The sequence below is a fragment of the Lotus japonicus genome, chromosome 4 (assembly GCF_012489685.1).
Source record: "Lotus japonicus ecotype B-129 chromosome 4, LjGifu_v1.2".
In the NCBI taxonomy this organism is placed as follows: Eukaryota; Viridiplantae; Streptophyta; class Magnoliopsida; order Fabales; family Fabaceae; genus Lotus; species Lotus japonicus.
The window spans coordinates 128086-270733 of NC_080044.1; the positions used below are offsets into that span (position 1 = coordinate 128086).

At 38.0% G+C, this 142648-nt stretch overlaps 11 protein-coding genes across 20 annotated transcripts; 9 read left to right on the forward strand and 2 right to left on the reverse strand.

The window, feature by feature from the left end:
* Nucleotides 1–3102: 3102 nt before the first annotated feature.
* Nucleotides 3103–6544, forward strand: LOC130713644 (outer envelope pore protein 37, chloroplastic). Its single transcript, XM_057563426.1, has 6 exons — nt 3103–3844; nt 3923–4012; nt 4100–4273; nt 4422–4516; nt 5683–5803; nt 6069–6544. Exons 1-6 carry the CDS (start codon nt 3464–3466, stop codon nt 6198–6200), a joined length of 993 nt encoding a protein of 330 aa, XP_057419409.1. The 5' UTR covers nt 3103–3463; the 3' UTR covers nt 6201–6544.
* A 10322-nt stretch (nt 6545–16866) lies between these two features.
* Nucleotides 16867–26374, forward strand: LOC130711284 (uncharacterized). The gene is made up of 6 exons (XM_057560834.1): nt 16867–17175; nt 17422–17616; nt 19362–19478; nt 19611–19760; nt 25195–25253; nt 26006–26374. The coding sequence occupies exons 1-6, from the start codon at nt 16966–16968 to the stop codon at nt 26139–26141; spliced, it is 867 nt and encodes a 288-aa protein (XP_057416817.1). The 5' UTR covers nt 16867–16965; the 3' UTR covers nt 26142–26374.
* A 2275-nt stretch (nt 26375–28649) lies between these two features.
* Nucleotides 28650–31129, forward strand: LOC130714782 (uncharacterized). The gene is made up of 2 exons (XM_057564730.1): nt 28650–28879; nt 31024–31129. The coding sequence occupies exons 1-2, from the start codon at nt 28794–28796 to the stop codon at nt 31127–31129; spliced, it is 192 nt and encodes a 63-aa protein (XP_057420713.1). The 5' UTR covers nt 28650–28793.
* Nucleotides 31130–35794: 4665 nt separating this feature from the next.
* LOC130710235 (uncharacterized) lies at nt 35795–45343 on the forward strand. Of its 9 annotated transcripts, none has more exons than XM_057559430.1 (21): nt 36072–36210; nt 36459–36544; nt 36654–36718; nt 37348–37452; nt 37659–37715; nt 37829–37899; nt 38273–38372; nt 39101–39171; nt 39279–39379; nt 39458–39558; nt 39646–39699; nt 39796–39851; nt 39984–40022; nt 40114–40258; nt 41213–41394; nt 41470–41537; nt 41759–41831; nt 41902–41963; nt 42108–43035; nt 43734–44024; nt 44955–45343. In XM_057559430.1, exons 3-21 carry the CDS (start codon nt 36659–36661, stop codon nt 45229–45231), a joined length of 2841 nt encoding a protein of 946 aa, XP_057415413.1. In that variant the 5' UTR covers nt 36072–36210; nt 36459–36544; nt 36654–36658; the 3' UTR covers nt 45232–45343. The 9 variants fall into 9 exon arrangements, with proteins under 9 accessions (XP_057415416.1, XP_057415415.1, XP_057415411.1 ...); XM_057559431.1 differs by having other exon boundaries at nt 36086–36100; XM_057559433.1 differs by lacking the exons at nt 36072–36210; nt 36459–36544 and adding an exon at nt 35795–35813.
* Nucleotides 45344–49645: 4302 nt separating this feature from the next.
* On the reverse strand, nt 49646–50563 carry LOC130710548 (uncharacterized). Its single transcript, XM_057559856.1, has one exon. The coding sequence runs from the start codon at nt 50561–50563 to the stop codon at nt 49646–49648; it is 918 nt and encodes a 305-aa protein (XP_057415839.1).
* A 4713-nt stretch (nt 50564–55276) lies between these two features.
* LOC130710549 (uncharacterized) lies at nt 55277–57484 on the forward strand. The gene is made up of 3 exons (XM_057559857.1): nt 55277–56045; nt 56380–56804; nt 56894–57484. Exons 1-3 carry the CDS (start codon nt 55277–55279, stop codon nt 57482–57484), a joined length of 1785 nt encoding a protein of 594 aa, XP_057415840.1.
* A 10648-nt stretch (nt 57485–68132) lies between these two features.
* LOC130710554 (protein FAR1-RELATED SEQUENCE 11-like) lies at nt 68133–68768 on the forward strand. The gene has a single exon (XM_057559864.1). It carries the CDS (start codon nt 68133–68135, stop codon nt 68766–68768), a length of 636 nt encoding a protein of 211 aa, XP_057415847.1.
* Nucleotides 68769–69484: 716 nt separating this feature from the next.
* LOC130710556 (protein FAR1-RELATED SEQUENCE 6-like) lies at nt 69485–70381 on the forward strand. Its single transcript, XM_057559865.1, has one exon. It carries the CDS (start codon nt 69485–69487, stop codon nt 70379–70381), a length of 897 nt encoding a protein of 298 aa, XP_057415848.1.
* Nucleotides 70382–93074: 22693 nt separating this feature from the next.
* Nucleotides 93075–94425, reverse strand: LOC130714649 (uncharacterized). The gene is made up of 3 exons (XM_057564570.1): nt 94350–94425; nt 93572–93731; nt 93075–93483 (listed from the first exon to the last, which is right to left on the reverse strand). The coding sequence occupies exons 2-3, from the start codon at nt 93722–93724 to the stop codon at nt 93223–93225; spliced, it is 414 nt and encodes a 137-aa protein (XP_057420553.1). The 5' UTR covers nt 93725–93731; nt 94350–94425; the 3' UTR covers nt 93075–93222.
* A 330-nt stretch (nt 94426–94755) lies between these two features.
* On the forward strand, nt 94756–98944 carry LOC130714648 (chloride channel protein CLC-c). 2 transcript variants are annotated; one of them, XM_057564568.1, is made up of 5 exons: nt 94756–95170; nt 95520–95720; nt 96184–96361; nt 96462–98126; nt 98386–98944. In XM_057564568.1, the coding sequence occupies exons 1-5, from the start codon at nt 94962–94964 to the stop codon at nt 98470–98472; spliced, it is 2340 nt and encodes a 779-aa protein (XP_057420551.1). In that variant the 5' UTR covers nt 94756–94961; the 3' UTR covers nt 98473–98944. The 2 variants fall into 2 exon arrangements, with proteins under 2 accessions (XP_057420551.1, XP_057420552.1); XM_057564569.1 differs by lacking the exon at nt 94756–95170 and having other exon boundaries at nt 95580–95720; nt 96179–96361.
* A 5231-nt stretch (nt 98945–104175) lies between these two features.
* On the forward strand, nt 104176–139260 carry LOC130711839 (dynamin-2A). Its single transcript, XM_057561604.1, has 22 exons — nt 104176–104640; nt 104871–104921; nt 105002–105122; nt 105233–105325; nt 105493–105554; nt 105731–105848; nt 106219–106561; nt 114447–114594; nt 115493–115594; nt 115698–115817; nt 117039–117122; nt 117203–117330; nt 118328–118412; nt 118511–118652; nt 124595–124671; nt 130423–130479; nt 130824–130971; nt 131068–131216; nt 131492–131605; nt 131688–131755; nt 133032–133207; nt 138595–139260. Exons 1-22 carry the CDS (start codon nt 104503–104505, stop codon nt 138831–138833), a joined length of 2763 nt encoding a protein of 920 aa, XP_057417587.1. The 5' UTR covers nt 104176–104502; the 3' UTR covers nt 138834–139260.
* Nucleotides 139261–142648: the final 3388 nt, after the last annotated feature.

Below are 142648 nucleotides of genomic sequence, written 5' to 3' on the forward strand. Positions count from 1 at the left end.
ATAGGAAGAAAGAAGGATTACCTACTATCTTCATTAGGAATTTATGATAAAAGGGAAATCAACCTTCAAATAAGCTTCGGTCTTCGTCCAGTACCTAAAAAAAGTGCAGATAAACATTGAAATCACATCATAATGGAAAAATGAAACGAAAGTGACGTCAGTACATGAACATTATAAAACAATAATGAAATAGGGAAGGGGATTATAGCTAAAAAAATTAAACAAAAAGAAACATGTTGCAAAGGATAATGAAGAAAAAATGCTCGATCTCATGAACGAAAAGTTTAATGTGATGTAAATTCTACTTCTAGGACACCTTGAAGGAATCATTGGAAGTTGCTGAAGCATATTTATTTTCAAATTTGAAGAAATAGGACTAAAGTTGTGTGAGAATTTGTGAGATGGAGAACGTGAATTATGAACTGTGATATTGGTTTTTCTTATAATGAAATTTTTTTAAAAAAAATATTTTATATTTTGAATTTTGTATTTTGAATTTTCCTCTTTTTTTGTGAGTTGAAAATAGATAAATATATGACCAAATGCATTAGTAATCTAGAGATTTTATTAAACAAAATTATGAATTGATGGTTACAGAATGTATCGGATTAATGGTTGTCAGTTTGTTACGTATTTTTTTTATTTATTTTTACTTATATTTTGAATTTTCAAATAGCATAAGTTTAGTGTATGATAATTATGAAGCTTGCATATTGAAAATTTTATGATTTTTAATAGCTTGACACATGTACCTAAAATTATGGAATCTGTAGATTGCTGACACCTAAGCTTATGATCAGTGGCGGAACCAGGAATTTTGTGAAGCCTGGGCAAAATTTAGAACCGTAAATCGACACATGACACAATATATAAATAGTTATAAATTGAAATAAAAAAAAGACTCGTCATTTTGCTAGCCAAAGTGTAGCTGGAGTAACTTGGGTTTCATTCCATTTACACGTGATACATCCAAGAAGACAATACAAGATAAGAAAAAATAGAACATGCTAACAATATGCCCTTTTCACTTTGTCTTGAATATTCGGAGCATGCTCATTAATTTGTTTCGTATGACCTGGATCACGCACAATCTCATTTGGATTACACTCATTGACAACATTAGGCGGAGACTCTACTTCGGATTCCGATTGCACAACATTCACATTCTATATACTTGCTCTATCAACCAAAAACCTTCTCATCTCTAAAATTTAATAAATTAAAGTTAATATTCAACGATATAGAACGAAAAAATAACTAATAAATCAAAACCAATTTTTTGTGCTGCTTTTCAAGATCTCCAATTTTCTTCTGGTCTTGAAATGTCTGAGACTGAGAGGGATAATTTTAAAAACAAAACTCTAGAAAGATAACATCACTGCATTTACACTAGCATAAATTATTTCACAAAAACTTCTTATTTGTCTTTCCCTTCATAAGTGGCAATTTCATAATCCAGCATTCTTGGAAGAAATACTTTCACTAGAAATATGAAAGCTAATTTGATGTTCACCTCAATATTTTCATACAAATGAGGAGCATGTTTTATTTCGCAAAAGCATTGTATAAATTATGGTATGATCTTAAATATTGTATTCTTCAATAAAAGGCTAAAAACTAATTATACAGAAGACAAGTCTTTTTTTTTGTAAAAGTTGGAAGATGTTTCATTGAAATGGACTCAATCCAAAGAATACATCAAGATTGGCAATAAACAACCTAGAAATACAATGCTAAGCACATGGCCTGCCACCTAGACTAGAAACAAACAAAGATAGGGACTAAAGACAGTTCATGGAACCGAGGCTAGAGACCACGTGAAGAAGCCTTGTATCTCATTCCTTGACTATTAATGAATCACTATAAGTCTTGCTCAATTATGTTTTGCCCAATTTTTTGATTTTTTACGCCCAAAAACGCCCTATACGGCCCAAATAAAAAATTACTTTTTGGCCATGGAGCCTGGGCACTGGCCCAGGCAGGCCAGGTGGTAAAACCGCCTATGCTTATGATGACTCCCAAACTATATAATATTAGATTAGATTATAAATTCCTAACATATGTCATGTAAACTGATATACAAATTGGAAGGGTTAATTCACTAAATATCTACAAAATTCATTAGCTAAGGTTGATGACAAACTCAAACAAAAATCGTTGAAATATAATCTTATGATCTTCCTTACTTCGACACAGTGACGGATCCAAAAAATTTATATTGTGGGGGCAATATACAAATTTTTTATCACAGCACAAAAATTTATAACATATGAATTATAAAATATCACTATTAAAGATAAAAAAAAAATTAGAATTCACCAAATAGTATATATGTTTTACCAACATAATATATTAGTTTGAAAGCGTGATGATTATAATAAAATTACCTTTCCGAGACCCATTTGTGGCCAAATAAAAATTGTGAATAATATGTTGTTGATATATAAAACACACCTCCGTTTAAGAGATACAGGAATAGAATAGAGAGAAATAAGAAATGTGATAAATGATGTAATATGAGTGAAAAAAGAAAATAGGAAGAGAATATAAAAAATGAAAATGAAATGAAAGAAAAAATGAAGTGTGAATAAATTAGTACTTAAAAATTGTAGTCATCTAACCTCAAAAATAAAAATAAAAGCCACAGTCATTTCAGCTACAGATACTAGACCACGGTAGCTGAGATTTGAGAAGTATATATATGTGTTGCTCTTTTTAAAAATATTGTGAGTTTGTGACTAATTGGTTTTATTAAATAAAAAACATGGTAATCTTTTTAAGAAACATGGCAAGTTAAGTGGAACTTGAAGGGGGTACTTACTACTTACTGTAAGCTTAAAGTTCAAACTTATGATTGGATGCAATATGAGTGCGTGGGAACATTTGTAAGTATTTGTTGGGGGCAATATATCTTAATACTAATGTTATTAATGTTTTTTATGGAAATCAGGTGGGGGCATTTGCCCCACCCTTGCCCAATGTACATCCGTCGCTGCTTCGACAGAGATCAACAATAGAGAAACCACATTTTCTATTTCTAAGGAACTGAAGCTTTCGTTTTTATGCATGTGGAAATATTCTAAAAGCTTCGAAATATCTATTATTTTCTACCGAAGTCTTTAAATTTGTCCATAAACATAGTTCAAATACACGCTTACCTTTATTCAGCCGCTTCGACAAGTTGTGTCAACAACTGATCTGATGCTTTCAATTGTCCCACGCTACAACTAGCCTGCCTTTTTCAGTTACTTAACTAATCGTTACCATTTTTAAATGTGAACATTTTCATAAGCAAAAATATTTATCAGCAAATGTGGTCACAATTCCATGAGGTGGGCTAGACTATCCTAGCTCCTTTCTATAGTGAACACGTAAATTGTCTTATGTATTCTTTCTCCTTTTCCACACAATTGAAAAACTTAAATGCTGGATTGGGATTAGTGAGATAAGGAGAAGTCGGTGGATGGCGGAGATGGAATCAGGAGCCGGAAACCCTAATTACGTCGTCGCACCCGCCCCGACTGATCCTCCTCCGCCACAGTTAACACATAGCAGACGACCTATCCTCTCATTTCCGACGAGGCCGGCCGTACGAGTTACCACTGAGTTCGATAGTGAAAGCGCAGTCTTCTTCAATAAAATTTCTTGCAAGTTCTTAGACAGCCTCGCCAAGTTGAAGTTTTCATTCCACAATAACAGTAAAGGCGACATCTCCGAACCTCAGATCAGCTTCGTATCAAAAAACCTTAGCCTCCACTACGACCTCGAAGACCACAATGCTCTTGTTAAGAGCTCCATCGATGTTGGTCCAAGATTTCAACTCAAAGCTGCTCATGATGTCAAGGTAATATTATATAATCTGTCTATACAACTGCAGCAATTAATCGGCCTATCCTGTCTCAATTTTTCTTCTCATTTTTAGGCTCAACAAGGAGAGGTTGCCATGGTTGCTAACTTGGCTAATCCTGGCTATGCACTTGAACTATCAACTGCAGTTCCTTCTGTTGGATTGGTTCGTATCATCATATGATTATCTCTTTTTTTATTTCCTTTCACTATCATATGCAAAAATGTTAATTCTAGGCCCTCATTTTTGCAGCCAAAAGCAACCTTTAGATTTCCTGTAGGTGAAGTTTCACTACAGGAGAAAGAGGAGGAGGAAGTCAATAATAATTTGTTGTCAGTGAGTGGAATTCTTAAAGGTCGGTTTTTGAATGGAGTCTGCACTGCCCAGTACAAGGATGACGACTTGAAATTAGGATACTGCTATAAGGTAGTAGGATTAACGCCTCGGCTCCTCTATGTTTTTGTGGATATCTTGAATTTATTGCCTTCAATGCCAGTAATTCTGTCTATTATTAGGGTTTGGTTGTTTACTTACTTGAGTTGAGACTAGTGCTGAATGTTTCAAATAAATGCAGGACGACGAACTGTCATTTCATCCAGTGTTCTCTCTCCCTTCAAATGCTTTAACATTTGCCTTCAAGCGTCAGCTTGGTCCCTCTGACAAGCTAAGGTTAGGACACCTTCTTGAGAGTTCTCCATTTATATCTCCACTGTTGTTGTTGCTCTCCCATTCTTTTTTATTGATATTGGGTGTAGGCTATAGAAAGAAAGAATTATAAATACATAATCTGCGCTGGTAACATAGGTCTACACGTGTTGTCTGTAGATTGATAGATTCTGAGCTACTGTGTTCAGTTTCTCTGATCTTTATCTTTACCAATAAAGATCTATACATTGTGTAAAATCTGAACATTATGTTTATTTTTTAATATGTCATGTGCCAGTGACTGGTGAAGCTTTGAATGGTGGCATCTGAATATTGCTAAAATACTTGGGAGCATCTCCAGTTTAGTCATCTAAATGCCCAAAGAGAATTGTTTTCCCCGTTACTTGCATTCTTCCTGGCCATAATCTTATGACCTGTCTAAGAAGATCCTGAAATCTGGTATTAAAATTGTTTTGCCATGTTGTGGATCAAATCTGATAGGGACTGGTTTTACTGATAACAGTAATAGAGGGTATACCAAGAGGAAAATTCTGGACTGCTTGGAATACAAACAAACTAGAAAAAATACAGAATAAAGAGGTTCACAGAGAGAGAGAGACCCGTCCTTTGGAACAGCTAATCCATCCAAAACCACTCTCTACACAATTGTTTTGCCTTCCCATCTACTACTCTCTGCTTTTTACCATTTTCTCTAACATAATTCGCACCTGCCTCAGTCCTCCCTCCCTTGTTTTCTCATGTCTAGGCAGTCACTCCCTCTCCCTTTTTTAGTGATAGGTGGGTGTGGGTTCTATCATAATCTTAGTGAACTTGTTCATCTAATTTTATACTTTCAAACACAAAGTTTACTGGCAAAGATGTAACACAATATGAGGAAGAAATTTTTTTTCTATATGCTCACTGTCTGGCATGGTTCAGCATTTATATTTAGTTGTTACTTGGCCTACTCAATTTTTTTTTAAGTTTCCATAAAATCCCAGCCATTACCAAAATGAAAACAAAAAGTAAAGTATTTAATAAAAAGATAAGTATTACTTGCTTATTTAACTAATTGAAAGCATTTACTAAATGCTCCTTAATCCATACCTTGAAGACACTTGTTAGTAATACCCTTAAAACATTAAGCTTGTCTCCTTGCTGACATGAATTTTTCAATATTTTATGGATAGTTACTGGTACAATTGTGATTCCAACTATTGGAGTGCTGTCTACAAGCATACCTATGGTAAAGATTTCAAATTTAAAGCTGGTTATGATTCAGAGGTTCGCCTTGGCTGGGCATCCCTTTGGGTATGTGTTTAATTTTGCAATTATGAAATATGCTATCCTTGCAGTTATTATTCCTCATACACAACTACTCTGCATTTTTTAACTGTGGCTTCTTAACTCTGTCCATCCTTTTACGCAGGCCATACATATTAGCTGTTTGTTAAGTTTGAGCTCTTATCTTTCAAAATAATAATTATTGATAGCTTCCGTAGATGTACTGCACCTGTATTGTGATTTTACAGGCTTAGGTTAGACATCACATGACATGCTATCCTGCTTCATTCAGGTTGGAGATGAAGGTGGAAAAGCCAAAACTGCTCCGATGAAGATGAAAGTTCAATTCATGCTTCAAGTGCCACAAGACGATATCAAATCTTCAGCTTTGATGTTTCGAGTTAAGAAGAGATGGGACATATAAGGGTCTTCTGGAAAAAGTTCTAGTGTTTTACATATGAAAAATAGGTTCTTGTTTTTGGCAGATTCATGGTATTGTAGTTTGTTGCATGGACACTTTTGCAAGTGATACTGAGTTACTGACCATTTGACTGGCTGGTACTTCTCCTGTTCTCCAAGTCAGCTAATTCCTTAGCAGTATGGCAAAAGTTTGGGCTAAGTTTCTGTTGGAACAATTTTCAACCGTACAAAATTTGTATAAATAGTTTTCTGATTTGATAGTTGGTAGATTATGGTTATCAGATGGGGACTATCATTTGGCAAAGGCCATGCCACTTTGCAAGTTGTTGTCTTAAAACAATTCCTTCACACCTTTGGTGGGATAAAGTTGATTAGTTAACAGCATTAGGTTTGGTCAGGTGAGGTCTACGTAGTGTTCTGACAATTTTTAACGGATCCACCATTTTTCCTCCTTTGATCTCCGCAGGCATTCCTCCACTGCTTATTATGTTTAAATTCGAAAAATGGTTACGGGTGTCAGGGATGAATATAGGTAAATATGCTAGAAGGATCTTGATTTGGAAGCAAAGAAGTCATAAATGGTAAAGGAGGAAAGAATCGCAAAGGCAATTTCATCCGCAAAGGGTTGAAAATCAACTATGATTTCGCCTAGTGGGTTTTCTCCCCTTCTTCCTTGATCATGAACGAGATTGGCCATTTGATTTAGTTCACGTGAACCGGCTAAATTTTTCACATGAGTTAGTAGTGTTGGTTCTGCTCATGCAGGTTGGCAATATTAGCCATCAATTCTCGAATCAGTCTTTGAGATTCCCACCTGTCTCCGTTGGGATAATCATGGTCACCATATTCGCTCGAATGGGATAGTAAATTCCAGGGTTGAGTCCTAAGAAAGTTTTATCAAGGGCACCAAATGTTCACAAAAAAACTCTAAAAATAAAGCTTTGGTTCGTGACTTTGCTTCTTGGAATTCGAAGCGTACATAGCTATGAAGTGTTAGAGTGCCTCTTAAATAGTGAATCAAACAATTAGAGCATCTGTAACACCCCCACTTTTCGTTATTAGGTTATTTATTATTTTATCTTAATTATTATTATGCTATATGGTATTTTGATAATTTATGTGATTTAATTAGATGATTATGTCCCTCCTTCTTGTGTGAGACTTATTATGCATTGTGTGACTGCTTCCCAACTCTCAATCTTGTGGAATGGGGAGCGTCTTCAATCCTTCCCTGCTAAAAGGGGCTTGAGACAAGGTGACCCTCTTTCTCCTTACTTATTTGTGCTTTGCATGGAAAGGTTTAGTTCTGCCATCGCTACTGCAGTTATGGATGGAAGGTGGGATCCTGTTTGTACTGTTAGGAATGGCCCAGGCTTATCCCACCTGTTCTTTGCTGATGATGTGCTTCTTTTCATTAAGGCAAAGGATAGTCAGGTGAGACTCTTGAAGAAATTACTGGATAATTTTTGTAAAGCTTCTGGCCTGAAGGTGAATGAGGCAAAGTCAAAAATCCTTGCGTATTCAGGTATTAGTAATCAAAAGAAAGCTAGTATTGCTAATATTGCAGGTATTCTTTTTACTGAGGACATTGGAAGATACCTGGGATTCCCTATATTCCAGAAGCGGATTACAAAGGAGGACTTTAATTTTATCTTTGATCGTATCAATTCTCGTCTGGCGAATTGGAAATGCAAGCTCCTTAATAAAGCTGGGAGGCTCACTCTTGCTCAGTCAGTTATATCTTCAATGCCAGCTTACTGCATGAGTCAGGTTTGGGTGCCTCAAGGTGTGTGTGACAAGTTAGACTCTATCATTAAAAATTTTATTTGGAAAAATAGAGATGGCAAGGGATTAAATCTGGTCGGCTGGGATCGAGTTGCTGTGCCTAAGCGTTTTGGTGGTTTGGGACTAAGGAAATCTAGGGATCACAACGTTGCTTTGCTGGGTAAACATGTTTGGCAGATTCTGGGTGAGCAGGATAAACCTTGGGTTCATCTCCTCAAAGCTAGTTATTTTCCATCTCAATCCTTCCTTGAGGCGGAGGTGCAACGGGGTTCACCTGTTTGGAGAGCGTTTCAGAAAACAGTTGCAGTGTTAAGGCCTGGTTTTGAGTTTAAAGTTGGGGATGGCCTATCCTCGTTCTGGTTTTCTTCCTGGTGCACGACACAACCTCTGGGCCAGCAAGTGCAGTACGTTCATTAAAAGATGTATGGGATGGTGATAGGTGGAGGCTGGAGCGTTTGTGGACAGTGCTTCCAGAGGACCTTGTTGAAAAAATTAAAGAGTTCCCTGCCCGTATTAATTCTCATGTGCCAGATAGTATTCGCTGGACAGGGCATGTTAGTGGCGAGTATTCGACTTCTACGGGGTACAATTGGCTCATAAATCATAGAATGACCGTGAATGAAGTTGCTCCCAGTGGTCACTTGCATTGGAGTTGGATTTGGAGACTGAAGGTCCCGTTAAAGTGCATCATGCTCATCTGGCTGGCGGTGCATGATGCGCTTCCGACTAACTATTGTCGCTTCAGGCGTGGCATTGCTCCTTCGGCACTTTGTGTTCGCTGCAATAGTGGGGAGGAATCAGTCCTTCATAGTCTTCGTGATTGCCCCATGGCTATGCGGGTTTGGAATATGATGGGTTTTGACACTTCTAGCGTTGTGTTTGGCCTGTTAGATTGCCAGCGGTGGCTTCATGAGGTGTTGTCAGACTCGTGCTCCATGGCTGTAGCGACCTGTGGTGGATTTGGCGCGCTCGGAATGCTTTCTGTATGGAGAATCTCAGCATGAGTGATCAATTCCTAGGCACTAACATTGCTGTCATGGGGGATGAGGTGGGACGTTGGCTTGCTGGCCTTGATAGTGGCTCGTCTTCATCCCCGCGCTTGGTCAGGTGGCAACCCCGTGATCCTAACTGTCTGATTATCAATGTCGATGGGAGCGTGAGAGGTGAACCGCGAAAAGGTGGGTTTGGAGGCTGCTTCCGCAGTGGAATTGGTCAATGGTATGGGGGGTTCTATGGGCACTGTAATGACCCCAATATCCTGCACCTTGAGCTGTTAGCCATCTTTCATGGTTTATCCTTGGCCTGGAACCGTGGTGTGCGCGTTGTGGAGTGCCAATCTGACTCCCTTGATGCTGTCAAATTGGTCTCCTCTGTTCCTCCTTTAAGACATTCCTATGCATCCCTTATATGGGATATTAAGGATCTTCTTAGTCGCTCTTGACAGGTGGTGGTGTATCATACGCTGAGGGAAGGAAATGCTTGTGCAGACTTCTTAGCGAAGCATGGAGCGGAGCAGGATATGCCTTTAGTGGTTATAGAGCAACCCTTGGAGGGTTTGAGGTTTTTGGTTTTGGCTGATGCCTTGGGAGTCTCCTCTGTGAGGCCTTAGCTGTCTTTTTCTTTATGGAATGTACCAAAAAAAATTAGATGATTATGTGATTATGTGATTTAATTAGATGAAAAGGTCATTAAATGATTTTATTAGATAATTAAGTTATTATGTGATATAGATAAATAAGGGTTTTAGGTTTTAAGTGAGTAGTTGGGAGTGGGGCCCATTGTAAGATTATTTAAGGGTTATGACTTATGAGAGAATTAAAAAGAGAGAAATCAGAAAATTAGGATTAGAGAAGCAGCAGAACAAAGAAACACGTGAAAGGTGAAGGAGAGGAGAAAAGGTGGAGAAAACCTAGAATTTGATCTTCAAGAAGAAAAGGGTCAAGGAGGCTTTGTACCGGTGTCATAGAAGGTAAGGGTTTGAATTTACCTTGTATAATTGTAGAATAACAGAGGTTGAGTTTAACATGAAGGAACCCCCATCTTCTTTATCTTTAAAAATTCAGAACTGAGAGACTGTGTTGAGTGTTAACATGTGGTGAGCAAAATTGATTTTGAGCGAAATTGAGGTTTTGGGGAAAATTGGGTTCTGTTCTATTCTGCCCGCAGATACCCTAACAGTCTGTGTTGTAGAGAGCATAACTCTCTCTACAGAATTTCAAATTGAGTGAAACCAATTTTGTATGAAAGCTAACTCATAGGGCTATGTTGGCTTATATTTTCATAATTTTTCGATTGCTGGTTCAATACCAGAATCATCTGCAAGTTCATTCTGTTTCTTCCCGCAGACACCCTAGCAGCCTGTGTTGTAGAGAGCGTAACTCTCTCTAAAGAATTCCGAATTGAGTGAAACTAATTTTGATTGAAAGCTAACTCATAGGGTTATATTGGGTAATATTTTCATAATTTTTGGATTGCTGGTTCAATACCAGAATTATCTGCAAGTTCATTCCGTTTCTGCTCGCAGACACCCTAACAGCCTGTGCTGTAGAGAGCATAACTCTCTCTACAGAATTCCAAATTGGGTGAAACCAATTTTATATGAAAACTAACGTATAAGGCTATGTTTGGTAAAATTTTCATAATTTTTGGAGTGCTCGTTTAGTACCATAATTATCTGCAAGTTTGCTATGTTTCTGCTTATTTCTGTGATTGATTCTGGAACTGGTTCTAGTAATTGATATGAGACATTTGATGATTTTGTGTTGCTATTTTGTCAGTGGAATAGTGAATGATTTGATAATGATATTGAAGTGTTATTTTGTGCAATTTTGGTGTGATTTCCGTTATGGAATTTGGTGAGAAAATATGTTATATATTTGGGGCTGGAGTGGTCTCAAATTGCATGTTTTAATTTATGAGTTTTTGCACGAAATACACTTCATTTAGTCAAGAGGCAACGTGTCGGTTTTCATCGGAAAACTGAGGTTTGTCCCAGAACTGGAGTGGTTCTGGAAGTCTGGCGTGGACTTCATTGGTGGTTAACTGTCTAGAGTGGACGCGGTGATACCGCTAAGGTTAACAATTGGTACCACATGCATACATTAGAGTCTCACACACTAAGTTTCACGTTTTCAATGGTTTTATGTGTTTGGTGATTTGTTGAAGAATTGTTTTGCTGTTGTGGTAAAGTCGAATTATTATTCTTCTTTAAGCTTATAATTTTCCGAAACATCAATAAGAATTGTGAAACTGTCTTGAGAGAAAATATTATAATCACTCAGATTTTAAAGATAATGTGAAGAGTTTATAAAGCAGGATCTGAATTAGTTACTTGCTCTTTGTTATGCTATATTTTATACAATGTAAGTTCTTACCCTTCTGTTGGAATGATGTTCTATGCGACATCGCTCAGGTACTGGAGGTAGAGATGTGGCTCATGAGGAGTAGCTTCAGAGAGTCTTAACTTATGTTATTATTATTATTATTATAAAATAAGTGTCTTGCTCTGTAATGTAACACTGGGTAGATATTTTACGTTACTTTTACATTTTTGTTGAGAAGATTTTATAACCTCTCCTTATGGAAGTTGTTGAATAATTTTCTAAATTATGGCGATGTCGTACTGTTGATGACCGAAGTGCTTATGAAATTAAGTTCTGAGTATGATCAATTTTATTGGAATATCATGGAAGATAAACCTATTTAAATAAGTGATTTTATGCATCATAGAATTATCTGGCTGGTTTAGAAATTTTATTGGTAGGAATAATTTATTCTTTGAAAACCATATGAGTTTATAAATTTTCAAACACAATCAGTGTTAATTTTAATGAGTTTTCGTGAAGAAGTGTAATACTCCCTTGATATGTGTTTAAACTCTGATAAACGTTTTTAAATAAAACAATGGGAAAAGGGGGGTGTTACAACATCTTCAATCTCCAATGCAAGGTTCTTAGTTCTTATTTTGGAGTTAAGAACTAAGAACTTAGAACTTTACCATTGGAGATGCTGACATGGACTCCTTAGTTTTTAAAAATAAGAACTCAGTTCTTATATAAGGAGTTTTACTTTTTGAGTTCTTAGCTTAAAACATTAATTATTTCTCTCTTATTCAAATTATTTTATTACTTTATGAGTTTTGTTTTATTACTTTATGAAAGTAAAAAATATAAATAATGTGATTGGTGGGACCAAATGAATAGTGGTAAGAACTAAGAACTAAGAACTCATTGTTGGAGCAAAATTTTTTAAGAGTTGCTTAAACACATGTGGCAATACGGGCCCACATAAATAGTGCTAAGAACTAAGAAATAAGAACTAGCATTGGAGATGTTCTTATAGACTCGTAATCCAAATCAATTACTCTTTTTTGGAGAAGAGATTTACATTGAAAAATCTAGAAGTAATTAAACTAGAGCTAAACTGACAAGAAAGAGAAACAATCTAACTGATCTCAACAAAAGTTGAAAACTTAAGAGTAATTATACAGGTAAGTCGCAGAATCCTCACCAAAAGATAAGCATGTCCTAAACTAGTGAGTAACCCCTTAGCCCTGTGGATAATGCCAACTCTCTCCAATGTAAACACTAATCAATCTACAACAGAGTCAGTTCTTGTGGGTTTTCTATAGACTGTTTGAAAATATACTTAGCACCCCTCCCCCTCTTCTTATCACCCCTCTCATCTTCTCTGCCACCCAACCACGCCGCTCGCGAAGCAGCGTCCTTCTTCTGAAGTCTAGCATCCAAAGATTCCCCAATAAGCTTCTTTCCAGTTCTGAACTTAAAATGCACAGTCGGCCTTGCAGCCGGAAGCACCATTTCCCTTCAACCCCATCATCATCACACAAACTACCACCCCCTAGCACCTCAATCGCATGAGCAAAAAGCCTCCAACACAGAAACACGACTCCCATCCGAAACCGTCAGAATCTTAGCCGGAGAAACATCTTTATCAGCCATTCCAGGATCCAAAGCAACACCAGCAGGTGCTGCAGTAGTAGTAGTAGTTGTTGTTGTGGTTTTTGCTGACCCATTACACAAATTAATTACTACTTGAAGACATTATTTATGAAATTGACCAAAACTTAATTTCCCTCATCTTAGAGGCCAAATAGCTAGCCTACAACATATAGCAAATAACTTCATTTCTAATTATTAATTGATTTTAAGTGGAAAACATAAAATGCTAATTTTTCCTTCTTGTAACCAAAAAATATTTAAAATGCTAATGTGCTGAATACAAACTCTAGTTGTACCAATAATAAGATGTTAGTCTAGTAATAGGGATTAGGGAAAATAGATTCCATAAAAATGTAAGTATGAGTTTAAATCTTAAAAAAGACATGGTTCGAAGGTGTTTGAAACGGATAACGGTATTTGTGAAAATAGGTATTAAAACATTTTTTTCATTAGTTATTAATTTGAAGACAAAATGGGGTGGGTCCCGCGCCTTGATTCTGGGGGCTGTCAAGCTTTCTAGTTTTGAGAGCAACTCCAACGCTGGTTTCTTAGACCAGTTGGAGTTGCTAAGGAACCGTTTCTTATTTTTTGCAGCATTGGAGCTGATCTATGTGGCAGTTTTAGTTTCTTAACTACAGTGCAGAGTTCCTTGTGCAAGGAACTCTGCTTTTTGGTTCCTTAACATTAAAAAGTAATATTTTCTCTCACTTGCTTCAACTGAATCCAGAGGGAAACGAAACAGAATGAAGGAAATCAACACAGTGCTTGCTCTTAAACCAGAATTCCAGAAATTTTATTCAACAATAAAATAAATACAAAATTATAATGAAATGTTTTAGAAGAAAGAAGATGTACAAATTTATTTACAACAGAAGATAAATTTTTTTACATAGAAAAAAAATAAAAAAACACAGAAGCTGAAAGGGAAGAACAGGAGCTCCGATCCGCTCATTTTCTCTGATCTGGTGGCGGTGGCAGAGGGTGGCCCTTGAGGAAGGCTTGCATGTCTCCGATCCAGTGCTTGAGGGGCGATTTGGGTCGAGATTGAAGCTTTGGTGGCGGCTGGGGTGTGTTTTGGTTGCGGTGAGGGGGCGGTTTTGGTGGCGGTGAAGGTTGTTTGGTGGCGGGTCAGTGGCGGTGAGGTGGTTTTGGTTGTGGTTGTGGGTGTTTGGTGGCAGAGAGGTGGGTTTTGTTTGAGGTTGTGGGTGTTAGGTGGCGGTGAGGAGGGTGGTGAGGGTGAGGAGGCCGTGAGGTGGCGGTGGTGAGGGTGAGGAGGCCGTGAGGTGGCGGTGAGGAGGGTTTGGTGAGGAAGAAGAAGAGGACGAAGGAGAAGAGGACGAAGGAGAAGAAGAGGACGAAGGAGAAGAGGACGAAGGAGAAGAAGAGGACGAAGGAGAAGAGGACGCAGGTGATCGGTTGGTGAGGTTGGAGAAGAAGAGGACGAAGGAGAAGAAGAGGACGAAGGAGAAGCTGCGTGAGAGAAGAGAGGAAGAAGAGAGGAGCGGCTAGGGTAGAATGGAGAGTGAGGGAGGAAAAGTAGATTATATAGTGGGTGACCGGCTGAGCCGGTCATCCCACCGGCTGGTGCCGGTTTTCTGCCCGTTTGGGCTTTTTTTTTTTTGAATTTTTTTAAATTGACCGGTTTGACCGGTTTTTCTGCCCGTTTTCTGACCGTTTTTTCAATTCTCCGACCGTTTTTTCAATTCTCAGATTCTTTACCTTATATATAGTGCAGTAGACCATTTGAAACACCAACATTTACTCCCACAATTTCTCTCTTGTCCAAAAATTCTCAAATTTCTCACAATGTCTAATCCTTATGAGCAATATTATCCACTGCTCGACAATGAAACACCTCCTACAAGTGAAGGTTTGCAACCTTCGCCTATGTTTCCGCCACAAAACCAACCTCCGCAGATGATTCACCTGCAAAGCCAACCTATGATGGTGTTCCAACAACAAAACCAACATTCGCAGGTGATTCGCCCGCAAAGCCAACCTATGCCGATGTTCCAACAACAAAACCCACATCCGCAAATGTATCAACCACAAAGCCAACATCCGCAGATGTGTCACCCTCAAAACCAACCTCCTCACACCGGTGGTAATGTTCAAAATCCTTCGTATCAAATGTTTCCACAATCGTTCTACCATCAAAACCAACCTCAGGGTCAAATGGGACCATATCCACCACAAATGCCTTATCCAAACAATCCACAATATTGCATGTATCCACCACAATACCAAGCACCTCCTACTGGTAGCAGCAGTAGTTCAAAAGTCTCAAGTACACAATGTGAGGCTATGCCCGATGAGCCTGAATTTTCTACTCAACGGGGTCTAGATGATATTGATCTTGAAGAATCCGGAAAGAAACGCACCAAATGGAGTGGTAAAGATAATATACTTCTTCTTCAATCATGGCTCAACGTTTCTACCGATCGGGTCGTGGGAAATGAGCAAAAGTCAGATTTGTTTTGGAATAAGATTCGAGCCCAATATGAGGAGTACCGCGACGATGCCTCTCCTTCGAGGACATGGTTATCCCTGAAATCTCATTTTAATAAATTGAATGCTGATCTTCAAAAATTTGTCGGTTGCCACACTAAAGCCGTCAATCATTGGAAAAGTGGACACTCAGATAAGGACATCATGGCTACGGCGCATCAATTATATCATGTAGATACAGGTAAAGATTTCAAACATGAGAATGAATGGCGGTTGGTGAAGGATGAACCAAAGTGGAAGGGAACATTTATGACAACCAGTTCAACGAGGCAGAAGAAGTCAGTAGATGGGGTGTATGCAACATCGTCTGACCGGAGTGCATCAATCGAGGGCGACGAATATGAGGCCACACAACCAGCAACCCGCCCGTTGGGAAAAAAGAACCAGAAAAGGAAGGCCAAAGTAGGAGACACAGCTTCAAGTGATCTCGATTATGTTCCTAACTCCGAGATGATAGCCATCGGGAAAGCTAAACTGGGATTCCTTGCGAGTTTTGAGAAGCTCAAGACTGAAGAACTGGAGGTGAAAAAGGAAAAAAACAAACTTCAAAAGGCGCGGTTATTGAAGGAATACAAAGATATCCTTATGGAGGACACATCACAAATGAACGAGGTGCAGTTAGCAACGCATCAGCGCCTAGTTGAATTCGCCATGAAAGAACTAGGAATGTCTTAATTCTTGTTGTTGTCTTTCTTAGCGTGTGCCAATGTTGTGATTTTAGCATTTCTACTTATTGATTCTGCATTAGTGTTGTAATTTTAGCATTTCTACTTATGTGTATTGCATCAGTGTTGTAATTTTAGCATTTCTACTTATGTGTATTGCATCAGTGTTGTAATTTCAGTATTCGAATTTTTCTTAATGTGTACTGCGTTTCTACTTATGTGTTCTATATAGCCGTTGGGGAATATAGCCGTTGGGGAATATAGCCGTTGTGGAATATAGCCGTTGGGGAATATAGCCGTTGTGGAATATAGCCGTTGGAGAATATAGCCGTTGGGGAATATAGTCGTTGGGGAATATAGCCGTTGGGGAATATAGCCGTTGTGGAATATAGCCGTTGGAATTTAAATTAAATTCGTATTAATTTTAATTAAATTATTTTTATTAATTGATTTAGTATTAAATTTTAAATCTAAATTGTGTGAAAATAAATATTATTAATTTATGTTGTATGGTGGGACACGGGTGGGACCCTTCAAATAGTAATTTAAGAAACCATGGGTTGGAGCAAAATCTGGTTCAGTTCCTTAGGAGTTTCTTAAGTCTGATGTGGCAGTACGGGCCCACAGGAATAGTGCAGAATAGTGCTGAATAGTGTGTTAAGAAACCAGATAAGGAACCAAGGGTTGGAGTTGCTCTGAGAAGGAAAAGGTGTAGCGTTTTATCTAGGATTCGATTCGATTAGACGTAGAGAATTATCTAGAATATTAAATTAAGAAAAGAAAAGAAAAGAAGAGAGGTGAGAAAAGAGAAAGGTTGAGTTGAGGGGAAATCGAGGAAAAGGAAGAAGGAATGAGTGCAAGTCCGTGTGTAACTTTGAGTTACAACAATACCATCATCACTAGTTCCTCTTATCTTTCTCCTCCTCCGCCACATTCTTCTTCCAAACCAGCAGCAAACCCTAATTTCAATGCCTTCTCCGTGTCTCTGTCTCAGCAGCACAGACGCCTCGGCGGTTACTGGAACAAGACCGCATCCAAACCATTCTTCCCAAGACGGACGGTATCTCTTTCAAACACGCTAAATGCTACCTTGTATTCTCTTCTGATTCTGATTTGCACTACTAAATGAATTTTCTACTTCAATTGATATTTGATAAATTTCTGGAATTATAATTATTTTATTGGTTTATGCAACTTTTCTAGTCATATCTGCTTGATCTTGCTTCACGACTCTAGTATCTTGTGGGCACTTGTTTTTTCACTAATTTTTACTACCAGGGACTCTGTTTTTTATGTACTGTTATAGTGGCTTTATGGACATATGAAAAGAGACCAAGATAGACACACTCCGGATTACGAATTGGAGAATGGCTTAGGCTTATTTGGTTCCGATGAACAGCGTGGCACACAAATTCCCACTCAGGCCCAATCTCTTGTGGAAGGACCAGGGGCAATTAGGGTAGCAGAATACAAGCCAGTTCCTGATGTTGATTATCTGCAGGTTTGTAACCATTTTGCTGCATAAGTTTTACACACACTGAACTCGTAATCTTAAGACTAATAAAAGCCGGAGTTCTAATTCGATCAACTGACGCTGTAAAGATTGACATCATTATCTAAAAATTTTGAGTTTATAGGTTGCGGTTGTGATAGTAAACTTCTTTAATGGTTGATAACACATGATTGAATGATTGTATAAACAAGTTTTTACATTGATGGTGGGTTGAATTTAAATCATCAAAACCATCATGCAGTCATAACCAACGTTAGCAAAATCTAGCGCCTAATCGTGAAATCCCACGACTTTAGACTTCTGCGACATTGTGCCATGCTGAGTCGGTTGCGTGATCCCGTTCTTGTGGAGTCGGCTGGAATCGTAGGTGTTAGTTGTGGAATTGTAGAAGCTGTCTAACACGCACAATTCTGCTAATTCGTGGGTTTCCGTTGAGAGTCTTGACCCGAATTAGAACCTGAACTGAAATTGGTATGTTTTTTGAAATTGAAGCGTTTTGAAAGTTTCCAAAATTGAAGGGGTCAATTGAGAAGAATTTAAAGCAGTGAATTATTAAAATATACCCGATAGAAAAAGCCCAAAAGTTCCACCGCCGCCTAATTGTCTATATATAATTCACTCCTGATACAGTGAATGTATCTTATGATATTACGATACGTATCTCTATACGATACTAATTTTTTATGCAGCGATACGTATGGCAGTTTGAATCTAAAATGGACCTGAATCTCATTCTGTATCCCTGATTCAAAGCTGAATCTTACAATTCACGATTCGCTTTTGAATTGTACGATTCAAAATTGTGTGCATGTTGCACTTCAGTCAGGTCGGGTCTGGTCAGTGAACTGTTTAGGTTTTTTGTGCTCTTTGGGCTAATTTTTTAAAGTTTTTACAAAAAAGTCAGAAATAGTCGGCTAGTATTCCTCCAGAAGACCAATGTCACATTCTTAGAAAAATCAAACCCTACTTTGTCTACTAGGATCAAAGTTAGGAAGTAGGGAAGAAAATTGTTTTTTATCATCTTATTGATGTTTTTTTGCAGGGGCTGAATAGTTAAACTTTGTGCAAGCAACCACTAATTTTCTTCTTATTGTGATTTATGGCTTGGTATCAGCTTATGTTTCAATTAATAGCTTGATTTTTTTGGTATCATGTATCTTAAGATACATAAAAAGATTCGATTCACGAATCAGAAATAGGTCTTTCGATTCACGATTCGAATTTCGATTCACGATTCGAATCTCGATTCAATAACTCTCACACTCCGTTTCGGTTTCTACCACTGCACTCTGTTTTTGGTCACTCTGATTGGACACTTGGATTGTTTTCTTTTCATCTTTTGTCTTTTATTTTCATGTTCTTGTACACTTACGGTTATGGATTTAGATTATGACTTATATTGGGGTTAGGGTTTAAGTAGGTTTTAAAATTTAAATCCATGGCAGAAGCTTATGATCCGATTTTCGATTTTACGATTTATGATCTTGCACCTCCTCCCTGATCCTATGTAGAATCTAGATTTTCACAACATTGGTCATGGCTAGCTTTTCTTTTTTCCTAATTGCACGTGTTACTTTATTTAAAAGTTCAAGGCATTAGTTTTTTACTTCGACATTGCATTTTGACACAACTGACAAACTTTCATAATCTTATCTTATTTTCGTTGCAACCTGAAAGCTTTAAGCAACCTCAGTTGTCTAAATTGCATAATATTTTGAATTGATCTTTTACAGGAGTTATTGGCCATTCAACAACAAGGACCTAGAGCTATTGGCTTTTTTGGAACGCGTAACATGGGATTCATGCACCAGGAACTAATTGAGATTCTGAGCTATGCTATGGTTATAACTGTAAGATGCTGTGATTTCACTCGAGTATCTTATGCTTGCTCGTAAAACGCAAGATACTATTAACAACTCCTGTAGCTGGGTGTCTCGTAAGTCATAACTTGATATGCATTTGTTCTAAAATTTTGTTTGTAGAAAAACCACATATATACATCTGGAGCATCTGGGACTAATGCTGCTGTTATCCGAGGTGCTTTAAGGGCAGAGAAACCAGATTTTCTTACAGTTATATTACCTCAAAGTTTAAGCAAACAGCCTCCTGAGAGCCAAGAGCTATTATCCAAAGTAAGGGTTAAGTTTGAACTTTAAATTTGTATTCACTTTCTCTAAAGCTTGAATTTGAAGTGTTTATACCCTTTTTCAAAGTTATCATTTGTAATCTGCTTTGCGGTATGGTAGGTTTATTTGCTGAACATCTCTCCTTCTATCTCCTTGTCTGTGTTATGTTTATCTTCAGTGAAGGTATGACGTAATTTTAGGACGTGTTTGGGTAAATAAATTTATTCGGCACTTATGGCAATAAGAGCTTATCACATAAGCGCTTATGTTTAAGCTAATTTGAGAAGCTTATCGAAATAAGCTTAGATTAGGTTATAGGTAGGTATAAACGCTTATTCATAAGCTGATTTGAGTAGTTTATGAAAATAAGCTCAAAAGAGTTTATAGGTTGGTCATAAGCTGTTTACGTAAGTTCTCTCTTGCATAACCACTTATGCTATAAGATAAACTCAAATAAACTCTTCCAAAAAGGGGCTTAATCTATATATCTATTAGAAGGGGAGTTTCTTTCTTTCATCTCTAGTTTTTTATTATCCAAGACTACCATTATTAAATAATTAATTAATAATGTGTTTGGTTAGTGTGTGCCCTTAGGTGTAAATCCATGAAGCATATAGATAATTCCTAGTAATGGAGCTATGATGTGTGATAAATGTTTTTTTATACCTTAACCTTCAAGGTGCATATTATCAAAATGGTAAAAATATTTAAATTTGAATATACAAAGGTAAAACTATAAATATATCATACTACTTATGTAATGATTTAAAGATCAAGATTATCAAATTGTAAATATTTATTACTCTCCAATTGCAAATTGCTCCAAATGTTTCTATATTCTCACTATAATTTTACCAGGCTTGTCAATCGCGCACTATAGTGGTTCAATGCGCTACTGCGCAGCGGATTGGCCTTTTGCCGCTGCAGAGCTTTCCGTCGCGGAGCGTTTTACGGTTGTGGTCGTCGCAGCCACAGGGATTAGGGTTCTTTTCTTCTAAATGAAATAGAAGGTTCCTAAAAGTCAAGAATGCCCTTGGAATTAGAATGTTGGGGCTATTAGTTGTGTGTATTTTACTATTTTTTATTTTTCAGTTCTATTAGTTGGGGGTATTTCTTGTTTTTTGGTTCTTATAATACCAATGAGGCGCCTAAAAGACCAAACTTTCGTTTTGTGCTTGCCCCCTTCAACCTTTCTCCTCCCTTACTCATGTACGTCCGCAGTTTGGACCACCTTCTGGCCCCTTCCATTGACTTCTCCGGCATCGTCCAGCCTTCTTCCTCCTCCTTCTTCTTCAGTGTAGCGGCTATCCCGCTATACGATTTTTTGGGTCGGCTGCTATGCTCCACTATCCGGGAATGACAAGCCTGAATTTTACACTACACTCTGTTATTATTAATTTTATAAAAAAAATGAAATGCATAGGCACATAATTGGCTGGCAGATATTTTCACCAATTTTTTTAGGACTGATGATAGCATACTTGTGTATCTAGTTTGATGCGTTTGACAGATAAGCCTTAGCTTGATGGGTAGTGTTGAGACTTGAGACTACATGTAAGATTATGAGTAATCTAATAATATATGAATTGATTTTATCTGATTTCCTGCATATTAATATTATAGGATCATATCGTAGTGATTTAGGATGATCTTCAGTCCTTCCCTTGTATCTATATATATATATATATATATTTTAACATCACATATCAAAGTAAGAATCAATTAAATCAATTAAATATTTAGTTTCCTTAATTTCAAGTGACTTCATTTAGGGTGGGGTTATTTTTCTAGCTTCCCTTTGGTTTTCTGCTCATGTATGTTTGATGTTTCAGTAGCAACATAAGAGATAAGACAGAAAATAGATGATAAAAGTAAGCTATGAATGACCTAAGTATTTAGAAGTCCTTGAGAGGCGAGCGCCCTCAAGGACTGTTGAGCAGTCAAGGATGGGAAGGGGAGCAAGGAGATTCAGGAAGGCTTTGTCGTTGGCAGACAAAGATTCCTCTGAAGGATCGGTGATCCCGTTGGGCTTCTCCGTCCAGTAAAGAGGAAAAAGGGCAGTCCCGTCCCTGAGGGTGAATGCCTCTGGATAGGCGGGGTGAATCGCCACACGAAAGTACCTCCGGGCAAAGGAGGACTTCGCGTTGCTTTTATGGGGATACAAACACTTCCGGCCGGCTCGGGCCTTTAAGGAGATCCATCCTCTATTTTTGATGGACTTGGAGTCAACATCGTAGAGGTAGAAGAAGCTGGTGGGAGATGGGGTGGTGCCAACCGCGGCGCATAAAATTTCAAAGCACCGGATGAAGGCCCAGGCGTTGGGGTGAAGTTGACAGGGAGCCGCGTTGATGTCGCGGAGGACGGTTTGGACAAAGGGCGAAAAAGGAAGCCTGACTCCAAGCTCACCAAACATGTATTCGTATGCAAAGAAAAAGTGGGATCTCTTTACGTCGCCGTTGAGCTTATGAAGCCAGGGGCGGTCCGCAGAACTGCAGGTCCAAATCCTGAGTTTGGCGTTAAACTCATCATCGTCAGACAAACCACCCAGGGTGCTCACGAATTGCACGGTGAGATCATTATCCTGGAAAATGGAAGGTTGGTCTATAGCCTCGTGGGTGGGGGCTCTTTGGACTGGAAGGGGCAGAGTGGCGAAGGTTTTTAATCGGTAAGGAGGGATCTCCGGGACCTCTAAGCGGAGGCCGCCGGCTGCGGTGGAGTCAGGGTCGCTCCCGGAAGAGGAAGAGGGGTGGTTAGGGGAGTTAGAGGAGGGGTGATTAGGGGAGTTAGGGTTTGAAGCCATTTTAGACAGTGAAATGGGAAAAAGGAAAAGATGAGTATATATATGATGCAGAGATAAGGGCAGTAGGACTCACCGGAGAAGGATGTGAAGAGTGGGTAGCGGAAAGGGTGATAAGCGACGGCTCCGGAACGGAAGTTGGCAGAGGGAGTTTGGTAAACGATTAGGGAAGTGAAGAGAGGTCTCGGAAAGGGATGATTGTAGGGAAGAAGGGTTTTTATAGGAAAAGGGGGGAAGCTGGAAGGGTGACGCGTGTTGGGCGCGTGTGGAAGGTTGGAAGTCATGATGGTTTTTGGGAAATGGGTCGCGTGTAATGGGGAGTTACTGCGCACGATGGGACAGTTATGAAAAGTGAAGTGACGGTTCCGGAGAAGAGGAAAACAGATGTAACTGACGCATCACGTGGAGCAGGTAGGGATTTGAAAGGTTTTTAAAATAAGAGGAAGCGCGAAAGGCCTCGCCACCATGGAAACTAAACGCCATCGCCTGACAAGTAATACCAGCATTAAAGTTTAGCCACTCGCCAGGGACATTGCCAGCCAACACTTGGGTGATCAGTACATGATCAATGCCTGCCACCTTTCTCGCCGGCGAACGATCGCTCACCTACTCCAACCAATCGCCAGTACGGAGTGGTCGTTCTCGCCGCTTGTGGACTTGTGGACTTGTGGACTTGCCGGTTTGGGTTGTTCGCCAAGATAAAAAATGCTTGTTTCTTTTTGCTTACGCCATGTTGGCAACGTAGTTTACTTATTTTTTCTCAAGCCATGTTGGCAGCTTAGATCTCAGTGTACTATAGGGTACATGTAAAGGCATTTAAAAGACACACTTAGCTCTCATATTTCGAGCTCGGTGTCTTGTGGACTAGTGGACTGGGCGAGCCCCTAGAGGGGCAACGCCCAGTGTGTAGCCCGCCCCGAGGCGAGAGCCTGACCTTAAGTTGGGCCTCAGCTTCGGAGGCCCAATTGGCCCAATAGGTAGTACCCAAACTCTATAAATAGGAGGTAGTTACCAATTATAAGGGACTTTGGCTCATTTTATGAAATCACACATGAAATTCAGCATTCTCTCTCCCATTCTCATTCCCTCTTTAGCATAATTCTCCACTCTCTAGGTACTATCCCTATCTTCAATGTTCATTCCCAGAACAGGTAGTGTTGAGACTTGAGACTACATGTAAGATTATGAGTAATCTAATAATATATGAATTGATTTTATCTGATTTCCTGCATATTAATATTATAGGATCATATCGTAGTGATTTAGGATGATCTTCAGTCCTTCCCTTGTATCTATATATATATATATATATATTTTAACATCACATATCAAAGTAAGAATCAATTAAATCAATTAAATATTTAGTTTCCTTAATTTCAAGTGACTTCATTTAGGGTGGGGTTATTTTTCTAGCTTCCCTTTGGTTTTCTGCTCATGTATGTTTGATGTTTCTTGGTTAACCATGTTCTGCTACTGCTACATCTCAATCCCTGTATTTTTCTTTTATTGGCTTATTGTGAGGATAACTTCTCTTTCTTCTCACTCCTCTTATCTAGAATGGATGTGTGTGTTGTTCAAAAGAAGTCCACCTCTTATTGTTTTTTAAAATGACGTACCATGATCCAAATAACATGGACTGTGTGGTAGTGTAAAAGAAGACTGAAATCTTTATACTGATTGAAATTCTTACCTTCCCTGAGTTGGAAGCTGTGTTGCACGGGTACGGGTACGGTATTGGGTACGCGGTACGCGATTTTTGAAAAAATAGGGGTACGGGTACGTTAGATATATGTATATTTTTTTATACATAATATTTAAATATAAATAAATTATGCAAAAAAAAAGGAAGAGTGCAGGGTAGAGTTGCTTAAAAGAAGGAAGAGTAATTTCCATCATTATATCCAAATACCAATAGAGATGAACATAAACAAGCCAAACAATACCCTGAAAGCAATAGTTAGATATAAATGTGACACAACAAAACAAAGAGAGTGCGAATCAAATTTATAACATTTCAAGTCACTGGACCATGTACAGCGGTAAGTTTGAAACAAATCCAGCACAAACATATTTATAAGCACACTTTTAGGCTATAGTCTAAGCACACTCTTAAAAAACAGTAATAGACATTAGACAGTAAGAACAAAGGGAAACAAGGTCTGGTCAATGGTCATGAAGATGCAACAACCGTTTCCAACGTACCTGCGGTGGCCGGCGTCGGAGAAGAGCACGGCGGAGGAGAGCACGGCGGAGGAGAGTACCTGCGGTGGCGTGGGTTTCCTCCTTCTATCGTGTTTCTTGTGTTCTTTTGCTGCCCTTCCTTCTTTTCACGCGATTTAGGGTTCTGTTTCTTTTTTTTTTTTTAAGGCCAAAACGATGTCGTTAGGCCAAAACGATGTCGTTTTGAGCCAGAAATTTTTTTTTTTTTGTAACGGGTACGTACCGTATGCGTACCCGGCGCGTATGCGTACCGGGTACGTACCCGGTACGGGTACGCGGCCAATTTGGCCGTACCCATGCATCAGAGGTTGGAAGATAAGTTTCCCAACTTATGGATCCAGGCGCAGTGCACAAGACTCCTTGTATTGTGGTCCAGTTTTGTGATCCTTGGTTGTGATTTCAGTGGTTTTGTTCAATGTGCAGGTGAAGAAGGTAATAGAGAAGCCCTACAACGATCATCTACCTCTAATAGAAGCCAGCAGGTTTATACTACTAGCCTTTTCTTGTTTGCTTTCATATTTTGGACTAACAATACTAGCACAAGCTTTACACTCACTAACCCCTCATCGACTCGCATGCAAGACCATCTCTGTCCTACTAATTTTTTCTGAATGGTCAATGAGTCTATGACTGCGAAGTACGTTAGGGACTTGCGAGTATAAAGTCTGGGCAAATATCATTGGTATTCATTTTAATTTTATTCTTTAAAAAAAGAAATCAAATTGAAAGAAGAATCATCTAATTACTTTAGTCAAAAAAATGCTAGCAATGCATTCTGCAATAAACCGGTTATGATTATTGTTTAGGATATCAACACACTTGCCTTGTTAATTGATCTCATTTTAAAGAATGTGTTGTTGACATTTTAGAAAATAAACCAATTGTGAAGAGTGTATTTGAAGAGTGTGTCAAAAAAAGGAAAGACCATGTTCAAATGAGTAGCACTTATTATACAATATGGGTATAGTACCAGTTTAGAGAGCTGATGGCACAAAGCATCACTGAATTCTGAATGCCTCAAAACAATTTATGTTGTTTGAAAAAAAAAACATTGTTTTCTGATTATTCTGTCACATTTAGTGAAGTTCTAGTACATGACTAGTTTGTAGGCTACTATAAGTTGGATGAATAAGCTTGGTATTGGTTGCAACTGTGATCAGCTTGTAATTTCATTTTTCAGCAAGCTATGTTATTATAGCATCATTATTATTTTTCTTGGTTGTTTCTAATGCAGGCTATGTAATATGGATATCATTTCGAAAGTGCAGCAAGTCATTTGCTTTGCTTTCCATGATAGTAGGTTGCTCATGGAAACTTGTCAAGAAGCTAAAAACTTGCGGAAGATTGTGACTCTCTTCTACCTCGACTGAGGTCAATTTTTTTATACATGTTAATACATTATTTCTCCACATAAGTGGGGTGGGAAGCTAGTAGTGCTTATTTTTTGTTTGTGATAATATTAAATGATCTATTGCTTTAACTAGCTTCTTTGAAGTTCAGTTAGAAAGGTTATAATTATAATTACAATCTTGGAGAATGTTTGTGGACTTGTTTTTGGGAAAAACGGAAGAATTTTAGTTTTACAGTTTGGATGGATAAACAAGTTTTATGTGTGTTATTGAATGTTATCATGAACACCAGTATATGGCGAGTTTATTTGCTCCAAAAGAAAAACTAGTATATGGAATTTCGGTAAGTAATTGTGAAGAGCAATCCATAAATAATTTTACATACAAAATGCGCAATTCAATGACACTATGATTTAATATGAACTTTTAACTGTCAACACATAATCCATCATTAAATAAGTTTTAAAACAAATTTTAGTATTTGTACTTATTTTTATTCAATTGAATAGCATAAAAATGTAATTGTTGTGACTTAGGTAAATAGTTGTTTTGGCCCTTAGAAGATATGAGGTTTGATTACTTTAATCTTTAAAGGTAGTCATTTTCTTTTAGAATATTTTTGGTTACAAGAGGAAAACATTTTCTTTTAGAGTATAAAACAGAGCTCAATTTAATTCTTTAAGTTAATTGTTTTTTATATTTAGGGACTAAGGCCCTGTTTGGAAGAGCTTATTTGAGCTTATCTGATAGCATAAGCATTTATGCCAGTGTTTGAGAGAGTTTATGCAAACAGCTTTTGGCATGAACTTATTTTCATAAGCTATTTAAGATAGCTTATGAAAAACAACTTATGTTTATGTAGAACTTATTTTTCATTTATTTTAATAAATTTTTAAAATAGCTTAGGAATAAGCAATTATGTCATAAACGCTTAATTAAGTTGTTTTCCCAAACGGGGCCTGAGTGGACTGCATTGTCTTTTTCCAAGGAATGAATGCTTCTCTTCAGAAGAGAAAAGACAAAAAGATGCTAAAATGATTATTTCATCTTTTCAAATTAAATTAATCGACCTTACTTATTTCATCTTCTATTTAATCTTTTTGCACCTTTTTAAAGAAGATTAATTGTGAAATGGGGAAACCAGATCGAGACTGACATATTAATTTTGTTATTCATCAAATTTTGTGAGTCCTTTAAGATTGGTAGAATTGGAACTTGCGGCATTTGACTTTTGCTACAACCATTGTCGCACACCTAGCTAGGGTGCGCCTCAAGTGGGTCGGAGTTGGTTTCTAGGTCGGAATATGATGAGTGTAGGTGGAGCCCTCCGTGATCAGGATGGAAGATAGATTTCAGGTTTCTTAGGCAGTTTAGGGGAAGAGAATTTGTTTTTCAAGGAGTTATTTGCTGTGGAGTTTGGTCTTAGACATGCTTAGGAATTGAGACATCGTTGTGTTTGATTGTAGAGAAGCAATGAATATTTTTACCAAGAATACAAATGTTCATATCCACTAGTAGAGTGAGAAGATTATTAGCATTTGTGACATGTTGGTAAAAGATTTGATAGTAACATTCTTTAATATTTTTCGTGAGCTCAATCTAGTAGCTGATAGATTGGCTCGACGTCTAGAGATGCAGTTCCTTGGCGGGTATGAAAGTTTCCTCCCTCTAACTTGATCTCGCTTTTGTGCCAAGATCTTCCAAGTGTAACAAAAGAAAAAAATTAATTGACCTTCATCTTTTGTCGCGGTTTCTAACCATTACAAATAAATGTGTCAGGTGTCTACCAATATATTTGATTCATTCACACTTACGTTTCTCTTTTATCTCATTTTTACTTATTTTCTTTTCATATCGCTCTTTTTTTATCTCACATTAAATATCATATCTTTCATTTCTCCATTTAGGTCTAAAAGGTGGAGGTGAGATTAAATTGTGGAGATAAAATTTTACTTATCAACATTAGTTTACTTTCTCTTCCATCTCATCTCTTCATTTTTATAGGATTGTATCATTTTTTTCTTAGTCATATTCCTTATAATGTGGAGGAGCAAGTGTTCACTAAGCAAGGTGGCAGTCAAAACGACTATCGTGGCGGTTGATGGCATGACACCAAAGAAAAACAAACCCAAGCCCTTAGAGCATCTCCAATGGGGGTTGCTTAAATCCAGTTGACAACTTAAGCAACGTTGCTTATTTTGGAGCACCACTGGAGCAACATGACATGGCAGTTGGGTTGCTTAAATTTAAGCAACAGTTGCTTATTTAAGCAACGGTTGCTTATTTTCTCTCTCCTTACTTGACTAAAAAATCATATTTTCTCTTTCATTTATGTACTTGTATAGTGTCATTACCTTGAAATAATATAAATATAAGAGGTATAATGAGACCCAACTAAAAGTAAACTAAGCAACTGTGGTTTGAGCGAATTCTGCTTGGGTTGCTTAAATCCTATGTGTCAGTCTGAACCCACCGAAATAGTTTTTAAGCAACCCAACTAGCAACTATACATGCATCGGAGATGCTCTTATATCTCCATTGTCAATAGTCGGTCACTCACTCTGCCATAGCCTCATCTTCTTGGACTTGAAACACTCAATCCCGTGATTCAAGTCTCAATTTTGCAAAGGTTCGATACAGCTCCATCATTCCTCTGAATTTTGAAGCTTAACGATGCCGCAGCCAAGCAAGGAGCCGTGCAAGAAAGAAGCGTGTGACATTCAAGCTTGCCTCTCCAAGAACAACTTTCTCTCGCAAAAGTATGCACCTTTACTTATCCACATGTCTTTTGATTTCAATTAAAACTTGCTTGTGTTGTGCGTCTTCAAATTATAGCAATTGATGAATCGCGCTATCACTGAGTTTCATGTTTCTTTCGTTCCCTCTTGTTGTATTCACTAGTTGCAATGACCACACGTTCACTAACACTGATTCTGACATCGATATTTGTAAAAAATTAAAATCAAAAGATTAAGGATAAGTTTAGGGACTAATCTAGGTTTGACAATTCCATATTTTGCACACGTTTGCATTGGATCAATGTTTGTTGGGCGGATCAATCTAGGAGACGCAATAGTATAGACGGAGCAGAAACAATTCTTGATAGGGAAACTGGTATTCATTGAAAAATAACATCCCTGGAGATGAAAATCCTTTAATTAGAAGCAAGACTTTTTTGAACCATTCCAAAAGGTGGAATAGCCCCAGAAATGAGAAGAAAACACACTCCTTGGACTTGGAACATTTATGGGGGTTGTAAAGTTGAAGGAGCATACAACATGGACTTGGAGAAATTTGTAATCAGGAAGATAATGAAACAATTTCGAATAAGCTGACTTTAATTGTAGGACAGAACAGTAGTAGGTAATCTGTTTATAGTACGTGATTTGTGTATGTATTGTAAGCTGTAGCTTAACAGTTAGTTGTTAAGTTATTATATGCGGTTCGTTTGCTATATGTTGTGATAGAACCCAGAAATATGGAATGTATTATTTGGCCTGGGAACAGCTGGATCAGTTATTACTGTCATCTCATGGCTTCAGTCTTCTCTTTCAACCTATGTTCTGATCAAAGTCATTGGAACTACAAACTCCTGGAAACTCTGGGAGAAACTTCACAATTACTTTATGCTCATCATATTAGTGCCAAATTGCTCATGAATCTCAAATTGCCAGACATAATAAAGAAGAACTGCTTACTGTTAATACCTAAAGCAGTCTCAATCCTCCTTAGAACTTCAGGCTCTGTCGACTCATGGACCTTATACTACCTCTAGTTCCATCATCAGAATCATCAAGGATGTCTCATCAGCCTTCTCAGTTTTCTGCTCCTTATTTTGGCCATCAAGGTAATTTTGGTAGGTTTGGTAGAGGTCGTGGCCTTGGTGGTGGCAGGCTTCCTATACAGGACCAACTGACCAAGTATTCTTTAAGCATGGTCATGATGCCTTGCATTGCTACCACAGATTTGATCATACCTATACGGGTGAAGTTTCCAATTTTTTCATTCAGCAGTCTGCTTCCTCTTCTTCCATGCAAGTTCAACTGCCTCCTGCCTCCACTTGGCCTAGTCATCGACAGCTACATCATTCTGGCCCTCCTGCCTCCTCTCAAGGAAAACCACAAATGGTCTTCACTTCTGGGCCTCAATCACCTTCATTTTCAGTTCCATCAAATGTTGCTCCCGTGACATATGTCGTCAACTCAGCAGCTCCATCCACCGTTTCTCTGAGCTGGTTTGCTGACTCTGGAGTAACCCATCATGTCACGGTGGAGTCGGTCAGTGTTAATGGTAAACAAGTAAGCAACATATTCTTGTTGTAAATGGTCCGGGTTTGCCTGTTCAATCTGTCGTAACACTTTTTCTTTTCTTCTTGGCTCCCATATTACCTCTTTCGTAACAATTTACTACATGTCCCTTTTTCCACTAAAAACCTAGTTAGTGTTAATCAATTTGCTAAAGATAAGTGCTTTCTTTGAATTTCATCCTATCACAGATAAGTGCTTTCTTTGTATTCCTACTAGTTTCTGTAATGTAGAAAATCATTTTACACTTACTGCCACTTCAACTTAATATTCAAGACTCTTCACTCCTATAAATGGCATAACAGATTGGGGTGGGGAATTAGGCCCTTTTCCACTTATCTCACAGACAATGTGATAAGATATGAACCCTTGAAGTTGAATCCTTGAGATATCTGTTAATTGTGCTGGTAAATCCTCTGGACGACAAAACAAATTAGTTGGATTTGTATCACGTAAAGGCAGTGTGTTGGTTGAGACGCACTATTGTTTTCCTTGCTCTTATATTCTGCAATCTTATCGCATGCATGCAATGTAATTTCTTATATACTAACTTGTTCTTTGAATTTGAAGTTTCTTTTTAACTGCACTCATACTGCCAGGTGCCTTAAAGTAATTGAATTACTGGACTCCTGTTGTGCGAAATGCGATTATAATTCAACTCACTGTGCTTCCCTTTCCGGACTTTTGAAGCAGAAGCCCAAGTAATAGATGAGTTTTTTCTTTTCTTTTCAAATTTTTAGTTTAATAATCACCAGGTTGCATATTGTCTGCTTAGATTAAACTTTCTAAGAGCAGTCAAACGACACTTACATTAATTAAGAGGCATACAAAAGAGCAATACTACAGTATTTAGTTGTCTTCTTTTTAATTTCTTTCAAATTTGAATTATGCAACAGGTGAACAGTGTTGGAGGTGTACTTGTCCTACATTCATACATTTTCATAGACATTATAAATGTGACGGTATTTGTACGAATATTTGCAGTTTTTCAACTATGAAATTCTGTAAATCTTCAAAATATACTTGATGCACCGTGCACATCTAAATCAATCTTATAATGAGGTTGGAGCAAGTTACTCATTCTTGTATTAGCGTGCGTTTGAATTTCAGTTTGCAAAATAAAGTTTGGGTGAATGTGAGTTTGCAAAACAGAGTTTGGGTCAAAGTGAATTGGTTATAATGTAATTTATGTTCGGATACTTTTATTTTAAAATAGAGTTTAAAGTAGGTTGTGTGAATGTAAAAGTGACTATTTGGTGAGTTGAGATGAAAGTTGGTTTGAGGTTGAAAGTGAGTTGGGTGAAAGTGGTTTTTAATTTGCCAACATAGTGACACAAAGTTACACAAATAATCAAAAGTACTTTTGGAGGCGCAAACTGAAAAGCAAACATACCCATGGCCAGGGCACAAAGTTACTCATTGTTTCAATTTTACTGTTTCATAGTGTTTGGAGGGGAGCAGTTTTTTAAATTTATCTTATTTGATTTAATTTTTAGAATGTGAGGGAAATGGATGCGTCAAAACTCCTCTTAACTCAATTTTATGTTCCCTCTAAAAGTGAAGGGATCGAAGGGGAAATATTTCGTTGGACAAAAATATCTACATTCACATTAGAAAATATCTTAATTTGCAATTCCAGGGTTGCCTAACGGGCTGCCATTCACAAGTTACATAACCATGGTCAAGCGTAATCTAGAGCACATAGCGAGATGTCTGGGTTGTATTGTATGGGAAGATAACTCAAGCTTTTGTGATTGACACCTTAAAAAATATGTTCCTCTTGAATAGTTTCAGTCTCCATGTAGGGAAAATTTCTTGGCCTCCTGATCCACCAAACAAAGCCATAAATCCATAATCATAACATTTGAATGTTGGGTTGTAAAACGAATCTAACGAGAAGTGTAATAATGTCTACATTTTGGACTTGTAATATCAAAACCATCTTTAACGTAGCGTTTGGTGACGGAACATGACAGAACGGAACGGGACAAAATAGGATGGAACATGACAATAATGTTCTATGTGTTGTGTTTGGTAACTCAAAGTCAATAGAACAGAACCATGATTTTAATTACATATATAACCCTGCATGTTTACTATTTGATTAAGGAAAACAAATTGAACTCAATTGAACATTTTGCATAAAAACCGTTTGTTATTGCTTACTTCATGAAATAATCACTTATTTCTTTAAAATAATAAGTTAATAACTTATATATTGTTTAAGTTGTTTCAGTATGCTATTGAAAAAAATAGAAACCTAATTATCTATTTAAGCTATTTTACGTGCGTTTGTTTAGATTAAAAAATATTGATTTTTAACTATAATTTTTTTTAAGAGATTTTGAGAAAAGCATAAGTTGATTCGTGTTTGACTACTCTAATTAAAATCACTTTGTTTTTTATCTTCCCTCATTTATCATCATAGATTTTCATGTAACAAAAATCATCATAGATTTTCATTATAAGCTAAAGTAACTGTTTCAAATAATTTGTTTTCAGCTTCAGCTGAAACAAACACAAAAAGTGATTTTTCCAAAATAAGTTGAATTAAACGCACTCTAATTGGCTCGTTTATCATTACTTACAAAAACTTATTTTACTTTTGAAAAAATAATTGATTTTATTTTAATTAAGTTTATTCGTGTTTGACTACTCTAATTAAAATCACTTTTTTATCTTCTCTCATCTATCATCATAGGTTTTCATGATAAGCTAAAGTAACTGTTTTAAATAATCTGTTTTCAGCTTCAGCTGAAACAAACACAAAAAGTGGTATTTGATTAAAAAAGTGATTTTTTGATTTTAAAAGTGATTTTTTGATTAAAAAGTTATTTTTTGATTAAAAAGTTATTTTTCCAAAATAAGTTGAATCAAACGCACTCTAATTGGCTCGTTTATCATTGCTTACAAAAAGTGATTTTACTTTTGCAAAAAATAATTGATTTTATTTTAAGTGATTTTTTTGAAAAAGTAGATTTTCATTTAACTTTGTCTACAAATATAATAAATACTTTCAATTTTATAAGTGATTTTAAACTGTTTAGATACATAAAATTTCAAATATAAATTAGGGGTATTTTTGAACTTGCAAAAGCTTTAAGAGAGTGTTCCGTTCCGTTCCCTTCCGTTCCACCCTTTTCTAGGGAACCAAAGTGTCCCGTTCCTGGAGCATTTTGTCCCGTTCCGTTCCATCTTAAAAACACGACAAACACAAAACGAAACCAATATGTCCTGTTCCGTTCCCTTCCCACCTGTCTATCAAACGCTACATAAGTTTTGCTTGCTTTCATGGTAACTAACGGGGTGTGAATCTTGTGTTCCACGAGGCTGTGACTTCTTCCCTTTCCTTTCTCTTTTTTTCGAAGAAATATGGATTCATTTCATAATGGGCCAAGCCCAATCCTGGGGCAAGATAGTCAAATTACAGGGTAATGACAAATTAGAATAAATAAAGCAACTGTGCTGACCGAAAAAGGGGAAGCATAATGCTTCCAGTCCCCGAACAGAGCAAAAACCTAGCAATAATGATTGGTTCACACATCTAAATGAGGTGGAAAGAGGTGGAGGAGGAGAGAGATAGGAAGAAAATAAAAAGTAAGAGAGAGAAAATTTAAGATGTGATAAATGATAAGAGGAAAGAAATAGAAATAAAAATAGGTGGAAATGAAGTGTATAAATAATGAGGTGTGTATATATCATTACTCAAAACCTAGTGCTCCTAGGCCTAACACTGTTGCAGCTATTGCAACTCTAAAAAGGTGACTTAACACTTAACACCATGCGAGCCAGGGTTTCATGCAACAATGATACGTTCACACCTCATTTCCACCTATTTTTATTTTTATCTCTCTCCTCTTACACATATCATACTTTCTCTCTCTTACTCTTTCTTTTCTTCCTATCTCTTTCATCCTTCCACACCTTTTTCCACCCCAAAGAGGAGTGTGAAAGCAACATTATTCGAGTTTCATGCTTCTATTGTTAGGCTCTACATATGGGGTGTTCGGTTTGGGCTTCGGCCTGGTATCCTTGTTTTTGGGCTTTGGCCCCTTTCTCTATTGGAATGAGAATCTAAGACAAAATAAAAATCTCTCACCTTAATTAAAGAGTTCGAAACATATGACATTTTTTCCTTTAATTTGCTGGAGATGTTTCTCTTTTCCACTTCGAGAGATGAGGTTCCAAACATTTTCTTGGTGTTTGCTTTTAATAAGTGTCAAATTTACTTAATTTTATATCATTTGTTAGCACTTATCTATGTTAGAAATGTGAAGTGAATTTAACCTTCAATTATTAAAATATAATTTGGTAGAGGCTTCCTATTCAAGTGTTAATTCTCAGTTTTTTAAAGTAGGAATGAGTTGAGGATGAAAAATTACTTTTTGTTTTATCGACCAATCTTTTTTTTTCCAAGGAGGGGGTTATATCATTTGTAGGGATCGATCCTTGCACATGCACCTACTTGTCCCTAAGCTTTTACCATTTAAAATTATTTGAAAAAGGCTTGAAACGTGAGAAAGCATAAAAGATTGGAGCTCTGATAGCTTGAAGCTCGCCCCAACGAGCTTAAAATAGAATGTGATGGAATTCTTGGCTCAAATGCCCGCTTGTGTGAGCCTAAAACATAATGGAAGTGAAACCTTAGCTTGAATGCTTGTCCAAGCATATTCCAGAAAGAAAAGAGAACATGGATGTTTTCGGTGTAGTTCTCTTGAGCAAAGGCTCGCTTAAGCGATAAGAAGGTGGTGCAAGATGCTTACGAATGAAGGAAAAAGATGATTCTTTTTTAAAGAGTGCATTGTTGGTGGTGGTGTGTCATATTACAATAATAACCTTTATTATTCGCATGTGCATTGTGACATCTTTTTAAGTGACTCATATTAGACATTACTTACGTATAGATAAATATTGATCTGCATAAATAACAGGTGGAGTCCTCTTCAATTAGTGGTGGCTGCTTAGGCCTGAAGAACATTGACGGAGGTTAGTAAAGCTCAATTAGAGCCCCATTACGTTTCTCTCATGAATTTTATCTTTATTCATACAATTCATAGAAAAAAAACAATTAGTGTGGTTCGGTTAGTTTTGGGACTAAGTTACAACTCACAAGAGAGAAAAAACGCAAGGAAAGTTATGAACAAAAAGGAATAAGATATAAGCGATGAGATTAAGGGTTGCGTTTTGCCTCATTCATCTGGAGCATTAATTAATTAATATAAAAAAAAGTCCCGCTTCTCTCTCTCTCCTAAGCAGGAGTACTACTTTTCTTTTTCTTTTTTCTGGAAACAAACAGCCACCACAGTTATCGTGTAACAAAGAACCATTTAAAAACAAAACAAAACGATGGAAGCTTAGGACCTCTTCACGAAAACCACCAATTTGAGAAGTAAGCTTCATTGATGAGGTTAAATATTTCATCAAATTCACAATCCGAGTCATGTTTTGTAGATATATTAGAAAAAGGGATCTTTCTCATTCATAAACTTTGTCCCATTAAATATATTCTGCCGTCCAAATTTGACTTAATTTGTGGTATTAGACTAGTATTAGTTACCAATTACCATCAATATTGGATCCAATACCGGTCATCTCGTCTTCATATATTATTCACATATAATAAAGTTCAGCAATAATAAAAATACTTGCCTCTGGTTGAGTTGTACTATTGATCAGGTATGTGTTGACTTATTCCTCTTTCCATCCATCCAGTACCATCATGTTTCACTTCTGCCTGTTCCTCCATCATCACTAGACGTGATCTAAGCTTTTTATATTTCTCTGAGGTTATCTCTCGTAATTAAGTCTTCACATTATATTTTATATTGCAATGCCTCTCTCTGCTTTCCTTGATTTTCCTCACCAATCCCCCACACGCACATATTTTTTTAAGGATGTGATGTTAGATATGTTTGATTTCAAAACTTGTGTGTTTTCAATGGCTTTTGCTAGATGATTAATGGGTTTTGGCAGTTAACTTACTTTGTTACTTTGCCTTGATGATTTCGCTGCATCATCTATGCAACGATAGCAGAATTCATACAGGGAAGCACGGCGGCATCTAAATGGGACTGGCAGGGGCAGCCCCCCAAGAAATATAATTTTTTTTGTCGACTATATGTATTTTTATAGATATTTTTAATTCTTAGTCCGCCTCTAAAGATTTTGTAGATTTTTTCATATTTTATTTCGGTCCCCCAACGATAAAATCCTGGATACGCCCCTGCAGGGAAGATGGTGGAAAATGGTTTTGTTGAAGACAACAACAGGACTGGCGAGCCTTCTGGGATCAAGGTAAACTTTATGCTTCATATATCTTTGAGTTGGCATTGAATTCATAGCAATAGCAATCAGTTGTCTATTTAATTCTTATGATTTAAGTTCCCGTATTGCAATCATCGGCTGCTGTCAGTGCCACATCCATTTGGAAAGTTTTGACTCTCTTGCATGAAATTGTATGGCTATCTTGTATAGCTTTTGTTCTTTGCCTACTCTCTTTTGTTTGACTTTTTTGATTAATTGAGATGGAGATTCTTTGGAGGATTTCGAGTTATCCTAGAACTTCAAGCATTTAAATAAGTGGATTATATCCTGTCTGGAAAATATATACTTTCTCTGAAGTGAGAATGCAGTCCAAAAACCTACAAGGAATATGTTAGCATGGTCAAAGCCATGTTTGTTTTTGTCAGTTTTGATCTGGTTTAGTTAGTATTTTTCATATAAAGTCAGAACTGATCAATGTGAGACTTCTGAAATATTTACTAACAATTCATGTGAGATATAGTTCATTTTATTATAGTATCAGGATTTGGGAGAACACACAAAATTTCTCAAATTTAATTATTTTAAGCCCTTAATATAGATTCTTCACCGGCCATCTTTTTTATGCCTCATTCAAACATCTGTTTTTATGCCCGATTAAGGTTGACCCGGGCAAACCTGACGCACTTACCTGGCAGCGGAAACTAAATAATGAAGGAAAGGCTCCACTAGAATTCACCTTATCTTTAAAAGATATAATTCATCTGGTAAGCCTGCTCATGAGATCATGACTTCTTCCCCTTTTTTATTATTTACTTGCTATAAGAAAAATCCTTAATAGTGCATGTAATGAACTTATCCTTAATTCTGCTTTAGGACGAGATCCTTCAATGTTACCTACCCCATTGAAATGCCTTGATGCTTCACTATATTATCCTTGTTAGCAATCCTATATTTTTCTTTGATTTGCTAGGCTCCAATCGGTTACCGGCTATGGCGCCATGTTCGGGAAGAAGCTGCCAAAGGAAGGGTAATCTTCTTTTATCATAAATTTCTATCGTATTTTGATATATGCTTATTAATTTTCACCTGATTTCTCCTACCATTTATTGGTTTTGATTGTTATTTCTATCCTTCTTGCAGGCGGGAATGATTGATCCCTTTGCTAAGCATCATGTAACATCTGGTCATGGTGTCCCTTTAGGTGGTATTGGGTAGGTCTTCAATCTTTCTGTCAGTTAGAATCAACATTGTAATATTTGAGCCTTTTACTGGTACCTTGAACAAATTATGTAATGAATTTAAGTTAGACGTATTTTGTATGAAAAATTATGTGCATATCCTTCCTGGTAAGTGCATTATCTTGAACTTAATAGATTAATAACAGTAAAGATTAAAATCGTATTCAAGTGAAAAATGTTGATAGGGAAAACATATTTTAATTTCTAATTATATCCATATTAAAATAATTTACAGTCACATTAATATCCCATCCAATGTTTGCTTAATTTGAGTATCCCAGAACAGTATTTGATTATTTGTGTCTACAACATGCATTGCTTTTGTTATTGTCAAACTGATCTCCAGTGCAGGGAGCATTGGAAGAAGTTTTAGAGGTGAATTTCAGCGTTTGCAACTATTCCCTAGAATATGTGAAGAGAAACCAGTCTTAGCAAATCAGTTTTCTGTAAGTTGCATTCATTTTATCTGATCAGAAACATTCCTTGTTGCTATCTCTTTTAAGTTTAAAGCTCAAAATTCAAACTGCTGATACTGGATTTTACATGTCACTATAACTCGATGATGCTTATTTAATAAGGAAAGACAAAAATGTTATAGGCTATTTACAACATAAAGTTAGACTCAAGTTTCATGATTAGCCTTTCTTGAAGTTCCAGTATCTATTACAATTTTACTTCAGGTCCATTGTAGTTTGTTAAATGAAAAAAGACATTCAGAATCTGATAGGAACCCAATTATTAGGAATAGGCCCAATACTACTAGAGTCTATGAAAGTAAGAGGAAGAGGTGCAATGCACCAAATCTTTTCCCTTGAGAGGAGTAACCGCTTGCTGAGGTGGCATGAGCTGTGCAGGTAGAGAGAGAGAGAGAGATTGGGGATTATATAAGCATGTATTGTGTGAGAGAGAAGGTAGGCTTGATTTGGGATTAGGCTTGGGAGAGTAGAGGCACTCTCGAATTGCCTCAGTTTCTTATCTTTAATTTTCTACTGTTATTTGTAATTCCCTAAAACACTGCTTCTGGGTATTTTCCAGAGGATTCAGTGTTCATCTATCCTATTTTCACTCTTAGTCATTGTGCTATTTTCTGGTTCCTAACAGAATCAGATATATTTTCTTTATTTCATACTACTTAATATAACCTTTTTTAACATGAAAAAGACTACTCTCTCAGGTTTTCATTTCTCGTCCAAGTGGTGAAAAATATTCAAGTGTGCTATGTCCAGGAAAGCCAGATATATCAAAGTAAACCTTTTATAGGTGGCCTTGTAATTTTACAGTTACTAGTTTATCATTTCCAATTCCAGATTCAAATTATTTGAATTTAACTTAAAATATTATGCATGAATTAGAGAAACTCCAGTGTCAGGGATTGAATCATGGGACTGGAATATGAAAGGAAACAGTTCCATGTATCATGCATTATACCCAAGAGCTTGGACTGTATATGAGGGTAAGTTATGCTAGTTGGCGTACTTTCAAGTCCATTATTCTATCTCTTACATTGATCATTTCTTGTGTTCAAATGCAGAACCTGACCCAGCATTGAGAATAGTTTGTCGTCAGATTTCACCTGTTATACCCCATAATTACAAGGAGAGTAGCTTTCCTGTATCAGTTTTCACTTACATGGTAAACAAGGATCGATTCAATATAATTTTAGGTTAGATTTTTATAGATATAAAGTTGATATTAAGAAGTCAGTTTTATTTTATGCAGCTGAATAATTTTGGTAAGACAACAGCAGATGTCACTTTGCTTTTCACATGGGCTGTGAGTGATACTTCTTTGTTGGCTGTTACCATTATTTTGAATACTTCATCTTTTTATTTGAGGTATTGAATGCAAACAATTTCTGTGTGCATTCAGAATTCTGTTGGAGGACTTTCTGAATTTACTGGTCATCACTTTAATTCAAAGATAAAGTAAGAAAATTGACAGTTGGTTTACCTTCTTTGTGATGACACGTTGATTTGATTGAACTTTCCCCCTCTCCCTTCCCCACAGCTTGCCTATAATTTATTCTAACATTCAAGATACATGTTATCTCCTGGTAGGGTGAATGATGGGGTGCATGGTGTGCTTCTACATCATAAGTAAGTCTAACTTGTTAATATCTTTTTGAACAAAGAATGAAAAGAAAAATAACTCTGGAATTTATAAATTAATTCATATATGCATGTACAGGACTGCTAATGATCGATCTCCAGTCACATTTGCAATTGCTGCAGAAGAGACTGAATATGTTCATATCTCAGAATGCCCTGTCTTTGTTATATCTGGTGCTTACAAGGGTATCTCGGCTAAGGACATGTGGCATGAAGTGAAACAGGTTATGCCCCCTGCTTTCAGATTTTATACATTATTTCATTTAAATATCTTTATTTAATGTCTTGAGTTATTCATCCCTTCACGCTGTCTTCTCACAGATAAGCTAAGTCTAAGCATTTTGTAAATTATTACACATGTACTTTGAGTTTCCATTATTTCCTTTTCCTTTTCATTTTGGTGTCTGAGTTTCATGTTATCAATCATGACAACTATTAATACTTGAGTCTCTTGAACATCACTTTTTCAGGAAAGAATCACACCTCTTGAACCTATTTTTGATTTCCCATGCCTCTTGTTAATCTTAGGGATGATTTGGTCATTGCAAATCTGGATTTTCATTGTTGCAACTTATATAGAAATCATACTTTCTAATCATAAGATAAAGTAAAACTCGTTTTTGCATTATGAGTGATCTTAGGTCAAGCATCCATGTAGGCTGAAATATCACCATTTTCTAGCAGATTTTGTTATAGAAACTCAACATCTTAATTGGCTCCTCAAGGATGGACCGGCTACAGATCTATCTGAAGTTTAAAATTGTCATGAATGTAACTTCTAAGTTATGGTTTAATCTTCAGCAGTGAATGTGTTGAGATAGGAATGGCTGAGCTGATTAAATGAAGATAATGCTGATGCAGATACAAATTCTCTTTTCAGCGTAGCTTGTTCTTTTCCTGTATTTGGATTGAGACTAGGATTTATACATGTGTGTGTGTGTGTGTGTGAGTGTGTGTCTTCTTTGTTCCCATAAGGAACATTGTAATGATGAAACTCAAGAAAAAAAATTCTGGTTGGTGACATAATGACGCTCATTATCTTCCCTTGATGAAAGTAAAGTTGCCATTGTATATTTATTTTAAATTGATGCAAGTTAGAGAGTATTAAACTTCCTGCCATCCATAAGCTTGCTATTCCATATTTCACTAAACTGAACTGTGGTACACTCTCTTTTCAGCATGGTTCATTTGACCATCTGAATTTTACTGAAACACCTGTGCCTTCAGAACCAGGATCAGCCATTGGAGCAGCTATTGCAGCAACTGTGACTATCCCTTCTGATTCTCAGCGTACTGTGACGTTTTCATTGTCATGGGACTGCCCTGAAGTCAAGTTCCCTGGAGGGCGGATTTATTACAGGTTCGTGGTAGAAAATCTGTATAAGAAGATTTCCTATTTCAAAACTACACATAACTAATGAAACTTGTTTAGCAGGCGGTACACTAAATTCTATGGTACTAATGGAGATGCTGCTGCACATATTGCACATGATGCTATTACTGGTAATATTCTTTTAAATTAACTTTTGCATCTGTAAGGTGGGTATTGCATCTAAATTTGATAGCAAGCATAGGAGCCAGACTATGGATATAGTTTTTGTTTTGTCAATTTTAGCCAAGGTTCCCCACCTTATTGATAAAATCATGCACAGGCATACCTTATTTGTGATTGTTAATACCACTAATAAATTACTTATTCAAACTTGTATGAATTGGTGATGTAGAACATTGTAAGTGGGAGTCCCAGATTGAAGATTGGCAAAGACCAATCCTTGAAGACAAGAGACTTCCTGAATGGTAACTGTCAGTTTTTAATTCACAGTGTGCTCTTAGAGCCAAAACCTGAGGCTTTTAGAGTACCGTGCAGGTACCCCACTACTCTTTTCAATGAACTATACTATCTGAATTCCGGGGGATCAATTTGGACAGGTATTTTTAGCTCTTAAATTTTGGGATCCTATTTATCAAAGAATTTTCCTAAAGTTTATTTTCCTTTAAAAATCCTCCAAACCTCGCATACATGATAGTATGTGACTCTTGTCAATTTGTCATACTTGTTTTTCCCCTTTGCAGACGGTTCACCTCCAGTGCCTAGTTTAGTTAACATAGGAGAAAGTAAATTTTCCCTGGATGGGTTCATATCTGATTTAGAGAACAAAAGTAATATATCACATCAAAATGATACTGCTATGAACATTCTTGAAAGATTTAGCTCAGCCGTCGGGAAAATACACACTCCACAGGCATCAAAGTCTGCATATGGAGTTAGTTTGCTCCAAGAAGGGGAGGAAAACATTGGTCAGTTTCTTTATCTTGAAGGCATTGAGTATCAAATGTGGAATACCTACGATGTCCACTTTTACTCCTCTTTTTCACTAGTCATGCTGTTCCCAAAGCTTGAACTCAGTATCCAAAGAGACTTTGCTGCAGCAGTACTGATGCATGATCCTGGAAAGATGAAACTTCTAGAAGATGGTCAATGGGTACCGAGAAAGGTTCTCGGTGCTGTTCCTCATGATATTGGAATCAATGACCCGTGGTTTGAAGTAAATGGCTATAATCTTTATAATACAGATAGATGGAAAGACTTGAATCCAAAATTTGTTCTCCAGATTTACAGGGATGTGGTTGCCACTGGTGACAAGAAGTTTGCACAAGCTGTTTGGCCCTCAGTTTATATTGCAATTGCTTATATGGACCAATTTGACAAGGATGGTGATGGAATGATTGAGAATGAAGGCTTCCCTGATCAAACTTATGACACATGGTCTGTGTCCGGTGTGAGTGCGTATAGTGGTGGATTGTGGGTAGCAGCGCTTCAGGCAGCATCAGCCCTGGCACATGAAGTTGGTGACAAGGGTTCTGAAGAATATTTTTGGCTGAAGTTTCAAAAAGCGAAGGCTGCATATGAGAAATTATGGAATGGTTCTTACTTCAATTATGATAGCAGTGGTGGAAGTTCGAGTTCTTCCATTCAAGCCGATCAATTAGCTGGACAATGGTATGTTTTTTTGTCTTTTGAAAACTATTTTGTATCTGTATTCCTTATTTACTTCGGTAGCTCTATGGAATGGCTGACACTGTCCTACTATTATTGTGCACTGATCCATTAATACATGAGTTAGAGTACACTGCTGAATTTTATGTATGCATTTTCACTGTGTGACATGGTTTTCAATATAATTTTATCGCTCTAGATAGCTTTGATGGCCAAGAAAATGAATGTGGTCCGTTTGTTTAATGCATGAGGACTCATTCAGGTGAAACAAGTTATTAACTGTTATGTGCATATATGTTGTGATTACTTGTTAAATCCTTTAATGCGCCCCAGTTAGAAGAGCTTATTAGATGTTGGACAGTACATAATTAAAGGGAGAGGAAGACCAAAAAACTCAGTGAAACCATCAAAAGTATTTAGACCTAAATGGGCTCTCTGCAAAATTTGCTTTAGAAATAGCACACAGGCAGCATTTGATCCATGTATTCAATCCATCGTGATAAAGCTTTGGCTGTTGTATATAAACATGGATTCTGAAGTTAAAGCCTTATCAGAAGAAACTGCAAGCATCTAAACACAATGCTGTAGAGTTTATTCTAAATACAATTTGAATTTTGATCTATGGTCAATTTTGGCCGATGTACCCTTACTCATGGTAATATTTAAAATAGAATTGAAACTTCCTATTTCTTGTTTTGCAGGTATGCTAGAGCATGTGGTCTTTTTCCAATTGTTGAAGAAAAGAAAGCTAGAAGTGCACTTCAAATGGTTTATAATTACAATGTTATGAAAGTAAAGGATGGGAGGCGTGGAGCTGTAAATGGGATGTTACCTGATGGAAAAGTTGACAAGTCAACAATGCAATCACGAGAAATATGGTCAGGAGTCACATATGCCTTAGCTGCAACGATGATCCAAGAAAACATGATTGATATGGCATTTCAAACTGCTGGTGGAATATATGAAGCTGCATGGTCCGACGATGGACTCGGGTATAGTATATTGTCCTCTTGATGGTACTTGTGGACTGAATTTGATAACAAGTTGCTTTAACTACTGAAACAGAATCTTTAAGAGTGAATTTGTCTGACAAGATAAAAGTTATCATTTTATTTTTTTTCTTTTCCCAACAAGTTTCTTGCATGTGTTACTAATTTTTAGCTTGTCCTGTTACCTGCCTTGAACTCCTAACCTATGTTTGATGGAAAAAATATTACAGATTCAATTTCTTTCCTTTAATTACTTCAATACTGATTGAATATTGATTCTTACATTCTTCCATGGAAGATCCGTATCTAAAGAACAATCTCATTACTACAATTTTAGCTGCAAGCTAATCTAGTAGAAATTAGCCTGTTCGGTTATAACATGAAACTGATTTTCTGGTTTTGAAGTTGTAAAAAACAGAAAGTGTGAAAGCTTGTTAAGCAACAAGACCTTTTGCAGCTGCTTTTCTGTCTTTCCTTACCATAACTCTTTAGATGATTTTTTTTTTCATAAGAAAAATGATATATATACACTTGAAAAATATTGAAAAGTACAAAACCCCAACAAGTCGCAAATATATACTGTATATTGGACCAAAAAAGTCCCGAAAAAGCCCATGAAACACCTACTCTTTAGGTGATTTTTATCTGGGCAATTTCATTATTTCTAATTTATCTTTAAGTTCTCTTTGAAAAATATCAAATTCACTAATACTAATAATGGTATATTTGCAACTTGTGCCCAAATTCTTGTTTGACATATAGTTGTACTTGTAAGAACCATGAAAGATAGGCCATTATGATTATTAGACATAACTTAGTAATGCCTTTTAGGTCATGGTTGCTTTGTGACAAATTATCACTTGAATGAAGTCTGGTCATATTTTCATTTACTCTTTACAATAACTAATTAAGTTTCTTTTATTTGATCAACAGCTATTCTTTTCAAACTCCTGAAGCATGGAACACTGATGATGAATACAGATCTTTATGTTACATGCGCCCTTTAGCCATATGGGCAATGCAGTGGGCATTATCAAGAGCAAAGCACACTCAGAATGAGAGTAAATCTGATATAAAGGAAGATGATAATTTGTCTAAATATCATGCTGGTTTTCTGAAAGTTGCTCACCTTTTAAAGGTGAAGGAAGAGAAAGCATCTAGAAGTCTATTTCAGGTTATATATGATTTTACTTGCAAGAGGATGATATGACTAGAATGTCTGTTTGTTTGATGAACTTACCATCTTTCAGTAAGAAATTGTTTCAGTTTCAGTAAATTATATAACTAAGGTTTTATTGTAATAAAATCATTACATGGAAAAATTCCTGCGTCTTTCAATAATCATGTGAGGGGAGAGTATCTAGTGAGGGAGAAGGGGAAGACAGAGGACATGATGTCACTCTGTTTTCAATCAATTGAGTTGTTTCCGTTCTAATTTTTTCTGAAGCTGTTCTTTGGCTCGAAAATTTTCGTTTTTTTTTTTGAAACTGGATGAATATATTAAAAATCAAGAAACCAGAGGCCAGTACATCAGCTTGAATCAAGGATTCTACTTCCGGCGGAACCTCTTCAATCCAAACATAGTTGGGAAATTTTGAAGAGTTCTTGGCCAAGTAATCAGCCACAGAGTTGCCGGATCTACGCACAAACGATAATTGAAAAAACCTAAAGGATGAGACTAAGTCTCTACAATCATTTAAAACTGAAAACAAATAAGAAGAACCATGTCTAGCCTTATTCCAAGTCTCAAAAATTTGCAAATTATCTGTCTCACAACACACCTGTTGAAACCCAAGATCCTTAGCAAGGGATAGGGACCAACGAAATGCCAAAGCTTCCGCAACTAGAGGAGAAATGGCCTCAACTGGATGAGCCATAGCTGCTGCCATGACTTGGGCATTCTCATCCCGTGCTATAAAACCAAGTCCAGCTCCCACAGTAAGCATCCAAGTGGCGTCGAAGTTGATCTTGATGACATCTCCTCTCGGACGTGTCCAAACTGCCCTCGCAACGTTCCTGTTATGCGCTGGAGTAGTCACCACCGGCTGGTGCGTTGCCAGCTCCCCCAAGCTGTGAAACCGCAACATAAGAGCCGCAAAATTGATCGGTTTCTGTTGGTGAATCACGCCATTCCTCAGCTCCCAAACCGCATAAGAAGGTGAAACATTGGCCACTTAGCTGGTCATCATGATGGTCCAAAATCTGTTGGATAAAGTCAGCAGGATCCTCACCATCTCGGAAGCGAACGCCCATGGGAGAAGCCAGCCACCACCGTGACACTACCGGGCAACCAAACAGAATGTGTGTCACCGTTTCTGGGCTAGAACTGCACAGGGGACACTCTTCTTCAACCTGTACTCCACACTTTCGTAGTGCACACCTCACAGGAAGCATTTTCTTGGACGCGCGCCAAGCTAACTCCTTGCAGCGAGGCAACGCATCCGCTGCCCATAAGGATCTCCAAAATGAGTGGTGGGCCTGCTGATTAGTGGAAGTCGACGGCTCTCCAAGCAACTTCCTCTCCCTCAAAAAAGCATATGCGGTTTTAGTAGTATATGCCCCATCAAAGGTAAAAGACCAGAACAAAACATCAGTTGAAGGGCCAATTGGTAGCGGAATTTGAAGCATTTCACGCGCTGTCGGAGGCCAGAATACCATCTCAATTAAATCCTTGTTCCATACCTGCAAATTCTGCACAAAAAGATCAGCAACATTAACCAGGTTACTATCCCTTGCCAAATCCTCTCTAAAAATCGTTGGAACCCCACTTGGAAGCCATTTATCCTTCCAAAGGTTAATACTATTGCCATCACCAACTCGCCATCGAGCTCCTTCCTCAAACATCCACCTTGTGCGAAACATGCTTGTCCAAACATAGCTTGGACGCCCATGTTTTTTGGCAGCACCAATGGTAGAGTGAGGGAAATATACTGACTTAAAAACCTTGGCCAACAATGAATCGGGGTTCTTAAGAATCCTCCACCATGTTTTCCCTACAAGAGCCATATTAAACGCTTTGAAGTCCCGAAATCCAATTCCTCGGTCAGTCTTTGACCTGCAGAGAGCATCCCACTTAAGCTAGTGAATATTCCTGCGCGATGCATCACCACCCCAATAAAACTTGTTGATCATTCTCTCGATATCTGCACATAAACCATCAGGTAAGATAAAACAAGACATAATATATGCGGGAATTGCTTGCGCAACCGCCTTAATCAACACCTCTCTTCCCGCGCGGGAGAGAGAGCGTTCTTTCCACCCCTTAAGCTTCTTCCAGACTCTTTCTTTGACAAATTGAAATATTTGGGTTTTGGACTTACCAATAATGGTAGGGATCCCCAAATATTTATCGTAGCAGTCCACAACCTTAACATTCAATAGCGTTTTTAGCTCATTAAAACGGGTACTAGGCACATTGCGGCTACAAGACAGCATGGATTTGTCAAAGTTAATGACCTGACCAGAAACTTGCTCGTAGGAAGCAAGTACCGTCAAAACGGTATGTGCTTCTTCTGGCGTGGCCCTGGCAAAAACTATACTATCATCTGCAAAAAGAAGGTAAGAAATAACAGGTGTTGTTACCGGACGGGCAATTTTAATGCCATGCAAAGAGGAAGCTTCTATCTCCTTCTGGATTAGAGCAGAGAAAACCTCGCCACAGAGGATAAATAAGTATGGTGATAAAGGATCACCCTGTCTCAACCCCCTACCTGGGTCAAAGGAGACTTGTGGGTTGCCATTCAACATCATCTGAAATTGAACAGTAGTTACACAATTCATAATAAGGGATGTCTAGGCCACAGGGAAACCCATCTTCTCAAGAACACTCTGCAAAAATGGCCATTCGACCCTATCGTAAGCTTTCGACATATCAAGCTTAAGCGCCATCATCCCATTACGACCAGACATCTTCTTCTTCATGAAGTGAAAACACTCATAGGCCACTAAAGCATTGTCAGTGATTAAGCGGCCTGGCACAAAAGCACTTTGAGGACCAATAATAATGTCAGGTAAAATCAACTTAAGCCTATTCGCAATAGTTTTTGTAACAAACTTAAAAAGCACATTACACAGACTTATAGGCCTAAAATGAGTAGCATGGACTGCTTTTTTAATTTTTGGAATCAAAACAAGAAGATTTTTGTTTATAGAACCTGGGGAGGTGTTGCCATGCAGGATCTCTAGGCAAAGGTGGATCACATCGTCGCCAATTATGTGCCAAAACTTCTGAAATAATAAAGCAGGAAGCCCATCAATGCCCGGGGCCTTTGAGGGGTGCATATGAAACACCGCTTCCTCAACTTCCTCCCTAGAGAAAGGAGAGTTTAAACTGGCCAAGTGGCCCTCATGTACATGACCTGCAACCAGGGATGTGGCGGCCTCAATGTTTGATGGCATGGATGTATTGAAAAGTGTAGTGAAATACTCTGTTAGTAACCTTGCTATGTTTCTGTCATCCACCCACTTACGACCATTGTCATCTGTAAGCTCCTCTATCCGGTTCCTCTTCTTCCTCTGACTTGCTTTCTGATGAAAAAATTTTGTGTTCCGGTCTCCATGTTTAAGCCAAGACGCTCTAGACCGTTGGCACCAAAGAATCTCCTCTTGTTTTAACAGCGCTTCCATCTCGGCCTCTGCAAGTCTAATATCAGCTAACACTTCCTCAGTTTGGGTACTCCGTTGAAGGTTTTGTAGCTTCACCTTCATATCAGAAACCTTCTTCGGGATGGCCCCATATTTTTCACGACCCCAACCATGGAGAGCCTCACCTAGTTTGGCAATTTTGCCTCCAACATCCATACGCGAGCCAGACCATACCTCAGCCACTATCTCAGCACATTCTTTTCTATCTTCTAGCCATACCTCTTCGAACCTGAAGAGGTGCTTCCGATTCTTTATGACCTCCCTTCTATTGACACTGCATGCCAGCGGAATAGGATTGTGGTCAGACTGGACTCTTGTGACATGAACAACATTAATAATTGGCCATACAGCCCTCCAAGCATCATTAATAAGAGCATAATCTAATCTCTCCTCAATTGTGGACGGAACACTCCTCTTGTTAGTCCACGTGAATCGATAACCTGAATAACCTGCATCATAAAGACCACAGTTTGATAAAGTTTGGTCTACCAACTGCAAATGAACTATGTTAACTGGGTCTCCCCCCAATTTATCGGACGGGCTCAAAACATCATTGAAATCTCCAATGCAGACCCAAGGAACCAGATCAGGAGGTTTGAGCCTCTGAATTAACTCCCAGGTACAATGTTTATTGTGAACTTTTGGAAAGCCATAGACTGCAAGAATTTGCATCTAAGTGTGAGACTGTTGGTGCCCTGCCATGCAAAGAATATGGTTTAATGACCCATGGGTTATTTGAACCTCAATCTCATCACTCCACAGCAAGCAAAGACCTCCTGCTCGTGATTTTCCACCACCTGCACAACTAATAGGAAACAAGTTAGGGAGGCCTAATGAGCGCCTCATAGATAACATCTCGGACTCTGATTTACGTGTCTCGGAAAGGAAGACAACGTCGGGAGCTTCTGATAAAATAAGCCGCTTCACGGCTTGAACTGCCCCTAGGTTCCCAAGCCCTCGGCAGTTCCATGCTAAGATCCTCATTGAGGTGGGCGGTGCTGCCCAGCAGCATCCGCCGATCCCAATCCTATCTCTGAGTTTTGCTTCTTCAAAGGAGGAGTAGCCCCCGTGCCTGTACGGTCTGGAGCTGAAGAAGAAGCTCTTAACCTCTTGCGCTGCATGTGTATGTCATTAACAGGAAAGGATGAGTCTGATTCCTCATGACCATCATCACCATGCTGTTTTTTCTTAGAGTTTGTCTCTGACTGGCTCTCCTTTTTCTTGTAAGTACGCTTGTCGTTAGACTTATTATCAAACAGCTCGGCATCATTACCTGCATAATCAAATTCTAGGTCCTCAATATCAGCATCATACCCGCCAAAGCCTTCAGCCATATCATCTCTGCCTCTTGTGTTATTATACGCAGGTTTAGAGCCTTCTGCATATCTCCCTCCATGGCCACGGTTTCGATTTCTGCCCCTTGAAGAGTCCTCGAAATCACCGGGTTTGTCATCAGCGCGAAGACCAGAATAAGGGGCCACTGCCTCTTCGGCCAAAGGTTCTTTGTCGTAGTCCTTAGCCACATGATCCATGAATCCACACAAGTAACAGTGGTTATGTAGCCGTTCATACTGGAAGAAGACTTCCATCTGCCCACCATCTTCAGATGCCAACGCTTGGCCTCTCATAAGAGGGATTGTAATATCAACCCAAACCTCCATCCTGAAATAAGCTCCCAGTCGCATGTTATTCCTTCTGTCCCAGGTTATGTAACCTGCAAAAGCACTCGCCAAAGCTTTGGCTACAGCTTCTGACCAGCAGTTATAAGGTAGCTCGAATACATGCACCCAGAACGGTAAACGCATAAGAGGAACCCTTGTGGGATGCACGTTAATGTCCAAGACTTCCAGCACAACTGAGAATCTGTTGAAACACCACGGCCCTGAGAGCAGGACCATATCACGATCATCTTTTGAAGAGAAGCGGAAGGTATAGAGGTTCTCCTTGATTTTTGGAGGGTTAGGGTTATGGCCAAGTGGCGGCACATTGGGAAAGAAAGCTGTTTGACGGCGGCGGTTTGACCATTGTGCCTTCTTTTGTCCTTTCACGGCGCCGTGAGTCCACGCCCCTTATTTCCTTTCAACTCTTTTTGTCTTTCTTAGACCCTCTTTTAGCAAGTTTTCCATCTGAATCATATACTTGCGCCCTCAGCATGGATAAGGGTAAGAAAATCGCCCTGTCAGGGAAAGAGGCTAAAGTCATCAACCTCGGCGCTCTGACAGTTCCTCCCCGGGTAGGAAAAGATGTATGGCTGGTGGGAAAGCTCTTATGCAGGGAACCGTTCCTGGATCACACCTTCCGGAGCGTGTTTCATAACCTGTGGAAAACTAGAAACGGCGTGGAAATTCGCCAGATCGAGGCTCGAAAAATTTCGTTGCCTAATCTTATTATGTTTTTAATTTTTTATTGAGTTTTGATTTCCATTTTTATCCCAATCATAACATCTAATATTATTTTAAATGAACATGATTGGTTGTGATACCAATTCGTTGCATTCATGAGTGAATGATTTTGATTCATACATCATTGCTGAATTTTTTCCTTCAATTTTAGCTCTATTTCTAATTTTTAGTGAAAATGAAAATAGAAAATAAGCAAACTATTTTCATTTTGTGCTTCTCTTCCTCTCCTTTCGCCATGCATTTTGAAAAAGTCCTACTAACTTTTGGTTTAATTACATTTTATGTCCATCCACTATAATTGATGCGCGATTTTATGCTCCATTATCTTTTTACCAACTTTAGTTCCCCAATTTTCAAATTGTTACAATTATCTTCTCAAGATTCGACTTAAAACCCTAAAATTTGAATTTTCGAAGTGAAGTTTTCTAATTATTTTACTACACCAACTAAAATTATAAAAAAAATTATCTCAAATTTCGGTGCTTTAAAACCTAATCTCATATCATAAAGAACCCTTTAAATTTTATCATTTCACTAAATTGTTTAGGTTTAGACTCTTAAATATATATTTCAACACTAAGTCACCACAAGTTCCAAAATGTTTGAATAGAAAAGGAATATATAAAGATAAATATGTGACATTAAGTTTGGCAAAAGATTTTTTTTTTATTATTTGGCCACCAGTCTCCACGGGGAAATGAGCCTCACATGACTAATCTGGCTCAAGATACAGTAGTGATGTCCCTGACCACAAAAATATTATTTTTTTTACCTCAGAGGGGATCGAACCCGTGCCAGAAGCCTACGCGAAATCCCTTAAGGAAATGCACATTCACCACTTGTGCCACTACTTGTGGTTCAAAAGAACCTAATTTGCCCATTTTCTAAACGTATGTGAATTTAATTAGCTTAAAAAACTATGATGACTGAAATCGCACAAAGCTTAAAATAAAGGTATCAAAAGTGGGTTGGATGTTGTTAACTCGGCGGTGCCAACCTATGGGCTCTCCTAGGGTTTTCGACGATTGGCGGCGCATGTCTTTCTGTGCCTACATGTGATAGTGGTCAAAGGTGTTTGTGCAGCGTGAGTGGGGTAGTCTTTGCCTTGTTTACGTGTTTCCCATACTTTCAACCTCGTTACTAATTTTGTTTCCTTTTGACAACCTTTGCAATCTTACAATCGGTGTCGTTGGTTTGATGGATCGCGGAAAGAAAATCTTCCTTGACGGACCAGAAGCACAAGTCCTCAACGTCGGGGTTCTGTGTGTGGATCCTAAGTTGGGCAAAGATGTTTGGTTGGTAGGCAAATTGCTATGCAGAAGCACTTTCAGTGCAAGAATCTTTAAGAATGTGTTCCAGGACCTATGGAAGTCAAGGAATGGTGTTGAAGTCAGGGAGGTTGAAGCCAATCTGTTCACCTTTCGTTTTGCTTCAAAGGCTGACAGGGATGCAGTTCTTACTTCTGGCCCATGGTCCTTTAACAGGTTCACGGTGGCCCTAGAGATTTTGGATATTAATGTCCACCCTACCCAGGTGCCAATCACTCGGGTGCCTTTCTGGGTTCAAGTTCACAATCTGCCCTATAGTCTCTGGTCTGATACAGTGGCAAGGGTGTTTGGAAATTCTTTTGCTGGCCTCATCACAATAGACAGAAGGGGGAATAGGAAGCTCGGGTCCTTTTTCCGGCTCAAAGTCTGGGTTGATGCTACGCTCCCGCTGCGACGGGGACAGGTATTAGCTGCGGAGGGAGGCCAGAATGTTCATGTCTTTTTCCTGTATGAGAAGCTGCATAGTTATTGTGTGAATTGTGGACTCCTGGATCATGTCGAGAAACACTGTGATCAGGCGAGGAAGGGGGAAGGAGAGGATTCCCCGTATGCATGACTGAAGGTTGATGTTCATGATAATGATCAAGATGCATATGGTCCTAGTGGCTGTGGGGAGAAGGAAAGCAATAGCCAGCGTTCTGATCCACGAGCGGATGCCAATTCCGATGCTTATGGAGACTCAAATTATTATGAGGAGGATTTTGAGGAGGTGTCCAAAGATGCTAACGAAGAGGTGGATAGGGATTTGGATGGTCCAAAGGGACCGGTTTCATCCAAAGTTGGAGGTGATGGTGCACAGGAAACTTCTAAGGCACCATTGTCCCATGAGGTTGCGTTTCATGCCAAGAATCAAAGCAAGATAAGGCCCAAAGGTCCAAGAAAAGATGATGCAGCAGGTAAGAAGAGTATGGGTCCAGTGAAGGATAATAGGCTTCCTATGAAGCGGTCTGGGGTGTCTTCTTCAGCTCCGGACTTGAGGAATACTGGTGTCTCACCCCCTTTGAAGAAACTAAACTCTGATGATGGATTGGGATCGGCGGCGGCTGTGGTACAGCCCCGCCCACCTCAATGAGGTTGTTAGCTTGGAACTGCCGCGGGCTTGGAAACCCAGGGGCAGTTCGAGCCTTGAAGAGGCTCATTTATTCAGAAGTTCCCGATGTGGTATTTCTTTCAGAGACCCGTAAATCGTCCCAGGAAATGCTCTCTATGAGGCATTCCCTTAGACTTTCTAATTTGTTTCTAGTGAGTTGTGCAGGTTCAGGTCGCTCTCGTGCGGGAGGTCTGTGCCTTTTGTGGAATGATGATGTGGTGGTTAAGATTGTGCATGCTTCTCTTAATCATGTTTTATGCAGGGTGGAGCATCCCATGGTGGCAACTAAGATGCAAATCCTAGCAGTTTATAGCTTTCCTGAAGAGCGGAGGAAGGAGCGAACTTGGGAACTTATTCGCAGGTTCAAACCACCTGATTCTGTCCTGTGGATCTGCCTTGGTGATTTTAATGATGTCTTGAGCCCTATGGACAAGCTTGGTGGTGATCCGGTGAAGGTAGAGCATTTATAGTTGGTTTCTCAGACTTTGGTTGATTGTGGTTTGCAGGATGTGGGGTACATGGGTTACCGTTTTACTTGGTCAAACAAGAGGAAGTCTCCACATACAATTCAGGAGAGACTTGACTATGCTTTGGTGAATGATAGTTGGCGGGGTTTTTGGCCGGTGATGAGGGTGAACCACCTTACTCGGTTCAAATCTGACCATAATCCTATTTTGGTTAGATGTTGTACTCATCATCGTCGTACTATGAGGTGGACACATATGTTTCGGTTTGACGAGGTCTGGCTTCAGAATGGGGATGAATGTGGAGAGGTTGTGGCTGAGACCTGGTCGGCTTCTGCTGATGGCTTACAACAGAAGTTGGCCGAGGTGGGGGTAGCTTTAGGGAGTTGGGGAATGGAGAAATTTGGTAACATTCCGAAGAAGGTAGAGGAGACAAGGGTTATATTGCAGGATTTGCAAAGGAGGGACCACACATCCCAGGTGGGGGACCAAATTCAGAGGGCAGAAGCTGAATTGGATTCTCTACTTGAGCAAGAGGAGATTATGTGGAGCCAACGATCTAGGGCAAAATGGCTTAAGCACAGAGATCGTAATACGAGGGTCTTCCATCAAAAGTCCTCACAACGCCGTAGGCGTAATCTGATTGAGGAGATCAAGGATGATGATGGCAGAACGTGGGTAGATGATGCTGATATTGGTAGGGTCCTAACAGGTTACTTTAAGGACTTGTTCTCTACTTCAGGGCCGACAGAGATTGAGGAAGCCACATCTTTGGTGGCGGGCAGATTAACTCAAGGCCATTTGGCCATCTTAAATGCTCCTTTCACCAGAGAGGAGGTAGAGGATGCTTTGTTTGTGATGCATCCGACAAAAGCCCCTGGTTTAGATGGCCTTCCGGCTCTATTTTTTTCAGAAATGTTGGCCTATCATTGGCGACGATGTGGCACATTTTTGCCTTCAGGTCTTGCATGGAGAGCTCTCACCAGGTATTATCAATCAAACTCTTCTGGTTTTGATTCCAAAGATTAAAAGACCTTTGCATGCGAACCAGTTTCGGCTAATAAGTTTGTGCAATGTGTTGTTTAAAATTATTACTAAAACTATGGCAAACAAACTTAAATGTATATTGCCTGATATTATTTGTGGCACGTAAAGTGCATTTGTCCCAGATCGGTTAATTACGGACAATGCACTGGTTGCCTTTGAGTGTTTTCACTTCATGCAAAAAAAGATTACTGGTCGAAAGAGTGTGATGGCTTTAAAACTTGATATGTCAAAAGCCTATGATAGGGTCAAATGACCATTTATGCAAAGTGTTTTGATCCAAATGGGGTTCCCATCAGCTTGGGTTTCTTTTATCATGGAGTGTGTCACCACTTTGAGATTCCAGGTTATGCTGAATGGGAACCCTCAGGTTCCTTTTGATCCAGGGAGGGGCCTCAGGCAAGGAGACCCGCTATCTCCATATCTGTTCATTTTATGTGGTGAGGTTTTTTCTGCTCTTATTCAGAAAGAAATTGCCTTTGGTATGCTGACTAGTATTAAGATAGCTCGTTCTGCACCTATTATTTCTCACCTCCTTTTTGCAGATGACAGCATTGTCTTTGCTCGGGCGAACCATCAGGAGGCGGAGTGTATAAGGTCCATCCTTGCTGTCTATGAGCGAGTTTCTGGCCAGGTCATTAATTTTGACAAATCTATGCTCTCATGTAGCCACAATGTGCCTAGTACCTGTTTTAATGAGCTGAAAGAGCTTTTGGGCGTGAACGCCGTTGAGAGTTATGATAAATATCTGGGCTTGCCGACACTTATTGGTAAGTCAAAGAACCAGGTATTTAATTTTGTCAAGGAAAGGGTTTGGAAGAAACTCAAAGGGTGGAAGGAATGCTCTCTGTCTCGTGCAGGGAGGGAGGTCCTGATTAAAGCAGTGGCGCAAGCTATCCCCTCATATGTTATGTCTTGTTTTATTTTGTCTGATGGGTTATGTGCAGATATTGAGCGGATGATTAGCCGGTTCTTCTGGAGTGGTGACGCTTCAAAAAGAGGAATTCATTGGCTTAAGTGGAAAGCTCTTTGCCGGCATAAGAGGGAAGGAGGTATGGGTTTTCGTGATTTCAAGGCTTCTAATATGGCTTTGGTAGGGAAAAATTGGTGGCGGATTTTAAAGAATCCTAACTCTCTTTTGTCCACAGTTTTAAAGGATATCTATTTCCCCCGGTGCTCCTTTGTTAGAAGCTAAAAAGCATAATCGTCCTAGTTATACTTGGACGAGCATCTACCGGTCCCGGTGGATGTTTGAGGAAGGAGCCCGGTGGAGGGTGGGTGATGGGGCAAATATTAATATATGGCGTCACTCTTGGTTACCAAGTGGTGTGCCGCTTACTTATAGGGAGGATATTGTTCATGAGACTAATCTTTTGCATGTTTCAGATTTGATATCTCAGGGACCGCAAAGATGGAAGAAGGATCTCATTGAACTTGTGTTTTGGCCTCCAACAACAAAGGAGATTTTACAAACTCTTCTTCCTTTGGTGCCTAGGCAAGATGTTCTCATGTGGCCAGAAACAATTGATGGAGCGTACACTGCAAAGTCTGGCTACGAGTTTGTTAAACAGCAGAGACTTCGAAGCTCGCCTTCTTCGTCCACAGGTCAGCCTCCACCCACGCGTTTTTGGAAAGCTCTTTGGACAGCAGCTGCTTTACCCAGGTGCAAGGAGATTGCATGGAGGGTGGCGGTGAACATTGTTCCCGTCAATGGTGTCCTTCGGCGGCGGGGAATCGAGGTTGATGATACCTGCGTTTTTTGCAAGACAGCGGTTGAAACAAGCAGCCATGCTTTGTTCTCTTGTCCTGTCGTATCTCGGTGGTGGCTTGCAAGCCTATTGGGGGGGCACTCACGTTTCTGTACGCTGTTTGGGAGTGCAGAAATCGGGCTCTTTTCCAGGGACAGCAACCGAGTGTGGAGAAAGTGCTGGCACGTTTAAAAGCGCTGGAATCAATTCCAAGCGGTCCAACTGTGAGCAGGACGGTGGAGTACAACACGAGATGGTCTCATTCTCAAGCAAATGTCATTAAGTTAAATTTTGATGCCTCTTTTGTGGATAAAGTTGCAGGTTTTGGCTTGATAGCTAGGAATAATGAGGGATTAATTATGGCTGCTGCCTGTGCCTATCCGGTGGGCACTTCAACAGCACTCCTAGCAGAAGCATTGGCTTTTAGATGGGCGATCACGTTGGCTTTGGATCTCCATTTTTTGGAGGTGTATTTTGAGACCGATTGCTTGCAGTTATATGAAGCTTGGAATAAAGGAAGACAAGGTTCTTCTTATTTGATGTCTATTCTTAGTGATTGTAGGAACTTGATTTCAGGTTTTAATGTTTGTCGTTTTTCGTTTGTTCGTCGTTCTGGGAACTCTGTGGCTGATCGTTTAGCTAAGGACTCTTCTAAATACCCAAACTACGTTTGGATAGAGGAGGTTCCCCCGGAAGTTGAGGTTTTGGTTCAATCTGATGTAATTGCCAATTTGGCCACTTGATTATCTTAATAGAATATGTTTCAAAAAAAAAGGTATCAAAAGTGTAATTAAGTATTATATTTTGGTGGTGACTAGCATGAAAGTGTGATTAGGTTGTTTACCGTGAAAGATCAAATATTTAGTGCTAATTCACCGTGAAAGAGAGGATAATTATTTTATGGCTTAATTGCACATTTGCTCCCTAATCTTTTACCATTGTGCGAAGTTCCTCCCTCATGTTTAAAACGAGCGAATTTCCTCCTTCATGTATGAATTTGTGAAAATTAACTCCTTCTGTTAAGTTGCCGTCCAAAATTAAACAGAATTGCTTATGTGGCACTGCTATTTACACCACCTTAACCTTTCTTTTGCACCACTTTACTACTTATACCACCTAGACACATAAGTAAATAAAAGAGAAAATAAATAAAACATTTCAATTCAACAACCAAATTAAAATTAAAACACAACGAAATATAATTTTAAAAAAATTCTAAATCAGTTTACAAACCAATCTAAGCCTCCATCGTAAAATAAAAAATTCAATTTCTAATCACAATCACTTCTTCTCAATCTAAGCCTCCTAATCTTATCACAATCACTTCTTCTCCTAATATTATCACAAAACACCAGAATCCCCAACTTCTTCCTTTTTCTAGTTCCCATCTCTCAACCCTAACCTCCTCCTCATTCTCCCAGCCACCGCAACCCCTAACCCCCCAAACCAACCCCACCACTCCCACGACTACATCACCACCACTCCCCTCTCAACCCACTATCTTCTCCTTCTTCTCCTTAGATCTGAACTATCGGAGAAATGTTATTTTGCTGGAAACGAAGGTGAACAACAGAAGGATGGTTGCGAGGGAAGAAGCATAACCCAGCCATCTAAAGAGGAACAAGCACCAGCAAATAATAGCACCAAACTTATGACTAATTCCACGCTGAGCATACCAGATAGAGATTGGGGATGAAGATTTTGATTTTGATTGTTTTTGTTATTGTCATTTCAATGGAGATGGAGATAGAAAGAGATTGGGTTTTTTTCTGGTAAAAAGAGATATTAATGATTAATGGTTTAATTTTTTATTATAGGAATAATGATTTAATTAAAATTAACGTTAAATAAATTAGAATTTTTTATTGATTGAATTTTTATTTATTCATGTACATACATGGAGTCTTAGTGGCATCCCAATGGAAAAAATGTCAGAGGCACGTCATTTAATGGTGTCCACATCAGCAATTTTCGTTAACCTTTAAATGGCGCACTAACGGAAGGAGCTAATTTTCACAAATTCATACATGAAGGAGTAAATTCGCTCGTTTTAAACATAAGAGAGGCAAATTGCACAATGATGAAAGATGAGGGAGCAAATGTGCAATTAAGCCTTATTTTATTTTATTGCCGGTTACTTAGAGAACATGTTATTTCTTAAAAGGTTATATAAGTCAATATAAGATAATCAGAAGAAAATATTGCTAAATCAGAAGTTAAGATTTAAGTTGGGGATTATCTGCCTTCTTCTCCTTTCCTTAGCCGTCACACCTCCTTGATTGCAATGAACTTTCTACCCTTTTTGCTTCTAATTGGTGAATTTATTTTGTTTTCCAGATCTGGGTTCTGATAAATTTCTGGTTATTTTATTTCGAATGCTGCACAAATTCAAATTTGTGTCTAGAAGCACTCCCTCGCTAACGATGGGGTGATAGGGGAGAAAGGAAACGAGTTTAGGTGATCTGTTGAGAAAGTATTTCCAAGGATGTGCGTAGGTGGAACAATGCAGGGGTTATATTTATATATATATTTCTTTGCTCCTGTGTAATACTTGGATGTGGAGGTCTAAAGTAGATGTTATATCCTGGGTATTTGAAGCACAGCTTATTAGGGATTCAAGCATTTGCAATAGCAAATTACATACATACTCTCTCACAATTATATCATTATTTTTATTCAACTAGTTACCCAACCTCTTATATTAGGTCATGAATTTCTTAAATATATTATTTTCACACTCTTTCACACATGAATGACCACTTGTAACATGTCAAAACACTCTTTCACACATGAATGACCCATGATGCTCATCCATGCTAGAAGCCACCTTATATTTTAGATGTATATCTTCTTTTTTTTACATCGGAAAATAGAAAGATGAAGCATGAGCGTAAATTTTCCAAAGAATGTACATGCAACATCATGAGAAAATTAGGACTTGTGTGATTTTCTTTTTCAGTTTTTTATATTTTAAAACTGGTTTAAAAACAATTTTGAAAATTTGTTTTTCAGAGAAAAAAATGTTTTCAAAGTTGAAAAAATGGTGATTTAAAAAAACTGGAAAAATAAGAACTATTTTAAATAACGGTCTTGAAGTTCTTTATACGGTAATTTCAAACAATCAATTATCCTAAAAGCTTAAGTTGTTTGTCACCTGAATGGTTTTATATTATTACACCCCCGCACAAGAACTCACTTGGGCTTGAAACGTTGATAATACACAAACTCACCTAATCTCAATTTTATTAATTAGATAATGAAGGTGGGAAATATTGCTCTAAACCTTATTTTCTTGAGATGTAGGAGAAAAATAATGTTAACCTATCAAAATTATTTTACTATCACCTTACTTTCCTTTGGTTGTCTCTCATTATTAAAAGCTTTTCTTTGGTGGATGAGGGAAAATTTGTCCCTAGTACATAGATGCGGAGTAGGATAAGGAAGGACATAAAAAAAATCTTTGTTTAATTCCGTCCTACGGTAGAACAACTTCCCCGTGTGCTCCAGATTCTACCTGACGTGTAAGTAACTTTGTTCACTTATCGATGAGAGTTAGAATTGGTACCCCCTCATTTTCTAAAAAACCTAAAATTGCTCTCCATGCTTTAACACCACTTTTTCTCCCTTTCCCGAGCCTTCCTATCTGCGTATCATCACGTTCCTCATCTTTCCTCTCCCGAGCTTTAGGTCTCAGGATTGTAAGTTTTCTTCATCGTTCATCATCGTCTTCGTGCTGGACATTTCTGATTGAGGATTTTCCCGAGCTTTAGGTCTCGGGTTTGGAAGTTGTTTCCCGAGCTTTAGGTCTCGGAAAATGATATTTTGAGTCAGGTTTAATTTCTCGAGGTTTGGTAACTTCGGCATCAATTTTTGAACATTCCGAGCTTTACAAAGCTCGAAAATCCAGGTTTATAAATTACCGAAGCATAGCCCTAAGAAAGATTCCAAGAATTAGACCCTCGGGATGTTTCCGAGGTACCAAAGCTCGAGAATTATCATCAGAAAAATTATAATATATCCTGAGATTTAAGACTCGTGGTGTTCCCGAGGTACCAAAGCTCGGGAATTATCATCAGGAAAATTATAATATATCTCGAGACTTAGAGCTCGGGATGTTCCCGATGTACCAAAAGCTCGGGAATTATTTAAACATGGATATTTTGGAAATTTCTCACTTTAAAGGGGGGGGTACCATTTCTAACTCTCCTTATCGATATGACAATCATTATTCAGTATTCTCTTTTCATCCTTACTAGTATTGATCTCGCGTCATGCACAGTTGAAATAACAGTATTTTGTCGGCATACATCAGATATTTTCATATTTCGTCTCTCATTTTTCTTTTTTTAAATACACATATCACCTATTTAAGTTATTTTTTTTCATAATCCTAGTTATATTCTAATTCTCTTTTTTTTTCTAATTTTGTATGCTTTGAATCAATATACCAAAACTATTTTAATAATGAAGCCCTCCTATATATATATATATATGAAAAAGGGAGAGTTTTTGCAGCCTTTGAGGGTAAATCTGTCAATCAATAAATAATTTTAAAGACTATGAAGTCTGGTCATGGTTATTTTAGTCAAAATGTCTTTTATTTCATTTAGATTCAATCTCAACCGTTGATTGACAATAAGTTATAAGTTAAGGCTTTGAAATCGACCAGCAATCTTGATCTACTTGACGTTTTGGTTTTCCTTCCATTTTCATATTTCCACCTTCTCGAGTCGTCCGTTTAACCGTTTTCATTCTTGCAGCAGTTTTAATAGCATAGCCCGTTTTCCCTTTCATATCTTCCGTTTTCCACCTCCTTCTCATCCATGGTCTCTAACACCTTCGCAGCCGTCCGACGAGAAGGTGAAGATGGACGCCACGGAGAACATTTGAACGCCATAGTGGGACCGGACGAGGGTAACATCAATTCCTTATTACAAATAATTTCATTCTTTCAACTTTATATCAATCTATGTTGAGATTGTTCCTCTTGCAGAAGTGGGTTCAAACGTGAAGGTGTTGGACATGGTAACTGGGGAACACAGTCTGATGAAATTACTCAGTAAGCTAATCTATTTCCATAATTTTAATAGTAATTATAAAGTTTAGAGCATGATTCCTGTGGAATATTGTTTGGCTTTCAATTGGTAGTCAATTGTTTACACGCTCTTTCCTTTTTATATTATGTTTTAGGGTGACCGAGGAAAAAGAGGCAGCAGATGGAAACAAGGAAAGCCCTGTTAATGAAAGTGAAGAAAAGGAGCCTGAGGATAAGGTTAATAAGCTTCATGACGAGCCAGTCTCCTTGATTATGGCGATTACCTACCTTCAATACTTGTGTTTTGAAAGCTTATCAGTTGATTATAGTCTAACTTTTGATAACCTGTTGAACAACAATTGATTTAATTGAAAACACCAATTTTGGGTTTTAAAATCTTTTAGTATGTTGAAGATGTTATAATTATTGATATTATGGGTTAAAATGAAGTGAGAAAAAATTTGACCAAGTTGTTAAAAGAGACATTAAAATGGTCGTTTTAACTTCCCTTTCCTGTAAGCAAACCTTAGCTTTTCCATCTGAGCAAGGGAAAGAAAAAGGATCAAGCCAGCTATGACAAGCTTCTCACTGAAGCACCCAAATACAAACTCCTCACTCCTTCCATTCTCTCTGAAGTCTGATTGTTTAAGGATGTCTCTTTTTCTCCCTGCCTTTTAGTTAGTTCTGATATATATTATTCATGTTGATGAGAAATCATGTGTTGGTCTTGTTTTGGTGCATGTTATGTGTTATGGTTACATTTGATCTCATTTCGTACTTGACGCTGAGACAGGTGGAGTTGTCGGAGTAAGACCAAACAATGGTGGATGAATGTTTAATGGCAAGATTTCGCTGGACAAAAAGGTTTGCTTTCTGTTTCTTTGATTTACATCTTTGTGCCTTTAGGTAATGCCATTTACTTCTATATTTATTTTTCTATTATCTCATTAAAAAAACCTATTTTCCCTTACTATCGTTTTATACATGTTTCGCTCCTCTGCTGCGTGCAATGAACACAAGTGGAGATGATCAGGAAGTGGGGGTCCTGGAGTTTATCAGGTAAACTTCTTTATTAACTACCTTATCCATCTCTTATGGTCAAGAATCTTGGTCCACTGATTGCGCTCCAAAAACATGCTTTTCTGACACTTTTGTGAGGAGGCTGGGTTTGTGGATGTTGCTCCTAAGCTTTCAATGCAGAAAATATTTCATGGACTGCAGGTATATCCAACTTCACAAAGCTGTAAAGTGTACCAAGATATAGAAAAACTATAAATTGTATCAAGTTTTCATGTTTTCTCAACTTTCTTTCTTTTGTGGGCTTAGGATATCCAATCACTAAAGCTATCAGTCGTAATCAGGTTGATTATATATTTAGCAGAATTATCATGGTTGCACATGTATGTGATATTTAGCAGATTAAGTTTGCACTGTTGTCTTATACATTGAAATCAATTCTTTATTATAAGAAGAAATCTCCATCTAATCTTGAGTGAACTACAACTTATTGTTTTTCCCATTGAGATCACTTAATATGGTTCTCATTATGGGTTTAAATGATAATCACATAAGGGACTTCTCAATTTATAAGAGAAAAGCTTCCATATCACTGTGTTCATTGCACAGTATTTTTAGCTGATACTAATTCTCTGTAACGTAATATGTTTGGTTGCTTAGTTTTTTTATTTAATTTTGCATTTCTTAAACTTCTTCTTTTCAGCTATTTGAAGCAGTGTCCATATCCTAATGAAAAGCATAGAAAAGAGTTGGGCTATGAGCTGGATTAGAGTCCTTGCAAGTCAAGTTTTGGTTTCAAAAAAGAGTATGTTTTATTTTTCCATTGTTTCTTCTTTTGGTTTCGTTTTATTTTTCCAATGTCGTGGAATGTGTCATGTACCGATTCACAATTCCATGCCTCAAAGCTGAAATCCTCCCTTTTATTCAACCAGGTTGAAGTGAAGTGCAATTGATGTTCAATCTTCCATGATGAAACTTCTGAAACAGAAGAAATATTCATTTAAACTAGTTAATATGACAGGTTGTGATTTCTTTGTCCTTCTGCAATGCATGTGCAAAGGGTTTTATAAGACTCGAATGAATGAGATGATATCGGATCCCTCCGTTGCAGGCATGTTTACCGTACTGAGTGTATTGAACAGTGGCTAATGCATAAGAACCTGTCTCATTTGTAAGCCAACATGGTTGGCAAAACGAGACATGTCTCAAATACTTTATCTTATAAGATCAACATGTAGTTATTCATTTTTTGTCTATTTGTTAAAGCCAATATGATCTCAGTTTAAAGTGGCGCGCTTGATCAGATGATTGGTGTGGATGGAGGAACATTTTCTAATTCCTTTTTTTATTTTCTACTTCAATTTCTCCTGATTGAGATTCAACTGTTTGTTTGCAGAACATGTTTGCTAGGTTTGGACTATAATTAGAATGAACAAATCTGAAGGCAATCAGTCGAATGGAAGGGTGATTAAGCAAAGTGCTTCTTTATCTTATTTGTTTATGATACTTTGCAAACTGTGGAGAGGAGTATTCAACCCTATTAAGAGTTCCTTACAAGTTCTGTTTCAGTTAGTCTTTTTCAATGAGTGAGTGTGTCAAGGAAGATAACATTTCAGTTTGGACTTAGTTAGTACTTAGTAGCTTAGGAAGAGAATATTTTTTTGTATCATTTGTGTATTTCTATCCAATTTTACATATTTGAATCCAGCCTTCTTCTTTAAAGTTAGCATTTCATTAATTCTTAGCTTTTATTTCTATTATTTATCTATGGTCTCTATGGTAAAGATGGGTTTTTATCTATTGTTTTCATTTATTTAACAATGACTGAATTATTATACAGGCACATGTAAATTATTTTTTTATGGGTAGCAGCACAAATGCATTTAAAAACTGGTGTAGACATCACGTATCCCTCTAAGGTAAAAAATAATACATTTGTGGTCAGGGACATCACTACCGTAGAACAAAAATTAAATAATGTAGCATTTACTAAATAGGGGTAAAAATCACAAATAAATAAGAATTTAATTGATATGCACTGACATCCAATTGAGTTCTGCAAAATAAGCAAATATGTTTTTATTTTAATTAAAATAAAAAATGAATGTAACTCTCTCTTGTGTGACAAACATTGATTGAATGTCAATGTAGAATAGTTTTACACCGGTGCATATCCATTAAAATGATAAAGATGTACAACCCATCTCCATAGAGATCAAAATGATTGCGCTTTTACAAAATATAAACAGACGCATTCCTCACAGTCCCCCAATGATAGCTCAAGTGGTAAGAGCAAGGGCACATATGGGCTGTGGTGAGAGAGGTCATATATCAATCTCTGGATGATGCAATTTATTTTACCGATGTACCAATAAAAGACATTCATCACGATTTATAGAATATATTAATCCTAAAAAGTGATAGTTTTAACATAAATTTGAAAACAAATTGATATCAATGCAAAAAAAAAAGTTAATGTTGGTTATATAATTTAAAAACCACACAACACATTCATGCTCATAATGGAAATAAATATGTGATTAATATCATTTAGAAATTTCAATTATTAATCAAGTTTTTAATTTCATTAATTGACGTGGCACATCCTTAACATCTGATTGGTTGACAGTTTAAAAAAACTTTGCACCGTCGGTGCATAGAAATTAAACTCATAGTTTTAACATAAATTTGATATCAATGCAAAATAATTTTTAATGTTGGTTTTATAATTTAAACACCACACAACACATTCATGCTCATAATGACGATACAAAAAAATATCTTCCTTAACAATTAATTAAAGGAAAAAAATCTTTGCACTACAATTAGCAGTTAATATGTGATTAATATCAGTTAGGAATTTCAAAACACATGATTAATTAGTTAGAATTTATAAAATATATTAATCCTAAAAAATGAAAGTTGATTGTTTTAAAATTAAATTCATATTTTTGAATTCCGAATTAAAAAAGGTGTAGTATTTCTAAATGTTTAAATAAAAAGCATAAAGTGAAAAATGAAAAATAAAAAATATAAAGGAATTACGAACAAGGTTCTTTAAGTAATTTGTCTTTATGGTTATTTTTTAGTTTTGTCCATTTTAAATTTATATAATTTCAAATAAAAAGGAAAGCTAAATACACTTTAATGTGAGAATTTGAAAGATTGGTATTATGGTATAAAGAAATCTTTCGCAATGTGGAATACGATTTTTTACAGGAAATGTACAACGATACACTTTCAATTTTATTCACAAAGTAATTATTCTAATTGAAAAAAAAAACATTCAATGGCTATTTTTAGCACATAACTTTAACTCCCTGGAATAGACTATTTAATAGATATCGAAAAACTATCAATCGAGCATTTAGAAAAACAAGTACAAAAGAGAAAAGTAAAATAGTTACTCAAAAAAACAAAAACAAACTTTCAACACAAAAAAACATACAAATTTATGATTTCATATATCCAAAATAAATTTAGCTATTTTAATCCCTAAAATATCTTTTAAAAGAACTCATATACTTAAAAGAAATACACACAAAAAAAAATGAATATCCCTCGTGCGATGCACGGGTAAAAGTACTAGTATATATATATATAGAGGGAATGTTAACTTACTCTCACTTATTTTTTAGAAGAAGTAAGTTCGCATGCAACACATTTTCTTTTGGACAAAAAAACTCTAATTTTCTCTTTCTTAAAGTGATTTAAGTTATGAGCATTTGTGTAACTTTGTTTTTATTTAATTCTAAAATCAGGCTTTTTCTCTCTCCTTGACCCAACCATTCCAATTTCCATTCCAAATTTGCAACTATTATTTCTCTCTCCTGCGCTAACTATGATATATCCTTTTCTTGAGTTATTTTTCTTCTTCTAATTTGTTGTCTTCATCCTCCTCTTGCTGCAATTAATTTTTACCTCCTCATTTATTACATTCTTTCACTTTCTCGTTACTATTCTTATTTACCATGGGTAATGTCATCTTCAAAAATTAATTTACTTCCAGCATTCCATTAACACAAAATTATAACACCAAAAATTAGACCCAGTTTTCGGTAGCCAAGTTCTTTCCAGCGCTTGCCACAGTGCCAATCTCTTAGTTGCTTCTGGAAAAATTCATCTGATTTCACATGGAAATCTCGCTGGGTAAACGCCAAATTGAAGATACATAAATACTCTCTCTAAAAAGATGGATCATTGATTGATTGATTCATTGTAACTTGTAATTAGATGAATGAAAATTTCAACTTCTAATATTAATCCAAACACCATGAGATGCTACTAGTGAGATGCAGAATTGAGTAGAAGACACTATCCATGGAGAAGAAGGAAGAGAAAGGAACAGATCGGTAAGAAGAGCTTTATTCAATTGGAATTCAAATTTGATCAAGTTGAAAAATCGGAAGACTCAAAAATCATGAAATAAATATGGGGGAACCATATCACGAGGACTGTGAGTTGGATCCAAATCAGCCATGTCATGTCCAAAAAGGTGTTGCATGCTAACTTACTCCTTCTAAAAACAAGTGAGAGTAAGTTAGCATTCCCAAAATATAAATATGACATTATTTACCTACTAATTATAGTATAAGAGATAATATTAATGAAGAAATACATAGAATGAGGAGGTGACGCTCATTGTAGTAGTATAGTATAGATAAGATATGATCTATTATTTATTTTTCTGGTACATAAAATCCTTTTTTTTTACATTTGACTTTTCTAATAAAAAAATGGCAATTTCTGTGGTGCCCGCAACTTTTTTATGGGTAGCTTACAGGAATTGCTTGGACCAATAACATTATTTCATTTGTTTCGATTTTTTTAAATCCGGAATAATAGCAGTAGCCTTTCGTAAATCATGAATTTACCCCCTAACTTCATTTATTTATAAGTTGGTCCCTTAGCTAAGGTAAAAGAAAACAAAAGGTAAGTTAAAATGATCTTGGAGGTAATTTACATTCTGGGTTCGTGAAAGATTAGATTAGGGTTCATGAGATAGGTTTTGTTCCTGAAGTCACCTAGATTGATTTCCTGATTTCATTTCATCTATTTGAACTGTCGTTTTCGGTAGCCTTTGGTTTGTGTGATTTCGAGGGTTTCACTGGTGATTCTTCTTCGACTGTGCTTTCACTGATGAATTTGGTTGTGCTCGTCTGTGTCGCTGTAAGATTTTGATACGGGTGTTTCGACTTGTACACTACTCTATTGAGCAGGGATCGAAGTTGCGGCTACCTGAACTGGTATGATTTTTAATTATTTTTACCCTAAGTATGGTTTTATTAGGTAGCAATGTCTTGAATCGTCGGTTTTGATTTTATTTCAGAGTTGGGAAAATGAATGATTCTTCAGGAGATAACTGGCTTAATCCGTTTGATGACGAGCTTTATATCATCGATGAGGATGATAGTCTGAATTCTAGCCCTGCCAACGGTTTGAAGCAGGGTGTGAATGAAGGGGATAATGATGGGGAAAATTTTGTGGATGTCGATGAGATGTTTGAAACTGGAAATGACAGTCAAAAAAACTCTGATGTAGAAGTTAAAGTCATGAAAAGGATTACTGAATTGTCTGCAGACGACATTAGAGGGATGGATTTCTCTTCTGAGGAGGAAGCATGTGAATTCTATTCTAAATATGCTCGTATCCGTGGATTCTCTCCAAGAAAAGATGATGTATACAAGGATGATGATGGCAAGATTATCTCACGACAGGTGGTGTGCAATAGGGCTGGACAAAGGCATCAGAAGCATATGCATAATAGTGGCAGAAGAAAACAACCTAAGCCTATTACTAGAGTGGGTTGCCTTGCTAGAATTCGATTTCGTTGTTTTTCTAGCAGTAAAAGGTGGAAAGTGGTTTTTTTTTGCGATGAACACAATCACCCATTAACACCATATAAGCATGTTCATTTGATTCCAAAACTCCGGCAATTGAGTGAAGGGGACAAAGCTCAAGCAGAAAAGGTATGAACCTATTTGGTGTGAGGACCCGCAATATTATGGAGGTGATGATGGGCCAAAAAGGTGGGGCTGAGTCCGTAGGCTTTACCGGCAAGGACTTGGCCAACCACCTAGACAAGCAAAAAAGGAAAAGAGTCAAAGATGGTGATGCAGTTGCGGCGCTGTCCTATTTACAAGGAAAACTTGACAGTGACCCACTATTTTTCTTCAAGTACAACAAATCGGAACAAGGTAATCTCCTTAACTTGCTATGGTGTGATGGAACCAGTAGAATGGATTATAACGTGTTTGGAGATGTGGTTGCCTTTGATAGCACATACAAGAAGAACAAGTATAACAAACCTCTTGTGATTTTTTGTGGATACAACCACCACAAGCAAACAACTATCTTTGCTGCTGCACTTGTTCATGATGAGAAAACTGAGACTTTCATATGGGTTTTGGAAACCTTGACTGAAGCAATGTTTAACAGGCATCCTAAGGTGGCGGTTACAGATGGAGATCTAGCAATGAAGGAAGCTATTAGAGTTGTGTGACCGAATACCACGCATCGTCAATGTGCATGGCACATTCACCAGAATGCTTTGAAAAATATTAGAAATCTTGATTTTGCAGATGAATTCAAGTTATTTGTGTACGCTAACTTAAACCCTAACAAGTTTGGAGAGAAGTGGGATAAACTGGTTGAGAAATATGGTATAGCCAACAATCCATGGATTGATACGATGTATGAGACAAGAGCTTCTTGGGCAAGCACCTTCATGCAAGACAAATTTTTTGCCGGTATTAGGATGACATCCTTATGTGAAGGTATTAACTCATTCATAAAGAATTATCTGCATTGTAAGTGTTCCTTGTTGGATTTTCTTTTCAATTTTGAGCGGGCTATGAAGAAATACAGGCACAATGAGTTGGAATCTGATTTTAAGTCTTCTTATGGTGAGCCTGTTATGACAACAGCACTTAGTGGCATTGAGTATGGAGCTGCCAAAATATTAACAAGGAGCATGTTTTGGGAAGTCAAGGGTCAAATTGAAGATGCCCTGGGGCTAAATGTGGAGCGTTCTGAGGTGGCCAATATTGTGATGATGAAAATGAGAAAAATTAGCAATCGCAGAAAAGAATATATTGTTGTTTATGATAAGAACCAGAAAAAGTTTGTATGTGAATGTGGTTATTTTGAGTTTTATGGCATCCCTTGTTCTCATATAATAGCTGGGATGAGAAGTGAGTATATTGATGAATTTCCAAGCAATCTAGTTTCTAAGAGGTGGTTGAAAATAGCCAAGTCTGCTCATGTGTATTCAATTTCAGAGCCTAGTATTCATTCACAGAATATGAAATTGTTGCGAAAAGGAGCTATGTCTGCCGCATGCAACTATCTCGCAGAAATAGCATGCGAAAAGGATGATGATTTCTCAAGTGTAATGGAAGACATTTATAAGCTGTTGAGGGATGTTCAGAAGAGTCGCAAACCGGGTTGTACAACAAAGAGTGCAGCCTTTAATGTGGGTGATCCAACTGTTGTACAGGGTAGAGGTGCCCCCAAGAAGACCAGAACTGTCACCAAGAGAAGGCATTGCTCAAATTGCAGGGGTATTGGACACATGATTCGTACGTGACCGGTTTTGCTTTATCCTGATCAAGTCAATAACAGTGAAACAGGTGAATCTGCAAGTGAAGGAATTGAGGACAGCACAGACGACGAGGTGATTCTGATATTCACCATATTTATTGCCTGGTCTGATCATAATCATGTTGCTTGTGCATTTGGATATATAATTGTTAAAATTGAAATGATTTACAGACAAACGTTGGCAGCGTAGATCGACAGAATAAGGGGGCTTCGGTGGCAAGTAAACTTAAATCGCAGCAACGGAAGCAGGGAAATGACTCCTCATCCACCCAAGTATGTGTAAATGAAATGCTTGTCATTCATCTTAAATTTTCTTGCATTGTGCTCAAGTTTTCTTTTTAGAGTGATCTGTGCTTACAAATTTTGCAGAACAAGCGTTCAAATCAGAACACGGTGTCGACAAAACAAAATAAGCGTAAATCTAAGCAGCGAGAAGTCCCAGTCATGATACATTCAAGCCAAGTATCTGTGAATGAAGTGGTGAGTATTTTTCATTATCTTCTTATTTTTAAGTTTACTTAAATGCATCAATGTGTGAGTCTCTGATTCCTGGTCATAACCTGTGCAGACTCAGAGTTCACCTAATAATGCAGGTCGCGGTGATGTGGATAACAACAGAGTTACTTTGTTGCCCCAACATCCACAGGAAATACCTTTGACCCAAGAATCTGTGAATCAGGTAATTAGAATGGTTGTATAATTTATTTATTTTCCCTTCAGTGGTGTTTACTCAAGTTTCTCATTAAATTGTTTTCTCGTGGACATAATCTGGGTAGGTACAGGTTTATAACATGGAGCCTATTGTACAACAAGTCCACTATCCTGTTGTTCGTGCTTCAGCTGGACTTCCATTTTTGCAACCTACTTATGCCGTGAATATGACTAATGGAGTTCAGGTGTTTCCACAGTTTATACAGCACCAAAACGTCCAGGTTCCTTACCAAGGAGTTCAGATGCAAACTCTATTTCAAGCTGGACCTTCTGGCTTACTCCCGACATTTTCATCGACGTTGGCGGCAGTCGATAGGAGACACAATAGAAATTCAAGTTTAGGAAATAATTGAAAGCATTTCATTTTAAGTCAGTTTGATTTTGATATTGGAACAAATTATGTATTTGTGTGAAGGAAAAAAATTATTAAATTATATTTTAAAAACATCTTCTGAAAAAACAATATAAGTGCAGACTTTACAATATGTGAACACTTTATTTCATGCATTTTTTTTTTGGGTCAGAGTGTTGTTCATCTCACAAAAGGGTCAAGCCCAAAAACTAGGAGCCTGTTACAAGTGAGGTTCAAAATAAAATGATCAAACAATAAAATTACAGCAACCAAAAAAAAAATAGCTGATCACTGATTGCATTAAAGCTGCCTTTGTTCACAATAAGAATTGGCTGAACCCAAATTTTTTTTTGTTTTGGCCTATTGTTGTGAAGACCTGCAATGAAGTTTTTATTTTTGGTCTGTTAGCCCATTGATCAATATAAACTGCGTTTTAGATCCTTTTATAGTCCCAAAGGTTTTCATTTTGGTCCAGTTAGCACATTTCATCAATAGAAATCAACTTCAAACATGACAAATTAAACTAGTAAAACGTAAAATTATCGCTAATAATTAAGGACAGTAACAAAGATTATCAGCAAAAGATACCGAAATTGTTCCAAAACGTCACCGAACATGTCGGTGAACATAAAAGTACGGTTACCAAACAGTATAGCTTAGGTTCAAATTATAAATTTCAGCAAAAAAAAAAAAAACACAGCCAGTCCAGTTTCCATCTCCACTCCACCCTAATCAGCAAAGGCAATCATGATGTCCACAATTCTCTGATTCATGTAATGAAACTTGAAAGCACAGACATCCCCTTCTGCAAGCTGATACTTTCTAACGAATTCCCTCCAGCCACTACCAAACTTGCTCTTCGCCTGGCCATGAATGAGTTTGCATTCCACCAGTTTATCATTTAGACCCTCATATGGACCTTTCAGAAACACTGGATCAGATCCAAACTTCTTTAAGTGCTTCCCAATTTTCACAGGTAGGTCCTAAGAAATTGCATAAAACATGGGTTATATGCTTGCTTACATGGTACAAGAATTAAAAATGCTGATGAAAATAAATATAGAAAGAACAGCAAGTTACCAGTTGGCTTCCTTTGGCATGATGGTCTTTGAGGGTAACAGTGAAGGAGGGATTTTCAGATTCATGGTTAAATAGCACAAAGGAGGAGTTGGGAATACGCTTGAAAGGGGGTGTTACTGTAGGTGGTGGAACAGACAGGTATTCACGAAGCTTATTAACATCATCTTCCTCTGTCTTCACGGGCCAGCCATGATATTTGATTTGCTTATGCTTAGAATTGAAAATAACAATCTTAAATCTTGACCTGCCCACACATTTGAAGAGGAACCAGCACACACCAGTGAAACAAAAGACATTGCGTAGCCGTGACCATCCTGTTGTCAAGTACCCTTTTCCATGCAATCTTTCATACCTGACTTTGTGTGTTACACCTAGAGGGTCAGTCAGATACCAAGTGCAGTCCACCCGGTAATTGCCCATCTTGACCAATGTCTCAGGGACTTCTAAGTGAGTCTACAAAGAGGAAATCCAAGTAAGAAATCATCAGACTAAAATATACATGTATTTGTATGAACAGATAGTATCTAGTTAGAATGCAGACTATTACCATAGCTTGTTCATGACATGCAACGAAATCGTGCTCGGGGATCCTTTTTTGACTGGGTGCCATGGTAGAACACAGTACTTGCTTCTATAAACATGTTTGCACAAAAAAACATGAAGTAAATCATATGATTTTCAACACAATGAAGAGGAAAAGTAAGAAAAGAGCACATAATAAATCGTTTACAAGTAGCACATGCATGAAAATCAGGGTAAAGGACAAACACACACAAAGTATTCTATTGGACAGAGATTATTCAATATGATTTTCATCACAATGCAGAGGGAAAGTAAGGTAAGAGCAATATATTAGATGTATAACATGCATGAAAATTCAGGGGAAAGGGAGAATGGCAAAATATTCAATCTGACAGTAAGTGAAAAAAGGCAAAGTATTAAATTTGACAGGAAATGAGTTACAATTGGAACTATGTAATTTAAGTAAAAATTTGTCATAAACAAATGTTTGGTAAAAAATGGAAAAGAGACTATCAGTATTGAAAAAGGTGGAAACTTTGAACATGAATATGGCATATACCATAAAGACATAATCAGATGGTCAAAGGTCGCTGTCAGTCTGAACAAAGATGAAAAATTTGTGATGGACCATGGCATATAACTTTAATTAGTTCTTTTGTACTGCAGGCAAAGGTCACTATCATACCGAAGAAGGGTGGAAAATTCGTAATGACAAGTTACATAAAGAAATCAATACCCATTAGAAATAGAACATGCATGAACATCAGGGGGGAAAGGGAAACGGAAAGCGATTCAATCTGACAAAAACTTGTGAACTCAATGTTTTCCATGCACAACTAAATCGGCGACCCAAATTTCATGAATATCAAAAAGAAATCAGGAATATCAAGTATCAAAATGGAGTGAAAATTCTGTAAAATTGAAAGAATCTTACCAGAGATGAGTGTCTGCAAGCGTCTCAAATGTCCGTGCAAAAAAACCCTAAAATCGCCGTCCACTGCTTGGAAGAATGTCTACCCTCTCGATTTCTCCTATGAGTGGGTTGTGATGGTTTTTTGTTCTTGATAATCGAATAATCGAATAAGCATTGAATGATCGTAACCGATCATATGGGAAATATAAAAAGTTGGTGAAAAAGTTTCTTTTTTACTGAATATATAAATTTTGAGTCTTATAAAAAACAAAAAACAATCACTGTCTAAGTGGTTAATACTACTCTTATTTAGCAATAGGTCCAAGGTTCAAATCTAAACTTGGACAGTTTTTCATTTTTACTAATATGTTAAAATTTTTATATTTAGTTATATAAAAAATAATATATTTTATTTTTTGCGAAAAATCATTTTTTTTTTGTCGTAGATTAATTAACCTTAATCATGGCTGGAACCCTAGAGCATCTAACATAACCTAAGAAGCATTGATTCGTCGTTGCGTGGGACTAATGGGGTTAGGCCAATGAACCGTAACGCTAACCCTAATAAGTGTTACGCATGACTCGCACTATATCGTTGTGTGAGCCATGCACGAGGGTGAGCGAGCGATTTGGATAGCTTGGTGTGAGCCACTATATCGCGGGAACCCTACATCATCTAACATAACCTAAGAAGCATTGATTCGTCGTTTGGTGGGACTAATCGTGTTAGGCCAATGAACCGTAAAGCTAACCCTAATAAGTGTTACGCATGACTCGCACTATATCGTTGTGTGAGCCATGCACGAGGGTGAGCGAGCGATTTGGATAGCTTGGTGTGAGCCACTATATCGCGGGAACCCTACATCATCTAACATAACCTAAGAAGCATTGATTCGTCGTTCGGTGGGACTAATGGTGTTAGGCCAATGAACCGCAACGCTAACCCTAATATGTGTTACGCATGACTCGCACTATATCGTTGTGTGATCCATGCACGAGGGTGAGCGAGCGATTTTGGATAGCTTGGTGTGAGCCACTATATAGTCTAAATGTCTAATACACTCTAGCACATGAACCCTAATGCATCAAGTGGCGGAACTTGGACAACAGAGTTACAGAGTATATACTTAAAGAGTAATGATAAATATATTGGGTTATATTTAAAATTGTTATACTTAAATGACAATTATAAATAAATAGATGTATATAAAATCTCAAAATTAGTATTTAAAGATAATATTTAGAATTGATATACTTAAATACTAATGATAAATAAATAGATGTAAATAAAATCCCAATAAAAATATTTAAAGTTTCTGTTTAAAATTGTTATACTTGAAGTTTAATGACAAATAATTAGATGTAAACAAAATCCCAAAGTAAATATTTAACGAGATGGAGCAAAATAATACGACAATGTTAAAAAATAAAAAAGGTTGGGTGGATCGAACCCTACCAAACAAGGTTGAATAAATAGTGTGCAAACCACTGGGACAAGGGAGACGTTATGAATTTATATGGCTTTTATTCTATAAATAGTATGTATGAAAGAAAGAAATTTAACCTAATTATTAAATGATCGTAACAGACCAGTGGGAAAGACAAAAACTTGTTTTCTTGGTTTTTTATAAGTTCTGTTTTAGTAATTGGGACATATAAGTGTTGAGTTGACCGTATAACTGAAAACAATCATTGTCAAAGTGGTTAATGCTACACTTATTTAACCTTAGGTTCAAGGTTCAAACCTAAACTTGGACATTTTTTTTATTTTTACTAATATGTTAACATTTTTAAACTTAGTTATATAAAAAAATAATATATTTTATTTTTGGCAATTAATATCTTTTCTTTCGTCATATATTAATTAACCTTAATCATGGTGTTACGCTCATGAATAAATTGGTGTGGCTGGAACCCTAGAGCATCTAACATAACCTAAGAAGCATTGATTCGTCGTTGCGTGGGACTAATGGGGTTAGGCCAATGAACCGTAACGCTAACCCTAATAAGTGTTACGCATGACTCGCACTATATCGTTGTGTGAGCCATGCACGAGGGTGAGCGAGCGATTTGGATAGCTTGGTGTGAGCCACTATATTGCGGGAACCCTACATCATCTAACATAACCTAAGAAGTATTGATTCGTCGTTCGGTGGGACTAATGGTGTTAGGCCAATGAACCGCAACGCTAACCCTAATATGTGTTACGCATGACTCGCACTATATCGTTGTGTGAGCCATGCACGAGGGTGAGCGAGCGATTTGGATAGCTTGGTGTAAGCCACTATATCGCGGGAACCCTACATCATCTAACATAACCTAAGAAGCATTGATTCGTCGTTCGGTGGGACTAATGGTGTTAGGCCAATGAACCGCAACGCTAACCCTAATATGTGTTACGCATGACTTGCACTATATCGTTGTGTGATCCATGCACGAGGGTGAGCGAGCGATTTTGGATAGCTTGGTGTGAGCCATATAGTCTAAATGTCTAATACATTCTAGCACATGAACCCTAATGCATCAAGTGGCGGAACTTGGACAAAAGAGTTACAGAGTATATACTTAAAGAGTAATGATAAATAAATTGGGTTATCTTCAAAATTGTTATACTTAAATGACAATTATAAATAAATAGATGTATATAAAATCACAATTTTCATAAAGTTCAATCTCATCCACTTCGCATCCCCAAACAACAATGTATGCATCTTTGTTTCTCTCTAGAAACTAGTGTTAAAATACTAAAATTAACAATATCAAATTTATTTTTTCATTAATAGATAAATTGATTTATTTTCACATAAGATATCTATTCTCATTAAAATGTTTACTCAATAACGCCATATTTTATTTAAACCTGAACAAAGTAAAATTGATTTATTTACACATGTTCTCATGAAAATGGGTACTTTGGGAAGATATATGACTATGGCAGAAATGTTTGTGTAGGTTGAAATGGTTGCAACTTTTGGAAGGTGGAAGGTTGAAATGAATGAAATTATTAATTTGTTTTCGGCCTGCTTAGAGTGAACTGGAATGGAGAAGATCAAAGGTTTATTTAGTTAACATTTCCAAATATTTATGGAGATTAAATTAACGAATTTTAAAAATAACTCAAATTGGCTGATTGATAATGAGGTTTCTTAAAACTTATTTTTTAATTTTTTAATTTCCCAATGATCCAAAACCAATATGCTTTTGAAGCACTACTGGTAGAATTAATTAAGAGACTATGATGACAAAAATTAAATTATAAGGATGAAGGGGAAAATCAATTGAACACACGTTTCAAAGAAATTTCTTGCAAATTTTACTTGATAAAATTACATGCACTATCGGAGAAGAAAATTTATACAACACATTGATTCAGAAATCCCCATACCCAAAACGCTCCTAAATATGCTCTTGAAGCCCTACACCCTGTGAATATAAGCAATTCGATTCACTGCATTGGTAAAACGGAATCGGAGAAGATCAGAAGCGCATATATCGTTAACATCGCAAAAACTACTCCATCCATCCCCCATCTTAGCAATGCTGGAGTTGGGAAGAAGGTGCATGGAAAATTCCCTCGGATATTCCTGAGGACCGATAAAAATCCACTTGTCAACCCCAACTCCTTTCAGGAACGAAGCACCAGATTTGGGCACGGGCTGCATAAAATAAAAAATATTGAATATGGATTAGAAGACATAAATATCACAAATTCATATATAGCAAAAGATAATCATAAAGAAACTTACAACATTCAAATAACACTTCATGAACAACATTTTGTTCAGCAACATCAACTTGCATGGGACCTTCTTGAATAGAACTCTGCTCATCGTCAGACAAAATAGGAGGCTCAGAAGGAGTAGGAGGGTTATACGAAGGACTCCCATTCGGATCAACTTCACCTGAAAAGCTAAGATCATGATCCTTATAACCGAATAAAATATGATATGGGAAATCCAAACTAAAGAACGGAAGAGTTTATAGAGGGGAAGAATTAAAAGACATGATGGTTGGAGTTCCATGCAAAATGAGATGTTTACACGTGTTCCACTTTTAAACCACCTTTGAAATTAAAATCAAGGAGAAGGAGAAAAAAGCATTCATGGAAGATTCAATGAGATATGAAGCATTCGTTGAATAGACATTGATATCTGGTCATGTAAGTTGATGTAACAGGTGCAGTTGAAGACGGAAAGGTGGTAAAAAGAAGCAATGATGAAAAAAAAAATCGCATTGGTCCCCGTGTTGGTTCGTTGGTACTTTCATTATACTAGTTTAAAAAATCCGCGTGGTGGTCCCGTGTTCGAGTTCATGTTTCAATTTTTTTCCTTTCATTTGCTTTCTTGTTTTATGATTATTGTGTTAAATTATTAGACTTATACCTATTAAATCGAACAGATCACAAAAGTCGATAACTGTCAAAGTGGTTAATGCCACACCAATTTAGCTATGGGTCCAAGGTTCAAATCCAAACTTTGGCAGTTTTTTTTTTATAAATTTTTTTGATAAGCTAACTTTCGCATTTTTTTAAGTAGGTGACTTAAGGTTGATCTTATAAAACAAAAGTTAAATTAGGATTCGAACGCTCTTACTATATCGTTGTGTGATCCATGCACGAGGGTGAGCGAGCGATTTGGATAGCTTGGTGTGAGCCACTATATCGCGGGAACCCTACATCATCTAACATAACCTAAGAAGCATTGATTCGTCGTTCGGTGGGACTAATGGTGTTAGGCCAATGAACCGTAACGCTAACCCTAATATGTGTTACGCATGACTCGCACTATATCGTTGTGTGATCCATGCACGAGGGTGAGCGAGCGATTTGGATAGCTTGGTGTGAGCCACTATATCGCGGGAACCCTACAGAGTTACAGAGTATATACTTAAAGAGTAATGATAAATAAATTGGGTTATATTCAAAATTGTTATACTTAAATGACAATTATAAATAAATAGATGTATATAAAATCTCAAAATTAGTATTTAAAGATAATATTTAGAATTGTTATACTTAAATACTAATGATAAATAAATAGATGTAAATAAAATCCCAATAAAAATATTTAAAGTTTCTGTCTAATACATTCTAGCACATGAACCCTAATGCATCAAGTGGCGGAATTCAATTGGATGTCTGTGTAAAACTATTTTACACTGTCAGTGCATATCCATTAAACTCTAAACAAAATCCCAAAGTAAATATTTAAAGAGATGGAGCAAAATAATACGAAAATGTTAAAAAATAAAAAAGGTTGGGTGGGATCGAACCCTACCAAACAAGGTTGAATAGATAGTGTGCAAACCACTGGGACTATATCGTTGTGTGAGCCATGCACGAGGGTGAGCAAGCGATTTGGATAGCTTGGTGTGAGCCACTATATCGCGGGAACCCTACATCATCTAACATAACCTACGAAGCATTGATTCGTCGTTCGGTGGGACTAATGGTGTTAGGCCAATGAACCGTAACGCTAACCCTAATATGTGATACACATTACTCGTACTATATCGTTGTGTGAGCCATGCACGAGGGTGAGCGAGCGATTTGGATAGCTTGGTGTTTTGAATAACTTGGAACCATGAAAATAGTTTAAAGGCGTCATGCTAAAAAGAATTGAATTTGCAAAAGAAAAAAAAAAAAAATATATATATATATATATATATATATATATATATATAAAATTAGGTCCTATGTAGGAGTTGAACCCTTAACATGTTATAAATTTTATAAAAATTTGGCCACTGAACCAAGACAATTGTTTGAGTAGAAATTGAATTGAAAATATATATATCTGAGTAAATGGTCTTACTAGCTGTTAAACACAAATTCTCTACCATCTCTGTAAGACCCAGGATTTTAGAATTAAAATAAATAATTAATTTCCAACTCACGCATAGGATTTTGTGTCCGCGTGAGAGGAACTTGACTTTCGTTTGATGATCGTGAAGGGAAACCTGAACAAAAGTTTACTAAATGAAATAAATTTATGAAGGAGAAAGTTCAGGAAAAGTCAAAGGTTTGTATCGAAGTCGATTTAAGTTATAGCACGACTAATATCCGTTTTAAAACCTAGGACAAGAACCTTAGGAAATCAAACTATGTTCCACCCTTGGAACACTATAGGAATAAAATTTCCAAAAAGTTCCACCCTTGGAACACTATGGGAAAAGTTCCAAAAATTTTCAGAGAAATGTTAGAACTTCTCTTTTTCCATATATCACAATCGTTTCGAGGTGAAACTCTAGGATCTACGAACGTCTGATTCCAATCATCGGAAGTTTGCCGAAACTGAAACCCTGGTATTTCAAAACCCTAGAATCACCCGACAATGAAGACTTTTTCTATTCGGAGCTTCAAACGAAGATTCCACACGCGTAGGCCCACTCTAATCGACGTTCCAAATCTTTCTTCAGAAGGAAGTTTCTGCATCCGAGGTCAAAATCAAAGTGCATAAAGTGCATTTTAAGCCAGTAAACATTTAAAACAAGCCTCGAAAACCAAAAATCATACTGATATTTCTTTGAAGAATTAGAAGATTCAGCGGGAAGAATATCGTGTCTAAAATACGTTGGAATCAGTAGGAAAAATCGGAATCGCGAAATAATCATTTTCTCGCGTTTTCAATTTCCTATATATAGGACTTCAGAAACTAAGAAAAATCACACCTTCATTTTCTTTCTTCTTCTTCTGCAGACCACGTTCTCTGGTCTTTCTTTTCTTTTTCTTTTCATTTTCTTTGTTGGTTGTGGGTGAGCTTGAGGGAGAAAGGAGGAAGAGTTTTTTTTCCGGTTCTTGCCTGATCGTTGCTCTGTTCGTTGCTACGCGTAGGCCTCGAGGTACTGATGTTATTTCTTTCTTCTGATCTTTAAATTCCATCGTTTTTTGTTATGTCTTTTTGTGCTCAAGTTTTGAGCTTTTTGTAAAACTGTCCAAATAGGTTGATTTTAGTGTCTAAATATATTCTCTTCGTACCCAAGAGTACTTCTAGCGGATTTCATTTTGCCGAATGTCGCCGAAATGCTGCCGAAATTCATTTATGTAGAAAATACCCATTTTTGGCTAAAGTTCCGTCCTTTGGGCTTAAAACTCTCGACTAAGCTTAGCGTTAGTAGGATTAGTCGTCATAATCGTCGTTGGTATCAACCCCATCTAATTTATTTTTCGAAATTCTGATTTTTGAGTTTCCGAGCTAAAAATATTGACCAAAATACCCCTGCGACAGTTTTCGATTCGATAATTTTTCTGAGAGTTTCCCTGGCCTAGATATCGCCTAAGAATACCTAGGAATCGATTTAGATCGAAGGAAAAGTTCGGGAACCCTATTTTACATAGTGGCCGAAACCTATTGCTTAGGGTACCGTGTCCAAAAATAATTTTTGGGTCTCTATGACCTGAGCCATTGAGTAGCTCTTTCGATTGTTGAAATTTTGGCGCTGGTTTCGTGTCATTCCGAGTTCTGTAGCTCGAGTTATACTCGTTTTAGCGAACGAAGTTCTGTTGTCAAATCGTGCCTTAAGAGGAACTCTGAAGCTTTAAAAGCTTTCTTTCCGGTTTCGATTAGCATTATTAGATAGTGTTACTTCCAGTAGGGCTTGTGTTGATGATTGTGTTTCCTTGTTCTAGGTTCACAACTTCCATGCCCAACTTCTACTCACGAAGGTAAGGGTAACTCAGTTTTAGAGCGTCTTTGAGTCTTGCATGCTTTTATCGCACTGCCTGTGTTTGAGATGAAGATGTTTATATTGATTGGCATATGATTATGATTATTATGCTTGCTTATGTTAACTGTTTTTTTTAGGCTTGTGCCAAATGTTTTCTGAAGGCTTCGGCCGAGTAAACTTATTGAGACGTGTGTCTCCGTTTTCTGAGAGGCTTCGGCCGTTTACTGGTTTCTGTCATTAAACTGAGTTGGTATGCAATTGAATTGAGTTATGTTCGTTGATAATAGGAATAACATGTGGTTTCTCCGAATTAAATCATTGGATTGGGGATTGTTATTGACTGACTTGGCATATAGGCTTTGGTTCTTAAGTGGCGATGAGGTGGGTGTGGTCCCACGTGATTGTCCCGTCTTTCGAGGCGTTATAAAGTGGCAATGAGGTGGGTGTGGTCCCGCGGGATTGTCCCATCTTTCGAGATGTTCTAAAGTGGCGATGAGGTGGGTGTGGTCCCACGCGATTGTCCCGTCCGGAGTGGCGTTAAGTGGCAATGAGGTGGGTGTGGTCCCGCGTGATTGTCCCGTCTTGAGAGACGTTGCTGATCGATCCATTTTGGTAGAAACATATAGTTGCATTATAGGGAACTAACACCTAACCCTATGTTGTTGGATTTTAGTTATTAGTTTATTGATATCTGATTTGATGTTATATGTTAGGTTGTCGATATCTGAATTGATGTTATATGTTAGGTTGTCGATATTTGAATTTATGTTATATGTTAGGTTGTCGATATCTGAATTGATGTTATATGTTAGGTTGTTGATATATGAGTTTAGTTATGTTGTTGGTTTATTTACCATGATAGGTAGTTAAATTTGAATAGCATGATTTTCTCTTTCATACATGGTAATTGTATGGAGTTAACCCTTTCTATTTGCTACTTGTTGTTTGGGCGCTTAACGCTATTAGGCGATGGAGAGCCTTCCGCTGAAGCTTAGCTGTTCAAGTTGGAGACCGTGACCGTGGGCGGTCGAGTAGAGGTGGATGAAGCAGTTGCTTCTCCCTTTTTGGTGGACTATGTCTGAGTTTCTTTTTCCTTCTGAAAACTCTGTTGTTTAAACCTTATATTCGCCACTTGTCTAAGTGAGCGTACTTACTTTGGAAACTTGTTCATGATGATGTATGACACTATTATTATTATGTCGGGAATGGGTTGTCGAATAAAGTCTATGTTATATATTCAATTATGTTCAGCTGTTTCGAAAAGGAAAAAAAAATATATTGTGTTTTCTCAGGATTAAGAAATAGTCCTTAGACTTGTTAGGTTACTAATGTGACTCCTCAGTTGAGAAACCGGGGTGTTACAATCTCCATTACGCGCCAGAAGATAGTTTCTTCCTTCCCTAGTTTATCAGCGTTTTCCTACTACAAATCATGACCCAACTAATCCCACTTTTAATAAATGTCAGGGTCATACATAATGATTCCGGCATTGGGAAAGAAGAATTTTGCACAGTATTCAAATGCTGCAGATTGAATCTACACACACGCCTAAAACTCTACTGGCCATTGTGAGGAATTGAAAACGCCATATAAATACCTCAGAGATCATTTTTATGGGTTTTTCACTCTTTCCTCATCCAACCATCAGGATTTCAAAGGCAGAGATTACGAAATTGAGGTTAGCCCCTTTTGGCATTTGATAGGGTTTCTGCATTTTTTTCTCACGAATTTCTCATCCAACCATCAAGAACTCTTGTTCCTGTTTTGACTCTTGTTTTGGCTTATTTATTTTTTAATTAGGTTTTCAGGTTCAATTTCCCCCAAAATTTTCCTGAATATCCTTGATTTGATTTGTAGTTTATCTGATTTCATCACTAAGTAACCATATTGTGCCTTTGTTATAGCTTTACTCATCCTCTATTTTCGGCTTTGATACTTATTTGCCTATTTACATTGTTTTTTTTTTTTGAAATGGCCTATTTACAATGTTGCTCTCAACTGCCTTATACACTCATTGCATGCAGTTACTTGAATCAAGTTGCAGTTTATTTTTATGGAATGATGTGGCACACACACACACACACATACCGTAACTTGGTTGCAAACCGTTTGGTAACTTCCCCCGTTTTGGCCTATATATAGTGATGTAGTGGTGTATATTCCCTCACGTATTCTATTAACCGAGTGTAAAGGTGCAATTTTCAACTTTTAATAACTGAGTGTTCAAGATAAATATGCTTTGTTTGAATTCTGTTTCATCTTCGAATTCAACATGCAATCTGTTTCTTTCTAAGATGCGTGTTTCTTGTTGTAGCATAGATATTGCCTTTTTTGTTTAGTCCATGATTGCTGATGCTATTCCCTTAAATTATTTCAAACATACTTTTTGTTTGTGACATACTTTAAGTTTATTGTTAAACTGAACAAACAAACCCCTTTTGTTCAAACCCGATTTTGCTTTCTGATGTATACATTGTCTACATTATGATTTGTTTGCAGAAATTATTACTGTCATATTTCACAAGATGCCTCCAAGAGCTATCTGTCCACACATGTGCTATGATCCAGAGGACTTTTCTCTTTGGAAACTTCCTGCTGCTGATTTGATCACACTTTCATCACTGGATGCAATCAACACTGCTGCCTATGGCCAAATTTACCCAGAAATTGTACAGGAATTTTGGGGGACCGCAAAATTGACTGAAACTGATGGACTGTTAGGGGAGTTTTTTGACTATGCCCTTAACTACAACATGAAGACAATATCAGAAGTGTTAGGGGTTCGAAGTGAAGGAGTACACTACAAAAGAGGGTGGAGGGTTGAGTCTGATGATGATGATATCAAAAGCACTGTTTTTGAAGATGGTAAACTCTCTGCCTCTGAAGCCACGAAGGCAACCAATCTGACACAGGCTGCAAAATTGATTCATGTGTTGATCACACATGTGTACTGCCCGAGGCTCAACTTCCATGACTACGTATATGACAAGGACATTTTCATAATGTACCATATGCTGAAGGGTGTCCGAATAGATCATGTGCACTTAGTTTATGATCACCTTATAAGTGTCCATGCCAACACTGCACATGCAATTCCATACGGCTATCTCATCACACGGTCTCTGAATGCAATGATGTCTCACCCCTTTCCAGGTTGGAGCCACTTCAATCCCCTGAGAACTGAGGTTATGAACAAGGATATCTTTCTGTGGAACGGTATCACAGTTCCTGATGATGACAACGAAGATGATGAAGATGCTGGTATGGATTCAGAGGATGGGGACGAGTAGGGTTGATGCTGATCTGTTCTGTTGTTGTTTTTAGTATAATTTTAAATTCTGGTCTGTAACTTAACAAGTGTTTGGACAAATTTATGTTTCATTTTCCTCTGGTGAGGCAATAGTCAACCAGATGGAAGCTAGCATTGCATGCCCTCAACAATGGTTTTATGTTAGGTTTCAATTTATGATTCTGTTTTGTGTGCTAAATTGCTTAATCATTTTGACTATGGTTTTATGATTTTACTTTCATTATAAGTGGTGGTTGTGGTTGTTATAAATTGATTTTTGCAGATAGTGGTTGAGTACTTGGAACTTGGAAGCAAAGTTACAGTTGGCTAAATTTATTTGATGATTTTTCCCAGTTTGATTATATGTACTTATTTTTTTTTTTAAATATAAACTACATACTTAGTTTATTAAATTAAAACGGGTAAAAAAGAAACATACTTAAGTACTGGTTCGTTGGTTGTTATGTTTAGTTAACCCTATATCCATCCTTGCCTGGGTTCTATTCCATGTTTCTGTTTTTTTTTTCGTTTTTATGACAAAAAAAAGAAAAAAAGCTTTGGACATCAGGACATGAGTTGAACCCAAGACTGTATAGTGTATAGATTTGGGTTACAAGAGTTTCCATTGAACTATAATATCCTATTCTATAATATACGTTTTACTATGTTTATAAATGAACCATAACATGAGCATTTATAATATACGTTTTATGCAAAAAAGGATGATGAAATAATACTATATATAACAAAATGTGTATGGAATTAAGCAATATTCTACACTGGTTCTGTGGTTGGGAACAACGCACATGTTGTTAAGGGCTAAGGTTTGAATCTAGCCTCAATCCTTTTTTACATTCTTTTCATTTTTAACAGCTAGCCTTAATTAACTTGCACAAATATTAAAACTTATAGGGTTCCAAACTTATAAAAGGAAGTTATTTAAAGGTAAAATATATATCCATAAACCAAAAATTGAAAAGAAAAAGTAAATTTTCAAGATTATTAACCTAAATTATAATAAATTTTCAACAACAATATTATCTGAACTATTTTTTTTATAGTTTATATATTGCAATCTTCTTTTAGATCCCTCAAATTTTTTCTTCAAGTTCCGCCACTGATGGTGAGACATTTTTAATTCATTACAAGGTAGAAAAATAAAATATGATTAATATTATTAAAAAAAGGTTCAGTTAGGATTTGAACCTTCTACCTTAAACTACAAACAAAATCACTTGGCCACTTAGACAACGCATGATCATTGTCTTCTTCCTCAACAGAATTCAATATAATAAATATTAATTGTTACACGGTGTTGTAACACACAATTCATCAAGCTCCTCCACTTCGCGGCTCACAAACAATGACTGCATCTTCGTTTCCTTCCTTCAATAGAAATCCTACCTAAATAGACCCTAATAAATGTGTCACCATCCAAAAAGGAAAAAGTTGCACTTTGTTCAAAGGCTGTGAATTAAATCCCACACCCACGTCTGTTCTGCAAGCCCTAGGGTTCGATGCCTAAATGACTCTCTTTCTTCTTCCTTCTTTCCAGACGCATGCAATGTAGTGGTGTCGATTATTCTCTTCAACACATTCCTAATGGGCATCACATATCCAAAGAGATATAAAATGCTGATTTTAGGGTTTCGTTTGAAACTTTTTTTCCCCAAATTTCCCTCCTACCATCAAACCTCGAACACCAATCTGAATGAGTCATGGCTCGCAAGGGAAAGAACCCTCGACGAAATCATCTCAGAAAGCGTCCATGGGGAATTGACGACAGTCAATCCGTGTCTGGTCCTTTGTTCAGTCCTAGGGTTGAAAGAGCCCTTCGAGCCAATGCTGGCAAAAAGGAGAAGCCTACGTCTTTAATAATACTATCCTCAAGGTATTTGTTATGTAATCGATAATGCGGTGCAAAAAAGGTTTATGATCTGATTAGTTTAGTTGTTCACATTTTTTGCAATACAAGTTCTGCTCAATGTTTTTTCAATTTAACATTTGAAATCCAAATTTTTTTAATGTTTTAATGTTTACAAGAAACCCACCTAACCAAAATTGTCTTTTATTTCCAGTAACCAAGAAACCGAGCTCCATACCAAACAAGTAGATGTATTATGCGATGAGTCTCCTACCATGAAAGACTGTCAAGAGAAGGATGCCAATGTGAATCAAGAAGATAAGGTCGAACAAGTTGCCTTTTTTGATTCTGTTTCTTTTGTTTATTGTTATCACGATACCATGTTTTGTTCAGTACAAAACAATAATTTTGTTTTTCTTCATGTCTTAATTCACAGTTCTCTGCTTTAGATGAAAAATTGGAAAAGGTTATTCTAGCAGTATGCATGCTTAGCCAGGCCCTTCATAGCCCTCAACAATATACTCAGTTGGCTTCATCATCTCCGTTGCCCCTTTGTGTTACTTCACCAAACAATTGCACAGTGTCTGAAAAAATGATTGCTACTGAAACGATCCTAAAAAAGTTTATGCAACCTGATGAAGAAGCTCCGAATGACAATGAAGAACGTGTAAGGGCCAAGGCAAAGGGATTGGTGAAGAAGCTTTTTAACCGACCTGCAATGGATGAAGACAATAACTTTGTACCTGGACATCGACCTATAGTATGCACCCCTCTTGTATCACCATTCTCGGTTCCAGATGTAAGTATTAATTCATCTGAATATTGTCATGAATTGATACATTTAAATTTTGCCTGATGAAGAATCTTTAGGTCCCTGCAATGAGATGTTTCCTTTTGCATTTCTACGATATATTGTGTGCTTAGCTTACATATCTTTTATAGCTTTAATTCAACAACAAAACATTAGTTTCATTAAACCCTAAAATGACAGTCATAATAAGTCCTCTATAACCTTTCCAAATATTTATGGAGCTTAAATTAAGGAATTTTAAAAATAACTCAAATTGGCTGATTGATTATGAGGTTTCTTAAAACTTAATTTTTAATTTTCCAGTGATCAAAAACTAATATGCTCTTGAAGCACTACTGGTAGAAATAATTAAGATACAGTGATGACAAAAATGAAATTAAAAGGATGAAGGGGAAAATAAATGATGATTAATGAATCTAGTTTGAAGTTTTAGGCTAGTTTGCATAAGTTAAGTTCTTTCAGGTTATGTCTTAGTTGCATGACTTTGTTGTCATTTTTATTGTGAAATATAATATTACTGCTTCATGTTACTGCTATATTTTGTTAGAGTCATTTTTTTCTAACCTGAACATTGTCATTAATTGATACACTTAAATCAGTTCATTAATTTACATTGTCATTCAACATTTTTTTATTAGTGGCTGCCTTCCATGTTTGGGAATACAAATGTGATGCATTTGAATCATCTTGAGGTTGCTATTGGAAATTACATCTTCAACCCAAAACATAAAACAGGGGCTCCACTGTAAGTTTAATACTATGTGGTTTGTGGTTGTATTTAGACCAACAACATTTGCATGCCCTTAATTATAGACTTTATATTTTTTCAAGGGAAGAAGAGATTGTGAAACTTGAATGCAGGGATGCTTATGCCCTTCGAAAGGATATGTTATGTCTTCAACCAAGAGGGAAGCTTCAGGATGAGGTGAGTTATAATCTAAAGATTATAAATGGTGATAAATTAGTTTAATCTGATTATATAGTTTGTCCAGATATTGACCTTACATGCCAACATACTTACACTGAAAGAGCGAGCAATGACCTTCTACCCATCTATATGGTTCATGCCTACTGCATTTTCCGTGAGTTTTTTTCATATATATGAAGAACCGATATTAGGTTTTGTTTATAGTGATTCATAACTAAAATTTGACATATTATTTGCACTGTTATCAAGCCAGCAATTTGTCCAGTCCTGGACCGTAGAATCAGCTGACATGATCGAGTTTTACCAGAAGGATTTTATGGGAAAAATCAACTATGTTACCAAGGTACAATGATGTTGTATGAAATTAATTAACAAAAATATCCATTACATGTAGTCTCAATGTTTGTTTTACTCTTGTAGATATACATTCCTATGAATGACATTGGCTGCCACTGGTATTTACTTGTTGTTGACTTTGTCAACAAGAACTTGGTGCTGCTTGACTCCTGCCCAGATCCACACAGGCTTGATTTTAGAGTGTTGGACATAAAGTACATGGTTAGTAAATAACTATCAACTACATTGTATTAGATACCAACATATTGTTAATATATTTACCTCTTTATATCACTCAATCATTGTCTCAGGCTCTTTTTATCGAAAGAATGTTAATGGATCAATCATTCTATGCAATGGGAATGGCAAGGCCTAAGGTATCGGAATTTAAGATTGTTATTCCAGAAGGGTTGAGCATGCAGAAGGATAAAACGTAAGTTAGATTTCAAGTGCTCCATCTCTGATTAAAAATGTTTACTTAGCTATAAAACTAACTTCTTGTTGTGCCTGTAGGAATGATTGTGGAATCTTTGTGGCTAAATGGATGTCACACCATGGATTCATTCACTACAAGATTGAGGTAAAAAAGAATTTCATACTTAAATATTTTATAAATTACTTGCTTCAAATTTTTAATTATTTATCGGTATTTACGCAGGTTGATGAAGGTTCCAGGTTGAGGCTAGCTCTGGACTTGACAATGAATCAATTTAACAACAAGTATGATGTCCTTACCAAAAAAGCTTTGACCTGCATGGACATATGCAAGGATGCAGCTGTGTCAACAACTTGAGATTTTTCATTACTTTCTGGGCACCTACTTTCTGACATTTAACTGCTTGATCGTGTGTTGAATCTTGTCCTGTTTCTGTTCTTGATCATTTTCGACTTTTTATCCCGGTTATTTTGTTTGGACAACTAAATATTGTGACTGCTGGTGGTTAAATGACTATAATTTTGCTATGTACTCTTTTTATATCTACTATTTCCTGTGAATGGTTGAACTAAATATTGCTATGCGTTATTGTCTAACCTTTCATTCATTTTAGAAAAAAAAAATTTTGAGTATCAAAATGTTTTCAAAGGAATTTAGGTGTCAGGTTATATTACTATTTCAGTCACAAAAAAAACTGTACTGTATCAAATAATTTTCCCGAAGCATTCATCATATAGTTCGCAAAATTAATTTTTTCCTCAAAATTTTCCCTTATTTTTTCCAAACATTTGATATTTCAAGTATGAAAATACAATGTTAGCGTATAATTTTTCTATAACGTATTTCCTTATAAATTTTCCATATATTTTCCACATTAACAATTGATATATTAATTATATTGTTGCATCAATTTTAATTTTAGCGTTTTATTTTACTATCAAGTATTTCCTCATAATTTTTCCATATATTTTTCACATTACTAATTGATAGGAAAATTTGTCTGATTAAAATTTATGAGGAAACGCCAAAATAAAACTTTAGCGTTTGAAATTAAAATTTTAGCGTTTACTACTTTTCCTATTGAATATTTCCCCAAAATATTCCGTTTATTTCTCAAATTAACAATTGATTTATTATTAATTATGCAGTTGAAAATTTAGCATAAATTAATTGACTTTTAGCATAAAATTTTTGCATAATTAAATTTTTAAAACAAAACAAGCATACATTACTTTTTTTTTTCTAACTAAATTAATTAATAAAAAATTAAAGCGATTATTTTATTATTTTTCCAAACATGCTTATTTTTTATTTTATGAAAATCAAAAAATATTATTCTCCTCATTAACAAAATACACACACTCACAAATTGGTCCTCTGGTATTGGGAAATCAAAAACAAAACCTAGCCCCTTTCTTCCCAAAACGCATCAGCCACCCTAATCATCACTGCATTGGAAACCATCAAGGTATTCAATTTTCTCTTAAGCACTCTGCCAAATGGCTGCTGACACGAGAATTGAAACCATACTCGAGCATCTCAACCGGTGCAATATCAACACACGATGCCTTACCCCTTGAATATATGAAGAGATTTCCACAACCACTGCAAAGGTTTTTCGACACCTGCGGAATTTCAAGGTACACACCATTTTTTTCCATTTTTTTTTTCTCAAATTAGAAGTTAGTGTTTTAATTTTCTTCATCTATCATCATGTCGATTGCTTTCTTTGTGGTTTCGGTTAGAATCTTGTAAGCGTTTTGTCAATTACTCAATTTAGAAATTAGGGCTTTATTTCTCGTTTTCTATCATGAAGTATAATGCTTTCTGTGTGATTTGGATTACAAACGATTATGGGTATTGTCAATTGTTCTTATACTCTATTTATAATAGATTAGGGCTATAATCTTCAAAACTGCTTCATCTTCGAGTTCAACCTGTTTGATGTTTTATGAGTTTGGTGGTTTCGTTTATTTAACATTGTTATTATTAACATGTTTGAGTAGTTTGTAATGAGGAAACCTGTTTTATGTGTGTTATATTCACAAAAACCAGTATATGTATGTTTTTCAATGTTTACCCCTTTTCAGAGTTTTTTTCCCAAATAAATCATAATTGCTTCCTATTAATGCTTCTAATATATGAATATAGATGGCGGTTTTTTGTGAATTATCTACATTTTCTGATCCCTTGTAAATTCTCACATTTCTGATTCCAGGCTCAAATGGCAAATAGACCCATCTGCAAGCCATATTTTATTGACACTCATGACTTATTGGAGTGGAACATACCAGGCGCCAAACGTATTCATTCTAGTTCGCTTATGCACATAAATTATGCTGCTGCTGAGGAAACCATCTTTCCAGAGCTTGTGAGAGAATTCTGGGGCGGTGCCCGGTTCGATGAAACATGTACTTTGAAAGGGCAGGTTCTGGACTATGATTTGTCATTTGACATTGACAGAATCTCCGATCTTCTTCAAATCCCAACTGGAGGGGAAATATATGATAAGGACTGGAAACGTGGGAAGGACATGGATGATATTCGCCAAACTGTGTATGGCGCGCAGGAAATCTCCAATGCAAATGCCACCCGCGTCATATATCTGACCCCTGCTGCCAGCCTTGTTTTCCTTATGGCTGTCAACGTCTTCTGTCTAAGGGTATCTCAACATAACTATATCACAGATCTGGATGTGTTCATCATTTATCACATCTTGAAGAAAATTAAGCTAGACCCTGTTAATCTCGTCCACCAACATTTAAGGCGTGTCCAAGCAAATAACTCCATGGGCATTCCTTATGGATTTCTGATAACTCTATACCTGCGGTATATGGAACCGATGCGCTTTGCTGGGTGGAACCAATTTGCTCGACAAGAAGCACGGCAGATGTCATCTGCCTTTCTTGAATGCAGAGGTGTTGGCACTGAGGAGCGCCCAGAGTCTGAAAGGGATGCAGATGATGATGATGATGATGATGATGATGATGATGATGATGATGATGATGATTTTGCATTGGATGCTGCTGCTGCAAATGCTGAAGATGATCATGATGGTGCTGGAGATGCTGAAGATGAACATGTTGATCCAGATGATAACAGTGGGGACAGTGAAAGCACATCCAGCGTTGTTAATTTATCTGACACTACTTCAACCTCTGGTAGTCCTTCTTCATGTCTCAGTACAAGGAAGAGGAAGAGAATTTTTCCTGGATCACCTTCTCAACCAAATTAAGTTTATTTCTGTTGTTATCATTATGACTATGACAATTTTATGGCTAATTATGCCATGGTTTGTAATTTTTGGGCATTGCTGACAATCTTTTTGGGCCTTTATGACAAATTTCGGTTTGATTTGCATTTTGTTAAGATTGGAAAATGTTTTAATGGCTGATTTTACATCTTTAAGTTCTTTACTTGTGAAATGCTTATCCTTATTGATATGTATGGGGTCATACAGATACAACTCACCACATGCTATTGTCCTATAAAAACAGAGCAAAGGTTAGGATTTTTTTGAAGTTTTTGGGTAGACTCGCTCACTCATAGACATAGGAAATGGGCCTGGCCCAAGTTCTTTTTTTTCGGTTTAGTTTTCATTCCACTTCATTTCACTGCATCCAGGTTTTCTGTTTAAGATTCAAGATTAACTGTGGAGATAAGATAAATCTTTTTCCATGAAGCTTGTGAAAAATTGTACCATGTTTTCATTCATTGCTGAAGATGAATAACCTTTCCATGAAGTTTCATTTACATCTAGGGCTAACAATGATAAACATATAACTTTAGCAATGTACTTATAACCACAAAAATGTACTTAACTTATAACCACCAAAATGTACTTAAGCACCAAAATGCTAAAATTTAGCATAATCCACACTTAGTCTAATACAAGAATTCGAAGACAATAAACACAACAATTACAACTTCAAAATAACAAGCAATAACGTAATTAGGACCACCACAAGAATTCCAAAAACTACGGTCAACAACATTTGGTCCCTGGACTTCATTCCATCCACCAGTTTTTTAATTTTGGCATCTTCATTCTCATGGCCACTATTCTCTTCTTCTTCAGCTACTGGATTAACAAAACATGTACTCGCTTGATTCCTTGGTTGTCTACTAGTTCGTTGTTGGATGCGTCGAGGAGGATCAACCCAGACAAAATAGTCACACTTCTGTAAAAATGAAGAAAGAAAAGAAAAAATATGTGATTCAAACAACTTGAATCAAGAATTCGTGTTAGCAACCAGAAACGATGATTACCATTGCAGGACAATTATAGAAACGACGTCCATAGTTAAATTCTGTCCAGGATGTCCTAAACGAAGCTAACAGACCACATTTGCATAACCTTTCATAATCAACATGACTACAAGATCCTGGGGAGCTATGTGATTGGGATGTCATGATCTTCATGTAACACCTACTAAAAATATGATACCACACATAAGTTATAGCATGCCAATAATATGCATTTTCAGATTAAAATTTTAGAATTTAAAAATCCAAAACACCCAATTCGATAAATTATAAACCCTAATTTCCCAATTTCGCAAATCTGGGTACAATCAGCCCCAATTTGTACGCATTCGACAAATCATGACTTATGCTTTACCAATAATGATCCAATTCAACCCTACCGTCTCTAATTTTTCATCTCAACAAATTAGGGTTCCATTAAATCCCAAATGTTCCCCAATTGACAAATTGGGGTTTCGGATAACAGTAAAATCAGCCCCAATTTGTACGCATTGGACAAATCGTGACTTATGCTTTACCAATAACGATCCAATTCAACCCTACCATTTCTAATTTGTCATCTAAAAAAATTAGGGTTCCAATAAATCCCAAATGTTCCCCAACCGACAAATTAGGGTTTCGGATAACAGTAAAATTAGGGTTCAAATGTCTCTAAAAATGACAATCAACACCAACATAATATGGAAGCTACTACTAATCAAACGGAGACGAACGAGACATCTCACATATACTAACTGACAACACTCAAACTGTCTAACAAAGAAAACAAAAGTAATCTTACCTTAACTCAGCGAACGAATGAGGAGGAAATAAGATGAAGAAGAGAACAGAAGTGGAGGATCGAGTCAGCTCGCTAATGGTTCACAGCCATGCTCATCTTCTCCGTGCTCGCGAGTTGATTCCAGAAGCAAATGGTAAAAATGTTTTTAACTGAGGCAACCTCAATTTTACTAGGGTCATGTATTAAATAGTAAAATAAAATTGGGGCTATTTCACAATTAATGAAAGTATAAGGATATATTAAAACACTATGTAAGTTCAGATCATGTGCTTAAATACTAGTGGTCAGTCAAATTCCTGTATCTACCCATGTTGAAAAATGCGGGCACCACAGCAAACACCTAAAAAAATATAAAAAGTTGAACTGTTTAACGAAATCTACGTGAGATGGGCACATTCCTCGCTCAAAATAGAAATAGAATCAGTGCGGCCATTATTTTTATGAATAAGAATTTGTCACCTGGCCTTAAAAAAACCAAAGAGATTTTGGATGGCTTAATTTGTTTCATCAAAGTTCATAGATTTGAATGTTGAACAAGAATTTTCATCGATACGCTAATTAAAAGAGAAACAAGGTTGATGATTGTTTTGGATGAATTGAAATAATTAGTTTATGGTGATGGATCACGAGAGGGACCTGGAGACAGAGGGGTTGATGGCGATGGGGAACGATGGCAGAGAAGATAGGACAGAAAGGGAGGGGCTGAGCCTGAGCCTGAGCCTCAGAGATCCTCTGCTTGTCAAGAATAACAGGATGAACACCACTTCCCAACTTGCCATTGTCGGAGCCAATGTTTGTCCTATTGAAAGTCTTGACTACGAGTACCTAATTCTCGTCCTTCCTCTTTTTCATGTATCAAATGATATTTTTATCAATTTTCACCGATTTGTTTTTCAATGTTCATGCACAACAAGTGCAGCAATTTGCAGATTTATGATCCACATCCACCAGATAGTGATTATTTTCATGATTGATTAATACATCAATGTAGGATTGGGTGTGTTTGTGACTGTGAGTGGTAGATAAATTCATATTCCCTTAATCTCTAATGGATCATGTTCAAGTTTTGTGATCTGAATCATGCGAAATGAATATATAGTTAACAAAAATATTGATTGTCATGAATTAATTAATTTGTTGAATTGAATGTACGTATATAATAATTTGCAGGATCATTGAGAATGATCTTTTCAAGCAAGACTGGAGATCTAGAGCAAAGCCTGAGATAGGGCAGTATATTATCCTAAAGTGGACCTTTGCACTTCTTATTGGTTTAGGCACCGGGCTTGTTGCTTTTTTTAATAACATTGGAGTTGAGAATATTGCTGGTTTCAAGCTTCTACTCACCAACAATCTCATGCTCGAGCAAAAGTATGGACATTCTTATCAATCATGCTTTGCTTTATTATATATATCTTTTATAATTCTGATTTACTTTGAGTAATGATACTTGTTACGAATTGTAGCATTAGTTAGAACCACTATGTGGCTTTCTATTATTTCTCAAAATAATCTTTTTTGGTTATAATGTTCTGGAATTTTCCCAATTTGAAATACTTATGTGTATTCTTGTGTTTTCTTGCCTAAAGAATCTGTAATAAGTAGCATTACTCATTTACTTTTATAATTGCAGCAGCATTATCATTCTCAATACTTAATTTGTGTTCATTTCATACTCCTACATAAATAATAATCCTGGGAGTTTTGCTGATCTTTTCATTGTTTCATCGTAAACCGCATAAAATTCATGCATTTTTAAATCCAAATAGAAAATTTTCCAAAATGAAATTGATGATTTTGGAATAACTAAGCAACGATTTTGACTGCAGAACAGGTATAAGCAGGCCTTTGCGGTGTATGTTGGCTGTAACATGGTTTTAGCCATTGCTGCTGGAGTCCTCTGTGCCTACATATCCCCTGCAGCAGCCGGGTCTGGCATACCTGAGGTCAAGGCATACCTCAACGGTGTAGATGCTCCTTCTATATTGGCCCCTAGTACCCTCTTTGTAAAGGTTAGTTTAGTTACCTGTGGAGCACGCTTTTCTTTTTGAAAATCTAATCTTTGACATTGACTATAGGTAAATATGCAAATAAATGGTTTGATCTTTTCAGATATTCGGTTCAATTTTCGGGGTTGCGGCTGGTTTTACTGTGGGCAAGGAAGGACCTATGGTACACACTGGTGCTTGCATAGGTAATTTACTTGGACAAGGTGGTTCTCGAAAATATGGACTGACCTGGAAATGGCTGAGACATTTTAAAAATGACCGCGACCGAAGGGATTTGGTGACCTGCGGTGCAGCTGCGGGCGTTGCCGGTGCCTTCCGTGCCCCAGTTGGTGGTGTCCTTTTTGCACTTGAAGAAGCAGCTTCTTGGTGGAGGAGTGCTCTTCTTTGGCGAACATTTTTCACTACAGCTGTGGTAGCTGTAGTGCTAAGAGGTTTCATTGGATTTTGCCGTGCTGGAAAATGTGGTCTTTTTGGGGAAGGAGGTTTGATCATGTTTGATGTTAATTCAGTAACGCCTGCATACAGCATACCTGACCTCTTGGTAGTTATATTACTTGGAGTAATTGGAGGTCTTCTTGGAAGTCTCTACAATTACCTTGTCGATAAGGTCCTTCGCACTTATGCCATCATAAATGAGAAAGGCCCAATTTGCAAAGTTTTACTTGTCATGGTTATCTCCTTATTGACCTCTTGCTGTTCATTTGGACTTCCATGGCTATCAAAGTGCATCCCTTGTCCTCCTCATTTGGGGGATGATCAGTGCCCAACTGGAGGTCGCTCTGGACACTACAAGAATTTTCAGTGTCCACCTAATCACTACAATGACCTTGCTTCTCTTTTTTTCACTACTAACGACGATGCTATTCGCAACCTGTTTGTTGCTGGCTCTGACAAGAGATTTCTGCTCTCTAGTCTTGTGATTTTCTTTGTGGCCATATACTTTCTTGGAATCATCACTTATGGCATTGCTATTCCCTCTGGCCTCTTTATTCCAGTCATACTTGCTGGGGCTTCTTATGGCCGCGTTGCCGGAAGTCTTTTAAGTCCGTTTAGTGTTCTTGATGTGGGTTTGTTTGCTCTCCTTGGCGCTGCATCCTTCCTTGGTGGCACCATGAGAATGACTGTTTCACTTTGTGTCATACTTCTTGAACTTACTAATAACCTGCTCATGCTCCCTTTAGTCATGTTGGTTCTCCTTATTTCAAAGTCTGTGGCTGATTGTTTTAACAAAGGTGTTTATGATCAGATTGTGGAAATGAAGGGGTTGCCTTATATGGAAGCACATGCAGAACCATATCTGAGGCAACTAGTTGCAAGTGATGTTGTTTCAGGTCCCTTGTTTACATTTTCTGGGATTGAAAAAGTGGGGAATATTGTGCATACTTTAAAGGTCACACGACATAATGGATTTCCTGTAATTGATGAGCCTCCTGTGTCAGATGCTCCTGAGTTGTGTGGGTTGGTTTTGAGGTCTCATCTGCTCGTGCTTCTTAAACACAAGACATTTACAAAGCAAAGGATGATCATGAATGACAATGGACCCTCCAAGTTAAAGGCACATGATTTTGCAAAGCCAGGTTCAGGCAAGGGGATCGAGGTGGATGATTTAGACATTTCTGTGGAGGAGATGGAAATGTATGTTGATCTCCATCCCATTACTAACAGGTCACCATATACAGTTGTTGAAACAATGTCTCTAGCTAAAGCTGCTCTTCTTTTCCGCGACCTTGCCCTCAGGCACTTGTTAGTGGTTCCAAAGACACCAGGAGTGAGTCTCTTCTCTCCTCTTCTTCTCTCTCACCATGTGTGTGTGTGTGTGTGTTGGCAATTCTTTGAAGCAAAACATTGATGATGTTTTTCGTGTTTGATATATTATTCATGATCCCAAGTAGACTACAAATAATTATAAATGTAACCTCAGGTTTTAAAATTTCAAATGAATATGCAGTAGTCATATAGGAAATGATGTTCTAATCAATTTGAACACTGCCTTGGATTAACGTTTCTACTTATTTATGATTGTGCAGAGGCCTCCGATTGTGGGGATCCTAACAAGGCACGATTTCATGCCTGAGCATGTTTTGGGATTATACCCTCACTGCAGCTCAAGCTAGAAGTGGTATCAAGCAGATATTATGGTGACATCAAATCCTATCCACTACTGTAAAGTAAAATGGAGTGCCTTTTAATTTGTTACCTGTACTAGTCAATATCTTCACCAGAATCACCTTTTGAAACTTGTATTTCATCTTCTTCCATTTCTTCTTATCTTTTACAAGATGCTTGCAGAATTCGAATCTTTCGGCAGGGAAAAAACTTAATCAAGTTGTGACAGATATGAAAAATGTCACACACACTTAGATAGGTATCTGTACGTGTACAATTTTTATTTTTATAACATGGAGTTTTATCTTGTCCTTTTTATTCATGTACTCTTAAGAGGGATGCTATTAGACCAAATTTACTCACGAATTGAGTGATATGAGTTTTTTACTTTAGGAATTGATTACCATGCATGGGAGAAGTGGTTTTGTGGTTCTTTAATACAAATAGAAATACATTCTCTGTGAGGTATATATTTTCAATTTTGTAACTCTGAATTTCATGATTGAATTGTTTTGAAGTTAAATTGTTATATTCTCCTACTTCATCTCTACACACTAAATGGAAAAAGAATTAAATTCTTTTTACCTACATTGGGGGATTTGTCACGGAATTTGCAATAGGATAAATCATTTGTGTAATGGTTGAAGTTAGTTTCGGAATAGGAAAAAAAACAACTCATCATTTTAAATATATAGCGATGGTTTCATTGTGCGTTGTTGAAGAGCGGGAGACAATTTAAAGACTACCATTTCTACAAATGTGTTTAAAATTAATTATATCAAGCTCGAACCCTGAAGATGGACTAATTTACTAACCACTAAAAAAACATTTATCTATAAAAAATCATATTATTATTAAATTAAAGCTAAATAATTAAATATTACCTTCAAATACAATCATTTTTTAGTTTTAAACTCGCTCTATCAATCACATGCCTTCACTTTTTTATCAAAAGACAATCACATGTCCACTACCTATATAACATGGTTTAGGGAAACTCAAATAAATTATAGATTAAATTTGCCAGTATTTTACATGCTTTTTTTTACTATTCAATTGTCTATTATCATAATTTTATTTGTGTTTGATCTACTTGAAATTAAAAGACATCACGAGTTCGTTCGTTTACGGTTATACAAAATGAAGTTAATTAAAATTAGGTTTGACAAAATATAGAATTAGTTTTTTTTTAAGTAGACTGGATATAAATTAAATGCCAACCGGCACCTGAGTCATTACATCATAAATAATCATTGGAAAAGCGGCTACAGGAACCTCTTCTGGCCATACTAAATTAGCATAGGTTTCAGCATTCCTAGCAAAAAAACCAGCAACAGTGTTACCCGTGCGTCTAACAAAAGAAAGAGATACAACATCAAAAGCAGTAAATAACAAACGACAATCCTGAAGAATGGAGCTCAAATATGATCACTCGACCTCCTTTGCTTTCCAAGACTTGAAAAGGTTAGACAATCTGTTTCCAAGCAAATCCGGCGAAATCCTAGATCAATAGCCAATTGCATTATCCATCTCATGCTCATCGCCTCCGCCAAAAGTGGTAAATACTAGAGATAGGAAAAGAGCAAGTTGTTGCCATGACATCTCCTTCACTATTCCTTGCTACCATCCCCATACCACCAAGTCCACCCTAAAGAAAAGAAGCACCAAAATTACATTTTATGATACATGGAGTGGGCTTCTTCCATCGCGCGGGCAAGGCTGCCATATGCGCTCGAGCTCGATCACGAACAAGGACCTTCTCCATCAAGCTTCTAGCACGTCGAAGAACCCTCGCCACCACGAGATCATGTTGCTGAAAACATGTGTGGTTCCTTGCCTCCCATATAGCATAAACAGTGGACTAAACCGTGACCAGCACCTCGTCATCACCTACCGTCATCACTGCGAGTCAGAATGCCAGAAAGGAAGTGAAGGAATCCACGTGGATTGCAAGATGGGACGCAAACCAGATTTGTTTTGCTGTTGGACAGTATATGAATTTGTGTTTTAGAATGAGTTTTAAAAGCAAGTTCAAAAATGAATGTTGTTCAAATAGAATAAATATGAAAATACTTTTATAGATAAAACTAATAAAATAGATATAATAGTTGAAAGTGATAAAAAAAAACCAAGAAGGGTTGGTCTAATAGTAGGGAAGCTAGATCCCTGTAAGGGTGAAGTCACAAGATCGTACCCGAGAAAGTCATTTGTTTAGGATTTAGGGTGCGACATAATTACCCTAAACCCAACACTTAACCATATCAGAAGTGCGATATTAACCATTCAGAAGCAACATCAGATTTCGTTGTTCTTGAAAGTCGTGAAGTTCCTTCACGACTCTGGCAACCACAGCGGAAAAGGAAGGACTCCTTCCCGTCGAAGCAAAGCGAGTTCGTGGCCCTTCAGATGTGGTACGTTAGTGCGCAAGGAAGTTCAGCCCCTAAAGAAGGAGTATGAAGAATGATAGTAGTCCGTCAATCTCCAAAGCCTTGAGCAGTAGCATCGTTCCCTACTATGCCAAGAACGAATACAAACAAAACTCTTGTACTCCATAAGAAATCTGTGAAAAATAGTCCAAGGTCTCCTCAAAACCAACACATCTCAGGCTAGATATCAGACATCTCACCCTTTTTTCCAGAGGCGTTTTCTGGTTGATACCCTTGAGGATGCGCCACAGATACACCATTGACAAGGGACAATATTAAGTTTCCATAGCTTATACCATACTTGATTGTTTTTATCCAGTGGTCCAAATGGTGAGTCCTCGTTTCCCCATTCCTTGATTCACATGTAAGCTGATTTCACAATTAAATTGTCATGAGGAGAAGCATTCCAAATCAACGAGTCATCCTCTAAAAGATCAAATAGAAGAATTTGTAAGACTTGCTCAGGTTCAAATGAAAAAAAAAGGTAATTAACAAGAGGGACTCTCCAAGTCACATGTTCCCTATCAACAAGGCCAAAGACAAAATTAGAATTACAATTCGAAGGCTTAGGAAACCACACTTGGAAACCATTTTTATTGGACAACCAATTGTCCTCCCATATACAGATGTACATCCATTTTCAATCCTCCAAAAACTCCCTTTATGAACCACCCAACTAGCTTGATGAATTCTCCTCCAAGTATAGCTAGAAGAATGACTCGAAGCCGCATGAACGGATTAAATTCTAGGAAAATATTGGGATATCAAACAATGAGCCATAAGAAAATCCGGACATTGGGAGACCCTCCACCCCTACTTAGCCAAGAGGGCATCGTGAAAGGCTTTGAAGGAGCATTCATCAAGCTTGCTTCCCCACCCAAACAATTGATCCAATGAATATTTCTTTCCCTCTGCTTGCTTCCCCACCAAAACTTAGTGATTATGATCTCAATGTGATTACATTAGTCAACTTCGTTATATGAGTAGGGATCGCTTGGGCCACGTATTTGATTAGCATTTCCTTTCCAACAAAATATATGAACCTCTTATTCCAACCCTTCAGCTTCTTCCACACCTTATCCTACACAAATTTAAAGATTTATTGTTCGGACCTCCCAACAAAGGTAGGCAACCTGAGATACTTGAATGACTCTCAACGATCATAATTTGACGACGACCATGTAGAGCATTTATTCTATCTCCTAACACATTTTGACTAAAATAGAGTTCGAACTTAACATATTAATGAGTTGACCTGAAACTTGTTGGTACTCAAAAAAAGTGTTGTGCAATACCTTCACCTTTTGTTGTTTGCCCTAAAGAATACAATTCCCCCATCCACAAATAAGAGATGAGAGATTTGTGGAGCCTATCTAGTAATACAGATGTTGTGGAAGACATTCATTTCCTATGCCTACAAAATAAGATTAAAGAAAACCTCTGCACACAAAATAAATAGATAAGGTGAAAGAGGAACCTAGCATCATTAAATGAACTTAGCAAACGACGTGCACTTCATAATTAAACGAACCATCTACAAAGGGAAACCCACATAACCAAGAAGCGCCTGCAAAAAAAACTCCACCCAGTGTGATCATACGCATTTACCATATCCAACTTCAATCCCACACAGGGCCGGTCCCGACATTTTGGAGGCCCTGGGTTAATAATAAAAATGGACCCCTAAATTTTTTTTGGAGAAAGTTTAATAGGTACACTAAACCAAAAAAAGGCCTTTTACAGCGCTTTGGACCTCTAGCCGCTGTAAAATAATATACAGCAGTACAAAGCGCTGTAAAAGATGGACTTTTTAAAGCGCTTTTTTAAAGAAAAACGCTGTAAAAAGTATTCGAATTTTTTTTTGAGGCCCCTTCTTTTTGGAGGCCCTGGGCTGTGGGCCTGCTTGCACAGGCCCAGGGCCGGCCCTGATCCCACACACCCCTGCTTCTCGTACTTCGCCTTCCACATATAGTGGAAAATGTCAAAAGCGATCGATGCATTATTTGTAATCAACCTCCCCGAGACAAAGGCGCTTTGAAAGGGGCCAATGATATGAGGATGAATCTGCTTAAACATATTAGCTAATGTCTTGGTAATAATTTTGAACATGACGTTGCAAAAAAAAGATCTAATGTCACATGTATGCTTGGTCTTCTTGATTTTTAGGACTAGACACAAGAATGTCTCATTATATCAATGAGATTAAACTTTCATAAGAACTGAAATTGTATAAAGTATAATGAGGTTGGAAATGGATTACTCAAAGTAATTTTATTGAATAGTGTGAACCTGTGATGGGATTGATTTCGCCTTGTTCCGACCGACTCCTATGCCACCAAACTTGAGGGCATCTTAGTCGACCAAAAGGCATGAACATAAACATACATCATAAGGTTGGACTAAATGACTCCCGAAGAAACATTTTGCTCGGTCAATGGCCACTTGGTCATCTAAAGATTGAGACATAATGAACTAAGGCAAGACGACCAAAGACCATCTGCCGCTCGAAAGTCTAACTTACAGGGCTTCCTTCACACTTGTAGAGACAACGACCACAAGCTGTGACCAATATATACATGTTTTATCATTCATTTACCTAACATGTTATTCATTCATAGCATTTATACCTGAGTTCTTACTGAGTCTCTAGATTCTTTTTCAACACTTACATTAACTTGAGCGTCGAAGTGTCTTCTACCGGTACCCCCCATTCACAATGGAACTTGGAGCTCCCCTATGACCTCAGGGACAACACCCGCATCATTCCAACGTGATCCACCGTCGCGGCCTTGAGAGACTCCACTCGGATTCTCAAGACTAAACACGCCCATATCCTTGAATTGTTTAAAAGTTAAACGCTGAATAGAAATTCATTAATAAAATGTTATTTTATTATTACTAATAAGATAACGAGAAGGCTATTCATGTCATTCTCGCACTTACTCCCACCTTCTTAATATGTCCCATTTATGTTTATAGAATGTACAAAAAAATTAATTCCACACCACATTTAAGATTGTTGAATACAAATTATATATTCTGCAATAAAAAATGTGGGACATTGAAAAGAGAATGGTAAGAATAGCTTCACGGATGACATGAGCTTGTTTGATTGCAATATTTTCTATTTTTAAAATTTGTGATGTAAAGACTAAAAACTTAAATAGAAAACATATCTTATCTAATCTATATAAATTTATTGTGGTATTTCAGTTTCCAAAAACAGAAAATATTTAATTGTTATCAAACAAATCCATAATAGTTTTGCGCGAGAGATAAAGTAGTACTATTACAGTCTATAGCATAAAAAAAGAAACTGGTTTTTCTGATATTGAGGAAGGTAAGCGAAAAAGCGCGAAATAGAGGCATGGATTTTACTTGTGCGTCGTAATCGTAAGAAGAAAAATTAAAACAAACAAAAAATGTTGAAATTGCAATCGCATATGAGAGAGAGAGAGAGAGATGTAGCGTAGCATAGTATAGCAGTTGGTGATGGTGATTTAATTTGGATTTGATTGCATTGCATTGCATCTGCATTTGCATTGACACCTAAACCGAAAGCAACGAAAACTTTGGAATCCGAATCTGTTGGCCGGAAACCTAACAGATCCGATGGAGGCCATTGAAGAATTGGTTCAGCTCTCCGATTCTATGCGCCAAGCCACCGCTGTCCTCGCCGACGACGAAGACATTGAAGACTCCAAGCGCCGCCCTTCCACTTTCCTCCATGTCGTTGCCCTCGGCAATGTTGTAAGTTTTTCTTCCAATTCATTCAATCACACATTCATTCATACATAGATTATAGATTATAGATTATAGATTATAGATTATAGATTATAGATTATAGATTATAGATTATAGATTATAGATTATAGATAGATAGCATGAGAACTCGAAGAGATACTGTATTCTATTCCATGTGCTATGCTATTTTGGATCCACGATGCAACTAAACACAATTTATTTTACTGGTGGATCAGGGTGCTGGAAAATCTGCTGCCTTGAATAGCTTGATTGGACATCCTGTTCTGGTATTTTTTTTCTTGTTCTTTCTCATTTTTGCTTTCTATTATTTACCACTAAATCGGTTCGGTTATAAACTGCACTGCAGCCAACTGGTGAAAATGGTGCTACCAGGGCTCCTATTAGCATTGAATTGAATAGAGACACCTCTTTAAATAGCAAGTCAATTGTCCTTCAAATTGAAAATAATACTCAGCAGGTTTCTGCAAGTAAGACCATTACCTCAATTCCTTATTCTCATGTGTCACTCAGTTATATATCTCCTTACCGCTTCCAGTCACAATATCATGTTTCTAATATAACACACTTTTCTTCATAGGTTCTCTTCGACATTCTCTACAGGGTAGACTCAGCAAAGGTTCATCTGGTAGGACCCGTGATGAAATATATCTCAAACTTGCTACCAGTACCGGTAAGTTTGTGACCATGTCATGTGTTGCTCCCTCCCTTTACGTAGGATTTCATAGGCTTTTGACAGGTTTTCGGGAGCAGTGTAGGGTGGGGGATTGGACATGTAATGTAGTTATGTAAATGTGTATAGTGAAATTATTCATTTTCTTCTGTTCTGAAATTCTACAGCACCTCCATTGAAATTGATTGACTTGCCTGGACTAGACCAGCGGATAGTGGATGACAAACTGGTAAGTAGGTGTACGTCATCTTGTCACAAGTTTTTGAGTTTCAACATAGAGTATGGCGTGGCCAATTATCACTCTCAGTTAGTGGTGGATCTTATGTTATAAATTTAAAATATTTCTTAAATCACTGATTATTTCTTTGTAGAAAAGTTTGATGTCTTCTTTTTCATTATTTTTAGATCAGTGAATATGTCGAGCACAATGATGCTATTTTGCTGGTAGTTATTCCTGCTGCTCAGGCACCAGAAATTTCATCATCACGAGCCCTTAAAATAGCAAAGGAGTATGATGCAGAATGTAAGTTTTCTACTTTTGTTACGGTGCTCCCTACAAACTCTAATTTAGTTTTTTGAGTGTTAGTCGTTGACACAATGCCATAGTTTAAATGACCAAGTGGTTAGGAGTTTGAATTGATCCTTAATGCCCTCATCTTTTTTAAATAAAGCTAAAATTCAGTGCAAGGTAGACTGAGCTTGTGCATTGTCTACAGTTTAAGCCTAAAGAGCACTTGCATAAAAGTGTGTTGTTAGAGATATGAAGCATTTTTTGAACCTCCACCAAATATCTTAAGCTTTTGCATAAAAAAATTCTTGACGCTAAACCTCTTAAGTTTAAAAATTCCTTTCTTGTTCATACCTAATCTAATTTTGATGTTTTTCCATTGCAGCCACCAGAACAGTTGGGGTTATCAGTAAAATTGATCAGGCAGCTTCAGAACCAAAAGCTCTTTCAGCAGTACAGGCTCTCCTATTGAATCAGGGACCCCCAAAAACCTCTGATATTCCATGGGTTGCTCTGATAGGCCAATCTGTTTCTATAGCTTCTGCGCAGTCTGGGAGTGGTGCATCTGAAAGCTCGTTGGAAACTGCTTGGCGAGCTGAAACTGAAAGTTTGAAATCAATACTCACTGGAGCCCCTCAAAGCAAGCTTGGTAGAATTGCTTTGGTTGAGTCTCTTGCTGGACAGATTCGCAATCGTATGAAGCTCCGCCTTCCAACTCTCCTCACTGGGTATTTATTTTTGGCTAACTTTTTGTTGGTATTTGTTAATTGTTTTAAATATCGTATTCTATAACAGAAAAAAATGTCGGTGTAAATTATCCTGCTTCTTTTGTTAGCACTGCTGCTTCAGAATTTTCTAATTGTCCAACCCATTGATTTTTTAAATAGGCTCATTTGTTAGTACTGTTTGCATAAATGTTTTCTCTGTTTAATGAATTTCGGAAATGGGATAAAAACACTAGAGCAAAGAGAACTAGAGGGTATCCCTCACCACTAATGATGTTGTGACATGCACATTGCCAATATCATAGTCAAAACACATTCGAATTTTTAATATCATTTATATGTTCTGTCTATTAAAATGTTCATGCATAAGGTCTGCTATCAATGTAATCTGTTTTTTTTTCCACATGTTTATCTGTGTGCATGTATAATTTGTGAGCTTAAATTACACCTACTGATTGTTATTATAATTGTTTTTTAAGTTTATCTGAACTGTTATGGTATATTGATAATCTAGAGAAAGGGAGAATAGAGAAAATCTGAAAGTTGACTGAGAAGAATTTTGAAATAATTGATATTCCGATGAGAAGATGACAGAAAATCAGTTAAGGTGGTTTGAACATGTGCAAAGAAGACCTTTGGAGGCATTGGTGAGAAGTGCTGATAACATTGTTCTTGGTTTTGTGAAGAGAGGTAGAGGGAGACCAAAAAGGACGTTGGAAGATATTATTAGAAGTGACCTCATGGTCAACAAAATTTTGTTTTTAACTGAGCGCAATGGTGTCGTGTGATCCAGATAACTGACCTCACTTAGTGGGAGAATATTTTTGTTGTTGTTGATATTCTGATGAGTTTGATGATAACTCATTTATAGAGCTAGAAAAGCTTGTAGCACAAACTGTTACTTTTATTAACTAACCTAAACAGAAGCAGAACTGAATAGCAACTGAACCATAACTAAGCCTAATATGTGACAAGAATAATGTACTAAGAGAAGCTTCTAGACGATCCGCTGTAAGCGCAAGGTGGGTGAGAGAATGTTTGAGAATAGATATAAGCTCTAGATACCATATTGGTGATCTAGAGAGAGCATAGAGAGAATTTGATAGTTGACTGAGAAGAATTTGTTTATATTTGATATTTTGATGAATTTGATGATTACACTTGTTCTGTACTAGGGCAAGCTTACGTAAGAGAAAGACAAAAAGTAAACCCTAGCAGAGCACTAAAATAGCAAAACTCCCATAAAAGGAATATTCTCATTAATGCTGAAAAAGTTTTTTTGTACAAGTGGGTGACCTCCCCTTTTATAGAGGGGGTGGTCATGATATGGATCTTTCCTATATTTGGGCCTGACAATCAGGGCCCAAATCCCGGTACATATAAGACAAATCCAAAGGAATCTTCCAGCTGGCTTGTGGGTCCATCATCTAAGGGGGGGGCAATGAAGCTCGTCGTGTCGCCTTTCCCGCCATGGCTATCTTCAATGGTTATTTGTTCATTTTGGGCGGGACATAATCTTCTTTATGTCCCGCCCAGTCCAACACTCATTTAGAATCAGAACCTTGTACCACAAGCTGTTACAGTTATTTATTTAATTAGAATAACAGCTGAATGTACAGGAAAGCAACTGGACCATGACTAACTCTAATCTGTTACATGATTGTTAGACTATGAGAAGCGTGTAGAGGACCTTGATTATTCTGTCAGGGTGGTTTGGGTAAAGGCTCAGCCCAAAAACAGCCTCATTTTTTTTTACCTGACTCACATCGTCTAATAATTGCCGAAAGGTTTACAATCTAATCAACCCTAACCAAACCATGATAACTAGAGTTGCGCTGGATTGATTTATTCGGTCAGACATCTATAATTGTATATTTGTCATGTTGCACAGAAATTAGTGCCATTAAACGAATGCATATTTAAAAGAAAATGTCAGAATATTTCTTATGCAAAAATCAATTAGGAATGATGCTTTACGGAGATTGAGTATGGTGTATGAAATGAGATTAAATAATAAGGGAAAATGGACTGAAGATTAAGTTGTTCTTCAATGGATACTCTTAGATTTTGGGTTAGGCCTAACTCTACCTCAAAAACTAGTTCATGGTTGAGAAATGGACTATCCTTTATAAGGGCTTATTTGACCATATCTATAGTCAGTGTGGACCTCAACACACCCCTCATGCTCAGAGCTGACCACTTGGAAGGTAAAGTCTGCAGGACTGGATATCTGCAGGTGTCCCATTTATGTGTGGTCCAATAAACAGATATAGGATAAGCTCTGATACCATATTAGAATTTGGGATAGGCCTTTCTACGTATCTGTATAATGAAATAATTACCAGCAACAAGTTCTAATTATTAGAGTAATATAGTTACTGCTATATTAAGTGTTACTGTTAAGTGTCATTAGGTTAATGCTGACTGTGTTCTGTTCAGTTAGTTGTGCCTAGCTGGCAGGTTTGTTAGAGAGTTAGTTACATGCTTAGCTGTCAAAGCTTAGCTGTCAAGGTTAGTTAGAGTTAGCTTCCTCTGCAAGCTAACAAATCTTATAGTATAAATACTGTAATCCCTCATGTATTCATCACCTTTTCAATCAATGAAATTCAGTTGAAGATTTTCAACATGGTATCAAGAGCTGAGTACGATCCTTGAAGATCTCTCTCTCTAGATTTTCGTTTTTCTTCTTTCTTCTTCATCACCATGGCTGATGAAGGTCATGCACAAGAAACTGCAGTTCCTGAAACTTCAGTTCCTGTTCCAGTTGCGGTTCTTCAACCACAATTGGCCTCTTCTTCTCTGGTTCACAAGCTCGTTCTGAAGCTTGATGATTCCAATTTTCTCTCATGGAAGCAGCACGTTGAAGGCATCGTTAGAACTCATCGATTGCAGAATTTTCTTGTTCATCCTGATATTCCTCCTCGATTTCTGAGTGAGGAGGATCGCGTGAATGCAGTAGAGAATCCTGCATATCAGGTATGGGATCAACAGGATTCTGCTTTGTTCACCTGGCTTCTCTCGTCTCTGTCTTCATCAGTGCTTCCAACCGTTGTCAACTGCACTCAGTCCTGGCAGATCTGGGAAGTTGTGCTTGATTTCTTTCAAGCACAATCGCTTGCACAATCGACGCAACTGCGATCGGAATTGAGATCCATAACCAAGGGATCGAAGACTGCTTCTGAGTTCCTCAAGCGAATCAAGGCCATCGTCAATGCTCTGATCTCGATCGGAGATCCTGTATCGTTTCGCGAGCACCTTGAAGCGATTTTTGATGGTCTTCCCGACGAGTATAGTCATCTCATGACTATCATCTACAGTCGCGAGTTCCCTTGCACGATCTCGCAAGCTGAAGCTATGGTTATCGCGCATGAAGCGCGTCTTGAGCGTTCTCGCACGCGTCAGTTGAGTGCGAATCCTCCGTCGGCGCTCCTTTCTCAAGCTGCGCCACCGGCGACGCAACCTGCACCGGTGTCGTCGTCTTCTTCATCCACGTCGTCGCCGGCGACCTCTGAGGCTAACTATGCTTTAGGTTCCTCTGAAAACTCCTACGATGATCGTTCCTACGATAATCGCGGCAGTTATGGCGGTTCTCGTGGCGGTTACGGTGGTCGCAACGGCAGTAACAACTCTCGCGGTGGACGAGGAGGAAATCGAAGTGTTCAATGCCAGATTTGTAAGAAGTATGGGCATGATGCTAGTATTTGCTACCATCGTGGTTCATCTTCTGGTTCTACTGGTTCTACTGGCATGTTTGGCTTGCAGCCAACTGGTTTTGGTATGCCACTGCCTATGCATTCTCAGATGATGCCTCAGTTTGGATTCTCCCCATTTTGTGGTGTTCCACAATTTGGTGTACCTTCTCAGTTTGGTACATCACAGTATGGAGGCTTTCCAAACATGTTTGGTCAATTTCCTCAAGGTTTAGGGCTTTAGGCATGGGAAATTTTGCTCAGCAGTTTGGTTTCCAACCATCTGGAGGTTCACAGTGGAACTCTTCTCAGTTTTCTGGTGGATCAAGACCTGGAAATCCTCCAGTTAGAGCTCCACAGGCTATGCTTACTGGACCTACTTCATCTACTACTGGTACTAACACTCCTGCTGCAGCAAATCTTACCTCCTGGTTTCCAGATTCTGGAGCCACACATCATGTTACCAATGATGCCTCAGTTGTTTCTGACAGTGTTTCCCTAATTGGTAATGATCATATCTACATGGGAAATGGACAAGGTTTGCCTATTATTTCTGTTGGATATGCCTCTTTTCCATCTCCTTATCATAAACACACTACACTCACTATGAATAATCTGCTTCTAGTTCCTAACATCACCAAGAACTTAGTTAGTGTAAGCAAGTTTGCTCGTGATAATCATGTCTTTTTTGAGTTTCACTCATCCTATTGTGTTGTCAAATGTCAGGAAACTTCTAGGGTTTTGCTCAAAGGAACTGTTGGTCCTGATGGTTTATACAATTTTGAAGGGATGCATGTTCCAACCCTTCCTCCAGCTTCATCTGTTTCATCTACATCTGTTTCACCAGTAGCTGCTCCATCTGTTTTTTCTGCTTCAGTTTCTTTGTCAAATGTACCTAGTGCTAGCTCATCTTCAAGTGTACCTAGTGCTAGTTCATTTTCTCTTGTGTCTTCTGCTAATAATGTAGATCCTACTGCCTATGACTTGTGGCATTGTAGGCTAGGTCATCCTCATCATGAGGCTTTACATTCTGCTTTGTCCAAATGTAATATATCATTGTCTAATAAAGCAAAATTTTCTAAATGTTCAGCTTGTTGTGTAGCAAAGTCTCACAAGTTACCCTCTTCCTCTTCTACTACTGTTTATGCTACACCTTTAGAGCTTGTTTTTGCTGACTTATGGGGCCCTTCCTCCATTGAGTCTTCTTGTGGTTACTCTTATTTTTTAACTTGTGTTGATGCTTACTCTCGTTTCACATGGATTTATCCACTTAGGCACAAATCTGAAACTTCCTCTGTTTTTCTTAAATTCCAAGCTATGGTAGAGTTAAGGTTTAATCTGAAAATAAAGGCTGTCCAAACAGATAATGGCACTGAATTTAAACCTTTGCAATCTCATTTTGATAAGCTTGGCATAGTGCATAGATTGACATGCCCCTACACACACCATCAAAATGGTAGTGTTGAAAGGAAGCATCGCCATATCATAGAAACAGGTCTATCATTACTTGCATTTGCTAAAATGCCTTCTCAATACTGGGATCATGCATTCCTGGCTGCAGTTTTTCTTATTAATCGTCTTCCTACTGCTGTTTTGGCCAATGAGAGTCCTTACTTCAAGTTGTTCAAGACTCTTCCTGATTACAAGATACTTAGGGTGTTTGGTTGTGCTTGTTACCCTCACTTAAGACCTTATACACACTCTAAGCTGTCACTCAGGTCCAAGGAATGTGTGTTTGTTGGTTACTCATCATCTCATCAAGGGTACAAATGCATGGATGCTGATGGTAGGATTTTTGTGTCAAGGGATGTTATTTTTGATGAAGTTAAATTTCCCTACCCTACCTTGTTTACCTCTGATGGGTCCAATTCATCTGCACAAGGAATCACTTCAGAAATTCCTATTTTAGCTCCTCAAGTTCCTGTTCAGCATCAGCAGCCTTTTCAAGGCCAAGACTCAGTTGCAGCCTCTTCTTCTGGGAATTTTTCTCCAGCTGAAGCTTCTGTTCAGCAACAATCTCAACCTACACCAGCAGCCACTGCCACTGAAGTAGCTTCACCTGGTTCTTCCTCTTCTGCTCCTATTCCTCAGCCAGTGGGAAATACTCACCCTATGCAGACAAGAGCAAAATCTGGCATAGTCATGCCAAGATTATTTCCAACTTTACTGCTCACTCAAGCTGAACCAGCTACCACCAAGCAAGCTCTCAAAGATCCTAAGTGGTTAGCTGCAATGAAGGCTGAATATGATGCACTGCTTGCTAACAATACATGGACATTGGTTCCACTTCCCAAGGATAAGAAGCCAATTGGTTGTAAGTGGGTTTTTAGGGTAAAGGAAAATGCAGATGGCACCATCAATAGGTATAAGGCCAGACTTGTGGCCAAAGGTTACCATCAAGTCAAGGGGTTTGATTATTCAGAAACCTTTTCCCCTGTGGTGAAGCCTATAACTATTAGGCTCATTCTTTCTCTAGCTATTACTAAGAGGTGGCATATTCATCAACTTGATGTGAATAATGCCTTTTTAAATGGAGCTCTTCAAGAGGAGGTATACATGCAGCAACCAAGTGGATTTCAGCATGAAGACAAGTCTCTTGTTTGCAGACTTAACAAAGCTCTTTATGGCCTTAAACAGGCCCCAAGAGCTTGGTTTGACAGGTTGAAGTCAGCCCTTGTGAAGTATGATTTTAAACCAAGCAGATGTGATCCATCTCTCTTCACTTTCTACACTTCAACTTGCTGCATCTACATACTAGTCTATGTAGATGATATTATCATTACAGGTAATTCCTTGCCTCTGGTTCAGAAAGTAGTGCAGAACCTCAACTCTGAATTTTCCTTGTAGCAATTAGGCCAACTTGACTACTTTCTTGGTGTTCAAGTGCATCACCTTCAGGACAGATCCTTGCTTTTGACACAAACAAAATATATAACTGACCTTCTTGAAAGGGCAGAAATGGGAGAGGCCAAGGGGATCTCTACTCCCATGGTTAGTGGAGCAAAACTCAGTAAATATGGAGCAGATTACTTTGCTGATCCCACTCTCTATAGATCAATAGTTGGTGCTCTCCAATATGCAACTTTAACTAGACCTGAGATCAGCTTTGCAGTTAACAAGGTCTGTCAGTTTCTAAGTCAGCCTCTAGAAGAGCATTGGAAGGCTGTTAAAAGGATTCTAAGATACCTTAAGGGTACTCTCTTTCATGGCCTGCACCTCAAGCCTTGTAGTTTGCACAATCCAGTCCCTCTTGTGGCCTTTTGTGATGCAGATTGGGGATCAGATCCTGATGACAGGAGATCCACCTCAGGCTCTTGTGTCTTTTTTGGTCCAAACCTTGTCTCTTGGAGCTCAAAGAAGCAAACCCTGGTGGCTAGATCGAGTACTGAAGCGGAATACAGAAGCCTAGCTAATACCTCTGCTGAACTGTTGTGGGTTCAGTCTCTTTTGCAGGAGTTGCAGATTCCTTTTTCTCCTCCTAGGGTGTTTTGTGATAACATGGGTGCAGTGGCTTTGACTCATAACCCAGTTCTTCACACTCGCACTAAACATATGGAGCTTGACATCTTCTTTGTGAGGGAAAAAGTTCTCAACAAGTCTCTTTTTGTGCATCACATTCCTTCTGTTGATCAGCTGGCAGATTTGTTTACCAAGGCTCTATCACCACTTCGTTTTGAAACTCTTCGTGACAAACTCAATGTGATTGAGAAATCTCTTTCTCCCTCACCTTGAGTTTGAGGGGGCCTATTAGAGTAATATAGTTACTGCTATATTAAGTGTTACTGTTAAGTGTCATTAGGTTAATGCTGACTGTGTTCTGTTCAGTTAGTTGTGCCTAGCTGGCAGGTTTGTTAGAGAGTTAGTTACATGCTTAGCTGTCAAAGCTTAGCTGTCAAGGTTAGTTAGAGTTAGCTTCCTCTGCAAGCTAACAAATCTTATAGTATAAATACTGTAATCCCTCATGTATTCATCACCTTTTCAATCAATGAAATTCAGTTGAAGATTTTCAACACTAATGTAGGTTTAGTAAATAATTGGGTTGGGTCGGGTTAGTCTGGCTTTTAAATGAATTCAACAAAAAAATATAAAGCCAACCAGCTCATTTTGGGGTTTTAGGTAAGTTCCTCTTTTTTAAGAAGTTGGTTTGGGTTTTATATGGCCCAAAAACCTAACATAATCCTTTATTTGAAATGCTGCAGTCTTCAGGGAAAGTCTCAAAATGTTCAGGAAGAGTTAGTGAAGCTTGGTGAACAAATGGTCAGTGGTTCTGAAGGTACAAGAGCTCTAGCCTTGGAGTTATGTCGTGAATTTGAGGAAAAATTTCTTCAACATCTTACTGGAGGCGAGGTCAGTAGTTTTTGTTGTTTATTTTTAAATTATACAGCAGTAAGGGTTCATAGATGTCAAGGTCCTTTGGGGTGAGGGTTGCTCTACCCTTTATAAGGACTATTTTGGCCATATCTCTAGTCAATGTGAGACTTCTCGACAAGATATTCCAATATACAAAATTGATATATGAGCTGTTTCTTATATACTCTAACAGAAGACTTTAATGAGTAAAATCCTCAAGGAGCAAGAGTTAGTCAAATACTAATAAAAGAAAAGAAAATGCCAAAAGTTGGCCCTTAAAGGGTTGGTCAACTAAAAACTGATTTGGTGCTTTACTTCCTTTCCATTAACGGAAATTTATTAAGATGACCAGAAATATTTGCAGAGGGAGAAAAGGATAAGGAACCCTCCCAAGAAAAAAAGGCATATGCTTTGCACCAAATGGATGCCAAATTAACCTGATTCCAAATCAAGTAATGGTCCAAAGAAATCTCCTAAAAAATACAAGAGTTGTGCTCCAACCAAATTCACCAAACTGTAATGTAGATTTCACCTTTCTTAAAAAATGTGTCCTCTTGATTTCTACCAAAACCATGAAAGCTAATCATCAAGAATAGTTCCAGATACCTGGGATGCACTAAACATTCATTGAAAAGGCTGAATAAGGAATTCTATAAATAAACTGCAGCGGAACAATGCAAGTAAATACCCTAAAACTTACCAAAATGATTCGAATATCACAACACTTTGAATTGATACTAAGGACTGGTCATCTGTTCCATGTGATTTTGTTTTCCTTTTGTATTCCAAATAAAGAAATTGAATGCTCAGATGGTGGTAGTGGAATTCCACCATTATACCATGCAAGAATACTATTTTTTATGTACCTAATTTCTTTTTCTTCATTTCCTCTCAGGGCAATGGTTGGAAAGTTGTTGCTAGTTTTGAAGGAAATTTTCCTAACAGGATCAAACAACTTCCTATTGACAGACACTTTGACATAAGCAATGTCAAGAGGGTAAATCTTTATCATCAAATTGTTAATATTGTTTAGGTAGAATTTAAGTTATCATATTCTCTTGAGATGCTTGTGTTTTATATCTCCTTTTGGCTTATGTCAGATTGTCCTAGAAGCAGATGGATATCAACCTTATCTTATCTCTCCAGAGAAAGGTTTGAGGTCCTTAATCAAAGGCGTTCTTGAACTGGCGAAGGAGCCATCACGCCTGTGTGTTGATGAGGTAAACTTCTAATTTATTGTTGATTTTGTTTCAAGAGAGGCTGAGGATTCGGAGACATAAATGGATAGTCCGAAACTATTTGGGGATCTTGTAACAAAATTCTGGCCTGTCCTTTATCCCCTGCAGTGGGTGCTGTCCTGTTAGTTGATGGCTTTAATCATGCGTCTGATCTAGAGTTCGAGCCTAAGAGGGGTGGTTGTCAATCATTAAAACAATAAATAATTTCCAAGGGGGTTAAAATATTATGTTTATCTCATAACCACTTAAAAGTTAAAACTAGTTCTTATTTGATTAGTGTCAAGAAACCAACTATCCCAAAAGTTTAAGCTATTGGGTGAAGACAAATGAATGTTTTATATTATATTCTAACACGAACCCTCATGCAAGACCCTCATCCCAAAAGTTTAAGCCTTTAGACTTGAAGCGTGGACAATGCATAGATCCACCTACCATGGGGGCAACTAGGATCAAACTCTAGACCACTTAGTCATAGAGGATATGATATCATGTCATGAACCAATCATCCCAAAAGCTTAAGCTGTTGGGTGAAGACACATGAATGGTTTGTATAGTATTTTTCTAACAATTAGGTTTTAAGTCAAAATTAGTTCAAAGGAAATCCATGACAACGTTAGTTTTAAACTAACCAATTTATATGCCAATCACTAGCTCTCTTATTTTTCTCCCATTTTCTCTTTGGTTTGAAAATTAAAAAAGTTGCACCAAGTTTTGTCAAGTGGTTTTGAATATTAAAATAGTTCAAAACCAAATTTTAGAGGAAAAGATCTTGTAAGGCTATTGCAAATTTGTATTAATTTGGATAACTAGTTTTAGCTTGAACTACTCTGACCTAATTTTCTAGTTTGGCAAACAGCCGTTAGTAATGATGTTTTTCTTTGCATCAGTTACTGATGCACGTGGCAGAACATCTGGGCCGAAAAACTATTTGTGTTGTATATCACATTGATTATGAGATCCCAACCAATTGTCAATTTGTTTTTTCTTTCTGGCGTCATGTATTTTTCTAGTTCCTCATGCATTTAATTTAATTTAACCTTTACTCTTTATAGAGATAGACCAATTACCAGGGTTTTCTTTGCCATTGATATATACATGGCTCAGTAATTTCATGGTAGACTTCTTTTGGACTGTTATAAAATTCCTCATGTGTTTTACTTGAGCTTCTTTTTCAAACAATTATTTTGACAAAAACCAAATTAGGTACATCGTGTGCTTGTTGATCTAGTTTCTGCTTCTGCAAATGGTACACCTGGTCTTGGAAGATATCCTCCATTCAAGAGAGAGGTAACATTGCTGAGCTGTGATTCATATGAAACCTTGTTTTTTCTTTAGAATTTGTTTAGCTCATTTGTTACAATTTTCAGATTGTGGCAATTGCAAGTTCTGCCCTGGAGGCATTTAAAAATGAATCCAAAAAAATGGTGGTTGCATTAATTGATATGGAGCGTGCATTTGTTCCACCCCAACATTTTATTCGTTTGGTGCAGAGGCGGTATGTTCAATATGTGACACTTGTTACATCTTTATTTATGAATTTATAATCTTAATTTCCTCTTATTGGGAGCATAAATTGGTTTTTTATGCCTGAGACTAACTCATTGGATCACTACCATTGACTTTGTATATGACTTCTAGAACTACTAGGGATTTATGTCTTTAGATTTCAATGTGAGTAAGTAAATACCTGGTATTCTAAAGATGTGAATGTCTGTAGTAGCTGTTGCTTGTGAGCTAACCTGATTGAAATCTTCCCGAGCTTGTGGCATTTATTATTTGCTATCTACTAGGTTAGTGGTGCAACCATGCAAGTTGTTCAAAGCCGCATACTCAAATAGAGAAAAGATTGTAAATCTTGTCCTGATAACTTAGCTTGCCAGCCTCCAAATTGTCGTACCTAAAAGTCCCAAGCCACCAGTGTTTTGTGGCTTGGAGGAGGACTGTGGTTCTGAAACCTGGGGTTACAAATTTTTCACTTAACCTTTTCTTTTTAGTAATGGGATGGAGATTTTTCCCTCATTAACACAATAATGTGTCTTTGCATACCCTTTATGTTCATATAAGTTATGTGAATGATTTCATCACATTTTCTGCAACGGGGAACCAACTCATGTTCCTTGGTTATTATATTGTGAAGGCAAGTAGTGCATACACCATACGGAGCAGAGTTAGTGCCTTGGATGCCTTTACTATTATCTAAATCTTGAACTAATTTGTTATTATTTCAAATTCAATATCCTGTATTCTTCATGGTTTTTAAAAACCCTCTTTCAAGTATTCTAAAAATAAATTATTTGTATATGGTTTTTCAGTGGCCTCTTTTTTAATTATTTAACAGAAGTTTGAGCTTTGCACCTACTTCGATGCAATGATAATATCATAGTTTAGGGTGTACATACACACACTAATATCTTAAGAGTGTTTGACCGTTTGACTGAAGCTGTATATACATTAAATTAATATAATTTAATGCTGTCAACTAATTTCATTAGAATGGAAAGGCAACGCCGAGAAGATGAGCTAAAGAACCGATCATCCAAGAAAGCCCTTGATGCAGAGCAGTCAATTCTAAATAGGGTGCGGGATCATTTACTTGAAAAGTCACAGGCTTCAATCTATTAGTGTTTAAATTTTGGCTTTATATATGAAAGATGCATATAATTTTCCTTTTCTAGGCCACTAGTCCTCAAACAGGTCAACAAAGTGGAGGAAACTTAAAATCAATGAAAGAGAAATCCAGTCAACAAGACAAGGACACACAAGAGGGATCTACATCTGGCTTGAAGACTGCAGGGCCTGATGGGGAGATCACAGCAGGTTTATACTATTCATCCTAACATTTGTATTTAAGGTCTAATATCATCAACGTCTGTCTATACAGTCTTTTGCGCACCATCATTAAGTATTAACCCGGTGGTTTCTTTCGCTTCTTTTGATATCTCTTTTCCTATCTGGATCTAGAGCATCAGCTTTCATCTGAACAAAATAGCCTTGGGCGCGAGGGGTGTGTTGAGAAGTCTCGCATTGACTAGAGATATGGCCAAGAATAAGCCAAGATAGCCCTTTGGGAAGGCAATCCTCACCTTTTGAGCTAGCTTTTGGGGTAGAGTTAGGCCTTCAAATTTCTAATAACCTCAATTCTCTTAGTGGTCGTCCATATATCAGATACCACTTGGTAATGCTGGATAATTTTCAAATCACTAAATTGATGATGCATAGACATTATTGATGATTCTCAAGAATTAGGGTAGAATGAATTGATTTTCATTAAACTATGCTGAGAATACATCAGTCATATATACAAGGCTAGAAAGCTATTTTAGGAAATACAATAACACCTATACAATCAGATCCCTATGATTAAGGGATATTTCCCTCATACACTATAATTGTAATATGCTAAATAAGGAAGTAAGACAACTAATAAAACTCTGATTCTGACAGAAATAATACAGCTAATATAACAGATTCTAACACTCCCCCTCAAGCTGGTGAATAGGTATTCTCCATTCCCAGCTTGGAAACAAACTTCTCAAAGCTGTTGCAATTCAGCCCCTTCGTTAGAATATCTGCAAGGTTGTCTTGTGAGGAGACATATGGAGTGCAGATCAGGCCACTATCTAATTTTTCTTTGATAAAATGTTTGTTAACTTCAATATGTTTGGTTCTATCATGCTGCACTGGGTTATGAGCTATGCTAATAGCAGATTTGTTATCACAATAAAGTCTCATTGGTTCATCCAACTTTATTCTCAAGTCTTCCAAGATGATCTTCAGCCACAATAGTTCACATATCCCTTGTGCCATTGCCCTGAACTCTGCTTCAGCACTGGATCTAGCCACCGCAGTTTGTTTTTTACTCTTCCAAGTCACAAGATTCCCTCCAAGGAAAGTGCAATATCCTGTAGTCGACCTCCTATCCACAATTGACCCTGCATAGTCTGCATCTGTATATGCTTCAAGACTTACACTCCTATTCCGTTCAAACAGAATTCCCCTGCCTGGGGTTCCTTTCAAATATTGCACAATTCTTAGTGCAGCCTGTAAGTGAACCTCCTTCGGTTGGTGCATGAATTGGCTGACTAGACTCACAGCGAATGCAACATCAGGTCTAGTGTGAGATAAATATATCAGTCTACCAACTAGTCTTTGATACATTTCCTTGTCAACTGCAGTATCTTCTTCTGCATTTCCCAACTTCAGGTTTGGATCAATTGGTGTACTTGCAGGCTTGCATGCTGTCTTACCAGTCTCTTTCAACAAATCAGTGATGTATTTTTGTTGAGATATGAAGATTCCCTTTTTAGAATGGGCCACTTCAATTCCCAAAAAATACTTCAATTTTCCCAAGGTCTTAATTTCAAATTCCTTGGCTAGATGTTGGCTTAACAGTTGTTGCTCCTCCTCATCATCACCTGTCACTATAATGTCATCCACATAAACCAGTAACACTGTTACTCCCCCTGAGTTAGAGTGTTCAATGAACAGAGTATGGTCTCCTTGACTTTGTTTGAAGCCCAGACCTATCATAACTTTAGTAAACCTTCCAAACCATGCTCGTGGTGATTGTTTCAGCCCATACAATGCCTTTTTTAGCTTGCAAACAGTGTTGGCAGTGGTTTTTCCACCATATCCAGGGGGCAATTCCATGTAAATCTCCTCTTCGAGTTCTCCATGGAGGAATGCATTTTTAACATCAAATTGTTGCAAGTTCCAACCATAATTAGCCGCTAGAGATAATATCACCCTAACTGTATTCATTTTTGCAACTGGAGCAAATGTTTCCATGTAATCCACTCCATAAGTTTGAGTGAATCCCTTAGCTACTAACCTTGCTTTATATCTCTCAATGGATCCATCAGCCTTGTATTTTATAGTATATACCCACTTGCATCCTACTGGTTTTTTCCCATTTGGGAGAGCAACCAAATTCCAGGTGCTATTCTTTTCTAATGCCTCCATTTCCAAGTCCATGGCTTGTTTCCATTTCCTATCAGTCAATGCCTCAGATAAGGAGGTAGGTGTGGTTGTAGTGTTTAGGCTTGTGAGGAAGGCTTTATGGGTTGGTGAGAAGTTTTTAAAGGATATGTAATTGGCTAGAGGGTAAAGTGGCTTGGTGGTACATTTCCTAGTCTCCTTCCTAAGAGCAATTGGAATATCTAGGTCCTCATGGAGTGGTGCTGAACTGGATTCGGGTTCCTGAACAGTTTGGAAATCAGAGGTTGATTCAGTGGAGATTAAAGGATCAAGGGTAGTTACCTCATGTAATGTTGGGTTGGATTCTTGGACATGGACAGATTCTGGAATGGCCTTTGTCTTCTTTGAATAAACCAGCTTTTTCCCAAATCTTACATCAGCATCAGCTCCATCTTGAGTGGACTTAGTGGGTTGAGCCTCTTTCCCAGAAGTTGTCTCCTTCTCAGAAGTTGTTACACTTCTAGTCCCTACTTCTGGTCCTAAACTTAAGTCAGGGAGCATAAGGAGATCATCTTCCTTTCTTGTATTCTCCCCCTGAAGATGATCTTGGTGGAAGTAACTTTCTTGCTCAAAAAAGGTGACATCTCTGGACACAAAGAATTTTTTGGATGGTGGGTGATAGCATTTATATCCCTTTTGTGTGGATGAGTATCCTATGAAGACACATTTTAAGGCTCTAGGATCAAGTTTACCTCTATCACCACTGTGGACATGGATAAAAGATACACACCCAAATATTTTTGGAACAAGTTGATTGGATGTGGACACATTAGGATAGAAAGAGGACAGAACCTCCATAGGACTTTTTGAGGCTAGAATACTTGAAGGTAGTCTATTAATTAAATAACATGCAGTGAGAACAGCCTCCCCCCAAAACCTTTTAGGAACCTTATGTTGAAAAAGAAGAGCCCGAGTTTGGTCTAATAGGTGCCCATTTTTCCTCTCCGCAATCCCATTTTGTTGAGGTGTTTTGACACAAGATGATTCATGAATGGTACCTTCCTTTTGAAAAAAGGAAATAAGCTCATGATTAAAGTAATCCTTGGCATTATCGGATCTGATCCTCTTAATGCTAACACCAAACTGATTTTTTACCATGGAGAAAAAATGTTGGACCACAGAGCTGACTTCGGACTTTTGTTTTAGTAAGAAAACCCATGTGACCCGAGTACAATCATCTATAAAGGTAAGGAACCAACGGGCACCAGAAACATTTGGGACATTTGAGGGACCCCACACATCAGTATGAATTAAATAGAAGGGGAAAGTGCTCATATTATTACTAACTGGAAAAGGTACACGCTTGTGCTTAGCAAGCTCACACACTTCACAATGAAGACTCTCCACATCTAATTTGCTAAAAAGGGAAGGGAATAACAATTTTATGACTCTAAAGGAAGGATGTCCAAGACGACAATGATGTAGGAGGACCTTCTCTTGTTGGTCTTTATTGAATCAGAGAAAAAAGACTTGCAATTTTGTAGGTCTAGTGGCAGATTCGGGCTGTCCAAGTAATAAAGGCCATTCCATTCTCTAGCATGTCCAATCGTCCTCCCCGAGTGCTTGTCCTGCAGTATACAAGCATCGTCATAAAAAACAATACATGATAGGTCTTTTATGAGTTTTTTTATGGAAATCAGACTGACGGATAGTTTAGGGATATGAAGGACATTTTTAAGGGTTTTGGATGGGCTTATTTCAACTTCTCCTTGACCTGCTGCAGTCATCAGAGTGCCATCTGCTGTGGATATTTTCTTATTGCTAGGGCAAGGGGTGTAAGAGGAGAAATGTTTAGGTAGGGGTGTCATGTGGTCAGTAGCCCCAGAGTCCAGTATCCAATATTGGTTATATTGTTTATCTGAGGCATTAAGTCCAAAAGAAAAAGGAAACTCACCAAACGTACCTGAATATGCTAGAGAACAACTACATGTTGGTTTATCAAACTTGTTGAGGAGCGATCTCATTTTCTCTAGATCATCCTGGTTAAGTTGAATCAATCCTCCTTTATTTTCTTCACTAGTTCCAGCAGCTACGTGCGCATGTCCTCCCTTTCTTGTGTTGTCTCCTTTTTTTCCCCACTCCCTATCTCGGTTTTAGGGCCCCCACTCTCTACTAGGTGGCTTTCCATACAGCTTCCAGCAATTCTCACGAGTGTGGCGAGGCCTGTTGCAGTTGGTACACCACACCCCTTCACCTTTCTTCTCCATATTGCTTAATCCCCCTTTTTTCTGATCTGCTATCATGGCCGAGACCCCAGAAGCTTTCATGGCTGAATTTTCCACAGTTGGGGTTTCTAGCATTACTCCCCTTCTGCTTTCTTCACTTCTGACCATAGCTACTACTTCATTAATTCCTGGAACTTTTTCTTTTCCGAGGATCTGGGCTCTCACTTGATCAAAATCAGAGTTAAGCCCAACCAAGAAATCATAGACTCTATCTTGCTCAATATACTCTTTGAGCATTGCTGAATCTGCTGGGCACTTGGCTTTTATGACCCTGTAATGATCTAACTCCATCCACAGTGATTTGAGTTGATTGGCGTACTCTGTAACAGTCTTGTTTCCCTGTTTTGCAGCCATAGTCTTCACCTTCACGTCATATATTTGAGCAGCATCTTTAGCTTTGGAGTATGTCTCCTCCATGGCCTTCCAAATCTCCTTTGCAGAATTAAGAAACATGCAAGTATCAGTGATTTCTGGGATCATTGAGTTCCATAGCCATGCCATGATCATAGAGTCCTCTTCGTCCCATTTTGTAAATTTGGGATCTCCTTCTTTAGGGGCATCACCAGTCAAGTGGTTAGCTTTCCCTTTACCTTTCAAAGTTCTGCCAACAAGCTGGGACCATTTCAAGTAATTCTTCTCATTCAATCGGTAGGCAGTGTTGATGTTCTGCAGTTCTTCCTGAGTTTTCTGCACCACTTCATCAACTGGGTTCACCATAGCCACAACAGTACAACAACCTCAATGCAGTGAGGATGTATTCTGAAAGGAATGATCAACAGCAATGAAGGTTGTACTAAAAAAGTATGATTGACAGCAATGAAGGCTGTCCTCTAGGGTTTTGATTTGCGCAGTCAGAGGCGGCTCCCAGAATTTGAGAGCTCTGATACCATCTCAAGAATTAGGGTAGAATGAATTGATTTTCCTTAAACTATGCTGAGAATACATCAGTCATATATACAAGGCTAGAAAGCTATTTTAGGAAATACAATAACACCTATACAATCAGATCCCTATGATTAAGGGATATTTCCCTCATACACTATAATTGTAATATGCTAAATAAGGAAGTAAGACAACTAATAAAACTCTGATTCTGACAGAAATAATACAGCTAATATAACAGATTCTAACAATGATGAACAAATAGTATTATTTGAGAAGACAGCATCATTGAGGGAGAAGAGAAGTTGAGAGGATTCTTTCTGTTTCACCCTATCTTTAATAAGGAGTAGATAAAAATAGGAGTATCTTGTTATATTTTTCAATTATAACATGAAAGAAAACAAATGGCACATTTGACTCATTTAGCCATCCTCACCAAGTGGGTGTTGGTCGACATTAATTTATTAAAGCTTTAAATCTTATTCCAAAATAGTTTTCCATCATTTTAGAGTATTCATCTAAACTAAGGAGCACGGAAGTTTCTATACTTTCCCTTTCCTTCTGGGTGTACCTTTTCCTTTATTCTCTGTCCAATCCATTTCAAAATGAGGGGTCATATTTTTCTTAGCGTACAAGTTTGGTATTTTGAATTAACTCTGTAAACTCTTAATGCAGGATATTTGTTGAAAAAAAGTGGAAAAGGAAGTGGTTGGACTAAGCGATGGTTTGTTTTAAATGAAAAGAGTGGCAAGGTTAGTAAATTATCTTGTTCAATGTCTAATGCTGACTGACATGATTCAAGACTGTTCTGGTTCAAGCACTTAAACACCCAGCATTGAAGCCTTGTAATTGCTGAGAGGTGTTTTATAAGGATAAGAACTTTTGGTGAAATTGAAACTTATATTTTATCGTTAATAATTTATTGCTAAGGACAATAATTTTTTTAAGGTATTAGAGTACATTGTATGAATGTGTACAGAGTTACACTTTAGTAGTTGCTGACTGTACTAACAGTCAGCACTAGGGTTGTTATAATGAGCTGGCAATTCAGTTAGGCTATGCGGTTATGCTTAGCTGTCAACTGAGTCAGTTAGATGCTTAGCTGTCAACTGAGTCAGTTACAGTTGAGTTTGTTAAGCTTGTTGAACAAGCTATAGAGTTCTATATAAGTTGTAATCAGTCTCTTGTATCATTAGCTTTTCAATCATCAATGATAAACACTTTTTACAATTCTGAGTTTCTCTAACATGGTATCAAGAGCCTTCTACGATCCTTGAGATCCTTTTCTGATTTTTCTTCTCTTCTTCATCATCATGGCTGATGAAGTTCATGCAGATCATGCTTCTGCAATTCCTATGCCAGTTCCGGTTGCTGTTGCTCAATCACAGTTGAGTTCTTCTACATTGGTTCACAAGCTCACGCTGAAGCTTGATGACTCCAATTTTCTCTCCTGGAAGCAACACGTTGAAGGCATTGTTCGTACACATAGGTTACAGAGTTATCTTGTTCATCCAGAGATTCCACTGCGGTTTCTCAGTGAGCAAGATCGTGAGAATGCAGTCGAGAATCCTGCATATCAGGTTTGGGAGCAGCAGGATTCAGCGTTGTTCACGTGGCTTCTCTCTTCACTCTCGCCTTCTGTGCTTCCAACTGTGGTGAATTGCAAGCAGTCGTGGGAAGTGTGGCAAGCTGTGCTTGATTTCTTCCAGGCTCAGACGATTGCGCAATCAACACAGCTTCGATCTGAATTGCGAACCATTACCAAAGGATCGAAGAGTTCATCTGATTTTCTCAAACGCATCAAGTCGATCGTGAACGCTCTTGTCACGATTGGCGACCCGATCTCGTATCGCGAGCACTTGGAAGCGATCTTTGATGGTTTGCCAGATGATTATAGCTCTCTGATGACGATTGTTTACAATCGCAATCAACCTTGCTCGGTCTCGCAGGTTGAAGCGATGATCATCGCGCATGAAGCACGTTTGGAACGCACGCGTGTGCGTCAGATGCAAGCTTCGTCTCCAGCGGCGTTTCTCGCTCATGCATCTGCGCCACCACCGTCGCCTCAGGTTGCGCCACCACCGGCGACACCTATTGCACCACCTCCGACGACAGTTGCGCCTCCACCGCCGGTGCACTCAGAGGTCAACTACGCTGCTAGTAGCGTTGACTCGTCAGGATCTGATAATCGCAATCGCTCCAGTGACTCACGCGGTTATGGCGGCGATCGTGGTGGCTACAATAACTACGGTGGACGTGGTGGTCGTTCCAATCGTGGTGGACGTGGCGGCGATCGTTCCGTTCAATGTCAGATCTGCCACAAGTATGGCCATGACGCAAGCATCTGTTATCATCGTGGTAGTTCTTCTCCTTCTGCGTCTCCTTCACACAGTGGTGTTCTACCACAGGCTGCCTTAGCCTCACTTCTTGGTTTCAATCCTAATTTTGGCATGCTACCACAGTTTGGTTACTCTCCTTTCAGAGGCATGTCTCAGTTTGGTTCCCCTGCACAGTTTGGAGTTCCATTTACTGGAGCAGGATTTGGTGCTGGTTTTACCTATCCTTCAAGTGCTATGATGTATCCTACTGCACCTGCCTCTCTTCCTTTTGGCATGTTTCCTCGTGCTTCTGCTCCACATCCTCGAGCACCACAGGCGTTGCTCACAGGACCAACATCTTCTGCTTCTAACCTTGGCACTTGGTTTCCAGACTCAGGAGCAACACATCATGTCACTCATGATGCCTCTGCAGTTTCAGATAGTGTGTCCGTGGCTGGTAGTGATCAAATCCTGATGGGAAATGGTAAAGGTTTGGCTATAAAATCTGTTGGTTCTGCCTCTTTTCCTTCTCCTTATCACACACAAACCACTCTTACTCTTAAAAACTTGTTGTTAGTGCCTGATATAACAAAAAAACCTTGTGAGTGTTAGCAAATTTGCACAGGACAATGGAGTTTTCTTTGAGTTTCACCCCTTTCATTGTGTTGTTAAATCACAGGACACTTCTAGAGTTTCGTGGCTCACTTGGCAAGGATGGCCTGTACTCCTTTGATGGCATGCACTCTTCCACATTTCTCAAGAATTCTCTTCCTGTTCAGTTTCCTTCTGTTTTTGCTGTTTCCAAGAATAATTCTGATGTATCAAGTCCTAGTGACTCTGCTTTTAGTATTGTACCTAGCTAAAGTTCTTATGACTTATGGCATAATAGATTAGGGCATCCTCATCATGAGGCTCTGCACAATGCATTGTCCACTTGTAAGATTCCAATTCCTAATAAATCAAAATTTCATGTTTGTCATTCTTGTTGTGTTGCTAAGTCTCATCGTTTACCATCCTCATCTTCTACTACTAGTTATTCTACACCCTTGGAATTAATTTTTACTGATCTTTGGGGTCCTGCATCGGTTGAAAGCACTTCTGGTTGCCTTTATTTTCTAACTTGTGTAGATGCCTACTCTAGGTTTACTTGGATATATCCAATTAAGAAAAAGTCAGAAACCAGCTCAGTTTTTCTTCAATTCCAGGCAATGGCTGAGTTAAAATTTGGTACAAAACTGAAATCAGTACAAACTGATGGAGGTACAGAGTTTAAGCCTCTCATTCCTCACTTTGTCAAAACAGGTATAGATCATAGAATTACATGTCCTCACACACACCATCAAAATGGAAGTGGGGAAAGAAAACATCGTCATATAGTGGAAACTGGTTTGTCCTTACTAGCTTGTGCTAACATGCCTTCCCAATATTGGGATCATGCTTTCCTTACAGCTGTCTTTCTCATCAATAGGCTTCCAACACCAGTTTTGAGTAATCTCAGCCCTTATCACAAACTGTTTAAAGTTCCAGCTGATTACTCTATCTTGAGAGTGTTTGGAAGTGCATGCTATCCTCACTTGAGGCCCTATAATTCTTCCAAGTTAGAGCTCAGGTCTAGAGAGTGTGTGTTCCTTGGTTACTCTTCTTCTCATCAAGGATACAAATGTCTAGATAGTGATGGAAAGATTTATATTTCCAAAGATGTAAAATTCAATGAATTCAGATTTCCTTACACTACATTGTTTCCTTCCTCTGTATCTGACTCTTTTTCTTTGGGAATTTCTTCTTGTATACCACTGGTCCCACATGGTCACACACTGGCTCCTCTCCAAGAGCAGCAACATTCTGCTCCAGTGGTTCCTTCTCCTCAGCCAGGTACACCTGTTTCTGCAGTTGGGTCTACTGCATCTGTTGAGACCATGCCCTCTTTGCAGACTGCTTCAGGTGCTTCTCCAGCTGTTCAAGGCACTCCTACTTCCTCAGGGTCCATATTTCAGCAACCAGCAGCTGTTATTTCTCAGGGAAATGTTCATCCCATGCAGACTAGAGCTAAGTCAGGGATTGTGTTACCTAGGCTTCACCCTACATTGCTTCTTACACAAGCTGAACCTACAACAACTAAGCAGGCTTTGAAGGATCCTAAATGGCTTCAGGCTATGCAAGCTGAGTATGATGCTCTCCTTGCTAACAACACATGGACCCTTGTTCCTCTTCCTTCCAATAGAAGGGCAATTGGTTGCAAATGGGTGTTTAGGGTGAAAGAAAATCCAGATGGTTCTGTCAATAGGTATAAAGCTAGGCTAGTGGCCAAGGGGTATGATCAAGTGCATGGTTTTGATTATGCTGAAACCTTCTCACCAGTTGTAAAGCCAGTCACAATCAGGCTTATTCTTTCCTTGGCTGTTACTAAACATTGGCATATTCACCAACTTGATGTGAATAATGCCTTCCTTCATGGTGCCCTTCAAGAAGAAGTTTATATGGTACAACCACCAGGTTTTCAGCAAGAAGATAAGCAGCTGGTTTGCAAGCTTAATAAAGCTTTGTATGGTCTCAAACAAGCTCCAAGGGCTTGGTTTGAGAAATTGAGGGCTGCTTTGGTCAGAAATGGTTTCAAACCTAGCTGTTGTGATCCCTTTCTCTTCACTCTCCACACAGCAACAGATTGTGTTTATGTCCTAGTCTATGTTGATGATATAATCATCACTGGGAATTCTCTTTCACTGGTTCAACAAATTGTTACTAAACTTGATTCAGAATTTGCTTTAAAGCAATTGGGCAAGTTGGATTATTTTCTTGGTGTACAAGTCCAACATCTTCAGGATAGATCTCTTCTTTTAACTCAGTCCAAGTATATTGGTGATTTGCTGGAAAGGGCAGATATGGCTGATGCTAAGGGGATCTCAACACCAATGGTTAGTGGTGCAAAACTAAGTAAATTTGGTGCAGATTATTTTGAAAATCCAACTCTTTACAGATCTATAGTTGGGGCATTGCAGTATGCTACCTTGACTAGGCCAGAAATTAGCTACTCAGTTAATAAAGTCTTCCAGTTTCTTAGTCAACCTCTGGAAGAACATTGGAAGGCAGTAAAAATGATTCTTAGGTATCTCAAAGGGACTATTCATCATGGTTTACACATTAGGCCCTGTTCTCTATCTTCACTAGTGTCTTTGGAGGCTTTTTGTGATGCTGATTGGGGCTCAGATCCTGATGATAGGAGGTCCACTTCCGGATCTTGTATTTTCTTTGGTCCTAACTTGGTTTCATGGGCTTCCAAGAAACAAACTCTAGTAGCTCGTTCTAGCACTGAGGCAGAGTACAGAAGTCTGGCCAATACATCTGCAGAATTGCTTTGGATTCAATCCTTACTTCATGAGCTTCATGTTCCATTTTCTACTCCAAGAATTTACTGTGATAATATGGGAGCAGTGGCCTTAACTCATAATCCTGTGTTGCACACCCGCACCAAGCATATGGAACTTGATATCTTCTTTGTCAGGGAAAAAGTTCTCAATAATTCTCTTCATGTGCAGCATGTGCCTTCTATTGATCAGCTTGCTGATATATTCACCAAGGCTCTTTCTCCTACTCGTTTTGAGGCTCTTAGAAACAAACTCAATGTGTGTGAGAAACTGGTTTCCCACCCACCTTGAGTTTGCGGGAGGATATTAGAGTACATTGTATGAATGTGTACAGAGTTACACTTTAGTAGTTGCTGACTGTACTAACAGTCAGCACTAGGGTTGTTATAATGAGCTGGCAATTCAGTTAGGCTATGCGGTTATGCTTAGCTGTCAACTGAGTCAGTTAGATGCTTAGCTGTCAACTGAGTCAGTTAGAGTTGAGTTTGTTAAGCTTGTTGAACAAGCTATAGAGTTCTATATAAGTTGTAATCAGTCTCTTGTATCATTAGCTTTTCAATCATCAATGATAAACACTTTTTACAATTCTGAGTTTCTCTAACATAAGGAAAACCTCTAAGGACAGGAGACTTGAATATATTGTCCCCATCATATTTTTTTCCCATGAGTTTTATTTAAATTTGTTGCATGGATTGATTTGATGGTACCAATAACTAAGCTCCAAGGCTAGGCACCTGGGCCTTGAGTATTTTGCCTACGCCATAGAGGCTATGGTTTACTCTTTCTAGACATGCGGTGATTTAAGTCTGCTTTACATTACCAGCTTGGATACACCAAGAAGCAAGAAGAGAGACATTTCCGAGGAGTAATTACATTAGAGGTATGAACATCTTGTTGAATTCTTGAATTTATGTTAGAAAGCCTATGCATTTTAATTTTAATTGTTATTGGTAGAATTATGAACAAGGAAAGGCAAATAATTTAAACACTGTAATCAGTTCAAATAAATCAAAGCGACTATGTTGCTTCATGTAAGATGAAGTTCGCTCACGTCTTGTCAATATTCTCTCACATGTGGCAAAATTCTTATTTTTTAAGCTTCATAATTATAATGATTTGGACATAATGCTTCATTTAAATAGAGTTTGACGTTGATTGAAATAATGAATATTATTGAACCTTCAGCATAGTAATGCCTCTGTTGCTTTTGGATGCACTGATCAGGAATGCAATATTGATGAGATTTCTGATGATGATGAAGCCCCTGCAAAGAGTTCCAAGGATAAAAAGTCCAATGGGCCTGATTCTTTAAAATCAGCCAACCTCATTTTCAAGATAACGAGCAAGGTCCCCTATAAGACTGTTATGAAAGGTAATCACTATTGAAACATATCCCACCCGTGCTTAATCTATCACCAGATCTGAACACTGCCAGGACTGTTCCAAAGTTGAAACATGCATTTTGCAGCTCAAAGTGCAGTTTTGTTAAAGGCTGAGAGCATGGCAGATAAGGTTGAGTGGATCAATAAGCTAAGAAATGTTGCCCAGGCTAAAGGAGGTCAAGCCGTTGGTGAACCTAGTTTTCCTATGCGACAAAGTCTTTCTGATGGCTCCCTTGTAAGTTTTTTACATTATTTGTTCTTTAGTTTGATTCATTTAATAGCCCAATGCTGTTTCTCACAGTTATTGGTTTGTTTGGGATTCATTTGTTGAATACCAAAAATATTCCTCTGATAGCCTCCTTCCCCTGATGAAGATATTCATATAGGAAAGAATTATGACTGTTTGGAACTTAGGATAGGATCCTTTACTAACTGCTTTTAGTTTTTCAGAAGTTATAAACATAAACCATTGTACATATCAATTAGTTCATGCTGCAAAAACTTTTGCAGGATACTATGACTAGAAAACCTGCGGATCCAGAAGAGGAGCTCAGATGGATGTCTCAAGAAGTGCGTGGTTATGTTGAAGCTGTTCTTAACAGCCTTGCTGCTAATGTGCCAAAAGTGAGATTATTTTATTGACTGCCATAATTATTCTCTTCAGATTTGGTGCTTTTTGTGAGATCATTTCGTTTTGGCTGAGCAGGCAGTTGTTCTTTGCCAAGTAGAGAAAGCTAAAGAAGACATGCTTAACCAGTTATACAGCTCTATCAGGTTAGTGCTGTCTATTCTTCCCTTACTGCCTGATAGCTGTCAAGTGTATTGCTTCTTCATGGATATCATATGTTCTGTGCTTCTGGCATTCTTCCTCAAGTTACTCCTTTTACTCGCCAAAACAGTAATGTTCATGCAAGTGCAACCCAAGTGTTACATTCTACACATTTGCATATTTGATCATAATGTGAATGCTCTTGTGGGTTGATGTTTTTGATAGGTACACATGGTTTAGTTAGTTAAGTGAGGGAGTTATCATACAATTAGATAGTTAGTTAAGAGGATTGGTAAGGCTTGTTGCCTATAAATAAGAGGGGGTTAGAGAACCTATGCCATCTTTTGTGTCATTTGGGTATTGGGATTAGGAAGAGGGTGTGGACTCTCTAGAGGGTGTGGACTCTCTCTTGTATTCTGCTCTAGTTCCCAATTTGGGAATTAGGGATTTGTGTGAAATAATATCAGATTTCAGGGTGGTTCTATCAGTTTTTCTTTTTCATTTCCTCAATATATCTTGGAAATTAACAGAAACACTCTTTGGGTAAATACAAGGAGGGCTAAGTAAGTAGTTTATGCATTTGCTGAGGTATCATTTAGTGGACATGTTAGAAGAAGACAGATATGCTCCAGTTCTATGTTTGTTGCATATTATAAGCCAAATAAAATATGACCTAAGGTGGGAAAAGTGGTACGTTTTTATTCCACACTTCGACATGGAATTAAAGAGAACAAAATAGGATTCGTCGTTCCATTCTATCCGTATTTTGGATGCTACCTTATTGTATTTTGGAGTTGTATGCCTGCATCTTTTAGGATGTACTTCTACCATAAACTTATTCTGGGAATGCAGTATAACTTTGGTGTTTCTATGATTGCTGAGTGCTACCATTTCTGATATGTAGACAGACTGGGCACATTTGCTATATTCTTGAATTTATTTATTTATTTCACGTTCCTTCTTTTAAGTTCACTTTTCTGTTTAGTATAATTTCTTGTTTTTGATCTTATCCTTTCCCTAGTCGTACTTTCCCGTTTTACTGTCTATTCTCTAGACCACATGGTATAGAGGCTCTGATACTATTTGATGAACGATTTATCCTAAAGGTTAAATTGTTGGGTGAAAACATGAATTATTTGTATTATATTCTCAGCATGAATGTTCCCCCTCCCCTTATTTTTATTTCCAAAAAATAATAATACTTGAATCCTTGAGATATTCATGTTATCTACTTAAACGCTTCACTTATTTGCACATATATATTCATACTGTGGTTGGCAGCGCTCAAAGCTCAGCAAAAATTGACGAACTGCTCCAGGAGGACCACAATGTCAAGCGTAGAAGGGAGCGTGCTCAGAAACAATCTTCCCTTCTTTCAAAACTCACCAGGCAGCTTAGTGTCCATGACAATAGAGCGGCTGCAGCGTCCAATTGGTCTGATAGAGGGAGTGCAGCAGGTAATGTGTGTGTAAGATTGGATACTCTCACCACAAATTGTGTGTGAGGTAGACAATATTATTTATAATGATAAAAGTACAGAATATGCTAAGAATATTCTGAGGCATATTACAAAATAAAGCAAATAATAAATAAAGAAAATATCCCATAGGATATGATGTCTAGTTATCTCTAACACCCCCCTCAAGCTTAGCGTTGGATTGACATCAACTCGAAGCTTGGATCTAAAAAGTTCAAACAATGGACGAGACAACGCCTTAGTGAAAATATCAGCAAGCTGGAGAGAAGTAGGCACATGGCGAACAGCTAATCGACCTGAAGCAACCAGCTCTCGAACAAAGTGACAATCCAAGTCAATGTGTTTGGCATGCTTATGAGCAACAGGATTCTGAGCCATAAACAAAGCGCTTTGGTTGTCACTGAGGAGAAGAGGAGTCGCCGATAACCGAACACGAAGCTCATGAAGATTAAGCAACCAAACTAGCTCAGAAGCAGTATTAGCCATAGCTCGGTACTCAGATTCACAACTAGAGCGAGCAACAGTAGGTTGTTTCTTGGCACTCCAAGACAATAGATTATCACCAAGAAAAATGGCGTAGCCATAAGTAGAGCGACGAGTGTCCGTGCATCGAGCCCAATCAGCATCACTATAACCAAGAATAGCGGGGGAAGATGTACGACGAAATGTAAGACCGAAATGTTGCGTGCCACAAACATAACGAAGAATTCGTTTGACAGCCTGAAAATGATCCACAGTCGGAGCCTGTAGGAACTGACTCACAGTGTTAACAACATACGATAAGTCAGGACGAGTAATGGTCAAGTACTGCAAGGCCCCAACCAAAGAGCGGTAGTGCGTAGGATCTGAGTAAGCATCACCAGAGCTGACAAGATGAGAACCAGCAGCCAAGGGTGTCGAAACATGACTGGCCTCAAGCATCATAGCACGGGAAAGTAAATCATGAGCATATTTAGCCTGTCCCAAGAACAAGCCATCAACAGTATAAGTGATCTCAAGACCAAGAAAGTAGCCAAGCTTACCCAGATATTTAATAGCGAACTCAGCATTGAGACGAGCAATAAACTGAGTCAAAAGAGAGGGATCACTACCAGTAAGAATGATGCCATCCACATACACGAGAAGATAGAGAGTGATACGTCCTTTATAGAAGAAGAACAAGGATGGATCAGCCCGACTACACAGAAAACCATTACTCGTGAGGAACGAGCTCAAGCGCTGAAACCAAGCACGAGGCGCTTGTTTGAGGCCGTAGAGGGCCTTGTTCAAACGACACACATGAGTCGGGAAACGAGGATCAACAAACCCAGGAGGTTGTTCCATATAAACAGTTTCAGTGAGATGACCATGGAGGAAAGCATTTTTGACATCCAACTGATGAAGCTGCCAATTATTGAGAACAGCAAGAGATAAAATAAGGCGCACAGTTGTAGCTTTGACAACAGGACTAAAAGTAAGAGAGTAATCAAAACCCGGAATCTGTGTGAAACCCTGAGCTACCAAACGCGCTTTTAAGCGCTCAACAGTGCCATCACTTTTGAATTTAGTGCGAAAAACCCATTTACTGCCAACAACATTTGTAGTGGAAGGATGAGGAACCAAAGTCCAAGTGCAATTCCGATGAAGAGCAGAAAGTTCATCCTCCATAGCTGCCAACCAGTGAGGATGCTTCATAGCAGATTTGAATCCCTTAGGCTCGGTAATAGTATGCAAAGCAGTGAGAAGTTCAGTAGGCTGAGCATGAACCAATGCATAACGCGGATTCGGCCGAAAAATACCATTCTGAGATCGAGTCCGCGGGCGAGCAACAATAGGGGCAAGGGGTTCCGGAGACTCTGCAGGAGAAATAGCCGGCGGGGAAGCAGGCGGAGCCTGAACCACAACAGTAGGGGTGGCCGGCGGTGATGGGGAAGCAGAAGGCGGCGAAGGTGGTGCATCACCATGAAGAACCGTCGGAGCTAGTAGGGCCTCTGAGTCATCACAAGATGGACAAGGTAGAGAACTAGTAGGTGGGGAACTCTCCGGAATGGCAGGAAGAACAGGTTGCGGAGGTGTATGAGATCCTGCAGCTGGTTCATAAAACGTAGAAACGACCAAGTCCTTGTGTGAAGAGTGGGAACCTGTAAAAGGGAAGCATAATTCATCAAATTGAGCATGACGGGACACATAAGTCCGAGAAGTAGCCGAATCGAAGCATTTGAATCCCTTGTGGTGACCGCTGTATCCCAAAAATATGCAAGGAGTACTCCGAGGGCTAAACTTATTTTTCATGTAGGGACGCAAGCACGGAAATACCCGACATCCAAAAGGATGAAAATTAGCATACGTAGGCGCAACCTGAAACAAGAGCTGAAACGGAATCTGATTAGAAAGCACCTTAGAAGGGACATGATTCATAATATATACTGCAGTACTGAAAGCCTCAACCCAATAGCTAGTAGGGACATGCGAGTGATACAACATAGCAAGACCAAGCTCAAGAACGTGTCTATGCTTCCGTTCAGCCCGACCATTCTGTGCCTGAGTATGAGGGCATGAAAATCGATGAAGCACACCAGAAGAAGCAAATAAAGCCTGGGCTTTGTTATTAGTGAACTCGGTGCCATTATCACTTTGAAAAATTTTGATCGACCGGGAGAATTGGTTTTCCACAAATGCTTTGAATCGAACAAGGACATCATAAAGATCAGACTTGCGCTTCAAGGGATAAAACCAAGTAAACCGGGAAAAGTCATCCACAAAAATAACAAAATAAGAAAAACCATCAACCGAGGCAACGGGAGACGGGCCCCACAAATCACAATGTATGAGGTATAAAACTGCAGAAGCGCGTTTATGATTATCATAGTAGACTAAACGCTTACTCTTAGCCATCTGACAGGAAGTACAGCAGATAGACTTAGGCAAAATAGATGAAACATTGAAACAACCAATTTTATGCAAGTGTTGAATAATGTCGAAATTAACATGTCCTAACCGTGAGTGCCACAACTCAAAGGAGGCACGAGGTAATGGAGAACTGGTAGTAAGCAAAGCCTGCGAGCCTTGGTCAAGCACATAAAGCCCTTTATCACATTGACCCTTTCCCAGAACAGCACCTGTCTGGTTGTTCTGAATAACAAAGGAATCATCCAAAAATATAGCTCTAGCATTATGATCACGGGTCAATTTGCTAACAGAGACAAGATTATTGGTTAGCCGAGGCACAACCAAGACATTAGATAAAGGAACAGAATGTGAAACAGAACGAGAACCGATATGAGAAATATGTAAACCAGCTCCATTACCAACAAGAACACAATCATTACAAGAGTAAGCATGAGAATCTGTCAACTGAGATAGAGTATGAGTCATATGTGATGTAGCACCTGTATCCATATACCAGTCGGAACGGTTGGAGTTGTCCAATGAACAACCTGCAGCAAATGATTTTGCCAAATGTGCAGACTCAGAAGGACGAGCCCAACGAACCGGACATTTATCAGCATAATGACCCTGCTCATGACAAATTTGACAATGAGGAGTGTAAGAACCACGACGAACAAGGCCACCATTGTTGCGACGCTGACGATGTCTGCCATTTGAAGACTGATTTCCAGAAGGACGAGCCAGATTGCTCGCATTAAAGACAGCAGGCGGAGGGGTCACTGGTTCCGCAAGAGAAGCCTGAAAAATAGCATGGCTCTCGACCTTACAAAGAATGTCAGTAAAGAGAGGTATGGGTACTTGATCAAGCTGACCCGTGGAAAAATTTGCATATGAGGGGCCAAGACCACGAAGAAATCAGTGAACTTTGTCATCATTAGGCACAGGTGCACCAATAGCAGCGAGCTGATCACAAATAGCGCGAAATTTCCGCCCGTACTCAGAAACAGAGAGAGAACCATGACGCATGAGTTGGAGTTCATCACGGAGACGTAGTTCACGTGCCTTGCTGCGAGAGGCATAAGCAGAGTGTAAGGCAACCCAAACATCACGAGCAGTAGTGGCGCTTAGAGTCTCAGATAAGGCCTCTCAGTGAGGGAGGAAAGGAGCAGACTGTTGACATTACGATCTTGAACCTGCCACTGAGCATAGTGAGGATTGAGAGAAGAAGCATTATTACAAGACGGTTGAGTGACAGGTTGTACTAATGTCTGGTGAATAAATTCTGGCGGAGGATCGACGGTAGGATCAACAATTTCATACAAGTTCTGATTCTGAAGAAGAGCAGTAACCTGTTTACACCAGAGAAGAAAATTATCTGGTTTAAGTTTCACTGTAATCAGATGCACCAATGTGTCAAGAGACAGAGACGAAGGAGCTGTAATGATAGCCATGGCAAATGTAGTTAATGCAGCCGTATAAATAATTAAAATAAAAATTGAAGATGAAGAAGTCCAAGGTGCGGCTGGAGAGAGAAGGCAATTTGCTTGGAAAAAAAAAACAACAGTCAAGGGCCCCTGGATTAGTCAACTGTTAACGTTGACAACACAAAACCTTGTGGAAGAGACACGCGGCGCTGAAGCCGAGGTCTGGTGGGGGCAGCAGCCGCACGGAAAACCGGGAGTGTTGCGGCGCAGAAAATGATTGACGGCTGGCACGTGAAAGAAAGGTTGCGCGCGATCCAAGGCTGCACACGGGAACCGAGTGACGGCGCAAGAAAGATGATGATGCTGGCACGGAATCTGAAGCAATTTGCACAGAAAAATTGATGTGAGCCACACGCAAACCAAGAACGCAGCAAAAAAAGCAAGGAGGGGGCCACAAATTCTAAGAAAACGAAACAACGGCAGCGGCGGCTTTAGCGGCGGCTGGACCATATAAGAGAAAAGAGAACGGTGGCGGCACTAGATTTGGAGGCTAGGGTTTGGAACCTAAACCTGATACCATGTAAGATTGGATACTCTCACCCACAAATTGTGTGTGAGGTAGACAATATTATTTATAATGATAAAAGTACAGAATATGCTAAGAATATTCTGAGGCATATTACAAAATAAAGCAAATAATAAATAAAGAAAATATCTCATAGGATATGATGTCTAGTTATCTCTAACAGTGTGCAAAGTTGCTTGAGGTGATTTCGTGGATTTTTCTAGTATTTATATCGTACTGATTTTTCATGAAAGCTTAGCTGGTATGCTATTTGTTCGGGAAGAACTTGAAATTTTGCTTTCTATCTAGAAAAATATGATGATGATCATGGTATATAAATTTTATTGCCATTCTCTAGGAGCATAAAAGTGGTTTGATTTATTTAATGCGATGATTGCAAACTTTTTAAGTAACCACTGTTTGCATAGAATCTGCATATGCATCAGTTGAATGTATAGACTGTATTATTTAATTGCTTCTTATATAATTTTGTCGAACAAATTTATGCAGAAAGCAGCCCAAGAAGCTCTGGACCTTCATCAGGTGATGATTGGAGGTCTGCATTTGATGCTGCTGCTGCCAATGGTCCAAGCGACTTGTCATCTAGGTATGGTTCTGGTGGTCATAGTAGACGTTACAGTGACCCATCTCAAAATGGCGATATGAGTCCAGGCTCAAATTCTAGCAGTCGCCGAACGACACCGGCACGGTTACCTCCTGCCCCTCCATCATCTGGTTCAAGATATTAGATAAAGCCACATATGGTTTAAACCAAAGTTATCAATTCACGACTGATGGATGCCTTCAAATTTTCAACTAATGTCGAGACTTTCCACCACCTTGAAGTGACTTAGTCGGAATGTCATAGGTTTGTAGATAAGTATTGATGCCCTACCAGTCATCTGAAGGTCATACGCAGTATGTGTCCAATTTTATTCCCTTACTGGGTATGTGGGGGCTTTGTTGGGTGAGATGATATTGTGTCTCCCCTACATTCTTTTACTCTTAAAGATGTAATTGTTTTGTATCCCATGCGATTACCAGCATTTATATCAATGCGCGTTAATCATGAGTGCCTTTTTTTTTCTGGAACTTTTGTTAAGCACTTGATTGTTTCTGGTTGAATATAAGAAAAAGTTTGCGATTTTAATGGTTAGAATTTTCTTTTTTGGTCAAGTAATGGCTACAGAATTCACCATTGAATTGATGTCACTGGTCAAGTATATCCTTAGTCACTTGGCAATTTACTGCTAGTAGAAGGGTCTAATCGATCAGCGGAGCTGGAGCTGATGAAGACAATGGTATGATGCGCAGTACCCGCGAGATTCCGGGTAATTCCCTTATCGTACTATTTGATTATGATGCTACACATTCTGTTATAGACTTAGCTTGAGTGACGTGGTTAAAGCTAGATGTGACAGAATTACCGTTCGACCTGATAGTATCCATCCTTGTTTCATAAGGATGTAACAGTAGAAGGAATAGAAGTTAAGAGACGGATTCTGATGAGAGGTCGTATGAGTTCCAGGAGTAGGGTAGTATCTTTTGCAAGGAGGAGTGTGAGAGAGTCATCAAGAACCTAAGGGCAAACGAGACCTAGAGGATAGCTTAGAAAATGTTATGTGAGGGAATGGCACTCCCGAGTTCCTCTGACACCAAGTTTCGAGGACGAAACTTTCTTTTTGGGGGGTAGTATTGTAAGACCCAGGATTTTAGAATTAAATAGATAATTAATTTCCAACTCACGCATAGGATTTTGCGTCAGCGTGAGGGGAACTTGACTTGTGTTTAATGTTTGGATTAGCGTTATGAAGAAGAAAGTTCAGGAAATGGTTAAGAATAGTTCTATAGTCGCTATAGGTTATAGCACGAGCTTTATTCACTTCCGCCTTATGGCGAAAGCGTTAGTAAAAGACTAATCCGCTCTTAAAGCACTGTAGAAGCGGAATTCAAAAATATTCTGAGGATTATAAGAATTTCTCTTATTCCTTTCCCTGACGAGCGTTTCGATACGAAACCCTGGAATGTACGAACGTCCGATTCTAGTTCTCGGAGGTTTGCCGAAACTAAAACCCTGATAGCTCAAGAAACCTAGAATAAACGGTTGATGAAGACTTTTTCTATTCGGAGCTTCAAACGAAGATTCCACACGCGTACACCTATTTCTCTTGATGTTTCCAATCTTTCTTCAGAAAGAAGTTTTCTCATCCGACATTCACTGCAAAAAGTAGTTTTTCGGGTAAAATAGATTTACACCGACTTTGAATCGTTTGCTTTAATTCCAAGAAACCTCTTTTGAGTTTTGGAATTCTGTCGCCAAAACCTATCTTAGAATTCAAAGAGGAATGCGCAGGAAAAATCGGAATCGCGAAATTTTCATTTTTCCGCGTGTTCCATTTCCTATAAATTGTACTTAGCTCAGACGCATTATATGACGACGTCATATTTGCTCTAATTGTCTCACAATTATTCTTTAGCTCAGTTTCTACTCATTTCTTGGTTCATAGATCATTTTATTTTGCTCAAAGTGATTCAAATTTATATTTTATCATTTCATAGAGTTCCCCATAATTTTTTATATAATAATATATCACTCTTATATTTTTATCTTAACTCTATGAGTTAAATCCTCCGATATCTAAACAAATCTGTACCGGTTTACAAAATATCTTCCCAAAATATCTTTACAAAATATCTTCTCAAAATATCTTTACAAAATATCTATCCATCCTTATCCCTCCACCAATCCATCCTTATCCGATCCTTGATACATATCTTTTCATTTCATTCACTATATATATGTTATAAACTTGACAAACACAAGACAAAAAAACTCACCAACACACACACCCAAACCCGCGGCCACAAGAGGAGAAGGAGGAGAAGAGTTTTTCGCCGATTCTTGCTTGATCGTCCCACAGTTTGTTGCTACGCGTAGGCCTCAAGGTACTGGTGCTTTTCCTTACTTCTGATCGTCAATTCTGTCGCTTTTCTCTATGTCTTTCTGTGCTCAAAGTTTTGAGTTTTTTTGTAAAACTGTCCAAATAACTTCATCTTTCTATCTAAACTTATTCCCTGCGTGCCCATGAGCATGTTTAGCGGATTACATTTCGCCGATTCTCGCCGAATTGCCGCCGAGTTTCAATTCTGCTCATAATACCCATTTTTGGCTAAAGTTCCAAACTTTGGGCTTAAAACCCTCGACTGAGCTTAGCGTTAGTAAGATTAGTCGTCATAATCGTCGTTGGTATCAACCCCATCTAATTTGTTTTTCGAAATTCTGATTTTTGAGTTTCCGAGCTAAAAATATTGACCAAAATACCCCTGTGACAGTTTTCGATTCGATAATTTTTCTGAGAGTTTCCCTGGCCTAGGTATCGCCTAAGAATACCTAGGAATTGATTTAGATCGAAGAAAAAGTTCGGAAACCCTATTTTTGAGAGTGGCCGAAACCTATTTGTTAGGGTACCGTGTCCAAAAATAATTTTTGGGTCTCTATGACCTGAGCTATAGCGTAGCTCTTTCGATTGTCGAAATTTTGGCGCTGGTTTCGTGTCATTCCGAGTTCTGTAGCACGAGTTATGCTCGTTTTAGCGAACGAAGTTCTGCTGTCAATTCATGCCTATATAGGAACTCCGAAGCTTTAAAGCCTTCTTTACGATTTCGATTAGCGTTATTAGATAGTGTTACTCCTAGTAGGGCTTGTGTTGATGATTGTGTTTCCTTGTTCTAGGTTCACAACTTCCATGCCCAACTTCTACTCACGAAGGTAAGGGTAACTCAGTTTTAGAGCGTCATTTGAGTCTTGCCTGCTTTTATTGCACTGCATGCGTTTGAGATGAAGATGTTTAACTTGATTGGCATTGGATTATGATTATTATGCTTGTTTATGTTGACTGTTTCTGAGGCTTGTGCCAAATGTTTTCTGAAGGCTTCGGCCGAGTAAACTTATTGAGACGTGTGTCTCCGTTTTCTGAGAGGCTTCGGTCGTTTACTGGTTTCTGTCATTATTGCTTTCTAGTGAATATGACATGATTATTGCTGATACTTGACATGGTCATTGTGGTTATTGGATTTGGGAGTTGTTGATTATTTTGGCATATAGGGCTGAAACTTAAGTGGTAGTGGAGTGAATATTTTCACATGACTATCCCGTCCTTCGAGGCGTTACTTAGTGACAGTGGAGTGGATATTTTCACAAGACTGTCCCGTCTTGCGAGACGTTATCAAGTGGCAGTGGGGTGGATGTTTTCACATGACTGTCCCGTCCTTTGAGACGTTATCAAGTGGCAGTGGAGTGGATGTTTTCACATGACTGTCCCGTCCTTTGAGGCGTTATCAAGTGGTAGTGGAGTGGATATTTTCACATGACTATCCCGTCCTTCGAGGCGTTACTTAGTGACAGTGGAGTGGATATTTTCACAGGACTGTCCCGTCCTGCGATACGTTATTGTTCGATTGATATTGTTGATGATTGTCGATACCTGATTTGATGTTATATTGTTGAGGTTTTTGATATCTGATTTGATGTTATATGTTAAATTGTTGATATATGGGTTTAGTT

What these genes read in the sequence shown, in the direction of transcription:
- LOC130713644 (XM_057563426.1), top strand. Translation starts at nt 3,464, where the DNA reads ATGGCGGAGATGGAATCAGGAGCCGGAAACCCTAATTACGTCGTCGCA. An exon ending in AAGCTGCTCATGATGTCAAG is followed by an intron (nt 3,845 to 3,922) that starts GTAATATTATAT and finishes TCTCATTTTTAG; the next exon opens with GCTCAACAAGGAGAGGTTGC. An exon ending in GGTCCCTCTGACAAGCTAAG is followed by an intron (nt 4,517 to 5,682) that starts GTTAGGACACCT and finishes TTTTATGGATAG; the next exon opens with TTACTGGTACAATTGTGATT.
- LOC130711284 (XM_057560834.1), top strand. Translation starts at nt 16,966, where the DNA reads ATGAGTGCAAGTCCGTGTGTAACTTTGAGTTACAACAATACCATCATC. An exon ending in GCTATGCTATGGTTATAACT is followed by an intron (nt 19,479 to 19,610) that starts GTAAGATGCTGT and finishes TTTTGTTTGTAG; the next exon opens with AAAAACCACATATATACATC. An exon ending in GCCAAGAGCTATTATCCAAA is followed by an intron (nt 19,761 to 25,194) that starts GTAAGGGTTAAG and finishes TTCAATGTGCAG; the next exon opens with GTGAAGAAGGTAATAGAGAA.
- LOC130714782 (XM_057564730.1), top strand. Translation starts at nt 28,794, where the DNA reads ATGCCGCAGCCAAGCAAGGAGCCGTGCAAGAAAGAAGCGTGTGACATT. An exon ending in AACAACTTTCTCTCGCAAAA is followed by an intron (nt 28,880 to 31,023) that starts GTATGCACCTTT and finishes TCATACTGCCAG; the next exon opens with GTGCCTTAAAGTAATTGAAT.
- LOC130710235 (XM_057559433.1), top strand. Translation starts at nt 36,659, where the DNA reads ATGGTGGAAAATGGTTTTGTTGAAGACAACAACAGGACTGGCGAGCCT. An exon ending in GGAGGGCGGATTTATTACAG is followed by an intron (nt 41,395 to 41,469) that starts GTTCGTGGTAGA and finishes CTTGTTTAGCAG; the next exon opens with GCGGTACACTAAATTCTATG. An exon ending in TGGTCCGACGATGGACTCGG is followed by an intron (nt 44,025 to 44,954) that starts GTATAGTATATT and finishes TTTGATCAACAG; the next exon opens with CTATTCTTTTCAAACTCCTG.
- LOC130710548 (XM_057559856.1), bottom strand. Translation starts at nt 50,563, where the DNA reads ATGGTCCTGCTCTCAGGGCCGTGGTGTTTCAACAGATTCTCAGTTGTG.
- LOC130710549 (XM_057559857.1), top strand. Translation starts at nt 55,277, where the DNA reads ATGGGGTTCCCATCAGCTTGGGTTTCTTTTATCATGGAGTGTGTCACC. An exon ending in CCGGCATAAGAGGGAAGGAG is followed by an intron (nt 56,046 to 56,379) that starts GTATGGGTTTTC and finishes TGCATGTTTCAG; the next exon opens with ATTTGATATCTCAGGGACCG. An exon ending in CTTTGTTCTCTTGTCCTGTC is followed by an intron (nt 56,805 to 56,893) that starts GTATCTCGGTGG and finishes GCTCTTTTCCAG; the next exon opens with GGACAGCAACCGAGTGTGGA.
- LOC130710554 (XM_057559864.1), top strand. Translation starts at nt 68,133, where the DNA reads ATGAATGATTCTTCAGGAGATAACTGGCTTAATCCGTTTGATGACGAG.
- LOC130710556 (XM_057559865.1), top strand. Translation starts at nt 69,485, where the DNA reads ATGTATGAGACAAGAGCTTCTTGGGCAAGCACCTTCATGCAAGACAAA.
- LOC130714649 (XM_057564570.1), bottom strand. Translation starts at nt 93,724, where the DNA reads ATGAAGATCATGACATCCCAATCACATAGCTCCCCAGGATCTTGTAGT. An exon ending in TCTATAATTGTCCTGCAATG is followed by an intron (nt 93,484 to 93,571) that starts GTAATCATCGTT and finishes TCATTTTTACAG; the next exon opens with AAGTGTGACTATTTTGTCTG.
- LOC130714648 (XM_057564568.1), top strand. Translation starts at nt 94,962, where the DNA reads ATGGTGATGGATCACGAGAGGGACCTGGAGACAGAGGGGTTGATGGCG. An exon ending in ATTGAAAGTCTTGACTACGA is followed by an intron (nt 95,171 to 95,519) that starts GTACCTAATTCT and finishes AATAATTTGCAG; the next exon opens with GATCATTGAGAATGATCTTT. An exon ending in AATCTCATGCTCGAGCAAAA is followed by an intron (nt 95,721 to 96,183) that starts GTATGGACATTC and finishes ACTGCAGAACAG; the next exon opens with GTATAAGCAGGCCTTTGCGG.
- LOC130711839 (XM_057561604.1), top strand. Translation starts at nt 104,503, where the DNA reads ATGGAGGCCATTGAAGAATTGGTTCAGCTCTCCGATTCTATGCGCCAA. An exon ending in CAAACTTGCTACCAGTACCG is followed by an intron (nt 105,326 to 105,492) that starts GTAAGTTTGTGA and finishes GAAATTCTACAG; the next exon opens with CACCTCCATTGAAATTGATT. An exon ending in TAAATGAAAAGAGTGGCAAG is followed by an intron (nt 124,672 to 130,422) that starts GTTAGTAAATTA and finishes TTACATTACCAG; the next exon opens with CTTGGATACACCAAGAAGCA.